This window comes from Zea mays, chromosome 2 (assembly GCF_902167145.1).
Source record: "Zea mays cultivar B73 chromosome 2, Zm-B73-REFERENCE-NAM-5.0, whole genome shotgun sequence".
NCBI lineage: Eukaryota > Viridiplantae > Streptophyta > Magnoliopsida > Poales > Poaceae > Zea > Zea mays.
In genome coordinates, this window is record NC_050097.1 from 64,783,187 (window position 1) to 64,927,365 (window position 144,179).

The 144,179-nt window shown below is 47.1% G+C and overlaps 1 protein-coding gene and 2 non-coding genes across 13 annotated transcripts; all 3 read right to left on the bottom strand.

Annotated features, from left to right (window-relative positions):
- Positions 1–8,794: 8,794 nt before the first annotated feature.
- On the bottom strand, positions 8,795–8,952 carry LOC111590949 (U1 spliceosomal RNA). The gene has a single exon (XR_004856739.1). It is a non-coding gene; the product is annotated as a U1 spliceosomal RNA (small nuclear RNA).
- Positions 8,953–13,750: 4,798 nt separating this feature from the next.
- LOC100280055 (uncharacterized) lies at positions 13,751–76,426 on the bottom strand. 11 transcript variants are annotated; one of them, XM_035964754.1, is made up of 14 exons: positions 76,148–76,421; positions 75,798–75,862; positions 67,225–67,320; positions 66,585–66,857; positions 66,151–66,318; positions 55,302–55,371; positions 39,157–39,231; positions 30,465–30,663; positions 24,102–24,139; positions 16,670–16,975; positions 15,034–15,105; positions 14,696–14,848; positions 14,421–14,616; positions 13,792–14,304 (listed from the first exon to the last, which is right to left on the bottom strand). In XM_035964754.1, exons 1-14 carry the CDS (start codon positions 76,358–76,360, stop codon positions 14,093–14,095), a joined length of 2,136 nt encoding a protein of 711 aa, XP_035820647.1. In that variant the 5' UTR covers positions 76,361–76,421; the 3' UTR covers positions 13,792–14,092.
- Positions 37,155–37,293, bottom strand: LOC111591042 (small nucleolar RNA Z247). The gene has a single exon (XR_004856805.1). It is a non-coding gene; the product is annotated as a small nucleolar RNA Z247 (small nucleolar RNA).
- Positions 76,427–144,179: the final 67,753 nt, after the last annotated feature.

A 144,179-nucleotide genomic window follows, 5' to 3' on the forward strand; every position in this document is an offset into this window, starting at 1 on the left:
AGCGTGCCCGAAGGCTTTCAATAATGTTTGTGTCTTCATTGGTACAAGAGACCTGGTTCAGGAACACATAGCCTATAGGGTATGGCCACTTGTGGATAAGTGGGAGATGCCGAAGGAGACTGCTGCCGGGTCCAGTCAAGATGGCTTGGTTTACTTGAAATACACCTTCAGGTACAGAGACCGGTTTGACGAGCCAAACGACGAGTGGCTGAAATGTATTGAGGCTACTAACGACGAGTTACTTGGGGCATACACTAGAGCCGAAGATGATGCTTTGACCTCAGCCTTCGGAGGTCGAGGCAAGAAAAGGTTGAACAGAGTTTTCGATGTGATTGGTTTCATATACCCTGATTATTGCTACCCCTCGTGAAAGCAGGGAAAAAAGAGGAAAACTGCCGATTCGGCCATCTCTACTGTGCTGAAGGGCAAAAAGATCAAGGTTTTGACGCACCGGCCGAGATACATTGAGACAGCCATAGTGCCGAAATTTGATGAAGGAGCATCTTCCACTGTCGTGGCAAGACCGATTGAATTGTCGAAGGTGCCTATAGCAAAGCCAGCCGAAGCCAAAGAAGAGGCGGCCAAAAAACCAGAGCTAGAAACAACAATAGTGCTGCCATAAATCTTGAGCCCACCGGCAGAAGAAAAATTGCCGAAGGTTACAAAGGTTCCCGCAACAACTCCCAAGAGGAGAAGAATGACAAGTGTGATGGCCGCTGTCATGGAGACAACAAGGGCATTGACTCCTGCGCCTGCAAGAAAGATTACCGAAGCTATGGCGGCTCGCGCTGAAACCGAAGCTGTGGAGGCAGAGCCTGCTGCAATCGAGAGAGCTGAGCAGGAATCTCCGGATATTGACATAGCTCTGGAGAAGAATGCGACAGGAAAAGCTAAATCTCCTACTCCCGAAGCATCGCCCGAAGATTCTGACTTTATTATTCGTCGTGCTTCGGGAAAAAAGTTATCTGAAGAAGAAATTATGGAAGCCAAACACTACGCCCGGGAACTGAAATATCCGAAGGGAGCCTTAGTGTTCAACGGCACGGACGAACATGATTTTCTATACTGTCTCTCGGACAACAAGGAAATATCCGTCTGCCGGGAGATGGCCAAAAATATGGGATTTTCGAAGCTTGAAGCTGGCCTCTCCGCTATGTCAAAAGACGACCTTGCAGACAACCTTGCATACAACAGTCTGAAGGTACAAAAGTGATGGACTTTAAAAATATATTATTTTGTCTTGTATTCTCGCGCTGATTCTATCTTCTTGTAGGACTTAATTCTTAGCAACGCTTTGAGGACGCAAAAGAATGCTGAAGATGAAAGTTGTGTGATAGCCCTCGGCAACCTTCGATCAGAAGTTATCAAGCTAAGAGACGAAGCCTTGGAGAAGGATAAAATTGTACTCTCATTGGTGGATAAAGTGAAAGAAGATGAAGCAAAATTTAACACTCAATCCAAAGCTTATAAAGTCGAAATTGAAGACCTTCGGAAAAAACTTGCTGAAGCCAATGAAAATTTTGCACTTGCAAAAGCTAGTCAAGAAATTAGTGAATGGTCGAAATCTAGGCTAGAGAAAAATGTTGAGGATCCTCATGAATCCAAGGAAAGGTGTTTCGAGATATCCTTGGATTGCGTAAGAAAACTAAAAACAAGCTTTGCCAGAGTGGGTGCTTACTCTTCTGAAGAGAATTTCATTCAAGGTGACCCCGAGGGTGTTATTGATTGGATAAGCGGGGAAGCCGAAGTTTTTGAAGAGACCCTGACCGATCGTGGGGATATATGTTCTTTCACTGGTGCTCGAGGGGTTGTGACAATTCTGGAGAAGGATGGTTGCGACCACGTTAAAGCTGCGGCCCAGACTGAAGCCGCCTTCTCCACAGACGACACGAGAGACCCTTCGGCCGAAGCTACTTTGTTGGGTGGAAAGTTTTATTCCGATTTCTGGGTGAATGGTGACCGAGAATTGGCCAACGAAATTATAAAAAATGAAAAAGAAACCCATGATGCCCGAGAAGAAGCTAGGCGAGCCGAAGAGACTGCCAAGCGTGCAAGGCGTATAGGTATTGTTTTTTAATTTTAGCTTCAGAGTTTATTTTCTGGCTTCGAACTAACAGTTTGTCTATTACAACTGAACTTTCGCCGCTGCCCGAGCCATACAGCCCCCTAGCCGATCCCGTCATGAAGGAAGCGTTGGATGTAATGAGCGTTGCCAACTCCATCGTCGACGAAGTCATCAATAAGTTGCTAAACGAAGCCACCAAGAAAATACTTAAGGAAGAGTAGACTTTTATTGTAACGATACGATGTAACATTTGGTGTATGGAACAATTAATCAGACATGTAAATTATTGTAATATATTTCTTTGTGATGCATGAAATTTACGCACATACCGTTTTTGAGCCTTCGGCGAAAAACACCTTCCCTTCTTGTCATGCTTCGTAAAGAAAGAAGCCCCTTCTATGACGAGTCTAATAAAATTGTATTTTCCGAAGGTTGCCTTCGTGCCTTAGCACATTTTCATTCAACAAATCATTGTCGAAGGTCTGCTTCATGCCTCAGCACATTTTTATTCAACAAATTTTTGCAAAAAATTTGCTTCGTACCCAGTCTGTTGATGCGATATGATGTATGATGTAATGTTATGCGGAATGGTGCAATGATATGATGCAATATGATGGTTATGTCGAACACACACACCCACACTGAAACAACCAAGACTCTGCATCCCCTTGGGGACGTCTTTGGAGTCTTTTAAGCTCTGCATCCCCTTAGGAACGACTTTGGAGCTTCTTCACCTTCTATTTCGGTGGTATTTAAGCTTTGCATCCCCTTAGGAACGACTTTGGAGCTTCTTCACCTTCTATTTCGGTGGTATTTAAGCTCTGCATCCCCTTAGGAACGACTTTGGAGCTTCTTCACCTTATATTTTGGTGGAATTTTTGGCTCTGCATTCCCTTAGGAACGACTTCTGAGCTTCGAAAACTTACTCTGCGCTCCCTAAGGAACGACTTTTGTAGCTTCGGGACATACTCTATGCTCCCTTAGGAACGACTTTTGTAGCTTCGGGACTTACTTTGCGCTCCCTTAGGAACGACTTTTGTAGCTTCGTAACTTACTCTGCGCTCCCTTAGGAACAAGTTCTGTAGCTTCAGAAGTCTGTTTAAGACGTATTTTACTCGTTGATATAGGCACAATTATTACATAAAATCAAATTTTAGTCCTTCATGACTTGTTTCTCATACAAAAATTAAAATGGCATAAAAGATAAAGATACATCAAGAATAGGATATTCTTTAATAGATATGCTTGGATTCTAGCACAATGTTGTTAACTGTGCGAGCTTCAGACTCCTCCCAAAAGTCGCGCCGCTGCTGAGCGTGCTGGTGCCCTTCTGGCTGCTGGCTTCGGGTCAGAGTAGGTGGTAAAGGTGGTGGTGGGAGCTGGTCCCAGGAAGCTTGAGAGTGACTTGCCGAAGCGATAGAGGCCGCAGGCTGTTGATTACCTACGTACTCTGGCACATAAGGAGAGTAGCATGAAGCAATATGTAGGACCTGCTTCGGCTGATTCTATCACGCTTCAGCTTCGGCAATCTCCTTTTGCTTCTCAATTGTGACTTGGCATGTTCTTGTGGTGTGGCCCTTGTCTTCACCACAGAATAAACAATATAGCCTTATGGGCTGATCCCTGTACCTTCCTCTGAAGCCACTATCGCCCCTACCCCTTGGGACTGGTGGCCTGAAAGAGCTTTGTTGTTGCTCTGAAGATTGGGAGTTGTGTTGTGGCCTCTGAGGCTGGCTTCCTCTGTCATCACTTAGATTGGAATTATGGATCGATCTAATGTGTCTGGGGTGGATTCTTCCTCTGAAGCTCCTGGTCATCTCAGAAAACTTGTATGCTTCTTCCCTTCTCTGGCGGAAGTCATCATCGGCCCGGATATACTCATCCATCTTCTGAAGAAGCTTCTCCAGGGTTTGTGGGGGTTTTCTGGCGAAATACTGAGCCGTAGGACCTAGTCGAAGCCCCTTGATCATGGCCTCAATGACAATTTCACTGGGCACTGTAGGCGCTTGTGCTCTTAGACGCAGGAACCTTCGGACATATGCCTGCAGGTACTCCTCATGGTCCTGCGTGCACTGAAACAAGGCCTGAGCAGTGACTGGCTTCGTCTGAAAGCCTTGGAAGCTAGTGATTAGCATGTCCTTGAGCTTCTGCCATGATGTGATTGTCCCTGGCCTGAGGGACAAATATTATGTTTGAGCTACACTTTTGACTGCCATGACGAAAGATTTCGCCATGACTGCAGTATTGCCCTCATATGAGGATATGGTTGCCTCGTAGCTCATTAGGAATTACTTCGGGTCTGAGTGCCCATCATACATAGGAAGCTGGGGTGGCTTGTATGATGGGGGCCATGGGGTAGCCTGCAACTCTGCTGCTAGAGGAGAAGCATCGTCAAAAGCAAAATTACCATGATGGAAATCATCATACCATTTATCATCGTTGTGGAAGTTGTCTTGACGAAGCTCTCTGTATTGAGGCCTTCGGTCTTGGTCATCTTGGGCTAGATGACGCATTTCCTCAGCGGCCTCATCAATCTTCCTCTGAAGATCAGCGAGACGAAGCATCTTTTCTTTCTTCTTCTGGACCTGTTGATGAATGGCTTCAAGGTCCCTGATTTCTTGGTCCAACTTCTCCTCCTAGGGTACTGGACTAGTAGCCTTCCTTTTTGGCTCCTAGCTTCGTGTAATGTTTCTTGATTAACATCCAGCGGCTGTAGTGCAGCCCTTGGCCCTGATGACTTCTTCGGCGGCATGACGAAGGTCAAAGCTTGTCGGAGGTGGGTGCCAATGTTGGTCACTTGTTCTCAAATGCTATGAGTTGAAAACAAGGCAACACAAATGTTAATAGTTAAAGACCTTCGTCCTTCGAAGCATCATCTCCCTTAGGATATAATGATCTTCAGACGAAGGTTACGAAGGACGTACCTTCATAATTTCATTATGTAAGAATAAAAACAGGAACATATGAAACATAGAAAGAGCATGAATAATTATCTTAAATCACTAGATTATTAACATTATATAATCATGAACAAACATTGATAATATTGAATTACATTTTGTACCTTCGGCTTGACGGAAGGTAAAAGTCAAAGAACGACGTGCAAGCGATTACAAGTCAGCGTGTACAGTACGGTGTTACTGTTCACTATTTATAGGCACAGGACGTAGCCTAGGCAAAATTACATTCATGTCCCTGACATTTACTATTAGCCAAAAGGTAAGCTATCGAGGACTAAACAGTCTTTTCTCCTTTAGGTCGATTTCATTCTCCATCACCGTCTTTGTGCTAAATCGAAGCTTCTCCATCCACAGCTTCGGAACTAGTTCATCATTCTTCCAGATCGCGCCTTTCATACCATGTACACCTTCATCTCAAAGTCGAAGCTTCCTGTGACAGTATATCATACTGGAAAACATGTTAGCTGTGTTTTTGAGGACCTTCGGAAGACGAAGGCCCCCAACAGGCATACACAGTGATCCAAAGAATCTATCTCCTCACAAACCAATCCCCAACAACACACATGTCACAAGAACTCGAAGGTTCTCCACAAATCCATAAGAGAAGGGAAGGGAATAACATGAGCTCCAAACAACTCCAAATTTCAGCAAGAATACAAAACTGCGATGGAGATGTGATCAAAACATGTGGGCCATACAGGTGACCCTTCCTCGAATTAAACTTGTAGATCACAAACAGAGTCGACATTTACAAATTTGTTGCGGATCCCTCGGCTCAACTGGTGACTACCTAGAGAGGAAACTAGGAGTTCTAAACAAGTGCTTTAAATAAAATGACATCCAAGTGAGATCTTAAACTAACCAATCCTCTCCTCTATTTTATAGAGGATTGTTTCTATTTCCTAAAATACACCCTATTTACATAGAGTCTATCCACTCTGCTAGGGGTAAAATAGACCAACTCCTAGGTTTTCGATCTGACGATCATGCGATCCACACGAAGTTGCTTCGTCTTGACGCACCCTTCGCTGTGACGCCACGTGCCGCCACCAGTTCCTTCTGGAACAACCACCACCGAGTGTTGAGGCCCAAACTCATCAAAATCCGCCATCCATAGCACAGGGTGGTTTTAAGGCCCAAACCACCAAACCATCGTGAGTATCACACCGCGTGCATGTCCCCCCTGGCTAGACTTGTGTCCTAGCAGCCCTCGACCATGCATGCAACACGGTCCACTCCACCATGTCCTCACACGAGTGCATGTCCCAGATGTCAGCCACCATGGCTGGTCACCCGAGTGCTCCGGTTCGTCAGTGAAGACCCAGTACTTGTCCTTCACCGCTTCCGGTCCATCACGAGCCCGGATAACCTTCACCTCTGTCGTTAACCATCGTCTCTATGCTCCACACATGCACACGACAAGCCGACCGACATGGTTGCACAACATAAGCTCACACTCTAGTCAGTCTACTGACTACCCTAGAGTGCTACCCATTGACAATCACTCATCATCGACTCAAACCACAAGGGACAAGTCAACCTTGTGTTCGCACCTAGTCCGATGTGCACAGTACCACCAAGGTTCAACGACTACCTCAGGCTCTAACGAGCAGCACAACCGCTAGCTGACGTTGCACGGGGTCCGGTGTCGTGCTGAGAAGGAAGGCATCAATCAGGATCCTAGCGATTATGCTATAGGACCTAGTCTAGTGGTGCATCAGACCAATTCGATGAGCCCACACAGAACATATTTTTGACAATTCTTCCAATGTCTCTATTGGCTATTCGGGGCTATAAATACCCCCTCCATCAGCCATGTTAAGTACCAAGCATCCCTAAAGCAAGAGAACACTCCCATACATTTGCACAATACCTTTGATTCATTCTAGGGAGATCTAAGCACTCATTTATGAAGAACTAGTCATCCTAGCGAGAGTGGGCTCCTGAGGTCTGCCTTTTGGTGTTGTGTGCTACGTTCTTGCTCTTTGTGTTGTGTTCTACTCCTCCCTCTTGCTTCTATTGGAGTTGTTGCTCCCATTCATTATATAAGGATAGCAAGATACTCTAATATGTGAAGATCCTTGTGAGGAGAAAATAATAAAAAAATTTGTGGCCTCAAGTTTGATCTTTCGATTACTTGAGAAGGGTTGGGTGCAACCCTTGTCCTTTGGGACACTACAATAGAACGTAGGGCCTTTAGAGTTGAATCTTGGCCAAACAAATTGTTGTGCCTTATGTTACTCACTTTTTTGTAATTTGTTTTCCCTCTCTCACCCCAAGTTCCTACTATCATCTTCACTTGTGATATTGCTCTCATATTTATTTTGCAATCAATAAAGAGAATCGAGTGCAAGAAATTCACTCTCTCTTACTCCATTTATTCTAGATTTTGAACTAACACTTAATTTGGGATTCTAGTTTGTTTTAAGTTTTGAATTTTCAGGTGTCATCTATCACCTCCTCTAGGTGACTATTAGTAACACTCAAATCACAGCTAAGAAATCATCCCTCACTTAAAGAGTTTGGTATCTTGATTTGAGAACAAGGGAAAGGGCAAGCCTAAGCCTTTTTTGTTTTCCAAAACATAGTAGACTTAGGCAAGCCTTGGTGGCGAGCCAAACCACGAGATACATATGTGTCTTATGTGATTCATTTACATTTTGCATATTCATATTGTTGAGTTAGGGTTTGTGATCGATCTACTGGCTGATCTACATACTGTGATTTATGTACTACAGACAGGCTAGAAATTTACTAGATCTATGTTCTGTAGGTTATATTTTGAATTTGGTTTAATCTTCCCTACGTAGGTCAACAGTACCACCCTCTATTCTAATAGAATCTCAAGTTGGATTTTTTTTACAAGCCTATTCAACCCCCTCTAGGATGACATCATATTTTAGGAGATCCTACACATATCGTGTGCATAACACTTTGGTGCAGATATTAAATCTTGTCCATCTATTATAGATCTAACATCCTTGTTGTCCTGTATATTTCACAAGAAAGAACTTCCGCCACTACTCTCCATCACTTATGTAGTACTTGGAGAGTATTTTTACAAAATATGTAGATCAGCCAGGAACGTAAATATTCATAAACATTGTACGACTATGACACCATAGAAGAGGACAGTCAAGTGTTTATGGGGTGTTTGGGACTGTTCTAGGTTTCAGCTCTAGTGTGGATACTTTAAATGTAAATAATAAACAAAATGACTTATCTAAATGTTTTCTAAAGGTTCAAAGCTTCAGCTCCATAATTTTATCGAGCATCTAATGACTTGCTTCACCACCTTTACCAAATTTTCTAAAGCTGGAGCAGTTCCAAACACCCCCTATATATGGGTGTAAGGTACGACAACGATGGAATAGTGGGAGACACTCAACTATGGATGTAAATGGTATGGATATTATTTGTCCGTATTCGAATTTGATACGTCTAAAAGGGCTGAGATCCTATTTGTATCTGAGTACTCAATATTTGATCTGTATCCGTATTTGCAAAGTTGGATATTTAAGACGTCGATATCCATTCAAATCTTATCTGATGCATTGATATTATTCGTATCTTATCCGAATGCGAAGAGAAAATATGAAAACAAATATGGTACAAGTAAATCCGTACGAGTAATATCCATTCATATCTGATCAGATTGCACCCATACACTCAACCCTTGCATGGATCGCGAAGAAGATTAATTTTGTGTTCTTATATTCATCAGCTACAATTATCACTAAAGATAAAATTCAACTTTAATTTGATGTTAGTAGGGGCCGCGAGAATGCGTACCTCTTCAACCATAAATTTTGACGGCCACTCTCCCGCTTAGGGAGATTGTAAGCGAGCACTCCTCCTACGTGCAATGGAAGCCAGCCTAGGCTAAGCCTCTTCTTGATCGACCATAGACCCCGTCCAGATAAGTATGGATCAAGGCTGCACCTGGGGTCCACTTTGTAGTCCTCCCTGATGGGCAGGTCAAGATTAGCAAACCGATACGGGTTTAATTAGTTGATACTAAACCCCTCGTCATCAACTAATATAATGTTAGGTCATAATATAAGGCCTGCGCTGGGTGAAAGCCCACCCGTCTTTTTGGTACCTGGCCCAAACGGTGTATTGGATACTTATACGGTTCTACCCGCCCAGATTAGCGTTTGATGCACGGAGTACTATTTTTTTGGGATGAGTCCAGAACCAACGACGGTCTTCAACAGTGAGACCAAGAAAGAAAGAACCTGTTGCGGCACAGAATAGATGTGCCTGTGATGAGAATGAAGTCGCTAGTTGCGGCAAGGACAGATCAGAGGGCTTCAGATGCTGGGTTTTCTGATTGCTACGTGATGAGAAAGAACAGAACCTCCAGCGCGAAGATGTAGGCCCTGCAGGCGCCCCGGGGCCTGACGCTGCTCACCGGGCTGCTCTGCTTACTCCTGAACACCCACATGCCGAGCGCAGCTCGCTGGGAGAAACAAATATACGCAGGCACACAGCCTTCTGAGATTTTAGGAGCCAGGGGCGAGTAATGCGAGCAGTCGTGCACAATCTGGGTTCCCCAACTCGATGACAGGAGCACCATTGTAAAAAACAAAAAAAGGAAAAAGGAAATCAGATCCACTATTCCTCTGCTCAAGAAAGCCTAACCAGAAGGATAAGATAAAGCCTAACCAGAAGGGTAAGTGGTTTTAACGATCACAGGGAGAAGAGGGAGCTGAGGCATGAGGCAAGGACGAAGAGGTCAACTGCCATTAACGCACTAGCGCCAGCATACCAAACAGATCCTCCTCTGCTCCGGAACTAAGGCAAGAGGAGACTAGAGAAAAGAATTGTGGCCAGTAGCCCAGTATGCATATACAAATACAGAGGAGCACTGGAACACTGCTGCGTACCCCTAGTAAAGAATGCGAGACCCGTTGAGCCTCCAACATTCGAGTTTCTAAATTAGTAAGGTGGCTATCCCATGAATTCCGCTAGGTAAATAAAACAAACCTACGAAAAAAATGTCGTGCAAGCTGGATACAAGGCAAGATCCCTGCAGCCCCTCACAAAGAGCATGGGCCCAAGGAAGATGCACCACCAGCTGATACAGATGTTCGCTTTCCAAACTCGCAAGTTCAGGCTCACATGTTCGGTAGGTTTGTAGGCTTTGGCTCCTGGATACACAGAATGGCATGAGATTGCCTTTGAGCACTTGACTCCTCTCACAACCAACAAAAACACAAAACCCTACCACCATTGGCGTTGTAGAACCGTTGTCGCCGCCTATCGAATCATCGACATCCTCCTCTCTGCCATCATACGTCGCAGAACCATCGCCACCATCGTTCGGATCACGAATGAGGTAACAAAATAATTCTTTACATTTAAGAAAGTTAATCTTTACTGCGTTAATGTGATTTTCATAAATACATCTTACGAGAAAGATCCTTATGAGATGTACAATAACTATGTCGTTCCTAAAGTTGACGCTCCTAAAGTTATAATAACGTCTGAGGAAGAAGCTTGTGAGATATACAATAACAATGCCGATAAGGTTGGATTCAGTGTTAGGAGTGATACAAAACGTTGAGCATATAAGACCATATATTTAAAACTCCTAGTTTGTAGCAAATGAGGATTTGGTACTAAGGGACAACATTTGGTTTGGTGTCAACAGAGAAGGGTTTCGATAGTCCAAAAGATTGTACCCACGCACAACCATTTTCTAGCTAGTCCAAATAAAACGTGAGAAGTAAGATCTCAATGACATGTTATAGAAGAGGACAGGCTACTAATTCTCAAATAAGAGAAGTTAGGATGAAACCATTACAAGTGTATGGATTCATAAAGTAATTTTATGGTGGCACGAAAAATATTCCATTCTCTATGCAGATTGCAATAATGAGATTGGTCGAGAAAGAAAGAAATATTTAGAATCCAATGATGTGCAGACACTATTGGAATACTTGAAGAACAAGCAGATTGAGGATCCTACATTTTTTTATATCAATCAAATAGACAAGCCAACTGGTCATACAACTAATTTCTTTTGGGGTGATGGTCAGTCTATCATGGATTACAAATGTTTTGGTCATGCTATCTCGTTTGCATCTTCCTTGGACCTGTCCTCTAGTTTATGATGGTCTACAGGGATCCCTGTTTTGATCCTTGTTGCATGGCATTTTTTCCAACCTATGATGGTATCTCCATCAGCCCTCCTGTGTTAATTTTTTCGGGCATGCCTCATGTGGGGAGTCTACACTCTAAAGTCCCTCCCAGTGAGGGGTTTGCGCAAGGCGTGACTCTATCCTCTCGTCGGTAGACTGCTTTCCTCTGGTCTACCTTCGAGCTTTCCCATACGCACTAACCCTGCCCCTTTGTCTCTACCACCACCGTGGTGCATTGGAGAGGAGGATAGCCCACGAGGAACCAATAGTGGCACGCAGCATCATAAGCATCAGCTATAGATATCAAAACATAAGGTATGATAAGGCTTAAACGTGTTGGGCTAGGTATAGTGGTTTGCCATACACTAGACTATTGAGGAGCGTGGTCAACTCCTAATGCTCTCATACCTCATTCAAACATAGAGTTTAGATCTTACAAAAACTTTCAAACATACATAGAATTATTCATACTATTTAGAACATTCAAACTTGTAAACATTGCCTTGTCTAGATCATTAAAATCACCAAGATGGAGCACCAACATCATAGGATCATAGTCACAACATCACCATCACATATTCAAATGCACAAACACATACCAAATAATGTGTAGGCATTTGTAACCCCATTAAAATGTTCCAAGATAAAAACTCACTCCTTGTGTAAGAAGGAAAATAGTAAAATCTAGCTCATAAAGGTATATTGTTAATAAGTCATAACATCACACAACTTAGTTTTACACATAAGAGGTTCAAGTAAACATCGACTAACAAGGTCCCAATGCGATCGGTACCGACCGTGTTGACTGGTGAGTAGGCCCATCGATCAACCAACCAAATTGCTTATCGTTGGGGACCATGGCAGTTGGTACTGACCATGCCCTGACCCACGTCAATATGCGGTGTCGCCTGACACTTGACCCAACCTAAGATCATCTCCAGTGACACCCTATAAAAGCTTCTCTACCCTATGTTTAGAAAAGATTCTCTAATTTATACGCTCCTCCATCCTCTCTATATAGAGATTCTCTCCTTTGCTCTATCCATCTTTATATTTTAGACAATGAATTAAGCAAAATTAAAATGTGTATAAGACATTTGAGGGTATGACAAATACATATGCACAAAAATCTACTGGAAAATATGTCTCTAATATATAGAGAGGATGAGATATAGAGGACAAGATATAGAGGATGTTGCTGGAGAGAAATAAGATATAGAGGAGAGAATCTTTCAGATGAGTCTATAAAAGAGGGATATAGAGGATATGGTTGGAGATAAACTAAGACTAGGTCCAAAGCTTGAAGACCACTTGGTGATGTGGTCGCAAACCGATAGGTACGGATCCATCTAAGTCGAACGGTGGTCGATTCAGATAATTGGTCTGTAGGCCTATCAATCGATCCGGTCATAACCGATCGCATTGGAGCCGGTGTAGGTCGATATAGACTGAGCGTTGGATGATCTGGTCGATACCGATATAAAGCAATTGATACTAGCCACCATTTACGTTTTACAATATGACATGTTATAATTGGTCCATACATGTGTCATATCAGCCATCATCTACATGTTTTTTAATAGATTAAAGTCTAAAAATAAAAATAAAAACAAAAAATGAATTATGTACTTTTTAGCTTTAAGAATTATGTAATTTTTATTTATGTTTTATGACTTATATAATTTATAGTCAAATACATTTTAAATAAAAATAGCGTGTTTCACACCGACTAAAAAACTATAAAAGAAAAGAAAATATGATATGACACCAACTAATCTATTAAAAAAAGGTGATATGACTATAGTATGATTCCAAAAATCTATAAAAGAAAAACTGATATAACACCAAGTAATCTATATAAAAATAGTTGATGGACGATAAGATGATAAAAGCCATGCACTATAAAGACTAAGGGTGCGTTTGGTTGCAATGACAGAACGGGATGAAACGATCCCTCAAATAAGGTTGTTTGGTTCAGTATCAAGAGTTGGAATAGAATTGTCACAGTTTTGTCCCTAGTTGTCCCTTAAAATTGAAGGGACGAGAGTCCTAGGTGTCCCGCAACCAAACACACCCTAACAATAATCAAAAGTACAATCATGGTACAATTATTAGCTGATTTGACACGACATAACGTGATAACAATCAATAAAACCAGCCTAAGACAAATGCCATGTATCACATAGGCGTAGATAAAAATCCGTCGACCTATTGCAACACACATATGTCTAGTAGGGAAAAAAGGCTAACACAGCTAACGACAGTGGATTTTTTTTCACGGGCTGGTTTGATGATCAAAGAATTAGAAAGGATCCATATAAAAAATCTCTTGCTATTCAAAATTGAAAGGGTATTCGACCATTAAAGCTTGTTCGGTTAGCTCTCAATCCATGTGAATTGAGTGAGATTAGGTGAGTTTAAATCCTGAGCAAGTGAAACTTCTTCTTAGGGCATGTTCGATTTACTCGGAACGATGACCTTGAACGAGTCGTAGCCGGATTGTTTGTACAATTTACATAAGCTTTGATTAGCTGAAACGATTCCTAGATAGAATCCTGGACAACCGAACAGGGCCTTAATTTTTTCCAATCCCACCCAATTCATATGTAATGGAAATAACTGAACAAGGCCTTAGGTGGAGCGTTTGGTGCTACAACCTTTTGTGGCAGATATGGAATTATGAACATTTTTAGTGCACATGCAAAACTCTAAAACCAGCATTTGACAAGTGTCGGAGCAAATCATAACGATCCTTTGCAAACGATAACAATTCGCTTGGCCAGACTTCAAAATGACCAGGGCAGCAACGGCAGTCACTCTTCCTCGCCAAATTTTACATAAATAAGATCAACTGCTAAAAGATTGGACCAACACAGGATTACATAGGTATCGTTGAACTTAAACACTAAACACATAGGCAATTACTTGCCCTTCTTTCGATAGGGTGGTTTACCCCTCTGGTTGTTCTTCCCTCGTAGAAGTGCCATCGTCGGGCCAAGGGCGCTGCTCCTAAGGGCTCTATAAGACCAAGCTGACGTACTATTTTGTTTCCATGTTCCCCAGCCATTTTGCTGAACATCGACCTCATCACCGGGTTCGTCATTTTTTTCCCAAACCGTCTTTTCTGACTTTCCTGCATAGAGTATCCGAATTATTGTATAATAACAACGATGCTTAGTACGAAACCAAAACACGTCAAGAGGTAGTAGTACTTGGTATGAACTATTGTACCTAGTTTGTGTTCTTTACCATTAGTGTTGTTTGCAACCAAGGGTGATTTCTGGCTCTCAATATTGCCTTCATTTTTGTGTAAGGTAACTGGCCTTCCTTTGGCCAGTGCCGATCCAACTTCATTGCATGTTTCTGCCAAGGGAGTACTGAAAGCCCCGGGGACTGGTTCAATACCCTTCAGTAGCCTTACATCAAGAAGTGAAGAGTACTCGATCTGCAGAAGATATTAAGCATGACGCGTTCCAGGTTAGACTTGCTGGTAGTAAGGCTAAAAAGTAGAGAATGCTGATTACCTCCAAGGAGCCATCTTCCTTGTACGGTGACAAGTCCACAAGCATATCTGGCTCGTCCTTGTCTTCGTTTTCCTCGGTGGTGATTGGATACTCTTGAACGGGTAAGAGAATGATACGCAATGATATGGGATCATATAACACAACTTTTCCAACCTGAAATAGCAGGGTGGCATGCTTAGTTTTGCCAAAATTCAACCCTACCATTTAGTCCAATATTCGCCATGTTTTTTCTGTCACAAGTTCTCCCAAGCCCCAAGCATGCAAAAGCTGCAGTCTATTTCAAACAACCCCGATGAAAAAAAAAGTACTCAGACAATGCAAATGAAATTATGTCATACACGGAACGAAGACAGCTCCGGACACAACATGGAAGACAGCTCAACCAATCGGTATGCAATCAGATCTCCCTCCTGCAAGGTCCAAAAGACAGGAAAACTCTTGAACGAGAGAAAAATGAAAGGGAACTGTGATGTTGCCCCATTATTCAGTTTCTCAAGGATGTACTACCTCTGTCCCAAAAGGAATGTCAAAAAAATATACAAAGCTTTAGTTTGTGCCTTAATCTAGATTCTACCGACACTTCTCTGAATTCAACCATGACAACAGATAATCATTTTGGAACCTCTAGTCCTTCCTTCCAATAGATATCGAAAACACTCATTGTAGTAAATATACCGGCTAGTTGAAAGTAACGATATCTCAGTTACTTCTTATGATAGAAAAGTTAACCACAAATATTATGTATTACACATTAAGTTTGCCATTATCATGATCTTAAAAAACTTGGCCGATAGGGGAAAGACCGGCCCCATGGTATTATTTTAAGAAGCTCAATCGGAACCCCGACCAAGAAAGGTCACGAAATTTAGCACCCCATGCAGCATGATGATCCGCCCCCTATGAGACAGATCTTTACTCGTGTTTTAAGCCCTCTCAGCCCCTACACGAGGATCCGCTCCTATAGGTCAGTTCATCTAATGTGTACATAACCAGAGAAACCTGAAATTCGCTTCCATTGGGATTCGAACTCAGGACCTGATGAGTGCTACTCAGACCACCTAACCAACTCAGCTAGAGTCTCTTTCGCCCATTATCATGATCTTATGCCTTGATATATCATAAAACTTCTACAACTTCAAGAACAAGAACAGACAGCCAATTAGAGGCTTAATCTCCAAACTGTTAGTTACCCATTTTCAGCCATTATTAATATTCATTTTAGTACGTAACATATGTTGATTCAGGGTAAGGTACAAATTATCAATCAATTGCATGTATGACGGATAAGTTAATTATCAACTGATCAACTTATGGCAGACACGTTCGATTGTTTCATAGCAAATGCAGAATTGTATCTTCTACCTTCGTAGCAAGATTATCCCTTATTCTCTCACATATAAAAACAAGAAAAGCCTACCTATATCAATGTTTTGCGAAAGGGCCTCTAACCGAGTTAGTTAGGTGGTCTAAGTAGCACTACTCAAGTCCTGAGTTTGAATCCCAGTGGGAGCGAATTTTAGGCTGGGGTTAAAAAACGTCACTCGCTGGTTCCCTATTTGTGTGCACACGAGATAGACTGACCTATTGGGAGCGGACCCTCATGCTGCATAGGAGGCCAGCTTTCGTGACCTTTCTCGGTCGGGCTCTCATTGAGCTTCTAATATAATACCATGGGGCCGGGTTTTCCCCTACCAGACGAGTATATCAATGTTTTTGCAAGACAACATCCTCTTTTTGGGTTTATATATTGGCAAATGTTAGAATGGACACAGAATTGTATCTTCTACCCTTGTAGCAAGATTATCCCTAATTCCCCATATATAAATATAAATACAAGAAAAGTTTATCTACAGTCATGTTTTTGCAAGACAGCATCCTCTTTCTGGGTTTATATATTGATATATTATCCTATTAAATTCCTATACAAGTGATGTAATCAGTGGCCTCCCATACCAATTAAAACAAACAAAATACCTTTGGAAGTTGCGTTAGGGGGTACAAGCTCTCGAAATCAAAAGGTACACCTCTAGACTTTTCTTCATTAGCAACAGCCTTCACACTGGACATCTCAACATTACTGCCTTCATCGATCCTTCTATTACTGACAGCACAGAAGCCATTTTCAGTAACCTTAATGTCCATGACAAGATTATTAACTTCTGTGTTGCTTCCAGCTATTCCTGCATGATAGCCGACATCGGCATTTTTCTTGTTTGAGCTATTTATTCCCCACTTCTGGCCCTTCTTTTTGCTCAATGTTCCACTCCATTGGAATGTGCCCTGAAACCACAAGAAAACATCAATGGAACAGCAGGTCAAACCAATTGTTGACCGTTTTCCCATGTTTTTTGAGGTTAGGGAAGAAACTACATTTCCTATTATCTTGATCCCAACCAACTACATTTCCTATTATCTTGATCCCAACCAATCGTTATTCACCAATGATATTCCGTATGTTGTGTTGCCATAGAAGTCCGGAACGATGATATATGTGATAGGATAGGGATAGCAATAATTGAAAATAAGTTTGTCCAACATCGGTTGAGATGGTTTAAACATGTCTAACACGGACCTGTAGATACACCCGTTTGTAGTGAGATACTAAGGTGCGATAGTAATGAGAAGAGAGGAAGACCGAAGTTGACATGGAAAGAGACAGTAAAAGAAGAGTTGAAAGGATGAGATATACCCTAAGATTTAGCCTTATATAGGAGTGCATAGCAAAAAAAAAACCATGCATGTGCACGAACCTTGACTTGTGGGTTATGTACTTCTGTTGTTGTTAGAGTTATTGTGTTGCTTCTCTATTGTAAATGGGTTGGTTTTTTGTAATGGGCTTGGGCCCAATAGTCTATATAAATATACCTCCCAACCCTGGTTAGGGTTCAGTCGTCAACACCCCTATCCAACTAGTGTAGTTTTCCTCTTGCCTCCCCTCCCACCCGCTGTTGCCCCTGCCTGTAGCTGAGCTACAGTAACGGGCCAGCCATCTCCCTCGACACGGCCATCCCCGCCACGGTCGTCCACACCCTCCCTTCTTCCACGGCACGGCCATCCGCCGGCGACCCCTCTGACGCCCCCCCCCCCCCCCCCCCCGTGTGCGCCCCTCTGTTGCGCGGCCTGCGCGCATCGCCATGCGCTTCCCTGCTCCTGCCATGGATGGGCGTGGCAGCATGCCCTTTTCCCATCAACTGTGTGACGCGTGGGGGGCCACTGGCTACAGTTCGTGCCTCTGGCAGCGCCGGGGGCCGCTCCGGATGTCGTCCACACCACGGCCAGCTCTTCCCTCGCCTTGACCGCGCCCGTGCTGCCACCAGCAACTACCTAGGTCTGTAAGTAGAGGGACTCTAACTCTCATCAAGAGGATGACACTATGAGTTGGGGCAATTTTCTGTTTATTTTCTCAAACATTACACAATGTCATACCCTTAGAAGGGTTGGGTACACATATTTATAGCCCTCGGCGCTGCACTAGAATACACTACACACTACACTACACACTGCAGCACACTCCTGTGCTGTCCTTTAGATACTAAAGTGCAGTCAAAAACTGATGTGCTGCTACTGTTGTCCTGCACAGTCAAAAGACTGCTGCTGCATGCTGTCCTGCGCAGTCAAAAGACTGTTGTGCTGCAACTGCTGCTGTCCTGCAGCAGTCAAAAGACTGCTGCTGCATGCTGTCCTGCGCATTCAAAAAGACTGCTGTGCTGCAACTGCTGCTGTCCTACAGCAGTCAAAAGGTTGTTGCTGCTGTCCTGTAGCAGTCAAGACTGCAACTGCTGCTGACCACATGACTTATTCCATCAAGGTCAGCATTCCGCCTTCCCAGGAGCCGTCAGCTCCACATGGTTTGCCGCAGGGGCTCCTGCCCCCCTCCGGCTCCCACTCCATCAATGTCGCTGCTCTCCGCGTAGAGCTGTTGGCTCCCCACTTCCCCTTCGTGGATTTGGTGGGTGGGGCTCTCGTCCTCGTGGGCGAACTCAGCATGCTCCCTGCTACGGCTCGCAGTCGTTCCACGTCGTGGATCTACATGTCCGCACTCACCACCACTCAACGTCGCCCCACTGACGATGTTTCCGCCGCCCGTCAGCGTGCGCAGATCGCTGCTCATGCCTGAGAGCAGGAACGCGTGGCCGTTGACGCCCTCGAACGCCGACTCGTCGCGGGTATCCCAGGCACCGCCTCGCACTCTGTTCCCGATACCAACGCTGCCGACACCCTTCCCGCACTCGACGCGTCGGTCATTGCCGGTCTTCGTGCCTAGGCGGTAGGGCTCCCTAGCATATGGGCTCTTGTCTCCGTCGTCCTCGCCCCCTACTCGACCCAGTACTCTCGCTAGCGCGACCAGATCCTCATGACTCCACCGCTACGCCCTCGAGGACCATGTACTCACTGATGCGAACGCGCCGACGCAGGCCTAGTGCCGGATGAACAGTGTGGTTCTCTCCTGGATCCTCGGCACCCTCACCGTCAAGATGCAGGACGACGTTCGCGAGCATGGGGCACCGCTCGTCAGGCCTGGGTTGCTATCGAGGCTCAGTTCCTCGGCAACCGCTAGGTACGGATCCTCCAACTGGACACCGCTTTCCGCCAGCTTGTCCAGGGGGGACCTTTCCATCACTGCGTATTGCCGACAGATGAAGACCTTGGCAGACGCCCTTTGTGACCTCAGCACCCCAGTCACGGATGAGACACTCGTTCTCAACCTCCTGTGCGGGCTCAGCCCTCGATACGCGCACATGCGCGCCATCCTCATGCGGATCACCCTGTTCCCGTCCTTCGCTCAGGTCCAGGATGATCTCCTACTCGAGGTGGACTCAGCCCTCGATACGCGCACCTGCGCGCCATCCTCATGCGGATCACCCTGTTCCCGTCCTTCGCTCAGGTCCAGGATGATCTCCTACTCGAGGTGGACACAGCCCTCGATACGCGCACCTGCACGCCATCCTCACGCGGATCACCCCATTCATGTCCTTCGCTTGAATGGGGAGAGGTGGGCGAACCTCACTCCTTCACCAAAGGAGAGCACAATGTAACATGACGAAAGGTCATGCACGAGATAGACTCCATCGAGAAAAATAGTACATGGTCGTTGGTGGAGCTACCTCTTGGACATCACCTTATTGGGCTAAAGTGGGTCTTCAAGCTCAAAAGAGGAGGCTTGTAGTCAAGAAGAAGGCTCGGCTTATCACAAAGGGTTATCTGCACCTGCATGGAGATTATATTTTGCACCATCCAAATCTAGCGACCGTCACTAGGGATGGAACCCCTGCCTTTGGCTGCAAAGCTTTGCCACATTTGGAGTCTTAAGGGAACCCAAGCCTAGAATCAATGCTCGACCTCCCACTTCTAAGCTCTTGTTGCCCCCAAACCCCAGGCAAAAGCAAAGGTACGGCACCTAGCCACCAACCCCCAAGGTCTGGCTTATCAAGCCCGTTCTCGACCAAACGTGCCTAAGCACCTCCCATTAAGCTCAAACTCCACACCAACAAGCAGTTCCTCTCTTCAGCCTCATGCTCAACCCCAAGAACACCCTGGACACATGCTCAACCCCAATCTCAAATTTGTATCAAATTCTGTGCAAAATAGGTCACTCTGTTCTATACATGGATGTTGTCAAGATGTGGATCAATTAATTCGACAATTGAATGTTCGATTGTCGATTCATAGCATCGAGAGTGAATTCAAGCAAGTCATTCTTTTTGCGAATGTATCTGAGTTTTGAGAACTATCCATTGCTTTGTAGATGGTGTAGATGAAGGATAAAGATTAATTGAGCAACGGTGGGAAGACGACGAACCAACTTTTGTTGTGGGGGTCCCTAAGGATACATGAGATTGAAGATAGGCAAGCACATGAGATGATCTCGTCAAGCATTTGTGGTCCATAAACTTAAGTTAGTTTGACTGATGTCATGGTCTATGGACTATTCTCGTTTTAATGGTTATTTACATTTATGCACTTTATTTGTAATATTATGGTTGTGATATTATGCATTTTGCAACCTGCAATAAGAAATCCCCCTTTTTCGCTTTTCGAGAAAAAATCCCCCTTTTCTTCTTTGTTATCTCAATAGAATAGAAAAAAAACATAATCTCAATAGAATAAGAAGCGAAAAGTTTTCTAAGACTATTTTCCTTGAGAAGGAAATTTATTTGAGATTTTGAAAACTATGAATTGTCATCAAATGAAATCGTGAATTTAAATATGTACCATTTGTACAAAACTACCAATATTATAGTTTGAATTGATGTTGTGAGAATGAGAAAAAGTAGTGATCCTAGCTACATTTGAGCTTTAGAAAGCATGGCACCCTTGAAGTAAGTCCTCAAGTCAAAAGTAGGGGCCTTGTTTCAAGGGCTATTGCTAGAGTTGCTCTAAGCCTGCTCGAGAGAGATGATGGAACTCCCAAACCCCACTCAAATCAGATTCAACATATGTCATGTTCGGGCGCACGTACACCAGGCGTGCAATGAGCCATATTCGTGTGGCCACAACATGGTGTGTCGCCGTATCTTCTTCATCGACGGCTTCGAACTCGCTGAGGCCGAGGCAAGCGAGGAGGCACCTGTGTTCTCTCTACACGCCGTTGCCGGGGTGGCTGTCGCCAGCACCATCCAACTCCGCGTGCACGTGGGGTCGGCGGCCTTCACCGCGCGCGTCGACACCGGCTCCACACACAGCTTCATCGAGGAGACCGCGGCCTAGCGCGCAGGGATGCCCGTTCAGACGCGCCCTCGCCTAACAGCCACAGTGGCCAACGGGGAGCGCATCTCTTGCCCGGGCGTCCTTCGTCAGGCGCCGGTCATCATCGAGGGGCTGGAATTCCGCGTCGACCTCTACGTCATGCCCTTGGCGGGCTACGATATCGTTCTCGGCACCAACTGGATGGCCCCATTGGGGGACGTCGTCTGGAACGTCGCGGCAGGCACCATGGCCTTCAAACATGCAGGGCAGGACGTCAGCTGGCGCGGCACGGCACCTCCGCCCACTCCCCGCCTTCATGCGGCCACTCCAGTGACCGAACCCTCCTCGATGAGCTGCTGGACGCCTTCGAGGACGTCTTCGCGGCACCGTCCGGTCTGCCGCGGGCCCGGGGGCGCGCACACCACTTCATCCCGTTGGCACATCCCTACTCAGCAGAGTCCGTCGCCCAAGCATTTTTCGCCGAAGTCGTCCGCCTCCATGGGGTCCCACAGTCCATGGTCTCCGACAGGGACCCGGTCTTCACGTCTGTATTTTGGCAGGAGCTTATGCGGCTAATGGGTACCAAACTCCACATGATGACAGCATTCCATCCTCAGTCAGACGGACAGTCCGAGTCGGCCAACCGCGTCATCATCATGTACCTAAGGTGTCTTACGGGCGATCGGCCACGCCAATGGCTCCGATGGCTGTCGTGGGCGGAGTACTTGTTCAACACCGCATACCAGTCCTCGCTGCGAGACACGCCATTCCGCGTCGTCTACGGGCGCGATCCACCGTCGCTCCGCTCTTATGAGCCGGGCGACACCAGGCTACCAGCTATAGCCAAGTCCATGGCGGAGCGTGCGAAGTTCTTGGCCGAAATGCGGGGCCGCTTGGAGCAGGCACAGGCCACCCAGAAGCTTTTCTACGACCGCAATCACCGTGCGGTCAGCTACCAAGTTGGTGATTGGGCGCTTCTTCGTCTTCGGCAACGCTCCGCCTCTTCGCTACCCTAGGCCGCCGGCGGCAAGCTCAAGGCCCGTTTTTGCGGACCGTACCGCGTCACCGAGCTCATCAACGACATCGCTGTTCGCCTCGCCCTGCCAGTCGCGCCCGCATCCACGACGTTTTCCACGTAGGGCTGCTGAAGAAATTTCGGGGCGAGCCACCTGCAGCAACACCACCGCGTCGTCGGTGGTGTGCCCCAAGCCCTCATACAGTGGCAAGGAGCTACGCCTGCAGCGGCTACATGGGAAGACACGACGGCATTCCGCACTAAGTACCCGGCGTTCCAGCTCGAGGACGAGCTGGTTCTTGGCAGGGAGGGAGATGTCATGTTCGGGCGCACGTACACCAGGTGTCGCCGAGCCAGGGACGTGCGCCATGCGCAGGAGCGCGCCAAACAGCTGGCCGACGTTGAGAAGGAAAGAGGACGCTGAGAAGGAAAGAGGATCAGCGCATGGCTCAAAAGGAAAGAAATGGAAGGAAAGAGTATCAGCGCAAGAAGGAAACAAAGAAGAAGGAAATAAAGAATAAGGAAACAAAGATTAGCTTGCTATTTTAGTCCTAAATTAGAGGAGCCTGCTGCTTTGGTCGGTTGGACCTCAGGCTATTTATATCTTGTAACCGTACTCAGTCAAGTCAAGCAGAAATTAAACCAATCTCGCCTCTCTCTTCTCTAACCGTGAGCCAGGGGGCATAACCCGGTGAGCGTGTCAGCGGCACGGGGGCATAACCCTGTCGGAGTTATCACGGAGCGAGAGTACGAGCTCCAGAGTAGAGGTCTGCATCCCTGCCTAACACTGTTCTTGACAACATACAACATTTTATTGTGCATATGTTCACAAATGCATTATTATGCACTTGATATTTCCTCTATAAGAGAATATGGCAATCTCTAGGAAATAAAAAATGTATATAAAAGTAAGAGGTCACTCGTACTCCAAGTTGTATCTTGATTATGTATACGTGACAGCGTATGGGGAAGGTCACTCCTAGATACTAGCAATACACCTTAAGAAGATCCCAATAGCATAACGAAAACTCAAAGTGGGCCCAACTGATACCAGTCTTATACCCCCAAGCCCTCCTGAACCCTAGGGCTCTCCCAGCACCCGGAGCCCTCTAGGCCAAGGGACCAGACCATGGAGCTCTCCCAACCTCTGGGGCCCTGCTGGTCTCCAAGGCCCTGCAAGCTAGGGAACAAGATCCTAGGGCCCTCCAGGTCGGGGACCAAGCCTCCCGCTCGGCCAAGTGTAGGGTGGGCATAAGCTAGAACCTAAAATTAGACCTCTCAGACATCCCTCAAGGCGCCCTCGAGGCAGGACGACCCCGGTGCCACGTCCGCCTCCGTTAAAGATGACCATATAGAGCTACGGGATAAAGATAAGGCTTCCGCTTCCGCCCATCGAATAAATGCAATGGACAACGTTGCAGTCAAGAAAGTGCATTATCGCCATAACAAGACCACTGATGTACCCGAGACCACTATGTGGTTGTAGTCACGCCACAACATGCTATTGTACTTGCAAGCATTATTAAGTATAGGCAGCTACCAGCGTGCACGTGGGTGGGTGGGTGGGTGTAAAAGACACCCCTTCCTTAACGGATGTGATGTGTTCTCTTAATTCACTACACGTCCAAAGGCCTAAAAATTATTAGCTATTATTAGGAAAGGCATGAAACTACAATGAAGAGAACCAGAGAAACTATGGCAAACCTGTAATTCTTTTGCTGGCGATTTGTCGGGTTCTCTGCCTGCAAAAGTAGTACATATGTTAAGATGCTTTTAGCACATGGACATCAAGTAACAACTCAAGATTTTAACATTGGTCCATCATTCCCGCCCTAACAATAGCTTCGACTTCCAACTTCCATGCAAAACTCTTAGGTTTCATGCAGTGCACTACTAAAAAAATCAAACTTCGTGTTTCTTAATTTCAGCTGAAATACATGCATTATAAATGAGGACACAGTTACTTATCAATTGTGATAATTCTTTCTATAAACAAATCAGCCACTCACAACACCAATGTACTGCAATTTGTAGGAAAATTAGAGGCCTTACGATAGTCTCAAGGGGAATTGTTATGAAACTTATTATAATATTGTATTTACCTGCTATCAGTGGTGCTGTATTTTTCTTTGCCAATAGAAAGAAAATAATGTTGCTTTGTTCTAGTTTTCATAGCCAAACTCATTGAGCTGCTGAATTTGCCCATTGCCTCCTATATATAGTGTACTGTGTGAACACAACGTGGCCAAGGCATCCTCGCTTCGTCGGCTACTCCATGAGCTCCATAGCCCCTCGCATGTGCCACCCTCGTCTACTGCAACAACGTCAGCGCGGTCTACCTCTATACCAATCCCGTGCAGCACCAGCACGAAGCGCGTGGAGATTGACATTCGCTTCGTCCGTAAGCATGTGGCCGTCGGCGATGTCCGCGTTCTTCGCGTCCCAACCACTTCGCTTCAACGACATCTTCACCAAAGGGCTTCCATCCATAGCGTCCTCTGAGTTTCGGTCCAGTCTCAACATCTGTACACGATAGAGTTGAGACTACGAGGGGTTGTTAGTGCACTTTGTATATTGTAATGGGCCTTGGCCCACATTCCTAGATATACATATAATATATCCCCTACCCAAATAGGGTTAGGGTTTCACTCTATCCAACATGCTCATCTTTTACTCCAGAACATAGTTTTTCTTCTCCCACTCAAAAGTGTGTTACTGTTAAATGTTAGGAAAACGTGTCGATCAGACATGGAATAGTTTTAGCTGGGCATGTTGCCTAAAAGCACGCTTTGTTGGTCAGATACTATTGGTTTGTGTTAGTGTGGGTTATATTAGTCTGTTCCCTTGGGTTTAGGGTGGTGCGGCTGCACAGGCTTGTTGCCTTGTGCGCCTCCCCTGGTTTGGTTAGTTGGTTCCAATAGGCAAGGATCTCCCTAATAGGATTGTGTATGATTGTTTCCTATTCCTGTTAACATCCTTGCATATATGTACTTGAGCCTTTGCTCCCATTAATCAACCACTATTTTCTCTCAATTCATTGTCTCTCATGGTAGCAAGTGTTCATGTTCCACCTCGGATTTCTTCGCGCTCAATCAGCGTGCCGGCCCCAACCGAGAGATATGTGCCATCCAGCTTGAGACGAGTTTCCGCAACTTCGTCCAGGGCAACCTCTCCATCGCCGAGTACCGCTGCCGCCTCAAGAAGATGGAAGACGACATTGGCTCCCTCGGGGAAGTCGTCACGGACCGCACCCTCATCCGCAATGTGATCTGTGGCCTCAACGAGCACTTCACCCAAGTCGGCGCCTGCTCCGCCGCGCTCGACCCTTCCCCTCCTTCCTCGACGTCCGCGAGGACCTCACCTTGGCGAACTAGCAGCCTCCTTCGACCGTCGCTCTCACCGACACCACCAAGTCCTCGCAGCAGTCCCTGCAGACCTCTGATTTCAACTCCAGGGGGGCTGGCCACAGAAACAACTCGAAGAACACCAGTCGTCGTAGCAAGCGTGGCGGCAGGCAGGCAGCAGTGCCCTAGCAGCGGGCAGCAGCAGTAGGACGACACGCAACAGTAGCCCAAAAAAGCAAATGCGCCGCCGGCTGGTCCCTGTCCATCAGTCTACAACTCGTGGATAGGCACCATCCACATGTGGCCCGGCGCACGTCCTCCTCTGGCTCATCCACAGCAGCAGGCCTTCATCGCCCAACAGCAACCACCTGTGGCTCCTGCTTCTACACCGACTGAGGGGGGTGGCCTGCCCTCATGGGACACTCAATCGCTGGCCTCTGCATTCAACACGGAGATGCTACAACAACCCCCAACCACTAAATGTTACTTCGACTCAGGTGCTACTTCCCACATGACATCTTCCAACAGTCTTTCACACACTTTTTCCCCGCGGTATCCTACTCCTTCATCCATTGTCGTCGGTAATGGTTCCTTGCTTCCAGTGGTTTGCACCAGCTCTACTGAATTACCTCATTCTTTATTCTTAATAATATCCATGTGTCTCCACAAATTATTAAAAACCTTATTTTAGTTCGCCAATTTACTATCGACAACAATTGCTCTGTTGAGTTTGAACCTGCTGCTGTGAAGGATCAACAAACTAGGGCTAGACGAAATGCTCGTGGCTCGTCGGCTCGCTCGATTCGTGGTCAGCTCGGCTCGTATCGGCTCGTTTGAATTTTTTACGAGCTGAGCTGACATCATAGCTCAGTTCGTTAACGAGCTAGCTCGGTTTGTTAACAAGCCAGTTCTCGAGCTAAAAGAGCTATCAAATTTCAGCAAAATGAAACTATATGCATATCATTTACGTAATAATTAATGAACATGTTATATGTATGTGTGGTGTCTATGGCCTATGAGTTAAATTAATCATTGATGAACTGTGTCTATGTGTTAAATTGGTCTATATGAATATAACCATGGGTTAAACTGATGAACATGTGTGTGAATTGTGAATTGATGAATGATGAGGTGTGTTAATTTGGTGTTACATTGATGTGGTCTGTGAAACTATGAGTATAATTACTATTTTCTATTGTTAAATTAGTTTAGAATTAACTAGAAATTGATTATTATATACATATTGTTTTTTCTGGTCTGGCTAGCGAGCTAAACGAACTAGTTCGAGCTCGTAAATGAGCAGAGCCGAGCTGACTCTGTGGCTCGTTAGCTTAATGAACCAAGCCGAGCCACCTCAAACTCGGACGAGCCGAACCAAGCTGACTCGATATCCAGCCCTACTGCAAACTCGAACGTGATCGTCAGTTGCAATAGCTCTGAGGTCCTGTACCCCTTGCATCTTCCTCCAGCTCAGCCTTTTGTCGCCAAGGCCACCTCCCCCTTGTGGCACCTCCGTCTCGGTCATCCTGGCCATGAAACTCTGTCGAAACTCGCATCTAGTGCCTCCTTCCATTTAGAGGATTGCTTAGCTTTATGTCATGCTTGTCAGCGAGTGTCATGTTCAATTGCCTTTCCATGTGTCTGCCTCTCATGCGTCTAATAAGTTTGATCTTATACATTGTGATCTCTAGACATCTCCAGTCGTTAGTGTCTAGTTATAAATATTATTTGGTCATTCTTGACGATTGCACTCATTACCTGTGGACTTCTCTTCGTATTAAATCTGACACTTTCAGCACGCTCGCGACCTTCATTGCCTATGCCTCTACTCAGTTCGGTGCCTCTGTGAAGGCCATCCAGTGCGACAACTCTAGCATCCAACTTCGCATGTCCTGCCCCTACACCTCGCCTCAGAACTGTAAAGCTGAACGCATCATTTGATCAATCAATAATGTTGTTCGTGCCCTACTGTTCCAGGCATCCATGCCCCCTTGTATTGGATCGAGGCGCTCTCCACCATGACAGGGCTACTTAACATCTTGCCGACCAAGACCCTTGCCTTCTCTACGCCACACCTTGCCTTGCATGGCCCCAGGCGCGGATGTCCCCAGGCGCTATCCACCATGACAGGCGCGGATGTCCCCAGGCGCCACCACGCGTGGCCCACCGCCGGGCTTTCCGCCTCTACATGGCACTCTGTCTAAGACAGTGTACTGCGTTCAACCGTCTAAAGACCCTGCACACCTAGACTTTGTTTGTCGGTTGAACAAGTCCCTCTACGGGTTTAAGCGAGCTCCTCGTGCATGGTTCAGCTGGTTTGCCTCATATTTGTTGCTCTATTTTTTTTTCTTGAAAGCGCAGGGGAACTGCGCCTTTAATTATATTAAGAAGAGGAAAACACAATACATAGTACAAAAACGCTCCTTACGGAGGCCAGAAACAAGCATAAAGAAACAAATCCATTAGGAATTCAGGCTACCGACAAAGGAGCAGCCAAAAAGGAGAGACCCTTGGCCCCTGCTAGCTCCCAAAGGTTTCTCTCCTCATCAGCCTGCTTCAGGATTCGAGAAAGACTGGGGGTCTCTCCATCAAACACACATCTATTGCGGAGGTTCCATACCTTCCAGGCACCCAAAATGATGAGAATCCAGCCCTTTCTTGACCATTCCCTGCACTGCCTCTGCAGCCCCCTTCCACCACTCTAAGAAGGATGTGAGGCCAGGCTGTGGGGCCAGGGCATGTAACCCAAATTTCCTTAGGAGCATATACCAGAAAATTCTTGTGAAGACGCAGGAAATAAGGAGGTGGTTCATGGTTTCATCTTCCTGGTCACAAAGAGGACACCTGTGCGGGTGATTCAGGCCCTTTTTGGCCAGACGATCAGCAGTCCAGCATCCGACACTGCCAATTTGTTGCTCTATGTCGATGACATCGTCCTCACCACTTCCTCACCTGCCCTCCTGCGCTGGATCATCTCTGCCCTGCAGCAGGAGTTCTCCATGAAGGATCTCGGCGTGCTGCATCACTTCTTGGTATGCATGTTTAGCCTCAGGCAATGGTCTTCTCTCTCAGAAGCAGTACATAGTGGAGCTCCTTGATCGCGCAGGGATGTCAGAGTGCAAGCCCTACCTGACACCGCTTGACACCAACCTGAAGGTTGCATCAGCACATGGTGCGTCGGTGACTGACACTTTGGATTTTCGCAGACTTGTTGCTGCACTAGTGGCTGACATTCACCCACCCTGATATTGCTTATGTTGTTTAGCAAGTTTGTCTTGATGTCTTCACATACATGCTCCCCGAGAGCCACATCTTGTTGCGCTGAAGCGGATTCTTCGATACATTCGCGGCACCCTTGATCTTGGCCTCCTTCTGCAACCGTCTACATCGACTAATCTTGTGGTCTACACTCACTGATGGTGCTTGGGCTAGTTGCCTGGATACGCGTAAGTCCACCTCGGGCTATGTTGCGTTCCTTGGTGACAACCTCATTTCCTGGTACTCCAAGCGTCAAAACACTATCTCGAGCTCTAGTGCTGAAGCTGAGTATCGTGTTGTCACTAAAGGAGTTGCAAAAGCTACATGGATGTGCCAGCTCCTCTTGGAACTCTATGCCCCTCTTGGTCGCGCTACACTGGTGTATTGTGACAACTACAGTGTCGTCTACATGACCTCCAACCCCGTCCAACATCAACGCACCAAGCACATCGAGATTGATCTACACTTTGTCAGAGAACGGGTTGCCGCTGGTGATCTTCGTGTTCTGCATGTGCCGATGACATCACAGTATGCAGACATCTTCACTAAGGGCCTCCCATCCTCAGTCTTCAACGAATTCAGTACCAGTCTGAACGTGCACAGTGGCTGACGATCTAACTGCGGGGGTGTTAGCGTGAACTATATTAGGCAGCTCCCTTGGGATTAGGATTGTGTAGGATTGTTTCGTATTCCTGTGAAAACATCCTTGCCTATATGTACTCGAGCCTTTGCTCCCATAAATCAACCACTATTTTCTCCCAATTCATTGTCTCTCAGTTTGTCTGCCACACATTAAGCCATTTGTGCTTAGATGTGTGTGCTCATCATTTAGTGTCCTTTAAATTTTGTTTCATATGATTATTGCATTTCCATTGTTGTGCAGTAATGAAATTCAGATGGAAAATCGTTATGAGGATCTAGGTCAGCAACATTTGGTATTTCCAACTACTGACAATAACATTGCACTTCAATAATATCAGTCACAGAGGCGCATATAGAAATATATATATATGCATGTGCTTGGTTGCATGCATATGGTGCACATACAAATATGAAAAAATATGATGCGGTTATTCAGAGAAAACACAAGCAAGCATTCAGCACTATCTGATCACCATTTCCCCTACGAACAAGACCATGAACAGATTTCCCATGTGGTAAACCCAGCCAAGTAATGCATAGACTTGAATTAACATAAAAACAGAGGGGACATGAAGTTCTATCAAGATCTTAGTAACCAGGTTCCCAGATGAATAGGGTCGAGCAACGGGAACATAGTACGGTACTTAAAAAATATTTTAACACTATGGAGACAAGATTGTTCCCACGTTCACGGAACGGAACAAACGTTTCCAGAACAGGGAATGTGGTCCATGTTCCCAGTTTCTAAGATCAAGATAGAAAAAGAATAGAAGATTAAAATGCAGCCCATGTACTATTAGATTCTTTATGGGGAGAGCTATACCTGCTGGCTCAAAGCGAATGTGACCAGGCCGAACCACAACTGGGACAATCTCATCCGACGTTTCAGATTCGTCCTCATCTGCTTTGAGGCTTGAAAAATGAACATGTGATCCATTTTGATTGCTTGATGGGACAGGCAAGCCATCTTGATTGCTTGATGATGGACAATCAGCAGCTATTGGTGAATCTCCATGCACATTCTGCAGTATACATACATGAATATATTGATCAGCACAAGTGCACACATAAATATAGCAGTTTGGTCAACAGAACATTCAGTTAGCTGTTGGATGGAATGTTGTTCCAAGTGCAAACGTGCAAACCATGGAAGTTATGCATCCAACAACCAGAATACAACAGAATAATAATGTTTTTGTCATTAGCTGCAGTAACTTTCCCCACTAAGATTTTCACATAACCAAGAATCAAACCCTCGATCCCTGCATGTCCACATGTGCAACCCCTGCAACTTTTCCACCAATCGTCAGACACCTCACCATATTGTCTCCTTCGCTAAGGCCTAAGGGAGTAAGATATGTAGGGGGACACCAGCAAAGAGAAATATTCCATCTAAATGGGGGACGTCCCCGTGCCTCAAAATCTGGAGGGCAAGCGTGTCCCTCCTGACGCCATTTGAGTCCATCTGTGCGGGCATCCTCTAGACATGTGAGCGGGGAGCAGGTGGGCAGCGCAGTGGCAGAGTAGGGAAGTGATGGTTAGGCAGGGCAGCGAGCGGCACAGATCCAGGTCAGCATGGAGGAGGGCCGCCATCTTTATGAGTGGGCGGAGGTGCACCACCAGATGGAGGCAGCCGGGGCAGGCCGAGACGACCATAGCAGGCACACGTGGTCTGGTGTCCATGCAGCCAAAGGGAGGGAGGAAGAAGTAAAAGGTTGCTGATATCTAAGGTGTTGAAATAATTTCTCAAGACAACAACAACAAAGCCTTTTAGTTCCAAACAAGTTGGGGTAGGCTACAGTTAAAAACACAACAAAACCCACAAGTCAAGGTTTGGGCACATGGATAGTTGTTTCACACACTCCTATTCAAGGCTAAATCTTTGGATATATACTATCATTTCAAGTCTCATTTACTGTATCTTCTCATATCAACTTCGGTCTTCCTCTTTTCGCATTGCTATCGCGCCTTAGATCCCACTATGTACTAAGTCCTCTGTAGGTCTCCGTTGGATATTTCCAAACCATCTCAACCGATGTTGGACAAGCTTTTCTTCAAACGGTGCCCCTAGTCTATCACGTATATCCTCATTCCAGACTCGATCGCACGCATTTCTGCAACACTTATTTGTTGAACATGTCGTCTTTTTGTATGCCAACATTGTGCACTATACGACATAGGTCACATAGCAGGTCTAAACGTAATCCTATAAAACTTGCCTTTTAGCTTCTGTAGTACCCTCTTGTCATATAGGATGCCAGATGTTTGACGCTACTCCATCCACCCTGCTTTGATTCTATGACTAACATCTTGTCATGTACGGACGCTCGTACGCCAGGCAACGTCACGCCCGTGACGTGCGCCGCGCCCAGGAGCGCGCGGAGCGCCAGGAACGCGTGGAGCGTGATCTGGGAGATCCAGAGGAGCAGATGGAAAGTAGTGGCTAGGAAGGAAAGTAGGAATTGATTAGTTTGTTACTATGTTTAAGCTTGCCTAGAATGAAGGAGCGATTGGCTCCAGGAATAGCCGGCCGATGGCCTTATATGCTGTACGAGAGACATGAATGGAATCAAGGAAGAAGTTATCTCTAATCTACCTCCCTCTAGCGACTAAGCCTACGGCTGTGGGGGATAACCACGCCGGAGAAGACGACGGACCGCGGCTACGACCTTCGTAGCCGAGGGCCACCTGCTCTAGACGCCAAGGCCCTTGACACATCTCCATTAATATCCTTGTCTTTTTGTAGCATTGATCCTAAATACCTCAAGATGTCCTTCCTAGTCACTACTTGACCTTTTAAAATAACATCCCATTCCTCAAGTGTAGTGCCAAAATCACATCTCATATATTATGTTTTAGTTCTACTGAGTCTAAAACCTTTGGATTCTAGAGTCTCTCACCACAACTCTAGTTTCTTTTTTACTCCTGCCCGACTTTTCATCAACTAGCACTACATTGTCCGCAAAATAAACAAGGGATATACCCTTTGTTAGAGACTGAAACCCTAACACTGAACCAAGATTGGGTGATGTATTAATAATAGTGATAGGTGGGCCTAGGTGGACAGCCACACACAATACATCAGCACGCGCACAATACATCTAACACCACCACCACCACCACAGTCGAAACTCTAGTCACGACAGATGTTGGGACTGGACTGAAACTCCTCAAAACACCGTCGTGGGAACGCCTTTGGTGAACAGTGAACTGAGAGGTGGTCGGTACATGAAGAGCTCACACATCTCCAATGGCGACACGCCCACACAGGAAGTGGAGGTCGAGCTCGACATGCTTCTTGCGCTGATGCTGGACGGGGTTGTTGGAGAGATATACAGCGATGACGTCCATAGATCACAATGAACAAGTTCAAAAGCCTGCTCAGCCCTAGAAGATGTAGCAAAAGGGAGACGAGTATGGCGGCCTAGCTGACAAGCATGACACAGACCCTCAAAATGTCCCCGGCTACAAGAAATCTCTGAACTATTGGCGAGCTTGGTCATGATGTCGAGTCCATGATGTCCGAGACGCCAATGTCAAGTGGTGTTGGAGGTGATGGACGCCGGGACAGGCAAGGAGGACGAGCCAATGGTGGAGGTCGACGGCCGCAGCATGTAGAGAAGCCCCGAGTTGTAACATCGGTCGAGGAGGGTCCCGGTGGCCAGATCCTTCACAGATAAACCAAACAGGTCAAACTCAATGGAACAAGAGTTGTCGGTGGTGAACCGACGAACAGAAAGAAGGTTATGAATAATGAGGGGAGCAACTAAAACATCGTTGAGGTGGAACTGGCTGGAAGAACTCAATCACCTACTGAGGTGACCACGAGAAGGGAGTCGTTCCCCACAACGATGGACAAGGGGTGGGAGGGAAGTGGTGGATGGGAGTGAGATAACGTGCCTGCAGTGGAGGTCGTGTGGTAGGAGGCGTCGGAGTCGACCACCTAGTCGACGGAAGGTGGGTCAGCATCATGGTGTCGAAGGCAGCAGCGAGGGAGGCCTGGTCCCACCCTCCAACTAACGGGGATCAAGATGCAGGGGCAGGGGTCCACGGAGGCGGGAGAAGAGGCGGAGCAGGAGTCGTTGGTGGCGGAGGAATGTCATAGGGTGGCATCGCCAGGAGGGCCGGCTGAGAAGGGCGCGGCGAGGGGACACCCGAGGGCGGACCCAGTCACATGGAGATGGTCCCGTTCTAGGGGTTGTAAAACGACGGCCACGCCGCGCTAGAGGATCCACCTCGGGTGGAGCTAACGCCCCTGCGACCGCCCTTGCGGGTCCAGCGACCGCCAGGGGCCCCAGTTATGGGAGTGGTGAGAGGGCGAGCAGGGCCCCCGTGGGCAGAGGGCAGGGGACTAGCTGAAAGTCGCCTAGAGGGGGGTGAATAGGGCGAATCCGAAAGAGAGGGTGAAAACAAATCGCGGGCAAATAAAGAGTGGACACGATGATTTGTTTTACCGAGATTCGGTTCTTGCAAACCTACTCCCCGTTGAGGTGGTCACAAAGACCGGGTCTCTTTCAACCATTTCCCTCTCTCAAACGGTCACTTAGACCGAGTGAGCTTCTCTTCTCAATCAAACGGAACACAAAGTTCCCGCAAGGAGCACCACACAATTGGTGTCTCTTGCCTTGGTTACAACTGAGTTTGATCACAAGAAGAATGAGAAAGAAAAGAAGCAATCCAAACGCAAGAGCTCAAATGAACACAAATGTCGCTCTCTCTAGTCACTATTTGATTTGGAGTGATTCCAGACTTGGGAGAGGATTTGATCTCTTTGGTTGTGTCTAGAATTGAATGCTCTAGCTCTTGTAATGTGTTGAAGGTGGAAAACTTGGATGCAATTGAATGTGGGGTGGTTAGGGTATTTATAGCCCCAACCACCAAAAAGTGGTCGTTGGAAGACTGTTGTCGCATGGCGCACCGGACAGTCCGGTGCGCCACCGGACACTGTCCGGTGCGCCAGCCACATCAGCAGGCCGTTGGGGTTCGACCGTTGGAGCTCTGACAGGTGGGGCCTCTGGGCTGTCCGGTGGTGCACCGAACAGGTCCTGTAGACTGTCCGGTGCGCCAACTGCGCGTGCTCTGTCCTCTGCGCGCGCAGGCGCGCATTAAATGCGTTGCAGTCGACCGTTGCGCGCGAAGTAGTCGTTGCTCCGCTGGCACACCGGACAGTCCGGTGAATTATAGCAGAGCGGCCTCCCATTTTCCCGAAGGTGGCAAGTTCAGCTTCGAGTTCCCTGGTGCACCGGACACTGTCCGGTGCGCTAGACCAAGGTGTCTTTTGGTATGTCTTTAGCTCTCTTTATTTGAACTCATCTTTGGTCTTTTTATTGGTTTATTGTGAGCATTTGGCACCTGTAGAACTCATAGACTAGAGCAAACTAGTTAGTCCAATTATTTGTGTTGGCAATTCAACCACCAAAATCAATTAGGAAAAAGGTGTAAGCCTAATTCCCTTTCACTAGCCGCTAGAGGACACCTAGCCACCGGAGGGCGCGACGTTGAGTGACGTGGCAGTGGTAGACTCCGCCTCCATGGTGAGCTCCTTAAGGAGAAGCCCGTTGCCGACGTCGCCAAAGGAGGGGAAGGGCACGGTCCGTTTGATGAGAGCCTTCAGGTGTTGTAGCGGGGGCTAAGACCACAAAGAAGGTTCAGCACAAGGGTGTGATCGACAACGAGCCCGCCGAGATCGCGAAGGGAGTCGATCATCCCCTTCATCCGTCGGCAGTACTCGCTGATGGAGAGATCGCCCTGGGAGAGAAGGCGGAACACGACGTCGGGGTGGAGATCCTGTGCCTCCCTGTTGCCGACGAACTGAGCCTCGAGGGCGCCCGTCATGAAGCTCAACGGTAAGGGTGCTAATGATCCATGAGAGAACGACGTTGTCCATCTAGAGCCAGGAAGGAGCCAACGAAGCAGCGACGTCGCTGAGGACATGGTTGGCGAAAGCGTAGAGCTGGAGCATGAGGACCTAATCGTGCCAGCGAGCGAAGTGGGGTGACGTCGGATTCGATACGACAGACCAGGGACCGGATGTTGTGAACTTCGGTCGCCTGAGAGTGAAGAGCGACATTGGTGGCGACGTCAAGCCCGAGGATGGGGTGGACCACCAGGGTCGCCGGGGTGGGCGAATCGACGTGGCTGAAGAGGAGGCACTGAGCCTTGGCCATCTAAGCAATAAGGCTAGCGCGGACATTGCTCTCGTGCTCCCATGCTTGAGTTGCGGCATGTTCGTGATCCCGAGCGGCGACGATGGCGGACTAGATGGTGGCGAGGGCCACAACCATTGATGCCCCAGTCGGCGGCGAGGGAGCGACGAAGCGAAAAGGCGCGGTGAAGCCGGGGGGAGGCACCCACGATTGGACAAGGGAGCTCAGTGGGTTCACCTAGGAGGACGCCTGCAGCGGCGTCCGTGGCCACCAAGTAGCCGGGAAGGCCAAGTCCGGTGGCTGCCATACCAGTGGCGGTGTCAGGGAGATGAATCACCGTGGTGATGGCTAGGGGATCCATGGCAACGAGATGAAGGGGGGCGTTGGCGGCTCGGCAGAGTAGGAGATCCGGGCGCACGGTTGACGGAGAGGCTACGCGGTCTGGTGGCGGTGCGCAGCTCAGGGAGGGTGTGTGGCGGCACAGGGGAGCACTAAGGGGGGGCGCGAAGGTCCGACGAGCATAGACGTGCAGATCGGTGGCGGCGGCGCGTCCAGGCGTAAGGAGGCGTGGACTGGCAAGGGGAGGCGGGCAAAGATCAGGGCTGGCACGGGCCTGTGGTGTGGGCGCGGAAGGTCGCGCACGTGGGTCTGATCCGGTGGCGGCACGTCCAACGCAGAGGGCCAGCGGTGGTGGTGGTGGGGAGGTTGCGGCGACCAGGCCAAGGTGGCCGACAGTTGAGAGGGAGGAGAGGAAAGACAAAGAAAAACAGCCTAGCTCTATACCATATTGGATTGAGTGCAAACCCTAACCCTAATCCAGGGTTGGGTGTATATTATATAGAGCAGTTAGGTGGGCCAAGCCCATTACAATGGGGGTAATGAGGTAAATACAAGAGAGCCCTAGCCTAACCCTAAACATGTCTTTAACAAATATTCATACATGCCCCACTGCTTGTGAGGATCCAATTTGTCCCCTTGTACTTGTTCTGGACCGTTAGCTTGTCCAGGTCAGATGTAATGTGATATGTTGTCATCGTGTCAGTGTACCAGTTGCCAGTTGGTATCGTCACCATAGCCACCATGGGTGGACACAGCTATAGTCTTGGTGTCGGAGGTGTAGCTCTCATCATAGTGGTACCGACAATCGAGGGCAACATGCCCTACCTTGTCGTAGACTTGACAGATCTTGTCAGTGCGCCGAGCTTGTGGACATCCATCAGATGAAGATGGTGATGGACCATGGTAGCCACCACGACCAACAGAAGGACCACCACGCCATCTGCATCGACCACGGCCATGATCGCAGTTGTTTTCTCGCCCTCAACCAACGGCATTAGCAGCGGCTTGATGACGTAGATCCATCCTGGCATCGAAACTGTGAAGCTAGGAGGTGGCTTTAGCTAAGGTGACATGCTCAACACGAGCCACTAGAGCGGAGACCGTCGCGTTATACTCTTCATCAAGTCCCGTCAGAATGTACAAGACGAGTTCTTCATCATCAACAATCTTCTTTGCAGATGTCATCTCATCTACAAGAGATTTCATCTTGGCAATATAATCATCCATTGTCATATTACCTTTTCTTGCCGTTGCCAGGGCAACCGTGTGTTCACGATCTGGGCTCTTAACTGTGATCATAGGTCTTCTGCTGTTCTAGCCACACTTCATGGGGAGTCTCATAGATGGCAACCCCAACCCATGTATTCTTGAGTCATGGATGTCATGAGGAAGCCAAGGACCTAATGTTGGAGCGTGACTCATCATATGTACTTGGGGTTGACTCATCGACCATCTTGCTTGATAAAGATCTCGTCGGGCTCTACAACCATGCCATCTAGGTAGCCTTGTAGCTACGCATCTCTAAGGATGGGCCAAACTTGCACTTTCTAGAGCATGTGGTTGGTCTTATTGAGCTTTACCTCGACACTATGCCCTAGGAGAGGTGTTGGTACTGCAAAGCTAGATGACACCATGGGATCTTATCGCTGGTGAGGTTGATATCAACTTGTTCTTGGTCAGGACATCGGCTAATAGATGGAAGCGACTCTGATTACCAAGAAAGAAACACGGCACCAAGATATTAAATTGATTGTCTGGACCTCAAGAGTCGACGAGGCTACATATTTATACAGACAGGAGCCACCTCTGACTCTGTCAGAGGAATCTTACACAGTTAGGACATCCCAGCCAACTCTAACTCTAAATGAACCAGATGCATGCAGTCTTGTTATATTTTATCTCTAACCTCTAATTAGAGTTTATTTCTAATCTAGCTCAAGAGAACCCTGAACAGCTAAGGTCATAGCCTACGTATAGGTAGTATAGCATATTCTACATGAGGCCCATAACCAGGTTTTTAAGGCGTCGCCTAGGCGTCTAGGCACTCAAAAACTCTGGGCGTCCACCATCGCCATGCAGAATGGGACACGGAGGGAGGATGGAGGGGAAGATGAGGGAAGTGTTCCAGGGTTCATTTCGTGGGAGAGCGGGTGTCGATTTGGGTGGGGAAGCAATGGCGGCGCTGGAGGGAGCTTGAAGGAGAGAGCGGCAGTGTCACGTCCCGACGACGGCTTTGGAGGGAGCTTGAAGGGTAGGGGAGCGACGCTGGAGGGAGATCGAAGGGGGTGGGCGGCGGCAGCGTGAAGTAGCAGCGCGACGGTGTGAAGGAGCACGGCGACGGTGTGCGGAGTTTTTTAGATGAGAAGTAGGTCAAGATAGGGATGGGAGGGATAGGCATATGGGCCAGGATAATGGGTTGTATAAGTGGGCTGGCAGCCCTTTTCCCTCCCTCTCTCTTTTTCTTTTTCACCCTCCATCCTTCTGCCATTTTATTGCTTCATATGATAATAAGGCGTCACTTTGCCTCGCCTTGTCATCGCCTAGGTGTCCGTAAGGTGGTGGGACGCTGCACCTCGCCTTAACGCTTTAAAAACTATGGCCCATAATGATGACAACCAATCCAAAACAGTCAATCCATCCTCTCGCTCCATCCCTCCTACCAAACACAAAACAAGAATGACCCCATCCCCTCAACCAAGCACGGATGGGATCATCCGAACCTAGAAAACTAGGATGGAACCATCCCGTCCGATCCTACCTTGTCCCCAAACCAAACGCTACCCAATATCCTTTGACAAATTCAAAACATAAATGCTTTGAGTTCAGAACTTCTGCTACACTACAAAACACTTCAGCGAGCTTAGGAACACTTCGCTTAGCGTGTAGCGCTTTTTGGAATCTTGCCCCAAAGAGGTTGTGCACCATTGCCTTTGTTGTGAACTTAGTTCGGTGTGTGTTTTGTGTAGTGTAGTCCATTTCAGTATTTCTTAACAAAATGACATCTCTCCTACACTTCTTGAGAAAAAATACCTTTTCTATTTGTAATTTTCCTCTTTGTTTCATTAGCCTTTTAATTTTCTTGCGGCGAGCACTTCGACTCTCCAACTGACAAGGCAAAAATACAAAGCAAAGAGAGATACATATGTTAACTAAATTATACATCATAAATTAACTGAAATTTCTCTATGTTGACTAACATATCAAATGAAGGGGAAATAGAACAGAGTTAAACCCAATATCAAATCTTAATGAAGCTGGAAAACATACAGACCTCAGCACGCAGGAATGAACAAGATAGGACTATGAGAAAAAAAAAACTTTAGCCTCACCAATACAATAAGCAAAAATACAAAAAATAACCAAAAATTAGCCTTACCAATACGATAAACAAAACTACAAAAGATAACTTGAATCAAGTATATGTGAAAGGGTTCTAGAACACTAGAAGTACATGGATAGATAATGTGCTTGTATATCAAGCTACGGCCATATCAGATCAGGGTTACACATGGTTGTTCTATAATAGAGGAAGACCTTAACCGACTCTGATTAAAGATAGTTCAAGCTACGGCCATATCAAATTGGAGGAGTCTTCTACACTATGCTTTACATTTTGCATTTAAATTCAAGCACTTTACCTTGTGCATTTGTTTAGCAAGTAGTTAAAGCATTGTCTTATTATTGTTGTATTTCTAGAAGTATTCTCTTATTGCTAGTTGTTGGGTGAAGTTGTGCTCTTGCTTAGGGTTTAATTGTTGATTTTTAGAAAAGCCCAATTCACCCCCCCTCTTGGGCATCGTGATCCTTTCAATTGGTATCAGAGTTGTGTTGCTCTTAGATTAGCTTAACCGTTAGAGTAGCGATGTCCTGTGGGCATCGACCTCCTCCCGTTTTTTATGGTGACGATTTTCCATATTGGAAAATTCGTATGGAAGCTTATTTAGAGGCTATAGACATTGGTGTCTACAAAGCCGCCACACAAGGTTTCCCCGAACCAAGAGATCCCGCAAATCTTGTAGAAGATATTAACTATGAAAAATGGAATGCTAAGGCCAAAAACACTCTTTTTAGAGGTCTTTGCAAAGATGTCTTTAATAGAGTAAGAAACCATAGAAATGTTAATGATTTGTGGATGAATATATGTGCTCTACATGAAGGGACTAGAAGTGAGTGTGAGGAGAGATATCATATTGCAATGAGAAAATTAAATTCTTTTTAAATGCTTGCAAATGAAAATGCAAATGCTATGTACTCACGTCTTAACATTCTTGTAGAGGAAGTAAATGGCTTGGGGCTCACCCAAATTTCAGAACCGGATGTTGTGAGAAAGATTCTCAGTGTCCTTCCAATTGACAAATATGGACACATTGTCACAGTGCTACATCAGATGGATCTTTCAGTTGCTACCCCTACATAAATATTGGGAAAAATCAATGCTCATGAAATGTACATGCACATAAATGACAAGGACGAGTCCTCTTCCAAGAGAAAAGACTTGGCTCTCAAAGCCAATCAAGAAAAGAAAGAAAGAGCTAAAGTGCAAATTGATGAGGAATCCTCAAGTGATGATGATCTTAATGCCAACATTGCTTTGATGGTGAGAAAGACCACCAAAATATTGAAAAAGCTCAATAGAAAAGGCATCAAGTTTGACTCAAAAAAGAAGTTCTTCTCCAGTAAAAAAAAGTTCATCTCTGAAATGGACTGCTACAATTGTGGAGAGCTTGGTCATCTTGCTCATCAATGCAACAAGTCCAAGAAGAACAAGTTTAAGGGCAAGAAAGATGATGACAGTGATGACGAGAAAAAGGAAAAGAAATTCTTCAAGAGAAAGGATGGGAAGCACAAAAGGTTCAATAAGAAAAATGGAAAGACATACATTGTTCGTGACTGGCTCGCTCACATTGAGTCCTCAAGCGGGTCTTCTTCAAGTGAATAAGAAAATAATGAAAAAGTTGCCGCTATCGCTGGGGAGTTCTCTTCACCACCACCATCACCCTCATCGACTTCTCACCTATGTCTCATGGCTAAAGGTGAACGTAATGTACAAATTGATAATGATATTATTGATGATAGTGATAGTGGTAGTGATGATGAATTTGCTTCAACTTTCTATGATACATTAGCTGACTTGCTTAAGAAATACATTCAAATCATTAGAAAGTCAAAGGCTAAATGTGATAAGTTAAAAGATGAAAATCAATTTTTAACTGCCAAATATGACATAGTTGTAAAAGCTAGTGATGAGATGAAAGAAGAAAACAAAACTATGTCATCCACTTTAAATTAGCTTAAATCCTCCTTAAAATATGCTAAGGATAAGTGTGACAAATTAAATAAAGCAAATAGGGAGTTGAAATATAGACTTGTAAAAATTAAGAAAGACTATACAAAGATTAAAATTGATCATGATAATCTTTTTGTTGCAAATGAACTTTTATCTTGCAATACACATGAGGCTATTAACTCTGCTGTTAAGATTGATGTAGCAACCTCATGTGATGATTTGAGTCAAGATGATCAAACTAGTCTTCATGATGAACTGACTGAAAAAGTTGAAATCTTGACATTAGACAACCAAAAATTGAAAAGATATTTGACTGATGCAACTACTAGAGGAAAGGTTGCCATAGAGAGCAACGACTTTAACAATGAGTTGGCAGTGGACAATGAAAGGCTTAGAAATGAGATCAAGAAACTTAAGAATGAAAATAAATATCTTGCCACAAGTGTGCAAAAGTTCAACAAAGACAACCTTCAAAATGAATTGCTCATGAACACTGTCATGAAAAACAACAAAAATGGTATTGGATATAATTGTTGTGCAGAAGAAAGCTACAAATCAATACAAGGCAAAACAGACTCATAAGCCTATCAAATGCTTTGAGTGTGGAAAAAAGGTCGTTTTGTCCACAATTGCAAAGTCAAACCACCTACTCCCTTGCCAAAGCACTCAAGTTGGTGGTTTGACTTTCCAGTTATGGGCAAAATGACATTTTTTCCACATTCAAAGCATTTGATAGACTTATGAGTCTGTTTTGCCTTGTATTGATTTGTAGCTTTCTTTTGCACAAAAGAATTATATCTAATACCACTCTTGTTGTTTTTCATGACAGTGTTCATGAGCAATTCATTTTGAAGGTATTGGCCTTTGTTGAACTTTTGCACACAGCACACTTGTAGCAAGATGTTCATTTTCATTCTTAAGTTTCTTGACCTAATTTCTAATTCTTTCATTGTCCACTCCCAACTCATTGTTAAAGTTGTTGCTCTTTATAGCAATCTTTCCTCTAGTAGTTGCATCAGTCAGATATCTCTTCAATTTCTAGTTGTCTAATGTCAAGACTAAAACTTTTTCAGTTAATTCATCATGAAGACTAGTTTGATCATCTTGGCTCAAATCATCACATGAGGTTGCTACATCAATCTTAACAACAGGGTTAATAGCCTCATGTGTATTGCAAGATAAAAGTTCATTTGCAAAAAAAGATTATCATAATCAATTTTAATCTTTGTATATTATTCCTTAATTTTTACAACTCCCTATTTGCTTTATTTAATTTGTCACACTTATCCTTAGCATCTTTTAGGGAGGATTTAAGCTCATTTACAGTGGATGACATAGTTTTGTTTTCTTCTTTCATCTCATCACTAGCTTTTACAACTATGTCATATTTGGCAATTAAAAATTGATTTTCATCTTTTAACTTATCACATTTAGTCTTTGACTTGCTAATGATTTGAGTGTATTCCTTAAGCAAGTCAGCTAATTCATCATAGGTAGGTGAAGCAAATTCATCATCACTATCACTATTATCAATAATATCATTATCAATTTGTACCTTCCGTTCACCTTTAGCCATGAGGCATAGGTGAGAAGTCGATGAGGGTGATGGTGGTGGTGAAGAGAAGTCCCGAGCGATAGCGGCAAGTTTTTTATCATTTTCTTCTTCACTTGAAGAAGGTCTTCTTCGCTTGAGGACTAAATGTCAGCGAGCCAGTCACCAACAATGTTTGTCTTTCCATTTTTCTTCTTATTGAACCTTTTGTGTTTCCCATCATTTCTCTTCAAGAATTTCTTTTCCTTTTTCTCGTCATCACTGTCATCATCTTTCTTGCCCTTGAACTTGTTCTTCTTGGGCTTATTGCATTGATGAGCAAGATGACCAAGCTCTCCACAATTGTAGCAGTCTATTTCACAGATGGGATTTCTTTTACTGGAGAAGAACTTCTTTCTTGGGTCAAACTTGATGTCTTTTCTATTGAGCTTTTTCAACATTTTGGTGATCTTTCTCACCATTAAAGCAATGTTGGCATCAAGATCATCATCACTTTAGGATTCCTCCTCAATTTGCACTTTAGTTTTTCCTTTCTTTTCTTGATTGGCTTTGAGAGCCAAGTCTTTTCTCTTAGAAGATAACTTGTCCTTGTCATTTATGTGCATGTACATTTCATGAGCCTTGATCTTTCCCAATATTTGTGTAGAAGTAGCAACTGAAAGATCCATCTGATGTAGCAATGTGACAATGTGTCCATATTTGTTAATTGAAAGGACACTGAGAATCTTCCTCACAACATCCAGTTGTGAAATTTGGGTGAGCCCTAAGCCATTTACTTCCTCTACAAGAATGTTAAGACGTGAGTACATAGCATTTGCATTTTCATTTGCAAGCATCTCAAAAGAATTTAATTTTCTCATTGCAATATGATATCTCTCCCCACGCTCACTTCTAGTCCCTTCATGTAGAGCACATATATCCATCTATGGTTTCTTACTCTATTAAAGACATCTTTACAAAGACCTCTAAAAAGAGTGTTTTTGACCTTAGCATTCAATTTTTCATAGTTAAACTCTTCTCCTACAAGATTTGCGGGATCTCTTGGTTCGGGGAACCCTTGTGTGGCGGCTTTATAGACACCAATGTCTATAGCCTCTAAATAAGCTTCCATATGAATTTTCCAATATGGAAAATCGTCACCATCAAAAACGGGAGGAGGTCCATCCCCGCCGGACATCGCTACTCTAGCGGTTAAGCTAATCTAAGAGCAACACGGCTCTGATACGAATTGAAAGGATCACGTTGCCCAAGAGGGGTGTGAATTGAGCTTTTCTAAAAATCAACAACAATTAAACCCTAAGCAAGAGCCCAACTTCACCCAACAACTAGCAATAAGAGAATACTTCTAGAAATACAACAATAATAAGAAAATGCTTTAACTACTTGTTAAACAAATACACAAGGTAAAGTGCTTGAATTTAAATGCGAAATGTAAAACAAGGTTTAGAAGACTCCTCCAATTTTTCCCGATGTATCGAAGAATCGGCACTCTTCCCTAGTCCTCGTTGAAGCACCCGCGCAAGGTAAATCGCTCCCCCTTGGTCCTCGCAAGAACCAAGTGCTCACTATGAGATGATCCTTTGCCACTCCGGCGCGGTAGATCCCTCACGACCGCTTACAATCTCGAGCCGGGTCACCAACAAGTCCTCCAAGGTGATCACCGTGCTCCCAACGTCACCAAGCCGTCTAGGTGATGCCGATCACCAAGAGTAATAAGTCGTAGACTTTCACTTGACCAATAGAAGTCTAATGTATGTCGTGTGTGCTCTAGGTGGCTCTCACTTGCACTAATGAGGTCCTAATGCGGGATTAAGACCTTCTAATCACCTCACTATGCTTTGTGGTGCTTGCAATGCTCTAGCAATGTGTGGGAGTTAATGTGGGCAGCAAGACATTCAATATGGTGGGTGGAGAGGGTATAAATAGCCCTCACCCACCAACTAGCCATTACAAACCCTTCCTGCGCATGGGCGCACCGGACAGTCCGGTATGCCACCGGTTCGCCAGCGGTCACTTCAAACGGCTAGTTCTGACAGCTAACCGTTGGACAGATGGCACACCGAACAGTGAACAGTCCTTGTCCGGTGCACACCGGACAGTCCGGTGTGCCGACTAAAATTCCATTTTTTCAACTCGTTGCTCTCAGGTTTCTGCGAGGGAAGGGGCTCTTCCCCAGGCCAGACTGGCCCCACTGTTAGAGGGCGCACCGGACAGTTCAGTGCCCCTAAGACAGAAACCCTAATTCTTATTTCCTTCTGTTTTTTGAATCCGTTTTCGTTCTAACTCGTGAGTGTGTTATAGAGTGACACCTAGCACTATATGTGAGTGTGAATATGCTCCAACACTACACTAGAACTCTCTTGGTCAAACTACTCATCAACAACCCCTCTTTATAGTACGGCTAAAATAAAATAGAAGACCTAACTCTATACCGAGTGTCTGCAACTCCTTGACACTCGAAATTCGAAGACCTTCATCTTTTGATTCGTCGTTTCAGCCGTCGCTTTAAGTTCTTATCTCGGGAATTGTTTTCACCGTTGTAGTACAACTTCCTGTAATGCGACCTAACTTACCATTGTCTCTGCAGAACACACGTTAGTCACATATAATATTACGTTGTCATTAATCACTAAAACCAACCAGGGGCCTAGATGCTTTCACCCTCATCACAAGGAACGGCACCGCCGGTTTTGTGGGCTGGAGAGTGCGCCGGAGACAATGCTCGGTGGGTGGACTAGAGTAGAATCAAAGAAATCGAAGAAGCGTCGCCTGCGCGCACTACGGGCACGTCGTCCGGTGCCAGGCGACCTATTCGGTCGTTGTTTCAACTGCTTCGGACGATCACCTTGTTGCATCCTGCCGCCTTGGGCCAAGATGTTTCCGCTGCAAGGCTCTTGGTCATCGCTCCTACGCCTGCTCTGGGTCAGTGAATGGTGATAAGAAGTTTCATGTGCATCGACGACTGATGAGGGGAGCGGTTTGGAGCAGGCTATCGACAGTTGCACCAACGAACGTCGATCGTGTGGCGACAGGGCCTGTCCCGCAGCACCAGTTGGCTTGGGTCTCGGCCTGGAGCGACTTCAGTCTCCAGCGCCCTATCCACGCAAGAGAGTCAGTGTCTGGCGTAGAATTTCCCCTCCAGAAATTGAGAAGGGTCGGGTCCATTCGAGATGATGGAAGGGGTAGTGGATGCACGAGCATTTGCTACTCCACCAAGTGACGTCGGAGCTGCAGCTGGTTCTGTCTCGCAGGGCCCCCTCCCGCCCCGCCCGCGACGCAGACGACATCGAAAGCGCAAGTCATCCCCTAGGGGTGCTTCTGATCCGGGTCGTGGACAATTTGATCAACCCGGAAATGACGAGACCCCTCTGGCTGTACCCAGCCCAGAGCATCATCAGCACCCATGTGTGATCGGTTGGATCAGTTTGATGGATAAAGCAGAAGAGGATTTGAAGAACGCAGTGTCTATCTTTGTGGTCAGTGATGTGCTTGTGCCAGTCGCCGATATCAGAGATGCAGTCGCTCAAAAACTTGAAGTCAATTCTGATTCGCTAATTCTGAGGCAATTGGCTTATGGACATTTCCTGCTCATGCTTCCCACCCTCCAGTCAGTTGACCAACTGACAACGAGATGGAACACTATTCGTGCAGGCGCCTTCTCCCTGCACTGTAAAAGATGGTCCAGGTTTTTTGGATCCTCAGGTGCAAGTTTGCCTATCCCTGTGGAATTTGAGCTAAGTGGCATTCCAATTCATGCCTGGGAACTATCCACTGTCCGACACATTTTGAACCCTTTTGCCTGGGTACAGAAGGTACATGAGGAGACTCTCGAGCTCAAGAATTTGGAGGTCTTTCGCTGTTATGGTTGGTGTTATGACCTGGCCTCAATCCCTCATTCGAGAGATCTCTGGATTACTGATTCGCTGGGAAATGGACCAGGCGTTGGAAGGCTATCTCTTGCCTATCATGTTCAGACTAAGGTGTTGGATGGACAACGTGTTGTCCCAGACCCCATCCAGACCCCAACAGATATGGATGGTTACACACGACAGAGGCGGCGTTTCCGTTCGCGTTCGCCACCAGGGGACCGTGATGGTCGAAAGGGTTCTACGGAGGACGATGTGCTTAAGGGCAGACGATCTGCTCTTGAACATCTAGGCCCAAGGTCTGAAGTTCAGCCTAGGGAAGAAGGCGATGCCAGCCAGTGTGATCAGACAACTGGAAACTATGAGATATTGGAGGAGTCCTCGGCCGTGGAGATCACCGGCGGTATATCTACAGAATTAGCTGTTGTCCCAAATTTGGCTGCTGACCGGGCACGTTTGGTGCTAGATTCTTCCCCACCACATGTGTGCACCTCTCAACCCCTTGCAGTCTCTCATGCCTTGGACGTGGTAGTCCCACGGACTCCGTCCGAGGCCTTATTGCTTCCTCCGGATGTGGCTGTCATGTCTACTACCGCTAGGTGGGGGACCATGGCTCCAGCACCAGAGCATGTCCAGGGTCCCTTGGCCCCTGTTGATGAGCTCGAGACCGTGGAGCAGCTGGTGTCCAGTATTGATGATGCTCACGCTGATTCTTCTATTCCAGTCGTGAATTTGCCGTTGCTTCCTTTGGAAGAAAGAGGTCTTGGTGCTGCTGTGGTTCCAGACATTGTGCCTGTCCAGGGTACCCCTCACCCTGTTGATAGGCCTATGTTTGTTGAGCCGCAGGATGTTACCATTTTTAGCGGAGGTGGCCTCCCTTCCCACCTTTAGGACCACTCTGACAGCAGATTCAAAGTAAAGCCTCCCTGTTTCAAAGTCTACTCGAGAAGAAAAGAACTCCAGGCAGCGGCAGCCTAGACGACAGATGTTGAGAGGACAGAAAGGTTACAAGATTTCATGCAGAATGTTACAAGATCTTATTTGTGTCAAAATGATCCTGGATTGCTTTGGAGAGGCATCGGGTTTAGTTGTAAATTTGCAAAAAAGTTGTGCTATCCCTATCAGTTGTGATGCTCAGACTGTTCAGGACAGTTGTAACATTTTGCAGTGCAATCCGGCTTCTTTTCCATGCAACTATTTGGGGCTGCCTGTTTCTGATAAGAAGTTGGGGAGGAGGGACCTCTTGCAGTGGGTGGACAAGATAGCTAATCGGCTGCCCGGTTGGAAGGCTCCACTTCTAAACCTTGCCGGCAGGACAGCCTTGGTCCGTTTCGTGCTCTCAGCAATCCCCGTATATCTTTTCATCGCCATGAATGTTCCCAAGTGGGTTATCGGTGCTATTGACAAAATTCGGCGAGGTTTCTTGTGGAAGGGTAGAAAAGATGTGAAAGGTGGGCATTGCCTTGTGGCGTGGGATAAAGTCACCAGACCGCTGGACCTTGGTGGACTTGGTATCCCAAACCTGATATATAAGAGTTGGGCGCTGCAAGCTAAATGGCTTTGGCTCATCAAGACTGACCTGAATAGGCCTTGGAGTGGATTGGACCTCCCTGTTCAGTCACAAGTAAGGAAACTAGTGGCCAGTTCGATGTACACTCATGTGGGCAATGGCAAAAACACCCTTTTTTGGAGGGACAGATGGTTAAATGGGTGCTCTATCGCTAAGCTGGCACCTGAAGTGATCTCAAAGGTGGATAAAAAGGTGGCCTCTACCAAGACAGTGCATCAAGCTTTGGAGGGCATGTTGTGGGTTAGGGACATCAAGACAACCCTCTCCCTTGTAGGTATACAGCAATATCTTACGCTTTCGGACACCCTGGGTGAGATCGTGCTCACTCTTCAAGAAGATCACCGTGTATGGAGATTCGAGTCTTCGGGCCTTTTCTCTTCTAGGTCCTGCTACAAGGTTCAGTTTTTGGGCTCCATCACCTTCGAACCTTGGAAAAGACTTTGGAAATCTTGGGCTCCTAAGTGTAAGACCTTTTTATGGTTAGCCATGCAGAATAAATGTTGGACAGCTGACAGGCTGCAAAAAAGAGGTCTTCCCCATCCGGAAGCATGCCCTTTCTGTGAACAAGAGCAAGAATCAGTTCAGCATCTGTTGACTAGTTGCGCCTTCGCAAGCAGTTTTGGCATAGCATCCTCTCCCCCTTTGGTTTGGGCCACCTAACTCCAGGACCAGAGGATACTAATTTTGCTGATTGGTGGGGAATAGTGACCATTCAGGTGCACAGAAACAATAGAAAGGGAGTCAACAGTGCCATTATTTTGGGAGCATGGTGCCTTTGGTTGCATAGAAACAGAGTTATCTTCGATGGAGATTCGCCAACCATTGGCAAGGTGCATAGAAGCTTCATCGATGAGCTATCTTTATGGGTGTTGGCTGGTGCCAAACACCTCGGAAGCCTTGGTCTTGCTGCCGCTCTAGGCGCAGCAAGCTCGACTTAATTTTTTCATTGGTCGTCTTTTTGTATCTTTGTCCTATGGACAGTTTTATTTATGCTTGTTGCTGGCCACCATAGGGTGGTTTTTGTAATGGTCCTCTTGGACCTTAATTTCCCTTCTTAATATAAAGATGTGCAGCTCTCCTGCGTTTTTCGAAAAAAAAATAGAGGTTGAAGGTATCGTTGCAGGTGTTATCGACAAGCCAGAGCAGCGTCTTGTACCCCTTATGTTGATGGGCATTGAGCGGAGCTCCAAAATGGCAAGCATCCTCGCGACGGTGTGGGTCAAGGGTTGGGTCTCGGCGGCGTGAACATCGTGCTCGGCGTGAAGCAGAGCTTTTTTCTCGAACACGCAGGAGAGTTGTGTATCATTATATTAAAAGTAGAAAGAAACAAGGTCCAAAATAGATCGGGGTACAAATGACGCCTTACGACAGTCTAAACGTAACGAACATAAACTGACTCATCTATAAAGCTCTAGTCCACAACTGAGAGGGAGGCAGCGAGGGAGGACAGCCCCTTGGCCCCAACAGTCTCCCACATACGGCGCTCGTCCCCAATTTAAATTAAGAAATTAGCAATATTAGGGGAAAGGCCATCAAAGATGCATCTGCTTCGGTGATTCCATAAGACCCAAGCACCTAGCATAATGAGGGAGTTTAGGCCATCTCTGAAGGACCCCTGAATAGCTTCATTTGCTTGATGCCACCACTCCATGAAATTAATATTCGATGGTTGCGGAGCCAAACCATGCAGCCGTATTGCCTAAGAAGGAGGAACCAATTCTCTAGAGAAGACACAAGTCACAAGCAGATGGTCTATTGTCTCCCTTTCCTGGTCACAAAGAGGACATCTTTCCGGATGATCCAGACCTCGCTTTTCAAGTCTATTTGTCGTCCAACATTTCTTATGAGCCACCAACCACAAAAAGAATCGACATTTGGGCAGAGCCCAAGTTTTCTAAATCCTCTCATAAGGTTTGAACTCCACTGAACCAAGAAAGAGCCCCTCATAAGCAGCTTTAGCCGAATATTTGCCATTAGCAGCCAACCGAAAAATATGCTCGTCCTCTTTCTCAGGGCAAAGATCAACTTGGGCCACCAAATCCCAAATGCGCAGAAAGTCTGCAAGTGCTCCAACAGATAAACTCCCAGGAATATCATTAATCCATAAATTATCTCTGATCGCCTCTTGAACTGTCCTTTTGTTAATCAGCTTCTTAGGAATGGTCTCTAAAAGACGAGGAGCAATATCCACTATCCGCTGCCCACCCAGCCATCAATCACTCCAGAAGAGGGTAGAGGCTCCATTTCCAATCTCAGAATACATGGCCATTTGTAAAAACTCTCGGATTTTCCTCGAGATATGAAGGGGCAGGGATGACCAGGGCCGACATGGCTCAGTTTTTTGCAGCCAAGCCCATCGCATTTTAAGAGCCCAACTCAGCTCAGTGATGCTGAAAATACCAGCCCACCAAGCTCGCGAGGTCTGCACACTCTTCCCCAGGCCACTGCACAATGTCCACCCATGGCATTTTTACGACCACGCCAAAGGAACCCTCTTCTAATTTTATCAATGTCCTTCATCGTAGCAGAAGACAGGTCCACAGCCATAGCACAGTAAATCAGCATCCCTGTCAAAACAGATTGCACCAACACACTTCTTCATGCTTTAGTCAACAAATCAGCTTTCCATTCAGGTAGTTGATTAGCTATTTTGTCCACAATGGGATGCACATGCTCCCTTTTTAATTTATGTAAAGAAAGGGGCAGACCAAGGTATTTGCAAGGAAAGCTAGAGATCTCACAAGGCCAAAACTATTGAATCATCTCTAAATTGTCCTCATGACACCTGATGGGATAGACACTAGATTTCTGATTATTATATAAACCAGAAGCCTCTCCAAAAAGGTGAAGGATGTCTGAAACCATAATCATGTCCTCCGCCACGGGATTGATGAAGAGAACCACATCATCAGCATAAAGAGAAACCCGGTGCTGCAACTGCCTAGAAGAAAGAGGTTGTAACAAACCTTCATCGTCTGCTTTAGAGAAAAGCTGACCAAGCACATCCATGACAAGCACAAACAGCATCGGAGAAAGAGGGTCCCCCTGTCGCAGCCCTCTTTTATGTGAAATGAGGCTTCCCGGGTGACCATTAAATAACACCCGAGTGGAGGAGGTGAGGAGCAGCCCAGAGATGATATCTCTCCAGATCTGCCCAAAACCTAGATTTTGCAAAACCTCAATAAGGAAGGGCCAGGAGACCGAATCAAAAGCTTTAGTCATATCCAGCTTGATCATCAGACGTGAAACGGAGCTCTAGCCACAGTTAATCTTATTTCCGTGTGTTACAGATTAATTTTGTATCTCCATACAAACTAATCTTAAGAACTAGCATTGGAGAAGATGGTTTCTAGTTGTAAGGTCTTGGAGCTATGAAATGCATTGGGAGTGCCCTTAGAAACACATTTATGGCACTCCTTTTGGAAATATTGGATAATTAGCAATAACAGACTACCCCATAGATACATCATACATGCAGACAGTTCCATACATTTTTTTTCTCGAAACACGCAGGAGAGCTGCGTGTAATTTATATTAAGAAAGAGAAAGGTCTGAGAACAGACCGGGGTACAGACGACTCCTTACGGAGGTCGAAAACACAAATACAGAAACACACTCATCCCTTATCTATGACACAACAACAGGCCCTCCTAGACTTAAGGCCATAAGCCCCTAAGCCCTCTAGCCCCGGCCATACCCCACAGCGTAGCATCCTCATGGATGTGCTGCAGGATATCTCTAGTGCTCGGGGAAGCTCCCTCGAAGACACAAGTGTTTCGATGTTTCCACAGCCACCAAGCCACAAGGATTACCAACGTGTTAAAACCTTTTCTCTTCTCTTTAGGAACCTGGCCTTCAGCATTGCTCCACCAATCTTGGAAAATCATGTCCTCAGGCCCAGGTGCCAGATATTGCAGCCCCACTTTACACCACACCTGCCACCAAATGTTTCTAGAGAACACATAAGAGAGCAAAATATGTTGGACTGTTTCTTCATGTTGATCGCAAAAGAGGCATTTGTCATGATGATCCATACCTCGCCGGGCCAATCTGTCAGCCGTCCAACACCGGTTGAGAGAGGCTAGCCAAATGAAGAATTTACATTTTGGAGGAGCCCAACTCTTCCAAATTCTTTTAGCCGGCTCAAAGGATGTTGTACCGTTCCAAAAGCTGTTATAAGCCGTCTTAGAGGAATAAAGGCCAGAAGCGCAAGGCACCCAAATGTGGACATCAGGAACTCCTGTCTGTAAATGAACATCCTGAATTAGATCCCAAACCAGAAGGAACTCCCTGATGACAACAGCGGTCAGACCCCCAGAGATATCCTGAATCCAACTATTATCAGCAAGAGCCTCCTGCACCGTACGTCCTGTCCTGACCCTACTCGGAATACGACTGAATAGGTAAGGGGCAAAAAATGCAATAGATTGTCCTTGAATCCATCTATCCATCCAAAAGAGGGTTGTGGCACCATCCCCCACAGAAGAGTGAACCGAGGCCCGAAAGAGAGCTTCAGCATTTGGATGAACTTTTATGTCAAACTCAGTCCATGGTCTCTCTACCTGTGTTTTTCTGAGCCAGAGCCATCTCACATTAAGAGCCCAACCAAGGATTTCCAGGTTGTGAATACCCAAGCCGCCAAACTTAAGCGGACGACACACCCTTGTCCATCCAACAGCACAATGGCCTCCCTTGATATCTTTTCTGCCCTTCTAGAGGAAACCCCTGCGAATCTTGTCAATGGCTTTGATAACCCATTTAGGGCATAAAAGGACAAGAAGATGGTATATAGGAATGGCAGTGAGGACAACCTTAACCAAAGTCAGTCTTCCAGCATTGGTGATCAGGGCAGATTTCCACCCTGGCAATTTGTCAGCCACCTTGTCAATAAGCTCTTGAAAAGCAAACTTTGGAAGCTTCTTTACCGATAGAGGCAGTCCCAAATATCTACAGGGGAACTGCTGCACATTACAAGGGAAAATCTCCTTGGACATGTCAACTTGCTGCTCATTACAATGTATGGGTGTGATGCTACATTTGTTGATATTTGTGACAAGACCTGTAGCTTCCCCAAAAATCCTTAATATTTCCTTCAGCAAATTGAGCTCATCAATTTCAGGCTTTAAAAACAGCACCACATCGTCTGCATATAAGGAAATGCGTTGGCCCCTACCGCGCCTTAGAAGAGGTTGCAACAAACCCAGATCTTGCGCCTTCAGTATCAGCGAGTTGAGGACATCCATAACAATGATAAAGAGCATAGGGGACAGGGGGTCCCCCTGCCTAAGGCCTCTTCTGTGATGAATAATATCCCCAGGCTCTCCATTAACCAAGACCCTAGTAGTGGAAGAACTCAGGACCCTTGAGACTATTCCACACCACAGAGGACCAAAACCCAAATGCCTAAGAACCTCAAAAAGGAAGGTCCAAGAGACCGAGTCAAAAGCCTTTCCAATGTCCAACTTCAATAAGATTCTAGACATTTTTTGTCCATAAATAGCCTTGGTTGTTTGCTGCACCATGACAAAATTATCATGTATACTTCTACCTTTCACAAACGCACTTTGGTTCACAGAGACCAAGTCAGGGAGCTTAGGAGCAAGTCTATTAGCCAAAATCTTGGTAACAATTTTTGCAAAACTGTGAATTAGGCTTATTGGCCTGAAATCCTTCACCTCAATGGCCTCACTCTTCTTTGGCAACAAAGTAACATAGGCTGAGTTGAGCAGATATAATCTAGAAGCATCCCCCTGCCAAACTTTCATCAAGGCTGCCATAAAATCCATTTTGATGATAGGCCAAACCTTTTTGTAAAATCGACATGTGTACCCATCTGGCCCCGGAGCCTTGTCAGAAGGAAGCGACCTGATGGTGTGCCAAACCTCCTCCTCGGTGATCATCTGCTCAAGTTCTTGGAGGTTCAACGGACATCTATGAAAGGCTTCCAGATTTAGGGCTGAAGCTCTGGGAGGGACCATTCCAAGCAGCGAATTATAAAAATCCCAAACAGCCTCCTTCTTCTCCTTTTGATCAACGATTAATCTGTTTTGAACCTGGATTTTTCCAATAAAATTCTTCTTTTTCCTATATCTGGCGTGCTGGTGAAAGTATTTAGTGTTGGCATCACCTTCTTTCATCCACAACAGCCTACTCCTCAAACGGGCTATGGTTCTCTCAAGGGAAACCAGAGCCAAAGAATGATGTTTTAATCGTTGTCTTAGCCACTCTTCCTGTGGGGATAGAGATCTAGAATCTCTTGAAAATAATATAATTGTGTTTCACCAAACTAATTGCAAAACAAGCTAAGGTGAGTTTGATGTTGCTCCAACAATTTTTAAGGTCCTCTATTATACTTCATTTTGCACTTCTGCTAAGTGAAAACCTCTTCTAATGAAGTAGTCCCAGCAAACCAACAAATAGTCGGATCCAAGTAGAAATAGAGGACAGGACAAAATACAATGTTAGCTTTCCTCCTGATTAAGAAAGGGCATACTGGCATCAAATTTTTAATGTAAATAGAGGCAGCAAATATAAGAGGATTAAAAGTCTGATAAATGGACCAAAAACATGTTTTATTATTATTAAATAATATTGATTCCTAATTCCTATTATGCACACATTTGTGACACCACTATACCAGTATATCAAGCAGACCAGCTTGGGCAAGCCCAGAAAAGTAGGACTCTGGCAGGAGCTGCCCATTGCCTGCATTTCCTTTTCCGTATAAAATAGCAGAATCAAAGAAAAAATATCGAACTACTCGATATCAGAAAGGAAAGGCACACATGAAAAGATAGCATTGAAAGGTAGACATGAAAGATATTTGACCAGGAAATTGGATATAATCAAGAAGAGTCAAACACTTGACATATCAAGAGCAGCATTATGACTCATGCATACCTTTTTTGTGTCACTTTGAGCATCATAGTTTGTCACCTTTGCCTCACATTTCAACTCAGTTTGATAGTTCCTAAAAAAACATAATATGAATTGCATGCAGTGATATGATAGAACAAATAAGGACTGATACATTATATAAGCCCTTACTAGGTGAGTACTCGTGCGTTGCAACGGGAACATATAATAACATAATAACTTATATACAAAATGTGTCTTATATGTTATAAAAAATATTTCATAATCCATTTGTAATCCTAGCCATACATAAATTTTGTTATTTTAATTTAGTTGTTTCACTACTCCATTGCAACCATCAGTATCATGCAGACTTCGATATATGGCATGATTTGCATGGTCTCATCATTGAAGAGCACGTGTCACACCTGCCGGTAGAAGTTCCCTCGTACATTGTCAGTCATCAGGTACGCACCACCATACACGCTTGCTTAAACAAAAAAGCAAGTGTATATGTTTGCAAAGAGAATTAAAGGCAGGCCGGCACAAAAGCTACCCCGACGATGGCGAGTGGTCATTGTTGTCGGTCCTCCTCTGCGTCACCTCTGGTGCCAAGATGACGTCATAGTCCTTGATATAGTAGTCATCGAACGCGCACGACATGGCGAGTACCGATGACTCTTGGCTGGGCTACCAAACGAAGTGCACCCCGGGCTCATCAACGAGGTAGTACACCTAGCCGTTGCACCACCGGATGTGCTACTCCTCTACATAAATCTTGTTCGAGAACACTCACACAACGTCAGCAATGACCGTCGTCCCAGCGCACAAGAATTTATGGCCGGTCAGTAGTGACTTACGTGGGAGGTTGAGCTTCAGGTGGATGATGAGCTGGACGATGTGACGGCGCCGTTGTCGGATGCGGTGCCCAGAACAACCAGAGAGTCGCCGGCGTTGGCGACGACCATGAGGTCCCCCTATTTGAAGATGGACAGCGCAGTGCAGCCGCTCTGGACCGCGTCCAAGCGGCGGCTGCGCCGGAGCTTGCCGAACACAGAGAAGCATGCGGTCACGTAGTACTGCTTCCAGAGGTCGAACTGGCAGTCGCCAAGCTTCTTTTCGTCGTCGATGAGCGACGCCAACGCGAGCGCCTCCTGCCAGTGGTGTTTGTTCGGGGTTTCCAAGTAAGAAACATGGATTCATCTTTGGCGTTGGTTTATGAAAATGACTCACAAGTCAGAGTCATGGAAAAATATTACGGAGAATAAATGTCACACATATAAAAAAGAATTTAAGTTAAAAACATTATTCAAACAAAAGAAATTGCATGCAAGGCTCTTTTTTAAATACTACTCCCTCCATCCAAAAATATAATTCAGGAATCTCGTTGATAATTATCTACTACTACACATTGTGCAAAGGTATCAGGTGGGCTTTGGGAGACGTAATATATATTTTTACTGTAACAAATATTGACATAAATACACATGTGGTGTAGTGGTAGCTACGAGCACATTTGCTTGAGAGGTCGCAGGTTCGAAACCCATTGGAGCCACATTTGTGTTTTTTTAATTTAATTTTAGCTAGGCGTGGGATGCACGTGGGAGTGGGAATGGGATTTGCGGGGAGGGGGAAATGAGAAAGACAGTGCGGGGAGGAGGTAATGGGAATGGCAGAACACGAAATGACAGCCGGGAATGGGAATGGACTTTGCGGGTGTAAGTAGAGGGACTCTAACTCTCATCAAGAGGATGACACTATGAGTTGGGGCAATTTTCTGTTTATTTCCTCAAACACTACACAATGTCATACCCGTCTAAGGGTCGGGATACATATTTATAGCCCAAGGGGCTGCAGCATATGCTTCCTAGAGTTGCGAATATGCTGTCCTACAAACTGCACTAACCACTAGGTGCTGTTGTACTCTAGTCAAAAGGAAAAACTGCAGCAAGCTGCTGTCCTCCAAAAGCTGAAACTGAAAAAGGAGATGCCTGCAGGCTGTCCTTGCAGTCAAAAGACTGCTGCTGTGCTGCCTGCCGCAGTCCTTGCTGTCTGCCGCAGTCCTTGCTGTCAAAAGCTGTTGTGTTGCTGCTGTCTAAAAGCTGCTGTGTTGCTGATGTCCTGCAGCAGAGATGCTGTGCGGACTGCGGACTGTCCTCCACACATGACTTATTCCATCATTCTCCCCCTAAGTCTTGTGTGTCGCCTTGTGGGAAAGTTGAGCCATTCCAGACCTAGAACAAAGCTCAAGGAACTTGATCCTCCCAAGGGGCTTGGTGAGCAGATCCGCAAGCTGATCCTTGGTGTTGATGTATCGCGCCTTGATGCTTCCTTCTGTCAAACAGTCACGGATGAAGTGATACCTCACCCGGATGTGCTTGCTCCGTTCATGGAACACGGGGTTCTTGGCCAACGCCAGGGCGGACTGGCTGTCCACCCGGAGTTCCACTGCTCCAACGTCTCTCCCAAGGAGATCACCGAGCAGGCGAGCAAGCCAGAGCGCCTGAGTTGAAGCGGTGGAGGCCGCTATGTACTCGGCCTCGCAGCTGGGCATGGCCACCACCTGCTGCTTGACCGACTGCCAGCTGATGGGGCACTTGCCGAGGAAGAAGAGGATCCCGCTTGTGCTCTTGCTGGTGTCGATGTCGCCGGCGTGGTCGCTGTCGCTGTACCCGACAAGATGTGCCTCCCCAGGGCACCTCGGGTAGTAGAGACCGTGGTCGAGAGTCCCCGCAACATAGCGGATGATCCTCTTCACAGCCTGCTCATGCTCCGTCGTCGGTCGCTGCAGGAACCGACTAACATAGCCGACGGAATATGACAAGTCCGGCCGTGTGTGGACGAGATAGCGAAGGCTCCCCACAAGACGCCGGTACTGTGTATCATCCACCTCCTCCGTCGTGTTGTCGCGACTCAGCTTCAACCTCTCCTCCATCGAAGTGAGAGCTGGGTTGCAGTCGGTGAGCCCAGCCAGCTCAACAATGCGCTTGGCATAGGCGGTCTGGCGAAGTGTGATCCCGGAGTCTCCCTGGTGCACCTCAATCCCCAGGTAGAAGGAGAGATGCCCCAGGTCACTCATTTGGAAGGTGGCCTTCATCTCTTCCTTGAACGCTGCCACCTCTGCATCCTTGGCGCCGGTGATCACCAAGTCGTCGACGTAGACACCCACCAGCAGGGCACTTCCTTCATTGCCCCGCCGATAGATGGCCGCCTCGTGCGGGCTTGGCATGAAGCCCATCCTCTTGAGCGTGGAATCCAGCTTGGCATTCCACGCCCTTGGTGCCTGTCGCAAGCCGTAGACAGCCTTGCGCAGGCGCAACACCTTGCCCTCCTTGCCAGGGATCGCAAAACCTGGCGGCTGGTGTACATAGACCTCCTCCTTTAAGTCGCCGTTAAGAAACGCCGACTTGACATCCATGTGATGAACATGCCAGCCCTTCAGGGCTGCCAGCGCGAGGAGTCGCACGGATTCCATCCGTGCTACAGGGGCGAAGGCATCGTCAAAGTCGATCCCCTCCTGCTGCAAGAAACCGCGTGCCACCAAGCGAGCCTTATGCTTGACGATGGCGCCGGCTTCATCCCTCTTCAGTTTGAACACCCACTTAAGGGTGATCGCGCGATGACCATGAGGGAGATCAGCGAGCTCCCAAGTGCGGTTCGTCTCAACCGCGTCCATCTCCGACTGCATCGCGGCACGCCAAGCCGCATGTTTCTCGGCCTCCGCGAAAGACCGAGGCTCACCATCGTCGCATGCAAGATGCAACTCTCCTGCCAGAATGCGAGATGCAGGGCCTGGCACCGACGGGTCGATGAAGAAGGCCCTCCACCCTTCGATACCGCAACGGCTCGCCGTCGTAGCACGCGTCGACGCGCTCCTCGTCGCGGGACAGAGGGGTCACGAGCTCCACTGGGTCGTGCTCGACACGAGCTGGTGTCGGAGAGGACGTTCCCGGAGAGGGTACCGTCGGTGCTGGAGTACGTGGTGGCGAAGAGCTCGCTGTAGCCGGAGTCGTGGCTGGAGTGCGTGGTGGTGAAGAGCTCGTTGTAGCAGGAGCTGGAGAGTGTGGCGCTGGAGTCGGTGGAGACTTGGGGGCTGGGGTAGACCTGCTCGGAGAAGAGTTGCCTACTCCCCCAGCTCCCTCAAAGTGGACGTACTCGATGGTGAAGTCGTACATCGGAGTCGTGCCGTCGTCCACCGCCTTGTCCCACGCCCATCCTCGCCCTTCGTCAAACACTACGTCGCGCGCCGTGCGCACACGCTGTGTTCTTGGGTCAAGGATGCGGTAGGCCTTCGAGCCCTCCGCGTAGCCAATGAACACCCCCGGGGTGCTCCTATCGTCGAGCTTGCTGATGTGGCCAAGCTCCTTGGTGAACGCGAGGCAGCCGAAGACCCGTAGGTGAGAGACCGCCGGCTTGCGCCCATGCCAAGCCTCGTACGGTGTCATCCCGTTGAGAGCCTTGGTGGGCGAGCGGTTGAGGATGTAAACCGCTGTCACCACCGCCTCTCCCCAGAAGACAGCTGGCATTCCTCTCTGCTTGAGGAGAGCCCGAGCCATCCCCACAACCGTCTGGTTGCGCCGCTCGACGACGCCGTTCTGCTGCGGGCTGTACGGCGCGGAGTAGTGGCGCTGAACGCCCTCATCCGCGCAGTACGACGCGAACTCAGTCGCCGTGAATTCGCCGCCGTTGTCGGTGCGCAGCTTGCGGCCGCACTCCGCCTCCGCAGCGACCTGCACACGCCTGATGGTGTTCGCAGCCTCTCCCTTGCTGCCAAGGATCATCACCCACATGTAGCGGGAGAGATCGTCGACGAGCAGCAAGAAGTAGCGTCGTCCTCCTGGTGTGGCTGGTGTCACCGGACCACACAAGTCCCCATGCACGAGCTCGAGCCTCTCCTTGGCTCGGAAGCTCGACTGCTGGGGAAAGGGGAGTCGTCTCTGCTTTGTCAACACGCAGACATCGCAGAATTGCTCCACATGGTCAAGGCACGGCAGGCCTCGTACCATCTCCTTGGCGCTGAGCCGCTTCAGGGCTTCGAAGTTAAGGTGCCCGAAGCGCTCGTGCCACTGTCATGCCCCGTCGTCTCGACGAGCAGCAAGGCAGCAAGGTTGTGCCACCTTCACATTGAGGATGTAAAGCCGATTTGCACTCCTGCGTACCTTGACAAGAAGGCGACGAGAGGGATCCCAGATCCTCATGACTCCGTGCTCGACCTCCACGCGCGAACCGTTCTCATCCAGCTGTCCCAAGCTGATGATAGAGTTCCTCAACGCGGGGATGTAGTAGACTCCGGTGAGCAGCCTGTGCTCACCAGACGCGGCGGTGAAGACGACTGAGCCGGCGCCCTTGATCTCTACGCCGGAGGCGTCCCCAAACTTGACGGAGCCTCGGACGCTAGAGTCAAGCTCGGTGAAGAACTCCCGTCGGCCGGTCATGTGATGAGTGGCGCCGGTGTCGAGGCACCATCCTTCGATCATGTCCTTGTTGGAGCCGTCGCCGAGGAAAGCGCGTGCTTTCGACTCATCAAGGTGGAGGAGTGCCGCTGCGGCCGGTGCCGCTAGAGATGGCTCGATGCTTGCATGTGCCAGGAGCAGGGCCTCCTCCTCCGCCTCCGCCTGTGCGACGTTGGCCTGGCCACGTCGTGGCTGCCGACAATCCCTGGCCCAGTGGCCAAGCTTGCCGCAGTTGTGGCAGCCGTCGTCTCGTGCCGGCTTCTTGTTGCCGACGGCGCCGCCTTGGGCACCTCCACGTGCACCACCCTCAGCATGTCCTCGCGCCCCGGCCTGGGCGCCTCCACGCGCCTTGCGCGGCTTGCCGCGTTTGCGGCCTCGTGTCGAGGAGGACTCCCCCTTCTTCTTGTCACCCTGGCAGGCCTCCCACTGCTCCCGAGTGAGATGTAGCTTCCCGCCGATAGTGATAGGCCCAGAGAGAGCCTGTGGTTCGTCGCCGTCGACCACCTTGAGGCGACCAATCGCCTCTTCGATCGTCATCGTGGAGAGGTCTAGCAGAGACTCGATCGAGCGAGCAATCTGCTTGTACTTCTCGGGGATGCAACGGAAGAGCTTCTCAACAGCTCTCTCCTCATCGTAGGTGTCGTCGCCGAACTGCACCATCTTCTGCAACAGAGTGTTGAGGCGGAGAGCAAAGTCATCAACATCCTCACCTGGCTTGAAGGCCAGGTTCTCCCACTCCTTGCGAAGTTCTTGCGGGCACGATCGCTGCCGATGCGGGTCGCAGCGATGGCGTCCCAGGCCTCCTTGGCAGTCCGCTTCTGGGAAAGCGAAAACTGCATCTCGGGCGGGACTGCAGCAATGAGGGCATCCAGCGCCCGCCGATCCTCGTGGTAGTCGACATCGTCGTAACGAACTGCTTCCCACATGTGGCGAACCTGGAGCCGTACCCTCATCACCGCGGCCCACTCGACGTAGTTGGTCTTGGTGAGGGTAGGCCACCCACCGCCGGGACCGATGTCCCTGACAATGGCCTGGGCCATGCGGCGACCATGGTACCGATCCGGGGAGGGAGAACCGCGCCGCCCGTAGAGGCCGCGATCTCCGTCGACTCGGTCGCCGCCGCCGGGAGCACCGCCGGCGCGTCTACGCCCGTTTGGGCTGCCGCTGCGTGCGCCCCCGCCTGGAGCGCCGTCAGCGCGTCGGCGCCTATCCGGGCTGCCGCCACGCGCACCCCCATGGGGATGCGCGGCTGCCCACTGTGCCGCCTGCTCTCGCGCTGCTTCCCTCGCCAGCCTGAGCTCTTCGTCGGTGTTGTCGTCGACAGAAGCAGAGCTGCCAGCTCTACTGCCGCGCAGAACCTCGAGCTCTGTTGCCGCCGCACGTGCAGCATCCGCCGCCTCCGCTGCTTCTACTTCCGCTCTCGCCGCTGCCAGTTCCGCCGCCGCCAACCGTGCTGCCCTCGCCGCTGTCGCTGCAGCCGCTGCTGCTCACTCGCGTTCTTGTGCCGCGGCGACCTCGGCCTCCTGCTGGCGCCGCGCACTCGAAGTGGCCGAGCGTAGGGACATGGTGGGCTAGTGAGGGGTCGCTGCGTGTGGAAGAGGCTGTCTCAGACGAAAGGCTGCTCGTCTGAGCAGAGGAGGAAGGAACAGTTGGAGCTCTTGCTGCCGACTGAGTGTGGGGAGAGGCGCGGGAAGGAGATGAGCACGAGATGTTTAGGCTGCAGGATAGTTTGGCTCCGATACCAATTGTAAGTAGAGGGACTCTAACTCTCATCAAGAGGATGACACTATGAGTTGGGGCAATTTTCTGTTTATTTCCTCAAACACTACACAATGTCATACCCGTCTAAGGGTCGGGATACATATTTATAGCCCAAGGGGCTGCAGCATATGCTTCCTAGAGTTGCGAATATGCTGTCCTACAAACTGCACTAACCACTAGGTGCTGTTGTACTCTAGTCAAAAGGAAAAACTGCAGCAAGCTGCTGTCCTCCAAAAGCTGAAACTGAAAAAGGAGATGCCTGCAGGCTGTCCTTGCAGTCAAAAGACTGCTGCTGTGCTGCCTGCCGCAGTCCTTGCTGTCTGCCGCAGTCCTTGCAGTCAAAAGCTGCTGTGTTGCTGCTGTCTAAAAGCTGCTGTGTTGCTGCTGTCTAAAAGCTGCTGTGTTGCTGCTGTCCTGCAGCAGAGATGCTGTGCGGACTGCGGACTGTCCTCCACACATGACTTATTCCATCAGCGGGGAGGGGAGAATGAGAAAGACAGTGCGGGAATGGGAATGGCAGAACACGGAATGGCAGCCTACCCCTTACCGTCTTAATAAGTAGTAGATTATAGATCCCTGTTGTGGTCAGTATATCACTACATTCATTTTTGTTTACAGATCACGCTGTTAGAATCTCGTCTATATGGCTAGGATAGATAGAATGATAGATAGATCTCTATTAGGCAAGGATCTTTGTTGATAGATAGATCGATCCCTATTAGGCAACGGTCTCCGTGCCTATATGGCTAGACCGCTGGAATAAATAGATCGATCTCTATTAGACAAGAATCTCTGTTTATAGATAGATTGATCTCTATTAGGCAAGAACCTCGGTTGATTGGTTTTGTTTCTATAAACCCTCAATTATCGTTGCCCATATATGTGTAACACCATATTGGCGAGGATCATTCGGTAGTGGATTTATGGAGTAGATCGCGAGATCGAGAACCGAAGGTAAAATACACAAGAGACACGAAGATTTAAACAGGTTCGAACTCTCGATGCGAGATAATAACCTACATCCTGGATGCTGGTGACTATTGCTTATAATTTGATGATCTGTCCTCTTGGGGTGCCTCGTCCCTCCTTTTAAAGTCCGAGGAGGGGCAATTACAGGAAAGTAATATGATATCGTATTAGATCAGATTACATATTAGATACATATTAAGACACGGATCACCTTAACCGAGTCTAACTAGGACTCTTAGTTCTATCTCTACATGCATGTTTATTTTATCAACCGAACTCTACCATATTACATGGATATCGACCTTAACTACTGATTTGATAAGATCTTGTATCTCCACCTTTTCTGAATGATCATGGCATATTCCTGGCATGGGTTGAGTCCCTGGATAACGTGGCCAAGCACTCGGACCCAACTGTCAAGGTCTTGTTTGTTGAAGTGTCTTCGGGTACCCCTAGTATATATCCTTTACACACATCTCCTAAAATATATCGATAACCTTTCTATCACACGCCATTAACAAACACTTTCCAACTCTACAAAATGACAAAATAAACTTCACATGCAATTTTATTTGCCATTCGTGTCATATTCCCTCACTCCTCACATGTCCTTGTGTTATGTTGAAGACTATCCTACGAGTTGTTGTTTTTATGAGCATGTCTGGTTCAAGACTGATCTTACCACAACCACTACACTTAAGGGGCACAAGGGCTAGTCAAGAAGTCGATGCAGAGGTGATAGTCGATCTGAACGAGAAGTCGGTGCAGAGGTGATAGTCGATCTGAACGACTCGACTTTCTCTACTAGTCGCTCGACTCGTCGACTAGTCACGACTAGTCGCAGCAGTTGAGTCGGGTGACTTATTTGGGTCCAGGTATAAAAATGTGAGCCCACCCAGCCATCTCAACCCTAGTAGATAGAATGCTAATGGACAAGTTTTCTACCTTATTTATCTATGGATATGGAATGATTCATGACTTGAGAAGGACCAAGACAAATGATAGAGATCTTGTGAGGCATGCAACTACTCTGTTTGCAACATCCTTACATTGGCTAATATGTGGAAACAAAGACAAAGGTTGAAAGCTTTCTTTGTTAGTAATGAATGGTGTGAGAGCAAATTGAAGAACACTGAAGTAGGAAATGCACGTGTTTGTCACTCTGTTGCATTTTGGCAAGCAGTAGAAGATCGCATAGGAGCTTCACAACCTATTCTAATATTCTTGAAGATAGTTGATGATGATGAGAGACCAGCAATGGCTGAAATGTGGGCTACCATGGACCATGCAAAAAAGAGCATCAAAAAAGCTTTGGAGCACAAAGAACGAATAATGGATGAAGTAATTTCTATTATTGATAAGAGGTGGAACAGTCAGATGGATACTAATCTATATAGAGCAACTTGGTTTTTGAATTCAAACAAGTTCTTTGAAACCAGAGAGAACAATAGAAGATTTGATACAAGACTATATTCAATATTTAATGATATATTATAGAAGATGGAGATGGATGAAAATATACTAAACAAGGTGTTTTTTAGTGTTCCATCATGTTTTTAGTCTTAGCATATATACAAAGTTATAAAAATATAATCACCAACTTATGTTCGACTAGTCTACTAGTCTGTAGCTGCACGACTCGACTCGAAAACATTGCACAGGGCAAAACAATTTTTTAGGCGAAGAAATCATCACAACAATTGAGACGATTTGGGAAAGAAATTGGAACTTTTTGCATATTTTAGAGCATAAAAAGAGCCTCTGGCACTTAGGATTGCTACAGATATAACGGTGGACCACTGCCTAAAAAGCCAAATGTCTTAATTCGAGCTTGGCAAAGTTCAACCGTGAACCAAACAATGCAATATAACAAAAGCAGGGACTTATAAACAAGGTTCTAAGTAGTTATCTATAGATCTTTACAGTCCTTGTTATGAAGCAACAACAAACAACAGTAACACTAAATATCTACACTTCTACAAAATAGATAGCTATGTTTACACTACATGGTACAGCTGTGCAATAGCTTTTCTTACGCTATACTGGAAAGCCATGAGAACCACAATTTAAATGGGTATACTAATTTACACCATTCTAATATGCACAAATTCAATTATTCTTATGCCAACTTTTTGAACAAAATTGTGATTTATTGAATTGTTCATGAGATCAACATGGTCAATAATCAAAACAGAATCAAATACAACGCAAAATCATGATAAAAGTATCTCTAAGATCAACTATGTCATTTGTAAGATCAAAATGTATTATGTTGAATCTTGTTCATATTAAGACTGTTACAGTTAAGGATCTTGTATATATAACCAACAAAGTGGATTGCCACATGTTGCTGGTGCTGGAAACTTGCTGGTTATGATCATTTTTTTCAAAACAGACAACTAATTTGCATTTCAAAAACAGAAATAACAAGTTTTGAATCAGAATTTAGCAAAAAGAAGGCATTAATGGAGAGGCACTAGAACAAAGTGATAACTAGGATTAAACTCTAGAATAAGTGATAGCTAGGATTAAACTTACTAGGAACGAACTGCTACATGATTTTAAAATAGCACATAACAACATCAAGGTAAACAACACAGGAATACATTTCAAACTGGTTATGATCAATGGGAACAAAACTAGAACTACTTCTCAAACCAGAGTGCCTTAAAACTTAAAAGCAGTAACTGGCATATGCCTTGAGATAATACCCCTCTGATTTTTGCTGCTCCACTAAGGTAGTGGTAGTTTCATGTTGTGGAGTTGCTTTCTTAGCTTCAATATCAATAACTGACAGCTTCAACTTTTTAGATCCATTTTGTTCCTTCTTGCTGTAATCTATATGCTTTCCAGAATTTGTCACCTTCAGCCTTTGTCCCCTGCATCAAGAAACACCAATGAAAAAGGATAGACATATCACTTAACAGAACATAGACGCAGACATCAATAATTGTTTCATGGTTCTAGCAGAAAACATTCATAAAAGCGTAAATCAGACTATTTGGGAGAGCAGAACTGATTTTGGGGATTCAAAAACTCATATAACCCAGTAAACAAGAAAAATGGAGAAGATGTCCAACCAAAGTGATATTTCATAGTTGGAAAAGAAAAATGCTAATGCTACAGAAAACATATAGAAGCATACTTTGAGCTCTCAGGTATATCTGCAACCCCATCATTCCGCTTCCTCTTCAAACTTGTACCATTATTTTCTGTGCTATGGCTAGCAGTGGCATTTTCTTCAAGCTGGTGATCGTCATGTGCCTCTTCTTCTTGGTGTTTACAGACATCCTCCTTATCCTGGATTGCAAGGATTTTGCCATCAACTGGAAGTGATCTCTTCTCTATTATCTCATGATCTTGAATACAGTGCACATCATTGTGCTCTATGTGCTTCGTACAGGATTTTTGTTTAACCCTAGCAATACAAAAGAAAATTGGGAATTGTTGTCATCATTTCTTTGAGAAGTAGCCCACGGTTCTGTACTAAAGAGATGCATAATGCAAGGAAACAACAACAACAACAACAACAAAGCCTTTTTGTCCCAAGCACGTTGGGGTAGGCTAGAGATGAAACCCCGTATGAAAAACCTCAGAGCTCAACCCCCAAAGAAAAAAGGGAAACAAAGGCAAAGGAGAACCGAAAAACGACGAAACGGGGAAACACATAAAAGAGATAAAACCCACAAGAACCAGCAAGATCTAAATGGGCACAAGAAAAGGTCAAACGATTAAAGAGGAAAAGCGAAACTATAAATCAAGGTTCTGGCACGTGAATTGCACACTTCCACCCCTTCCTATCCACGGCGAGCTCTTTATCAATATTCCACTCCTTCAGGTCCCTCTTCACAGCCTTTGTCCACGTCAAGGTTGGTCGACCTCTACCTCTCAATGCAAGGAAACATTAAATCAAATATAAAGGAGGATTTTCTAGTGGCTAAAAAATAATGGAGCCTTTCAGTGTAACCTTTTTTATAAGACAAAACGGTATTACTAATTCAAATACACCATCATTCATTTGATACTGCAGCTCTATGTTACCATTAGACATTATCTGCTCATCTGTAATACACAATGACCCACATTTGACTTCAAAGAAAATAGCAACACCGATACACCATATCATCCAGATTGCACCGCAAGTAATGACCGAATGCAAAATAATAGACAGGAACGAAATCAATCGAACCTCCTAAGCTCCTACTCATATTACCCTCTCTTCCTGATAAGCCCTTTCTTTTTCGCCATCAACTTTAACACGCAGTCGCTGTCAACACACCTGGGCACCTGGCTCACTACAATGGTTCGACAACCCTACTATCATTCCCACCAGTAGGTGGGCTTCAGGTAAGGCCCTATTTGGATCCATAGAGCTAATAGTTAGTCGTTAATAATTAGCCCCTTTGGATCCAAAGGGGTCCATCTAATAGTCCAGCTAATTGTTAGCTAAATACCCAACTAGTTACTATCTCACTAGGGCCAAACCAGCTAATATTAGCTATGAGCTTGATTAGCTAGCTAATTATTAGCAGCTAATGGATCCAACAGAGCTGAAGGTGATAACACAAGATTTTAAGCATATGATCCGATGTACAATATTGCTTGCCATATGGATGTCCCTGATTTTCCAAGCAACTATTATTCGGGGACATCATAGATTCACTAGTGTTTATATCTGTTTGGTCGTTTATTTACCAAGATGAGAATGGTACAGAATCGTGCTTGTCATATGAATGTCCCTGATTTTCCAAACAACTATTATTCTGGGGCATAATAAATTCACTAGCATTTATATCTGTTTGGTTGTTTATTTACCAAGATGGGAATGATACAGAATCGTGGTATGAAACCTAGCACCCTGAAGGGCTCATGCAGATAGGTTCCCACGCATCGATTTGCACCCCAGGGGACCGAAATCAGACACCTGGACCTGAGGATGCACGGTGAGCCAACCTTGCCTGGGCTTGAAGCAAGCATGCCCAATGCATTTCACATAGTTCTCCGAGTGGGCACAATCCCACATCCTGACATCCCAGCCTTTTCCTCTACGACTCTCCAGCAACGTCCTATATATCTATCCTCCATATATGTCCTTTACAGTCTCATCTAAAGATTTCATCCTCTGTATCTCTTCCCTCTTCAACAACGTCCTCTAAATCACGTCCTATATATTAGAATAGGAACCCATACCCTAATCAGGGGTTGGGAGTGGTATTAAATAGGGAGAGTAACTGGGCCAAGGCCCATTACACAGGGGTATAGTGGTCATTACACGGGGAATAGCACAAACCCTAGACGGGTAGTCTAACACCCCCCCGCAGTCACAACTCTATCCTGTACAGATGTTGAGACTGGATCGGAAGTCTAAAAAGACACTCGACGGTAACCCCTTGGTGAAGATGTCGGCGAACTGAAGCGTGGTGGGGACGCTGAGAACGCGGACGTCACCGGCAGCGACACGCTCGCGGACGAAGTGCAGGTCGATCTCCACATGCTTCGTGCGCTGATGCTGCACGGGGTTGGTGGAGAGGTAGACCGCGCTGACGTTGTCACAGTAGACGAGGGTGGCGCGCTGGAGGGGACTGTGGAGCTCGTGGAGGAGCTGGCGCAGCCAGGAGGCCTCGGCCACGCCATTGGCCACGGCACGGTACTCGGCCTCAGCGCTGGAGCGAGAGACGACGGGCTGCCTCTTGGCGGCCCAAGAGACGAGGTTGGCGCCCAGGAAGACGGCGTAGCCGGAGGTGGACCGGCGCGTGTCGGGACAGCCAGCCCAGTCAGCGTCGGTGTAGACCACGAGCTCCGACGTCGGGGATGGGCGGAGTAGGAGACCGTAGTCGAGGGAGCCGCGGAGGTAGCGTAGAATCCGCTTGAGCGCAGTGAGATGGGGCTCCCGCGGAGTGTGCATATGCAGGCACACCTGCTGGACGGCGTAAGCGATGTCGGGCCTGGAGAACGTGAGGTACTGGAGCGCGCCGGTGAGGCTCCGGTAGGACGTCGCGTCGGCGACCGGAGGCCCGTCGTCCTCAGAGAGCTTCGCCTGAGTGTCGACAGGCGTGGAGCAGGGCTTGCAGTCAGACATGCCAGCCCGCTCCAGGATGTCGATGGCGTACTGGCGCTGGTGGAGGAAGAGACCCTGGGGCCGACGTTCGGCGGTGATGCCGAGGAAGTGGTGGAGGGGCCCCAGGTCCTTCATCGCGAACTCCCGCTGAAGGGCGACGATCGTGCGCTGAAGGAGGTCGGCGGTGGATGCCGTGAGCACAATGTCATCGACGTAGAGCAGAAGGTAGACGGTGTCGTCGCCGCGCCGGTAGATGAACAGGGACGTGTCCGACTTGGCCTCGACGAAGCCGACAGAGGCCAGGTAGGAGGCGAAGCGGCTGTACCAAGCCCGTGGCGCCTGCTTGAGGCCGTACAGGGATCGGTTCAGCCGGCAAACCAGGTCCGGACGGTCAGCGTCGACGAAGCCGGTGGGCTGGCTGCAGTAGACAGTCTCCGTCAGAGTGCCATGGAGGAAGGCATTCTTGACATCGAGCTGATGGATCGCCCAGTCGCGGGAGAGGGCGAGGGAGAGGACGGCGCGAACAGTGGCGAACTTGACGACAGGGCTGAAGGTCTCGTCGTAGTCCACTCCGGGGCGCTGGGTGAAGCCCCGAAGGACCCAACGGGCCTTGTAGCGGTCGAGGGAGCCGTCAGAGGTCAGCTTGTGGCGAAATAGCCACTTGCCGGTGACCACGTTGGTGCCTGGTGGACGCGGCACCAGGTCCCAAGTGTGGTTGGCCAAGAGGGCCGCGTACTCCTCCTCCATAGCGCGACGCCAGTGTGGGTCGGCGAGGGCAGTGCGAACGGAGGAGGGTACCGGGGAAGCGTCGGGTGGAGTGCTGGTCGTAGCGGCTGCCAGGATGAGCCGGTCGACGGGGCGGAGAACGCCAGCAGCGCGTCGAGTCACCATCGGGTGGACGTGCCCGGGGTCGCGATGGATGGCGACCGGGTGGTATACGGATGACTCGGAGTGAGCCACCGGAACGTCGGGAGCGGCTGGAGGGGCCGGCTCACGACGGTGATAGACGACGGCGGGGTCGGCGAAGCGGGCCGCGCTCGTCGATGGGCACGCGTCAGGGGGTGCCGAGGTAGTGGCGTGGCCGCGGCGATGGTAGACGAGGGCGGGGTTGGCGAATCGAGCCGGAGTCGACGGGGCCGCACGTGGCGCAGGCGGGGTCGACGGGGCCGCGCGTGGCGCAGGCGGGGTCGACGGGGCCGCGCGTGGCGCAGGCAGGACCGACGGGGCCGCGCGTGGCGCGGAAGAGGTCGTGGGGGCCGCACGAGGAGCAGGTAACGGCGCAAGACGGGGAGCCGAAGGTGGGGGAGGAATCGGATCGGACTCGAGGAGGGAGTCAAGATCGGTGGGTGGGGTGGAGCCAGCAAGGGGAAACACATCTTCGTCAAAGACGACATGACGAGAGATGATGATGCGGTGGGAGGTGAGGTCCAGACACCGGTACCCCTTGTGGTCAGGGGAGTAGCCAAGGAATAGACAGCGGGTGGAGCGAGGAGAAAGCTTATGTGGAGCGGTAGCGGAAGTGTTAGGGTAGCAGGCACAGCCGAACACGCGAAGGTGGTCATAGGAAGGGGCTGTGCCGTAAAGGGCGAAGTGGGGGGTAGGGTGGCGTACCGCCTTCGAGGGAAGACGGTTGAGGAGGTGGGTGGCAGTATGCAGGGCCTCTGCCCAGTAGCTGGCAGGGAGAGACGCCTGGAAGAGGAGACAGCGGAGCATATTAGTGGTGGTGCGGATCATGCGTTCGGCTCGGCCGTTCTGCGCAGAAGTGTAGGTGCACGAGAGACGCAACTGGACGCCATGAGTGAGGAAGAAGGAGCGAGAGGCGTTGTTATCGAACTCGCGGCCATTGTCACACTGCAGAGCACGGACCGGGCGACGAAACTGAGTGGATACCCAGGTGAAGAAGTGTGTGAGGGTGGTGAAAGTGTCCGACTTCAACCGAAGCGGGAAGGTCCAGAGAAAATGGGAAAAATCATCCAAAATCACCAGATAATATTTATAACCAGAAAGACTGAGTACAGGGGAGGTCCAAAGGTCACAATGAACCAGATCAAAAGCCTGCTCAGCCCGAGAAGAAGTAGTAAATGGGAGACGAGTATGTCGGCCTAACTGACAAGCATGACAGAGACCCTCAAAATGTCCCCTACTACATGAAAGATCGAGACTACTGGTAATCTTGGTCATGACGTCGGGTCCAGGATGGCCGAGACGTCGATGCCATGTGGTGGAGGAGGTGGTGGAGACCAAGGCAGGAGGTGGAGACACGCCGGCGGTGGAGGGCTAGAGCGTGTAGAGAGGCCCCGAGCTGTCACAGCGGGCGAGAAGGGTCCTGGTGGCCAGATCCTTCACAGAAAAACCAGAGGGGTCAAACTCAATGGAACAGGAGTTGTCAGTAGTGAATCGACGAACAGAAAGAAGATTGTGGGTGATGTGGGGAGCTACGAGAACATCGTTGAGGTAAAACGGCCCAGGAAGAACCGAGGCACCTACTGAGGTGACTGGCAGAGTGGAACCGTTTCCAACGACGATCGAGGATGGGTGAGAGGGGAGTGGGGGATGAGAGCGAGAGAGCGTGCCTGCCGTGGGGGTGGTGTGGTACGAGGCACCGGAGTCGATCACCCAGTCGGAGGGGGGTGGGGTCATCGCCATGGTGCTGAAAGCAGCAGCGAGGGAGGTGCTGTCCCAACCACCAGCCGGCGGGGACCAAGGCGTCGAGGTGTGGGTCCCCGGGGGCAGGAGCGCGGGCGGAGCCTGGGGCACGACGGGAACACCATAAGGAGGTGCGCTGTAGTGAGGTGTAGTCAGGAGGGCGGGCGCCGGAGGACGGGGGGTACTCGGTGCCTGGCCCGGCCACATGGCGATGGTCCCGGTCCAGGGGTTGTAGAAGGACGGCCACGCGTGGCCGCCACCCCGGCCGGAGGGACCACCACGAGAGGAGCCGCCGCTCCCACGGCCGCCCTTGCGGGAGCGACGACCCCCGTCGGTCGTGGAAGTCGGACGAGGGGCCGCCGGGACGGCAGGTGGGGGGGCGGGTGGGAGCCCCGGTCGACGGAGGACGGGTGGTCTGGCCCCCTGAAGGCGGCTGACCACTGGTAGGAGCGCTGTAGAGGGCCGATGCAGGTGTGGGTGCCTCATGCGCCAGGGTGAGCTCCTCGAGGAGAAGCTCGTTCCGCACGGCGTGGAAGGTGGGGAAGGGTACGCTCCGCTTGATGAGAGCCTTCAGGTGGCCGTAGCGGGGGCTGAGGCCACGCAGGAGGTTCAGCACCAGGGTACGATCGGCAACTGGCTCGCCGAGATCGCGGAGAGAGTCAGCCAGACCCTTCATCTGGCGGCAGTATTCTCCCACAGAGAGGTCCCCCTGAGAGAACAGGTGGAACTGAGCGTCGAGGTGGAGCGCCCGCGCATCTCGATTCCCGAGGAACTGGTCCTCGAGAGCGAGCCACGCCTGGCGGGCAGTGTCCGCCTGATCGCGGATGATGTCCTGCAGCTCAACGGTGATGGTGCCGTGGAGCCACGAGAGGACAACGCTGTCCATGAGGCACCAGGAGCGAGGCGGAGGAGCGTCGTGGTCGACGAGGACGTGGTCGTCGAGGACGAACCGCCGCAGCGTGAGAAGGACCTGGCCGCGCCAGTGTGGGTAGTGGGAGGACGCCGGATCCAGCACCACGGACACGAGGGCCCGGATGTTGTGCAGACCCGCGGCCTGAGCATGGAGAGCAGCGATGAGGTCGGCGTCGAGGTCAGAGTCGCGGGGGTCCTCCGGGTGGTCCACAGGGGCGACCGGTGGGCGGCCGAGGAGACGCTGCGTGGTGACCATCTGGGTGGTCAGAGCGGCACCCAGGGCACGCTCACGTTCCAGGGCGAGGGAGGCGGCGCGCTCACGCTCCCGCGAGGCCATCACAGCCGCCTGGATCGTAGCGAAGGGGTCGCCGAGTGTGGAGTCGGTACCGGGGGGTGCCGCGAGGGCAGGAAACCCCGGTGGAGAGCCACGACGGTGGGCCGGGGAAGGAGCGTCGCGGAGGGGCCGGAGGCCGACGATGTAGGGAGCCTCGGCATCTGCCACGGAGCGGCCGGGGCCCATGGGGTGGGTCTGGCCGGCAGCAGGGAGGCCCAGGGAGGTGACGCCGGCGGCCAGGGATGTGGGGGCCGCGCCCAGGCCCGCGGTCAGGGGCGGGTGTGCCAGGCTGGTGGTGAGCGCGTCCTGGGGAAGGTCCGCCATGTGCAGGAAGGGCGGCGGCTGGCAGCAGGGAACTGCGGCGAAGGGGGAGAAGGGGAGCCGGCACGGGCACGCGCGGCGCGGGGTGTGCGCAGGGCGCGGCAGGCACGGGAGTGGCGGTACGCGCTGCAGCGACGTGGCCGAGCGGGGCGGGGCGGCAGTGGGCGCACGGCAGAGAAGCAGGGAGGAGCGGGTGGGAGCGCGCGGACCTGTGCACGCCGGAGAAGGAGGGGGCGCGGCCGGAGAGAGGGAGCAGGGGACCGGCGGCGGCGGCGCAGGGGAGAGGGGCGCGCGGAACCGGCGATGCAGCAGGGAGGGAGCGGGAGGAGAGGCCGGCGCAGGGAGCTCCGGCGGCTGGGGAAGAAAGCCCGGCGGCGGCCGGGCAGGGAGCCGGCGGCGGCTGGGCAGGGAGCCGGCGGCGGCAGGGAGGAGCCCCTGGCGGCTGGCGGCTGGGCAGGGAGAAGACCTAAACCTAAACTAAGCTGATACCATATTAGAATAGGAACCCATACCCTAATCAGGGGTTGGGAGTGGTATTAAATAGGGAGAGTAACTGGGCCAAGGCCCATTACACAGGGGTATAGTGGTCATTACACGGGGAATAGCACAAACCCTAGACGGGTAGTCTAACACTATATACGCAAATATCTATATTAGAGACATTTTTAATTTTTTAATTTTTGTGCATATGTATTTGTCATACTTTCAAATGTATTGCACATATTTTAGTTTTACTAAACCGATTGTTTAAAGTACTCAAATGGATAGAGGAGAGGAGAGAGAAACTCTAGATATAGAGGATCCAGCAATGTCCTCTAAATTAGACTCTTTACGGGGTCTGTTGGAGCACGTCTAAGCCAGGTGCCAGACTATCAAGAGCATGGTTTTAAAGTCGTCCGACTAATCGCGACTAGTCGCGATTAGTCGGCCTTATCGCCTGGTAGAGCACGATTAGCATGGACGACTCGATTAGGGCGACTAGGTTACGACTAATCGTCCTAGTCGGCGACTAATCGCGATTAGTCGGCCGACTAGGTGCCATGTCCGACTAGCTTGTGCCAAGTTTGGGCCTGTAAAAAAAAGTGTCCTCTGTTATATCATTATATGGGCTGGCGGCCCACTGTCTCCACTCTCCAGTCCACAGTAGAAACAAGCTCTATTGTCTGCCACTGTGCCGCCGCACAGTAGAAAGTTAGAAACCCTAAAACAGTAAAACCCTAAGCCGCCGCCTCTGCCCCCTCTCACACTCTGCTCCATTGCTGCCCTGCGGCCCTGCCCTCTACTCCGGTGGTCCTCAGCTCCGGTGGCCCTGCCCTCTGCCCTTTATTGCGCTTGCCTCTGCTCAGCTCCGGTGGCCCTGCCCTCTGCCCTCTGTTGCACTCGCCTCTGCTCACTGCTCAGCTCCAGCGCTCGCCTCTGCTCACTGCTCTGCTCCGGCAATCGTCTGCACCAATATGTTCTGAACTCTGTTCAGAGTTCAGTGTTCAGTGCTCACTTCACTAGTCTGTTCTGAACTTAACCGAAATGAGCACCTCTACAGATGGTAATCTCTGTGTTCTTTTGGTTCTTCAATTGTTCATTTGGTGCTGCACCTTTTGAGTTGTTATTCACACTACAGATGAGACTAGGAGGCGGCGTAATAATGTTCAAGTTATCTATTAGTGGAAACATCCTTGATTTTGATTGCTTGTATTGCTGTCCTGCTAGACAGCTATAGTGTACTGCTGTCGTGCTACAGCTATGTTATATATATATATATATATATATATATATATATATATATATATATATATATATATATATATATATATATATATATATATATATATATATATATATATATATATAGGGTCCTGTTATAGGTGGACGACTAGGAGTCGACTAGGCTCGACTAATCGAGTAAATCGACGACTAATCGCGATTAGTCACCTTATCGGTGGTCAGGCGACTAGAGTCGACTAGCCGACTTTAAAACCTTGATCAAGAGGATATAGTGGCAAAGCCAGACTATCAAGAGGATATAGTGGCAAAGCGGAATGACAAATGATATCAAAAGAACAAATTAGTTCACCATAGGCAACATTTACCTTATAATATCGTTGTCCCTAAAGATGCAGGTTGACTCAAATGGTGGCAAGGTAAACCCATCCATCTGCGCACAAAAGACCATTCATTCACAATTTATACACAAAGCTCGTCTTTGTAAATAATAAAGATATAGCAAAGAAATGGAAGGGAAATTCAGCAAGAAATGAAGCATCAATGGTCCACACAGGAAACATCAAGCATTGTTGTATGAAGCCATTGATTTTGGGGAATGGCGAGAATGAAGCAAGGTTTCGGGGTGGTGTTGTGGAAGGAACCCCTGCATAAATTGGCAGGGGGTAAAAAAGAGAAAGGGGGACAATAAAGGAAGAGAGATGACCAGGCGACGTACTGAGAGCACAACGCCGCGTGGGCAGGTGCGGCGAAGGCGGAAACGGGCTGCGACATGAGCAGCGAGGTTGGCGACGGTGGCGAGCTCTGGGCTAAGGAGAAGCCAGCAGCGCCGAAGGCCTTCATCCCTCTGCACACGTCGGAGGAGACGGCTGTTTTCGAAGATCAGACGGAGCCTCACCGGGGCGGGCGCCGCAGGCGGCGGCCTCGTCATTGTTGGGTGCCAGCCAGGTCCAGGGAAGAAGGGTTTTAGAGGGGAGCATCTTCTTTTTTTTTTCTTTTTCTCTACTATACTTAAAACACCAATTTCAACGGTCGTCCCGCGTCATCCTGACTGTGCCGGGCCGGCCCGTTAGCCCGTCAGCCCATTTAATTAAATTAGTATAAAATGTTAAAAAACAATGCAGGAGGTGGAATTTGAACATATGCCCTGATGAAAGAAGGACATGAGACATTGGGTGAATCTGTCTAACCAATAGAATATCATGCTCAAATGTTTTTAATACTGAATATAAATTATATATATACGTTTCTTTGTAAAATAAAAAATGTAATCGTGTCGGGCCGGGCCAGCACTACGGACCGAGGCTACAGCCCAGGCACGACAAAACTTTCTTGGCTCTTGCAAGCATTAGGTCGTTTCTGAGACCACATTGGCGCAATGGACTCCGTGTTTGAGATTGCTGAATTGGATGGAGGAACAATGATTTGTCACACTAACAGTAAAATGAAAGGTTATTTGTTGGTTTTAAACGTTAGTAATTGCTACGAAGTAGCATAATTTTTATGGAGCGCATCCAGTTTTTATTGATGTCTGACTTTAGCAATCACTTTATATTTTGATCTATCTTTTTTTATAAGTTTGAGTTCTTGTGACTTATTTTAGAAACTTGAGTTCACAAATTTTCTCTTATTTGGTCTCTGTATGGTGAAATTATGTCATTCTATAATTTTTGTTCGTTCAGTCAATAATTGTGAACTCTCTTCTAATCGCTCACTTCATTGGTCGTGTTGTACCAAGACATATTGGATGGAGTAAATTAGCCAAATCAAAAAATATTATACGGAGAGCGGAGACAATCAATAAAAAATCTTGATTTTTTTGGTGGATAGTTTACGTGGGTATTGTTGTAAACCGTCGCAATGCACGGACAACCGACTAGTAGGGGTTTAAACACTAGAATCAGTACCGTCCTATCGGGCGCCATACCTGTTCCTTGAGACAACACAAGTAGGAGTATCACATAAATGAAGACAGATGATTATACGTATATCGTACGTCTGTCTCATCCCCTGGAGTGATAATCAGCCTACCGATTTTTTTTCTTTTTTAGCTCTTTTTTGAAAAAATATACAACTAGACCACCGGAAAACTTAAATACACTTTTAGACCCGATACTCGGCGTCATAGGCTATGGCGCCGAGCTGTGGCGTGGCACTAACGGCTCTCTGCGGCTAGGACTGACTTGGCGCCGACGCGGCCTCGTAGCTCGGTGCCACAAATCTTGGCGCCGAGCTACGGAGGCCTATAAAACGGTCGCGCTGCTGGCCGAGAAGGCCTCATCTCCTCTCAATTCAAAACTTCGTCAAAAGTTGTTGTATTCAAAGTTTCGAGTTGCAACACTTCGTAAACAAAGGTATGATGTCTCACTGATTCGTTTTGTATATTGGATTGTAATTTTTCGATTATTAGTTTCCAATGTTACTCATAAAATATATAGTATCGTTAATACGATGAGTACATTTCATTTGATGGTTTGTGTAAACCGATTATAAAGTCTATTAGGTATAAGTGATAATTATAATCGTTTCTTAGATGAAAGACATGTACCGGGAGGTTGAAAGGGAAATGTGCCCTTGGGCCATTTGTAAGTATTTTGGTGATTAAGTGCCAACACAAGTGTTTTTGTGTTGATCTATGCAATATGGTGGACAAAGTGCAAATCATGTCAAAAGGTATGTTTCTAGACTTAGTACATTATTTTATGGACTAATGTGTTGTGTCTAAGTGCTGGAAACAGGAAAAATCGAATTGGAAATGAGATGGCTTTGTTCAGCCAAGTCTGCTCAGTCTGGGAGCACCGGACTATCCGGTGGTGCACCGGACAGTGTCCGGTGCGCCAGGCTGGCTCGAGCAAACTGGCCGCTCTCGGGAATTTACCGGCGACGTACGGCTATAATTCACCGGACTGTCCGGTGTGCACCGGACTGTCCGGTGAGCCAACGGTCGGCCGGGCCAATGGTCGGCCGCTCGATCTGCGCGGGACACGTGGCCGAGCCAACGGCTAGAAGGGGGCACCGGACTGTCCGGTGTGCACCGGACATGTCCGGTGCGCCAACGGCTCTCAGGCTGCCAACGGTCGGCTGCGCCGTTTATGGAAAGAAATCGGGCACCGGACAGTGTCCGGTGTGCACCGGACTGTCCGGTGCGCCAGTTGACAGAAGGCAAGATCAGCCTTCCCAGATTGCTCTTAACGGCTCCTAGCTGCCTTGGGGCTATAAAAAGGACCCCTAGGCGCATGGAGGAGCACACCAAGCATTCCTACAACATTCCTAAGCACCAAGTCATCGATTTCGCGCCTTTGATTCATTGTGTTAGCATATAGAGCTCTAGTGGAGTTGTGAACTCATTGAGTTGTGTTGCGAGCTCTTGTTGCGACTTGTGTGCGTGGTGTTGCTGTGATTTCTTGTCTTGAGTGTGTTGCTGATCCCTCCCTTACTCCGTGCTTCTTTGTGAATTTCAAGTGTAAGGGCGAGAGGCTCCAAGTTGTGGAGATTCCTCGCAAACGGGATTGAGAAAAAGCAAGCAAAACACCGTGGTATTCAAGTGGGTCTTTGGACCACTTGAGAGGGGTTGATTGCAACCCTCGTCCGTTGGGACGCCACAACGTGGAGTAGGCAAGCGTTGGTCTTGGCCGAACCACGGGATAACCACTGTGCCATCTCTGTGATTGATTTCTTGTGGTTATTGTGTTTTGACTTCTCTCTAGCCACTTGGCAATTATTGTGCTAACAATTAACCAAGTTTTGTGGCTTAAGTTTTCAAGTTTCGCAGGATCACCTATTCACCCCCCCCCCCTCTAGGTGCTCTCAATTGGTATCAAAGCCGTTCTCTTCACAAAGGGACTAACCGCCCGAAGAGATGGATCCTAAGGGGAAGGGTATCGTGATCAACGATAAAGAGAAGGAATCCTTCGTCAACGAGCCGAAGGACGACAAGCCTACCGACTCCGACTCGGGCCATAGACGGAAAGAAGGGAAGAAGAAGAAGACGAGGCGCATCAAGGAGATCGTCTACTACGACGACAGCGATGAGTCTACTTCCTCCCAAAAGGACGACGACCACAACGACTACGAGAGAAGGAAACCGGTCAATTCGAACTTTTCTTTTGACTACTCTCGTATTCCTCAAAGTGCAAATGCTCATTTATTATCTATTCCACTTGGTAAACCTCTTCATTTTGATGGAGAGGACTACAGATTTTGGAGTCACAAAATGCGTAGTCACTTGTTCTCTCTTCATCCTAGTATATGGGAGATTGTAGAGAGTGGAATGCACTTTGATAGTTCGGATAGTCCCATGTTCATTAATGAGCAAATTCATAAGAATGCACAAGCTACTACTGTTCTTCTAGCTTCATTGTGCAGGGATGAATATCACAAAGTGAGTGGCTTGGATAACGCCAAGCAGATCTGGGACACCCTCAAGATTTCACATGAGGGGAACGACGTCACCTTGCTCACCAAGATGGAGTTGGTGGAGGGCGAGCTTGGACGATTCGCGATGATAAGGGGCGAGGAGCCGACACAAACATACAACCGGCTCAAGACCCTTATCAACAAAATAAGGAGCTACGGAAGCACGCGATGGACGGACCACGACGTCGTCCGATTGATGCTAAGGTCCTTTACCGTTCTTGATCCTCATTTGGTGAATAACATTCGTGAGAATCCCAGGTACACCAAGATGTCGCCCGAAGAAGTCCTTGGAAAATTCGTAAGCGGGCGAATGATGATCAAGGAAGCGAGGTACGTGGACGACGCTCTAAACGGTCCAATCAATGAGCCTCAACCCGTTGCTCTCAAGGCAACAAGGAGCAAGGAGGCGTTACCCAGCAAGGTAGCACAAATTGAGGCCGCCGGACTTAATGATGAAGAGATGGCCCTCATCATCAAGAGATTCAAGACGACGCTTAAGGGTCGCAAGGGACAGCCAAGCAAGACCAAAGCCAAGGGGAAGCGCTCATGCTTCAAATGCGGTAAGATTGGTCATTTTATTGCTAACTGTCCCGATAATAAAAGTGACCAGGAACACGGGAGTAAGAGGGAAAAGAAGAAAAAATACAAGAAGGCCAAGAGCGAGGCACATCTAGGAAAGGAGTGGGACTCGGATTGCTCCTCCTCCGACTCCGACAATGAAGGACTCGCCGCCACCGCCTTCAACAAGTCATCCCTCTTCCCCAACGAGCGTCACACATGCCTTATGGCAAGGGAGAAGAAGGTATGTAGTCGAAACTCTACTTATGCTTCTTCAAGTGAGGACGAATCTAGTGATGAGGATGAAATAGATTATTCATGTTTATTTAAGGGCCTAGATGGAACCAAGGTAGATAAAATTAATGAATTAATTGATGCCTTGAATGATAAGAATAGGCTTTTAGAAAAACAAGAAGATTTGTTGTATGAAGAACATGACAAATTTGTAGAAGCACAAAAATCTCATGCTTTAGAAGTTAAAAGAAATGAAATGCTTTCTTGTGAATTATCTTCTTGCCATGAGACGATTTCTAGCTTAAGGAGCATTAATGATAATTTGAATGCTAAGATAGAAATAGCTAGTAAATCAACAACTTGTGTAGAAAATGTTGTTATTTGCAATAGATGTAAAGACTTTGATATTGATGCTTGTAGTGAACACATAGCTTCTATTGCAAAGTTAAATGATGAAATGGCTAGTCTTAATGCCCAACTTAAGGCTAGCAAAAGTGATTTTGATAAACTAAAATTTGCTAGGGATGCCTACACGATTGGTAGACACCCCTCAATTAAGGATGGGCTTGGCTTCAAGAGGGAAGCCAAGAACTTGACAAGCCATAAGGCTCCCATCTCCGCCAAGGAGAAAGGGAAGGCCCCTATGGCTAGTAGTGTGCAAAAGAATCATGCCTTTATGTACCATGATAGGAGACAATCTAGAAATGCTTATAGGAATTGTAATGCATATGATGCTTTTGATTCTCATGCCATGTTTGCTTCTAGTTCTTCTTATGTGCATGATAGAAATGTTGGTAGGAGAAATGTTGTTCATAATATGCCTAGGAGAAATGTTGTCAATGTTCCTAGGAAAATTAATGAACCTTCTACAATATATCATGCTTTAAATGCTTCCTTTGCTATTTGTAGAAAGGATAGGAAGATAGTTGCTAGAAAATTAGGGGCAAGATGCAAGGGAGACAAAACTTGCATTTGGGTCCCTAAGGATATTTGTGCTAACCTTGTAGGACCCAACATGAGTTGGGTACCTAAGACCCAAGCCTAAATTTGCCTTGCAGGTTTATGCATCCGGGGGTTCAAGCTGGATTATCGACAGCGGATGCACAAACCATATGACGGGGGAGAAGAAAATGTTCACCTCCTACGTCAAAAACAAGGATTCCCAAGATTCAATAATATTCGGTGATGGGAATCAAGGCAAGGTAAAAGGGTTAGGTAAAATTGCTATTTCATCCGAGCACTCTATATCTAATGTGTTTTTAGTTGAGTCTCTTGGATACAATTTGTTATCTGTTAGTCAATTATGCAATATGGGATATAATTGTCTTTTCACAAATATAGATGTGTCTGTCTTTAGAAGAAGTGATGGTTCACTAGCTTTTAAGGGTGTATTAGACGGCAAACTTTATTTAGTTGATTTTGCAAAAGAGGAGGCCGGTCTAGATGCATGCTTAATTGCTAAGACTTGCATGGGCTGGCTGTGGCATCGCCGTTTAGCACATGTGGGGATGAAGAACCTTCACAAGCTTCTAAAGGGAGAACACGTGATAGGTTTGACTAACGTGCAATTCGAAAAAGATAGACCCTGTGCAGCTTGTCAAGCAGGTAAACAAGTGGGAGGAGCACATCACGGCAAGAATGTGATGACCACTTCAAGACCTCTGGAGCTGCTGCATATGGACCTCTTCGGACCCGTCGCCTATCTGAGCATAGGAGGAAGTAAGTATGGTCTAGTTATTGTTGATGACTTTTCCCGCTTCACTTGGGTGTTCTTTTTGCAGGATAAGTCTGAAACCCAAGGGACCCTCAAGCGCTTCCTCAGGAGAGCTCAAAATGAGTTTGAGCTCAAGGTGAAAAAGATAAGGAGCGACAACGGGTCCGAATTCAAGAATCTTCAAGTGGAGGAGTTTCTTGAGGAGGAGGGGATCAAGCATGAGTTCTCCGCTCCCTACACACCACAGCAAAATGGTGTGGTAGAGAGGAAGAACAGGTCGCTCATCGATATGGCGAGGACGATGCTGGGAGAGTTCAAGACCCCCGAGTGCTTTTGGTCGGAAGCCGTGAACACGGCTTGCCACGCCATCAACAGGGTCTACCTTCATCGCCTCCTCAAGAAGACGTCGTATGAGTTGCTAACCGGTAACAAACCCAATGTATCGTACTTTCGTGTATTTGGGAGTAAATGCTACATTCTAGTGAAGAAGGGTAGAAATTCCAAATTTGCTCCCAAAGCTGTAGAAGGGTTTTTGTTAGGATATGACTCAAATACAAAGGCGTATAGAGTCTTCAACAAATCATCGGGTTTGGTTGAAGTCTCTAGCGATGTTGTATTTGATGAGACTAATGGCTCTCCAAGAGAGCAAGTTATTGATCTTGATGATGTAGATGAAGAAGATGTTCCGACGGCCGCTATACGAACCATGGCGATTGGTGATGTACGACCACAGGAACAAAAGGAGCAAGATCAACCTTCTTCCTCAACTATGGTGCATCCCCCAACTCAAGACGATGAACAGATTCATCAACAGGAGGCGAGTGGTGAAGGGGGAGCACAAGATGATCATGTGATGGAGGAAGAAGCGCAACCGGCACCTCCAACCCAAGTTCGAGCGATGATTCAAAGGAAGCATCCCGTCGATCAAATTCTGGGTGATATTAGCAAGGGAGTAACTACTCGATCTCGATTAGTTAATTTTTGTGAGCATTACTCCTTTGTCTCTTCTATTAAGCCTTTCAGGGTAGAAGAGGCCTTGCTAGATCCGGACTGGGTGTTGGCCATGCAAGAGGAGCTCAACAACTTCAAGAGGAATGAAGTTTGGACGCTGGTGCCTCGTCCTAAGCAAAATGTTGTGGGAACCAAGTGGGTGTTCCGCAACAAACAAGACGAGCACGGAGTGGTGACAAGAAACAAGGCTCGACTTGTGGCAAAAGGTTATGCCCAAGTCGCAGGTTTGGACTTTGAGGAGACTTTTGCTCCTGTGGCTAGGCTAGAGTCCATTCGTATTTTGTTAGCATATGCCGCTCACCATTCTTTCAGGTTGTTCCAAATGGATGTGAAGAGCGCTTTCCTCAACGGGCCAATCAAGGAGGAGGTGTACGTGGAGCAACCCCCTGGCTTCGAAGATGAATGGTACCCCGACCATGTGTGTAAGCTCTCTAAGGCGCTCTATGGACTTAAGCAATCCCCAAGAGCATGGTATGAATGCCTTAGAGACTTTCTAATTGCTAATGCTTTCAAGGTTGGGAAAGCCGATCCAACTCTGTTCACTAAGACTTGTGACGGTGATCTTTTTGTATGCCAAATTTATGTCGATGACATAATATTTGGTTCTACTAATAAAAAGTCTTGTGAAGAGTTTAGCAGGGTAATGACGCAGAAATTCGAGATGTCGATGATGGGCGAGTTGAACTACTTCCTTGGGTTCCAAGTGAAGCAACTCAAGGATGGCACCTTCATCTCTCAAACGAAGTACACGCAAGACTTGCTAAAGCGGTTTGGGATGAAGGACGCCAAGCCCGCAAAGACTCCGATGGGAACCGACGGACACACCGACCTCAACAAAGGAGGTAAGTCTGTTGATCAAAAAGCATACCGGTCAATGATAGGATCGTTACTTTACTTATGTGCTAGTAGACCGGATATTATGCTTAGCGTATGCATGTGTGCTAGATTTCAATCCGATCCTAAGGAGTGTCACTTAGTGGCAGTGAAGCGAATCCTTAGATATTTAGTTGCTACGCCTTGTTTCGGGATCTGGTATCCAAAGGGGTCTACCTTTGACTTGATTGGATATTCAGATTCCGACTATGCTGGATGTAAGGTCGATAGGAAGAGTACATCGGGGACGTGCCAATTCTTAGGAAGGTCCCTGGTGTCATGGAACTCTAAGAAACAAACCTCCGTTGCCCTATCCACCGCTGAGGCCGAGTATGTTGCCGCAGGACAGTGTTGCGCGCAACTACTTTGGATGAGGCAAACCCTCAGGGACTTTGGCTACAATCTGAGCAAAGTCCCACTCCTATGTGATAATGAGAGTGCTATCCGCATGGCGGAAAATCCTGTTGAGCACAGCCGCACAAAGCACATAGACATCCGGCATCACTTTTTGAGAGACCACCAGCAAAAGGGAGATATTGAAGTGTTTCATGTTAGCACCGAGAACCAGCTAGCCGATATCTTTACCAAGCCTCTAGATGAGAAGACCTTTTGCACGTTGCGTAGTGAGCTAAATGTCTTAGATTCGCGGAACTTGGATTGATTTATAGCATACATGTGTATATGCCTTGATCATGTTCCTTATGCATTTTGTTGCTTAATAATGGTGCTCAAGTTGTACAAACACTCCCTGGACCTCACAAGTCCGTTGCAAAGTAATGCACATGTTTAGGGGGAGATGTGCTACAACTTGACCCTTTGAGACTAACCACGTGCTTGAGTTTGCTTGTTTTAGTCTCAAAGGAGGTTTGAAAGGGAAAAGGTGTACTTGGACCATGAAAGACTTCCACTGCACTCCGATGAGAGGGTAACTTATTCCAAGTTCATCTTATGTACTCTTATTGCCTTTGTATTCTTATTGAAGATTTTAGTGAGGCAATGGGGTTCTTGGGCCAAGATTAATCCCGTTTTGGTGCTTGATGCCAAAGGGGGAGAAAATAAAGGCCAAAGCAATAAATGGATCAGCTACCACTTGAGAGATTTTGAAAATTGTAGAATAGAGCTTTTGGTTTGTCAAAACTCTTTTATTGTCTCTCTTGTCAAAAGTTGGCTTCTTGTGGGGAGAAGTGTTGATTATGGGAAAAAGGGGAGTTTTTGAAATCTTGAATCAATTTCTCTTGGAATCACTCTCTTTATGTCTTAACATGTGTGTTTGACTTAGAGATAGAAAGTTGAGTTTGATTTGCAAAAAACAAACCAAGTGGTGGCAAAGAATGATCCATATATGCCAAATCTGATTCAAAACAAAATTGAGTTTTATTTGAGTGATTTTGCACTTGTTCTACTTGCTTTATGTTATGTTGGCATAAATCACCAAAAAGGGGGAGATTGAAAGGGAAATGTGCCCTTGGGCCATTTCTAAGTATTTTGGTGATTGAGTGCCAACACAAGTGTTTTTGTGTTGATCTATGCAATATGGTGGACAAAGTGCAAATCATGTCAAAAGGTATGTTTCTAGACTTAGTACATTATTTTATGGACTAATGTGTTGTGTCTAAGTGCTGGAAACAGGAAAAATCGAATTGGAAATGAGATGGCTTTGTTCAGCCAAGTCTGCTCAGTCTGGGAGCACCGGACTGTCCGGTGGTGCACCGGACAGTGTCCGGTGCGCCAGGCTGGCTCGAGCAAACTGGCCGCTCTCGGGAATTTACCGGCGACGTACGACTATAATTCACCGGACTGTCCGGTGTGCACCGGACTGTCCGGTGAGCCAACGGTCGGCCGCGCGATCTGCGCGGGACACGTGGCCGAGCCAACGGCTAGAAGGGGGCACCGGACTGTCCGGTGTGCCAACGGCTCTCAGGCTGCCAACGGTCGGCTGCGCCGTTTATGGAAAGAAATCGGGCACCGGACAGTGTTCGGTGTGCACCGGACTGTCCGGTGCGCCAGTCGACAGAAGGCAAGATCAGCCTTCCCAGATTGCTCTTAACGGCTCCTAGCTGCCTTGGGGTTATAAAAAGGACCCCTAGGCGCATGGAGGAGCACACCAAGCATTCCTACAACATTCCTAAGCACCAAGTCATCGATTCCGCGCCTTTGATTCATTGTGTTAGCATATAGAGCTCTAGTGGAGTTGTGAACTCATTGAGTTGTGTTGCGAGCTCTTGTTGCGACTTGTGTGCGTGGTGTTGCTGTGATTTCTTGTCTTGAGTGTGTTGCTGATCCCTCCCTTACTCCGTGCTTCTTTGTGAATTTCAAGTGTAAGGGCGAGAGGCTCCAAGTTGTGGAGATTCCTCGCAAACGGGATTGAGAAAAAGCAAGCAAAACACCGTGGTATTCAAGTGGGTCTTTGGACCACTTGAGAGGGGTTGATTGCAACCCTCGTCCGTTGGGACGCCACAACGTGGAGTAGGCAAGCGTTGGTCTTGGCCGAACCACGGGATAACCACCGTGCCATCTCTGTGATTGATTTCTTGTGGTTATTGTGTTTTGACTTCTCTCTAGCCACTTGGCAATTATTGTGCTAACAATTAACCAAGTTTTGTGGCTTAAGTTTTCAAGTTTCGCAGGATCACCTATTCACCCCCCCTCTAGGTGCTCTCAGAGGTGTTGTGGCAGAAGAGAGGTCGTCCTCGAGAGTTATATCCGGACGTATCTAGTAAGGATGCTCTTGTTCCTCCTGAACTTCCTGTGCCTAACTGTGACTGTGGCAGACTGGCTTAGGTATGTCAATCCAACATCCAGACACGGCTGCTCGCTGCTTCTACCTTTGTGGCGGTTTTAACGTACGTAGCTTATGACTTGTGACTTAATATTGTCCGAATTTTTTGTTTACTAGATGTGTAATAGTGCTTCGTTCCATTGTTTTAGGAGCACCTGAGGTGTTTTTTCCAGTGGATCGACGGTCCAGATAAATTTGACCCTCGATATCTTCTTTTCGCTAATTGGTTGTGTGGAAGGACTAGTCATGAGCATTTTAAGCGTTGGGTACCTCCTCCCCCAAATCCTTCACCAATGACGGATGCGGAGAAAGAGGTAGCAACAGAAAGAAGAATGGACTCACCGCCTCGATGCGATTGTAGAGATTGTGTTGTCATCGACGAAGACACTGCGAAGCACTTCGTGTGTCCGAACATTGATTATGTGAGCCCATCGATGCACTAAATGTATAAACTTGTTATTTTTACAATAAACTGCTAATTTATTCTCCTGCAGCCATACGGGTGGTGTAAGTGTCATTTCAGAGAGTGGTTGTATGGTCCTTTGTCCCATTGGCCAGAGGCAGAGGTAAAGGAAAAGAAAAAATGAGTAGGCGGAAGAGTTGAAGTTCGATCTAGTACTCTACAAATGTGGTATTAAAGCTAAGTATGGATTAGTTCCTTCCGAGCTTGGTGTTGGATATTTTTGTGGACATATGGTAGATTACGATGAGAGGTATTTATTTATTGTTTTGCACCAGTTGTAATGTTAGACCCGTACTTACTATTTTTTTGTAGGAGACGAGGAAATGCAGTTGGGAGAGTTACGACGACAAAAGAGAGGTGATGCGCACAATAGAGTCCAAGTGACTAATGGGACAGAAGATGCGTTGTGGATCTCAGCTCGTCGATTCGTACATTAACGATCACATACGCGACATGCGTAGGTATGCGAAATCTGCCCATTTTGACAGCCCGAAGCGTACAGAGAAGAGGAAGTTGAAGGCGGCAAATGAGAAGAGAGCACAGGATGCAAGGGAATGGGAGGCGGCTAGAGCCGAGAAATAGATGTTGGATAATCTTGCTGATCATCTCAAGGGAAGTAAGAAAAATGATACTATAATTTTGTTAGTACAATTTATTTATCTTGACTTTGCTAACTTATTTTTCTCATTATATTGTAAACTATATGGCAGATGAGGCACATGCAAGATATGTTCAAGAAAAAAATGTCGACGGTGGAGCTGATGGAGGAGGAGGACGACAACACATCTAGATTGAGTGAGCTTATCGCTCTCGCAGAGGCAGGATTACATGGGGAAGAGGAGGAAGACACATCAAGGTTGAGTGAGTTCATCACACTAGCTGAGGCAGGATTACATGCTCAAGAGGAGGAGGGCGAGTTTATGTCTCAGGCCGCCGAAGAGGTAGAGGCGGCTTATTACAAGCAGAAGTCTGATGAGGCTGAGGCTGAGGATGAGCTATTCTCCCAAACTGCAGATGAAGCAGAAGCCAATTATTACAAGAGAATTGCTGACAAGTGTGATGCAGGACAATGCAGCAAGTGGAACGAGGTTGTCGTTGAGGATTGCGCGACGGATGACTCCGAAGATGAGTTACTTATAGATTGTGATTCTGATTGAACAAACTTGTAGTCTGTTATGTAGTACTTTCATATCCAAAATACTTTAGAACTCTAATGTTTCAAAACTGTATTGTTTTTATTGCATTTTTCATGTTTTTTACAATTCACAAAAAAAGTTCGCAAGAGTTCCCCTTGTTTTATTAACAACCACAGTTAAAATAATCACATATTATAAGACATCACCACATTTCAACATACAATACATCACAAAATAACAGAGAATATAAAAAAATCCAAATGACATAGTGCTTCATACAATGTCCACATAACATAGTCCAAAATACATCGTTCACAAGAGCACATGAGTCCATATCACAAAATTTTCAGCATGAGTCCATATCACAAAGTTTTCAGCATAAGACCACATCACATAGTATTCATTTCCTCCTAGTCTTACCCTTGCCCTTGGCCCCAAGAGCGTCGGTGCCTGGAGTGTAAGGGTCACGTGGACGCCTTCTACGTGGTGTCAGCTAGGATGGCTGAGTTGTGGGAGCATCCTGCAGCTGTGATGGTCCAATCTCCTCCTGACCTGCGGTGCCAGCATCGTCGTCGTCGTCATGGTGCACGTCTTGAAACGTATCCCGCGTCGATCGTGAGGAGCTCAGTCTAGCTGTAGATGGTCCAACTGCAGAAATGGGACGCTGAACGTCCGACTGCATAGGAGGCACTGGCAGCTGCACATCAACGCTCGCTAGAGACCGGCATCCACAACGAGCTGCTGCACGACGACGTGATACCCTCTGTAATTGAAAGATGATTTACACACATATGTTAGAACATACAAATAAACAATTTCGCTTCTAAACATTCATACTCACTGATAGTAACGAAAGCGTAGTACTGTCTGAAGTTCTCTGTGAGATGCGCTCAAGTTCAACAACAGATACGAGCATAGAGTTTCCCTATTCACAAGTTAGAACATTAGGATGCACAAAACAAGACATAATGCATTGAATTAACAGAACTAATTTTAGTAAAGAACTTGGTACCATTCTGTCAAGGATTGGAACAGTCTCAATTTGGGACCCTAGCCGAGCAACTATGTCAAAAGAAGTGTCTTCGTCGTCTGACGATTCTTGCTTCGCATAGTCTGCAGCTGTCCACTGTCCCTTAAGCTTGCACCTAGTCACACCGACGGGTATGTGTGCCCACATCCACAGCTGTAGTAGGTACACACACACACCTAAGTTAGCGGTCCTCGACGAACGATGACAAGCCTCGCAAAGTTGCCTGTAGAGGAAGGCCAACACTGTAGAAGCCCAGTTGTAACCTCCTGTTGTATCCCAGTCAGTCAGGCAGGGCAGAAACATCCATGACGTGTTGTCCCTATCGCGTCTGGAAAAAGAACTGAACCAAATAGGTGGAGAATCCAAGCTCGACAATGGTAGCCAATCGGCTGCTCGTCTGCACCAGGTGGACACTCCCCAAAGCCTGCCTAAGCTAGGTGAGTGGGACTCCGGTGTTGTGGCTACCTCATAGGTCATCAGGAAGGCCTCCACCCTCTGCCTCCAACCACCTGGTGATGCCTGACCGGTCACTGGACGACCCATAATGCTGAGACCAAGAATCTTCTGGCAATCTTCCAGTGTCACGGTCATCTCACCGCAGGGAAGGTGGAAAGTGTGAGTCTTTGGTCGCCACCTATTGGAAGACAAACGAATACAAAATATAGAAGTCTTTACCTGTCGACTAGAGCCATCAATGTCGCTGGGTTGAAAGTGGGCAGTCCATGGCGAACCTGGAACGATACGACGTCCAAGCCAACCCTCTCTAGAAGAGGAGTGTACCTGTCATCGTACCGCATCTCCTCTAGAAACTGGTCGTGGGTCCGGACCCGCAGAACAGTCAAAACCTAACAATCAAAGTAATTTCATTAGTCAAATATACGTTGCATATACTAATTCGAAATTTTAATATATGTGCAAAATATTACCTCTCCCTTTGCGGTGAGACGGCCCCTGTGGTGCTCGTCGTAGTGAGGGTCCAACAAGTGGAACTGCGCCATCCTGCAAATTAAGATAGTAAGGTTAGTAAAAATATTAAAATGTAACAAAAACATTGACATAGTACAATAAAAGTTGTGTACTCTACGTGTTAAATAAACAATGTATCACACCTGACTAAGTGTTCAAATGCATGTACGTGAGTTGTGGCCAAGTCTCCCGCATTTTTCGCATTCATTTTGCTCTAGGTCCACGAGAAAGGGGGACACTCGACCTCTCCTACTGCGGTCGGAAACCTGATCCATAACCATGTTGCACTGGCTCCTTTTCCTACTACCACGTTTGTCCCATCGATGCGCTGGATCAACAACGTATACCGGACCGGTGTATGTTGGCCACTGTGACTCATCAATAAATGGCTCAAAACGAGGGCTCCAGGTACGTACTAAGCTCTCTACACTGAACTCCAAAGGTATTCTGCTCTCAAATGCAAAGTTACAATGACGTGCAGCCGCAACATAATGAGAACATGGAAAATGGTATTGTCTAGGTTTACCACAACCGCACGAGAATGCATCAAGTAACACGACATGTGTCCTCGAAGGCCGCACCTCACTGTCGGAAGTTATGCCACCCATTGTTGTTACCTCGTATTTACCCAACTCCTCATCAAAGCATTGTACCTCATGTCTATGGGCACATTCCTTTGCATTGTTAAGGTGCGTTGTTGGTTTAGGTGCCCATATCTGCCCTCGCTTCTGCATTGCCTTGGCTTGTGCATGTCTATCATTAAACCAAGCCACGAGCCTATAAAATTGAATGTTACTATAACATTGACTGGCATGCCGCGTATACCCTTGAGCACACTGTTAAATTACTCGGCCATGTTGCTAGTCTGGAACTCAAACTTCCAGTCACCTTCGTCGTAGGCCCTTGTCCATTTCTACGGTTCCCTTAGCAATCCAGCAATCCAGTTCTTACCTTCAGCATTTGTTACATCTTTTAGTTCCTTCAACTTATCCTCGAAAAACGAAACCTCCAACTATCGACAAACCTCCTCAAAAAGGGGGAAGTTAGCCTTGCTACGATCCTTTCGAAGAAGATTTTCTGCTAGATGTCGAGTGCACCATCTGTGGTGCATGGGTGCGTAGCCAGGAATCTGCTCTTGCACTACATTAAGAATACCTTGGTGTCTGTCAGATATGACACCAACCTCGCGACTAGGGCCCACGACATGGATCCGAACAAGTCACAAGAACCAAGACCAACTATCTTTGTTCTCCCTCTCCACCAAAGCAAATGCCAAAGGAACCAATGCATTGTCTGCGTCACATGATATGGCAACCAACAATGTGCCCTTATACTTCCCAAGCAGAAAAGTACCATCAATAGAGAGCACGGGACGACAATGCCTGAAGGCCTCTACGCACTGCGAGAAACACCAGAAAGCACGAAAGAAGATCTCTCTCTCGTTCCTCCATTCATTAGGTTTAAGGATGTACTCGTAATGCATGTTTGGGTTTTTTGCTTTAATTGCATTGAACAATGCTGGTAACTTCTCGTAACCCTCCTCCCAATCCCCGTATATCATCTTCCATGCTCGCTGCTTTGCCCTCCATGCTTTCCCCTACTTGATCCTGTAACCAAACAGCTCCGAAGTCATGGTCATAATTGACTTCACCTTCAAGTTCGACTGACCCTTCAATATCCCCAATAGCCTTTTCACAATTAGGGTAGATGTCAACTGACGATGCTTAGAGCTCAGCTTTGTCTGGGCACAAGTGTGTGGACCTACAATTTTGGTGATCTTAAACTTTCCGGTTTCCTTCTGCCTTCGGGCACATACCCTCCAGTTACATTCTGACACCTCGCACACAACAGTGTAATGACGTTGTGCATACGAGTGTCTCACCTTGAACGACCTCTTGCGGTTCATAGAATATTCCTGTAGCCATCGTCTCAGTGTAGACAGGTCCTTGAAAAGTAAGCCTACCTTAATCTCAATGTTCGGCGTTATCCGGAGCCTCTAGCAGTTCATCATCATGTCCTTCTACATATACACCGGTGGAATGACTTATACTGCTAAATTCATGTACTGCAGGGTCACGCTCGGGACACAAACGTCTTATGAGTTCAATTTCTTGCTCGGTCATTTCTTGAACCGGACGGTCATCATCAGAATCTAAGGCCCGTGCAGCCTCATATGGCTCCTCCTCATCCTCAATCTGAACATCAACACTATTTGATGCCCTGCATATGTTGTCCATATTTTATGATACATGCACATCAAGATAAGCACCATTATCTAGTAGTGGAGATCATGCATCGCGTCGAAGGAGTAAATACTACATTAAAAAGTCTAATAAAATGAAATAACGATGGATATGAACAATGTGTTAAAGACACTTACTAGGGTAGTCCTGAATTGGATCCTGGGTCAATGGGATCTCCTGGGGGTACCACCGGATTAGAAGCCCCACAAACGCCTCGAAGAGGATGAGAAATCTCATACTCGTTCGAGACCGATTGAGCATCCGGCACAACAACCACTTCTTCCTGAAGCTCTAGCAAAGGAGCTTCAATACGAGATGCATTTGGCATTTGTGGAGACAACCCGACTGGAGTATCACAATGACTAACAGATAACTTTCGAACAACAACATCCAAACATGGTGGAACAATTGTCTTCACAATTCTGACATATCTCACCCAATCATCTTCTAAGGCAATGGAGATCAACCGTCGGACAACTGTCCCAGATGTAATATGGGACAACAAACCCTGAATTGATATTCTAGGGTCGTTTATATTGCAACTAATCTCCTCACAAGCTCGAGCGAAAATCTGGGCAAAAGGTGGTCTTTCATCGAACATCATGGTCACGTTCTTCATACCATAAAATCTAGCATTCCCATAAACATCTGTCTCCATGCTTCCTTCGTGGTATAGTGTCACTAGGGTGTCCATCTATTGCAAAATTGGATTACTAACTCAATAATGGCTAGGTACTTAAGCCTAAAAACTTACTAAGTAATAAATAAATAGTAACTACTTATTAACTATTAACTATATAGTTAATATTAAATGACCACATCAAACAAAATTACATAATCTATGAATAATGTACTAAAACAATGTATACCTGAGATAGTAGCGTACGAGTCAAGCTAACGGTGGAGAAGGTCAAGTCAGAATGATACCTATGTACAAAAAATACTATTGTCAATAAAAAATTCGGCAACACCTCCCCTATAAAGTGATGTTTCTAAAACCTGCAAATAAACGACAACACGATGGTTGCCAACACAGGAAATTGTACGATAGCTACATAATAAACAATATGCTGACCAGTATATGCTAAACAATATGCTACACGTATATGCTAACTATATACTCACTAAATTTCCTTCATCCAATATACTAACAATTTACTAACTATATAATCACTAACTATATGGTTAGTTAAACATAATGCTAAGTTAAACAATATACTTTACAATGTCCTAAGTAACTAAAAAAATTTAAAATTTTACCTGTCGGGCTAGGAGGCGAGGCGTGGCTCGGTGCGGCTGGGGCGAGGGACAGCGGTGGAGGGGGCCGTTGCTCGCGACCACGCGCGGTGGAGGGAGCTGGGGCGCGGTGGAGCGGCCTGGGGCGGGGACGGTGTAACGCCCTGAATTTGGGGGGTAGAATTTCTTCTTTTTACTCACCTAATTCAAGTGTTACTCTCTTTTCTCTTCCCATTTCGCTCCTTTTTTCTCAATTTCAAAGCGGTGTAGCGACTGGTGTCCGTATTACGTATAAACAAAACCTAAGTTGTCATGGGTGTTGCATCATGCCGAATCATATTTCTTTGTCTGATCCCGTGCTTAATCGCGTGTTTTGCTCAGTCTCGTTCCGCGATTTGGATTCCGATCTGTGGTCGTGTGTGTTGTTGGCTTCTGTCCCGCGACCCAGCCCGGCCCAGCCGGCCCGCTCTGGCCCGCGCGCCCCCGACGCCTTGCCCCTCCCCCATGTGCCCCCTCCCTTCTCTCCCTTTCTCTCATTTGATTTTCCCGCGCAGCAACCTCCTCTCCTCCACCTCTCTCTCCCCGTGGTGCCCTAGGTTTTGGAGACGGTGATCGCCGGATTTGGACCCCGAGGTGAGCTCCCCTCCCCCTCTCCCTCTCTCTTCCCCTCCCCTTCTTCTCCCCTACGCGCGACCTCCCCCGCCCCCTCGCGCGCGTGGCCCCTGGGCGCGGCGCGACCCCCTGGCGCACGGCGGTGCCCCTCCCCCGCCCCCTCGCGCGCGCGGCCCCGGCGCGCAGCTCCCCTGGCGCGCAGTGCGGCCCCCTCCCCTAGCCTCCTGGCGCACGGCAGTGCCCCTCCCTCGGCCCCCAGCGTGTGGCGGCGCCCCTCCCCCACCCCCTGGTGTGGCGCGGCCCCTCCCCCTGCTCCCCTCACGTGGCGCGACCCTGCCCGGCCCTGCGAAGAGACGCGGCTCCCTGGCGCCCCTGCGCGCGGCCCCTCGGCCCTGGGGCGTGGCCCCCGGCGCGCGGCCCGTGCCCTCGGATAGCGTGGCCCCCGGCGCGGCCCCTGGCCCCTGGTAGCGCGGCCCCTCGCGGCTCACCCAGCGCATTCCGCGCGCGCAGCCCCAGCGCGGCTCGCGATCGAATCTCGGCTTAATTAGTTTTTAAATTTAGTTTAATGAACGTGCTGCGTCGCGCGGCGAATTAGTTGTTTTCATATTCTATTGACGTGTTGCGTCGTGCGCTTCGTCGCGTGACGATTCATCCTAATTTCAGGTTATCTAATGTGTGGCGTCGCGCGTCCAGTCGTGCGATGTTTCGTTTTAAATTTAGTTTAGATGGCGTATGCTGTCGTGCGTTTCATCGCGCGACACTTAACGTCTCTTTATAATTAATGCAAGTGTCTCGTTGCATGCTCCATCGCGCGACGAGTCATTTATTTCTTAGTTCAATTTAAATATTGTGTTGCGCGTTTCGCCGCGCGACAATCCTTTTAATTTACCTTTATTTGTTCATAATAATTAAACATGGAACTTGACTTTACCCTATGCTAAACGAGATGGCTAAATTAATACCGTTCTATTTAGACGAGTATTTTAATTTATAATCGTGTGACGTGATCGCTCGGCGACCGTAGCCTCGACCGTTACTTTCCCTTCCTCGCTTAGTCGTAGGTGTGAGCCCTGCGTTGAACGTCTGTTTATTTACTACATTATATTTTTGGTGTACTGTTCTTTTGTATTAAATTTGTGGAATGTATGTTTGAAACTCGTATAGATAACAGTCAGTTGGTGGAGTCCGAAGGAGTTGTAGGTGAAGACCCTGAGCAGTAGTCGGTTGGTGAAGGCAAGTGTCCTTTGACCCATCCATGTCTATACATCTTATAATTCATTCCCCGCATTTACACAGTTTATACCTAAGGATTGACTAGCTTTTGTTTATCTTGTCCTTGTTTACCTATTTTGGTTGGGTTATTTTGGTTTAGCTTTATGCTAGCCCTTCACATTAATCAATGAACATGATGAGATTATCTATGATACATTGTTTTCCCTTTTGATTATGATGATGGTATTGTGACATTTAAGGGGGCTCAAGCTGTTTCTCGAGTGTCGCTCCGTAAGGACTGGTTTGTTGGATGACCGCCCGGGAAAACAGTGCAACCATGAGAGTGGAATGGGACGCCCTTAGCTGAGTAATTAGAGGAACTGGGGTATAGTTCGCTTCGCTGTCGTATCATTAATGGGGCTCGGTGTATGCGGTTCGCTCTGCCAAGGTTGGTTAGCCCCTTGGGGAGGAGTGCGGTGCATTTAGGAAACCTAACGGGCGGCTACAGCCCTAGGAAATCTTTGTAAAGGCTACATAGTGAGACCCTCCCTATTCACCTTGGTAGTGTTTAAGGGTTTGATAGGCCCGAGGCAAGAGGGAATCACGGCTTGTGGGTAAAGTGCGCAACCTCTGCAAAGTGTTATGAAACTGATATATCAGTCGTGCTCGCGGTTATGAGCGGCCAAGGGAGCTCCATTGATTAGAGATACTTGATCAAAGATGTATGGTTTACAGGTGGTGACGAGGATGATGGTTTTGGTTGTGCCTATGGTAATGGTAAGTGGTATTCTTTTCGTTTGGAAAGGGTACATTGGGTTAATAACTTGGGTTAATACTAAAACCTGGCTTTCTACTAGTAATAATAACCTGACCAACTAAAAGCAATTGCTTGGCTTAACTCCACATAAAGCTAGTCCACTACAGCCAAACAGGACATTTTGCTGAGTATGTTGATGTGTACTCACCCTTGCTTTACACACCAAACCCCCCAGGTTGTCCGCGTTGCAACCACTGCTCAGGTGAAGATGAAGTCGTGGAGGAGGACTTCCAGGAGTTCCAAGAGTACGATGAGTTCTAGACGTGGGTTAGCGGCAAACCCCCAGTCGGCTGCCTGTGAAGGCTGTGTGTATCTACATTTCTTTTCCGCACTTTGATTATTATTAAAGACTATGTGGATGTCTCGGACATCATGATGTAATCGACTATTATACCCTCTTTTATGTCATTATTTTAGCACTGTGTGATGATGTCCAGTTATGTAACTGCTGTGTACGTGAATTGCTGATCCTGGCACGTACATGGTTCGCATTCAGTTTGCCTTCTAAAACCGGGTGTGACATAGGTGGTATCAAAGTCGTGCTGACTGTAGGACCGCTAACCTAGAGTATAATGGTCATTCTAAGGATTATAGACCCCTATTATCACCTTGACTTTGGTTCCCCTTCAAAAAGTTGGTCATATCGACCAAACCTATGTTCTACTATATATTATTATACCTTGCTGAAAATTTTGTTATTCTAATTCCTCATTTATTTATGGTCTACTTGCTGGTCATATTAGTTCTATTCTCACTTTTATGCTTACAGTGTCTTTTGTAGATGGCTCGTCTTAGACACACTGCACGGAAGTCAGTCATTCCTTTCTAGCCTTCTTGTCTCGCTGAGTGTCCGCTTTGCCGTCCAGTGACTGGTCAGTCTAGCCACTTGGAGAGGCTGCACCATCGCCTGCACGAGGAGCAGGAGCATCGACGACAGGAGCTAGAGCAGCAGGGCTCTTCTTTCTCGCTTCAGCAGGAGATAGAGTCTGTGAGGAGCTGCTCCTCTGTTTTTCCGCTGGAGGCATCCCCTGCACCACCACTGAGCGCCCCAGCCGCTGGAGTAGCTGCTGGAGGAGACCCAGACGACGGAGGTGGCGACAACAGCTCGAGCCACAACACTGACCTTTCAGAAGAGCAGGAGATGGAAGGATGGGTTGCTCGACCCATCACTCGCGACGCCGCTCGCGAGTGTCACTTCCACGATGCGCTCGACACCTTGCTACGCCAGTCACTCGACCGACGCACTTGGTCTAACGAGTATTGTTGTGTTGTCTTTTAGCATAGTCGCGGAGTTTACCCAGACCGTTGGGAGGCGACCTGCTTGGTGTGCCGTCCGGAGAACAGTCTCCGGGGTGCGGAGGTCTGTTCAGAGCACTATTCTATCTCTGAGCGTGACTCAGCTGAGGCGGCCATGCAAGATGCCGCACGGCGTGCGCTTTCGCACTACTGCTCAGTGCTCGGTGGGGTAGCCGATGGTCTTAACTTGAAGTATTACCCCCCGCCGTCCATGTGGCAGCACAGGAGGCGTGGTTGTCTCACCTGTCGGTGAGGACAATCCTAGGTTGAGCAGCACAATCAACCTAGCCGCCGTGCTAAACACGGAGCTGGACCATGCATTAGATGAGCTGAGTAGGGCTCGTTCTGAGATCGCCCAGCTGTGGGCTGAGCGCGCGGAGCATCGTCACCTGGAGGATGGCTCCCCCGCTCCCGCGACTCAGCACCTGTACCGCTCACCTCAGTGTGGACACCATGCTTATGGTAACTTCGACTACAGGACCAAGATAAATCTAGAACCATAGATCGTCAGCGTCAGATCTTGTAATTAATGCAAATATATATATATATATAGAAGCTATAGTCTTAGCATTAGTCTTACTCTTAGTTAGTCTTAGTTAGACAGGGTAGTTTGCTTATCCTGTGCCTTTATGTTTGTCATGATGAACTATGTTGGATTTGGATCTTTGTAAAGACTGTCGCCAGGGTGTGGGTATCCCTTGTACTTTGGTTTACCTGTTAAATGTTAATAAAAATTAGTTATCTAGTTGGGAAGCCATTTTGTTCTACTTTCTTCTTTATCTGAGAAGCTGTGTTTGCCTATGTTGGAAGTCAGTGAAGATGTTCATCTGTTCAGTATTGTGGAAGAATTCTATACTCTTTTCTTATGATGCAAGTTGCGAGATCAGTTCTGATGTGAGATTGCATTATGCAGATGTCAGACAACAGACGCAGAGGAGGAAGGCGTGCTCAGCAGGAGCAGGCAACCCCGCAAGATGAGGCACCCCATCAGCAGCTGCCACCATCACCCCCTATGACCATCGAGCAGATGTTCTTGATGCAGACTCAGGCAGTTCAAGCCATTGGTTAGACTCTGGCCGCCATTCAGCAGCAGCAGCCACCACCTCAGCCTCAGATGCCCAGAGACAAGCATGCTGAATTCATGAGAGGTCATCCCCCAGTGTTCACTCACTCTTCTGACCCCATGGATGCTGAAGATTGGCTGCACACTATGGAGCGGGAGTTGCACACCGCTCAGTGCGACGACAGGGAGAAGGTTCTTTATGGTCCCCGTCTGTTGAGACGAGCAGCCCAGTCTTGGTGGTAGTCCTATCTCGCCACCCATGCCAACCCCGACACTATTACCTAGGAGGAATTTAGAGACAATTTCCGTCAGTACCATGTCCCCGCAGGTCTGATGACAGTAAAAAAGGAGGTGTTCCTGGCGCTGAAGCAAGGGCCTATGTCTGTTAGTGAGTACCGAGACAAGTTTCTGCAGCTGTCCCGCTATGCTCCTGAGGATGTCAACACAGATGCCAAGAGGCAGTATCGCTTCTTGAGAGGCTTAGTTGATCCTCTGCAGTATCAGCTGATGAATCATACCTTCCCCACATTTCAGCACCTGATCGACAGAGCGATCATGACCGAGAAGAAGCACAAGGAGATGGAGGATCGCAAGCGCAAGACTGGTGGATCTTAGCTTGGAAGCAGCAATCGCCCTCGTTTCTCAGGCAACCCACCTCAGTAGTTCAGACAGAACCAGCGCCCACCTCAACATCAGCAGTTTCAGAGGTAGTACCCCCAGCACCAGCAGTAGAATCGTCAGAACAACCAGTCGAGAGGAAGTCAGTTCTAGAGGCAGAATCAAGATCCTCGCCCCAGCAACCAACCAGAGCAGTCAAGCAGCCCCAGTTCAAGGTGGAAGCAGAGCATGTTTCCATTGTGGAGAGCAAGGCCATTGGGTGATGCAATGTCCGAAGAAGGCAACCCAGCAGCAATCAGGCCCTACTGCACCAGCAAAGCAGAATGTGTCTCAGCCTAGAGCAGGCGACCGCTCTCAGCCACGCTATAACCATGGGAGACTGAATCACTTGGAGGCTGAAGCAGTTCAGGAAACCCCCAGCATGACAGTAGGTATGTTTCCAGTCGACTCCCATATTACAGAAGTGTTATCTGATAATGGAGCAACACATTCATTTATTACTGCATCATGGGTAGAAGCACATAATCTTCCAATCACTACCATGTCAACCCCCATCCAAATTGACTTAGCCGGTGGTAGAATTCGAGGCGATAACATTTGCTTGAATGTAAGTGTGGAAATAAGGGGATAGCGTTTCCCGCTAATCTCATAGTAATGGGTACTCAGGGAATAGATGTCATCCTAGGGATGAATTGGCTAGATAAGTACCAAGCAATTATCAGCTATGATAAGAGGACAGTTAAGTTGGTGTCCCCACTAGGAGAAGAAGTGGTAGCCGAGTTAATCTCACCTGAGCGAAGGAAAGGAAGTTGTCATCAGATGGCTATTGATAGCAAAGAGCCAGATTCACTCAAGATTGTCAAAGTGGTGTCCGAATTCCCAGATGTGTTCCCGGAAGACTTACCAGGTATGCCACCTGAGCGGAAAGTTGAGTTTGCCATAGAGCTTCTTCCTGGCACCGCCCCATCTCTAAAAGAGCCTACAGGGTATCTGGACCAGAGTTGGTTGAACTCAAGAAGCAGATCGATGAGCTGTCAGAGAAAGGTTATATAAGGCCAAGCACCTCGCCTTGGGCCGCCCCTGTCCTGTTCATGGAGAAGAAAGATGGCACCAGAAGGATGTGCATCGATTATCGAGCTCTGAATGAGGTCACGATTAAGAACAAGTACCCCTTGCCCATAATAGAAGATCTATTCGACCAGTTGAGAGGAGTCAGCGTGTTCTCAAAGATAGATCTAAGGTTAGGTTATCATCAGCTCAGGATCCGACCCTTAGACATTCCGAAGACGGCATTCATTACCAAGTATGGGTTGTATGAGTTCACTGTTATGTCTTTTGGTCTAACGAATGCACGAGCCTTCTTCATGAATCTGATGAACAATGTATTCATGGATTATCATGACAAATTTGTGGTGGTATTTATTGATGATATTCTTATATATTCTCAGACTGAAGAAGAGCATGTGAATCATTTGAAGATGGTATTGCAGAGATTGCGAGAGCACCAGCTGTATGCAAAGTTGAGTAAGTGCGAGTTCTGGATCAATGAAGTCCTGTTCTTGGGTCACATAATTAACAAAGATGGATTAGTTGTGGATCCAAAGAAAGTGGCAGATATTCTAAACTGGAAAGCGCCAACAGATGCCCGAGGAATCAAGAGCTTCATTGGAATGGCCGGATATTATCGGTGATTCATTGAAGGGTTTTCGAAGATCGCGAAGCCGATGACAGCTTTGCTAGGCAACAAAATGGAGTTCAAGTGGACCCAGAAATGCCAAGAAGCCTTCGAAGCGCTGAAAGAGAAGTTGACTACAACACCTGTCTTAGTCTTACCTGATGTGCACAAGCCCTTCTCAGTGTATTGCGATGCTTGTTACACTGGTTTGGGGTGTGTGTTGATGCAAGAGGGAAGAGTTGTGGCTTACTCGTCCCGACAGATGAAGGTTCATGAGAAGAATTACCCAATCCATGATCTAGAGTTGGCAGCAGTGGTTCATGCTCTGAAGACATGGAGACACTACCTGTATGGGCAGAAATGCGATGTTTACACAGATCACAAGAGTCTGAAGTACATATTCACTCAGTCGGAGCTGAATATGAGGCAACGAAGATGGTTAGAGTTGATCAAAGACTATGAATTGGATATTCATTACCATCCAGGCAAAGCGAACGTAGTGGAAGACGCTTTGAGCAGGAAAAGTCAGGTCAATACGATGGTCGCTCATCTGATGCCTTATGAGTTGGCCAAAGAGTTTGTTAGGTTGAGCCTTGGATTTTTGAACAGTATGCGAGGAGTGATAGTCGAGTTAGAGCCCACCCTAGAGCGGGAAATCAAAGAAGCACAAAAGAATGATGAGAAGATCAGTGAAATCCGACAGCTGATTCTAGAGGACAGAGGCAAAGATTTTCGGGAAGTTGGAGAAGGTGTGATATGGTTCAAGGACCGCTTGTGTGTTCCCAATGTCTAGTCTATTCGGGAGTTGATCCTCAAGGAAGCTCATGAGTCAGCTTATTCTATACACCCTGGAAGTGAGAAGATGTATCAGGATCTGAAGAAGAAATTCTGGTGGTACGAAATGAAAAGGGAGATCGCTGAGCACGTGGCAATATGTGACAGTTGTCAAAGGATCAAGGCAAAGCATCAGAGGCCAGCTGGACTGTTGCAACCATTGTGAATTCCTCAGTGGAAATGGGATGAAATCGGGATGGATTTCATAGTCGAATTGCCTCGCACTCGTGCCGGCTATGATTCCATTTGGGTAGTGGTGGACCGCTTAACCAAGTCAGCCCACTTCATACCTGTCAAGACTAACTACAACAGTGCAGTGTTAGCGGAGTTGTACATGTCCCGGATCGTTTGTCTTCACGATGTGCCAAAGAAGATTGTGTCAGATAGGGGAACACAGTTCACCTCTCATTTTTGGCAGCAGTTGCATGAAGCTTTGGGTACACATTTGAATTTAAGTTTAGCGTACCATCTGTAGACAGACGGTCAGACTGAAAGAACCAATCAAATCCTTGAAGATATGTTGAGATCTTGTGCGTTGCAAGATCAGTCCGGATGGGACAAGAGATTGCCTTATGCAGAATTCTCCTATAACAACAGTTACCAGGCCAGCTTGAATATGTCACCATTTCAGGCGCTTTATGGAAGGAGTTGTAGAACTCCGTTGCAATGGGATCAGTCTGGAGAAAAGCAAGTGTTTGGGCCAAACATTTTGCTTGAAGCTGAAGAGAACTTCAAGATGGTTCGAGAGAACCTGAAGACAGCGCAATCAAGGCAGCGTAGCTATGCAGACACAAGAAGGAGAGAGCTGAGTTTCGAAGTCGGAGATTTTGTCTACGTAAAAGTATCACCGATCAGAGGAGTTAGAAGATTCGGAGTCAAAGGCAAGCTAGCACCCCGCTACGTTGGTCCGTATAAGATTCTCGCAAAGCGTGGAGAAGTGGCCTATCAGCTCAGTCTGCCAGAAGGTTTGTCTGTAGTGCATGATGTCTTCCATGTGTCTCAGTTGAAGAAGTGTCTGCGTGTGCTAGAATAGCAGTTGCCTGTGGAAGGTCTGGAGGTCCAGGAGGACTTGACCTACATAGAGAAGCCAGTGCAGATTCTTGAGACTGCAGACAGTGTCACCCGAAGGAAAACAATCAGAATGTGCAAGGTCAGATGGGATCACCACTCTGAGGAAGAGGCAACATGGGAGCGTGAAGATGATCTGATGGCCAAATACCCCGAACTCTTTGCTAGCCAACCTTGAATCTCGAGGGCGAGATTGTTTTAAGGGGGATAGGTTTGTAACGCCCTGAATTTGGGGGGTAGAATTTCTTCTTCTTTTTACTCACCAAATTCAGGCGTTACTCTCTTTTCTCTTCTCGTTTCACTCCTTCTTCCCAATTTCAAAGCGGTGTAGCGACTGGTGTCCGTATTACGTATAAACAAAACCTAAGTTGTCATGGGTGTTGCATCATGCCGAATCATATTTCTTTGTCTGATGTCGTGCTTAGTCGCGTGTTTTGCTCAGTCTCGTTCCGCGATTTAAATTCCGATCTATGGTCGCGTGTTTTGCTCAGTCTCATTCCGCGATTTAAATTCCGATCTGTGGTCGCGTGTGTTGTGGGCTTCTGTCCCGGCCCGGGACCCAGCCCGACCCAGCCCGACCCAGCTGACCCGCTCTGGCCCGCGCGCCCTCGACGCCCTGCCCCTCCCCCATGCACGCCCCTCCCTTCTCTCCATTTCTCTCATTTGATTTTCCCGCGCAGCAACCTCCTCTCCTCCACCTCTCTCTCTCCCCGTGGTGCCCTAGGTTTTGGAGACGGTGATCGCCGGATTTGGACCCCGAGGTGAGCTCCCCTCCCCTCTCCCTCTCCCTCTTCCCCTCCCCTTCTTCTCCCCTGCGCGTGGCTCCCCTGGCGCGCGGCGCGGCCCCCGGCCTCCTGGCGCGCGGCGGCGCCCCTCCCCCGCCCCCTCGCGTGAGCGGCCCTTGCGCATGGCTCCCCTGGCGCGCGGCGACACCCCTCCTCCGGCTTTCAGCGTGCGGCGGTGCCCCTCCCCTGCCTCCTGGCGCGGTGCGGCCCCGCCCGGCCCCGGCCCCTCGGGCGCGGCTCCCTGGCGCCCGTGTGCGCGGCCCCTTGGCCCCGGCGCGCGGCCTCGGCCTCGGCCCCCCGGCGTGGCCCCCGGCGCGCGGCCCCTGCCCCCGGACAGTGTGGTCCCCGGCGCGGCCCCTGTCCGGCGCGCGGCCCTGGTCCCTGGCAGCGCGGCCCCTCACGGCTCGCCCAGCGCATTCCCGCACGCGCAGCCCCAGCACGCGTGGCGATCGAATCTCGGCTTAATTAGTTTTTAAATTTAGTTTAATGAACGTGCTGCGTCGCGCGCTTCGTCGCGCGACGAATTAGTTGATTTCAGATTCTATTGACGTGTTGCGTCGTGCGCTTCGTCGCGCGACGATTCATCCTAATTTCGGATTATGTAATGTGTGGCGTCGCGCGTCTAGTCGCGCGACGTTTCGTTTTAAATTCAGTTTAGATGGCGTATGCCATCGTGCATTTCGTCGCGTGACGCTTAACGCCTCTTATAATTAATGCAAGTGTCTCGTTGCGCGCTCCGTCGCGCGACAAGTCGTTTATTTCTTAATTCAATTTAAATGTTGTGTCGCACGTTTCGCCGCGCGACAATCCTTTTAATTTACCTTTATCTGTTCATAATAATTAAACATGGAACATGACTTTACCCTATGCTAAACGCGATGGCTAAATTAATATCGATCTATTTAGACGAGTATTTTAATTTATAATCGTGTGACATGATCGCTTGTCGGCCATAGCCTCGACCGTTACTTTCCCTTCCTCGCTTAGTCATAGGTGTGATCCCTGTGTCGAACGTCTGTTTATTTACTACATTATATTGTTTGGTGTACTATTCTTTTGTATTAAATTTGTGGAATGTATGTTTGAAACTCGTATGGATAGCAGTCAGTTGGTGGAGTCCGAAGGAGTTGCAGGTGAAGACCCTAAGCAGCAGTCGGTTGGTGAAGGCAAGTGTCCTTTGACCCATCTATGTCCTATACATCTTATAATTCATTCCCGCATTTACACAGTTTATACCTAAGGATTGACTAGCTTTTGTTTATATTGTCCTTGTTTACCTATTTTGGTTGGGTTAATTTGGTTTAGCTTTATGCTAGCGTTTCACATTAATCAATGAACATGATGAGATTATCTATGATACGCTGTTTTCCCTTTTGATTATGATGATGGTACTGTGACATTTAAGGGGGCTCGAGCTGTTTCTCGAGTGCCTCTCTGTAAGGATTGGTTCGTTGGATGACCGCCCGGGAAAACAGTGCAACCATGAGGGTGGAGTGGGACGCCCTTAGCTGAGTAATTAGAGGAACTGGGGTGTAGTTCGCTTCGCCGTCGTGTCGTTAATGGGGCTCGGTGTATGCGGCTCGCTCTACCAAGTTTGGTTCTCCCCTTGGAAAGGAGTGCGGTGCATTTAGGAAACCTAACGGGCGGCTACATCCACAGGAAATCTTTGTAAAGGCTACATAGTGAGACCCTGCCTATTCACCTTGGTAGTGTTTAAGGGTTTGATCGGCCCAAGGCAAGAGGGAATCACGACTTGTGGGTAAAGTGCGCAACCTATATAGAGTGTTATGAAACTGATATATCAGCCGTGCTCGCGGTTATGAGCGGCCAAGGGAGCTCCATTGATTAGAGTTACTTGATCAGAGATGTATGGTTTACAGGTGGTGACGAGGATGATGGTTTTGGTTATGCCTATGGTAATGGTAAGTGGTATTCTTTCTGTTTGGAAAGGGTACATTGGGTTAATAACTTGGGTTAATACTAAAACCTGGCTTTCTACTAGTAATAATAACCTGACCAACTAAAAGCAACTGTTTGGCTTAACTCCACATAAAGCTACTCCACTACAGCCAAACGAGACATTTTGCTGAGTATGTTGATGTGTACTCACCCTTGCTTTACACACCAAACCCTCCCTAGGTTGTCCGCGTTGCAACCACTGCTCAGGTGAAGATGAAGTCATGGAGGAGGACTTCCAGGAGTTCCAAGAGTACGATGAGTTCTAGGCGTGGGATAGCGGCAAACCCCCAGTCAGCTGCCTGTGAAGGCCGTGTGTATCTAGTTTCTTTTCTGCACTTTGATTATTGTTATAGACTATGTGGATGTCTCGGACATCATGATGTAATCGACTATTATACCCTCTTTTATGTCATTATTTTAGCACCGTGTGATGATGTCCAATTATGTAACTGTTGTGTACGTGAATTGCTGATCCTGGCACGTACATGGTTCGCATTCGGTTTGCCTTCTAAAACCGGGTGTGACAGGCGGTGGCGGGGACGAGGCTGCCGGGCTGAGGGGGGCACGCGCCGCCGGAGCTGCGCGAGCGCGCGGCGGCCGATGTAGGAGCCGGGGCGATGGGGCGGGCCGGTCGCCGGTGGAGGGTCCTGGGCGTGCGGTGGCCGGAGGAGCAGACGCGTCGGTGGCGTGCGGTGGGCGAGGGGGCGCGGTGGCCGGTGGAGGAGACGAGGGGCGTGGTGACCGGTGGAGGAAATGAGGTGGCGCACTGACAGAGGGATTGGGGAGAGGACGACGCGCAGTAAAGTTTTACTCTAGAGCTTGGCGCCAAGATCTGTGGCGCCGAGCTCCGGTCCACGTCTGCGCCATGTCAGCTCGTGCTCGACAGCGCGACACGTACCTCGGCGCCAAGATCTATGGCGTCGAGATGTGTAAGCTCGGCGCCATAACTCATGGCGCCGAGAAATGGGTCCAAAAATGCATATAAGTTTTCCGGGGGGTCTAATTATAATTTTTTGACACAAAAAAGGCGAAAAAACAAAAAATTCGGATCAGCTTACACCTGAAACATAAACCGACAATGAGTTAGTGGAAACGTTTCAAACATACGGAGGTAGTTTCTCTTTCCTTTTTTAAAGCATGTGAAATTTGTCATGTTCTAAAATGTGTCTAATTCAAATTGTAAACAGAGCATGTGTCTAGATTCTGCCACTGGACATAGATAGAAGCACGGCTAGAAAAGATGTACTGATCAGGTGGAGAATGGAATGAGGTTGGCACCTGGGAAGGACATTGAGATACTATGCCTACACATGCCTTGATATGCTGCTCGCTATGCTCCGTTCCTAGCAGCAAATATTCATTGGGTTGAGATTCGGAGCTATTACTTGCTGGATTGGGTGGCTATTAAAAGGACTACATTGACACATAAGTATAGGCCCAGACCCAACTACCACTTGAGGCTCTTTTGTTGAGCCTTAATATCCCTTAGAAGTGAATTTATATAATCAAACCCATTTTCATCTAACAAATATCCCTTTGAATCTGAAAAAGTACAACAACTCGTTCTTCAATAAAAATGCTATAGTTATCTCAACACTACTATTTTTCTACATTAGGTGCGCTACAAATCTACCTAATGATTTGGCAAGCAATAAATATTCCTACGAACATATTCAAACCTCAAAAACACTTATAGTGCAATTCAAGGAAAGCGAGCAAGCACAAAAACTAACCGAGAGAATACTTGTATGTCGAGGATAGGCAAAGCAGCAAACACATATGAGTAGACCTGATAAATCCACCTAATTTAAGGCACGACTTATGCCAATAATAATATTGATGCTATTCCAAAGCATGTATATCCTGTGTAATCAGTCCAAAGGAACCTTTGAGTCTGTATACCTGAGACAATAACAGGAATGGCTCCTCAAGGCAAAAGCTTTTCCAAAACATTCATTTCTATCTTCCTAGAACCGTTGATCACATAGAACATGTAGATACAAGGAAACTCATTGCTAAGACTGCAATTGAGCATACCTTATAGAACATGTAGATACAGGGAAACTCTGAATCAACTCATGCTGAAACATTGTTAAGGGTTTGGCATCATGAGCAACTCCAGGAAATCAGTTATTAGGGGGTGACTACCACAACTTATCTGTGTTTTTTATATTCAGATTAGACTATTTGTGGAGATCTATTACATCGCATCAAATCATTTTTCTCTCATGTTAGAAGGAAGAACCAAAAAAACAAGGACGTGACACAAAAAAGGAGGTATGGGAATTTGGTTTGTAAAGACCAGGTAGGAGTTTAGTGAAATCGTTCTTTTTGTTAGTCACGTTTTCCGCTATCTAGCAAAATAGAGTGTTAAGTAGTTAGCCTCAAATCTCCTTTAACTAAATCTCGTTCTCGATAAAACTTGTGATCCAAACAATTAGCTTGGGGAATTAAAACTAACTTGGTAGAACAAGGAAAAAATGAAGCACACAACTTGCATTAGGCCTCTTTTGAGCACCGTGCAAATCTGCATAAGTGTGTAAACAGACAACCAACAAGCAAAATGCACTCATCAGCCGTTTACTGCATATATAGATATATAGTTCAAAAAATAATTGAAAAATAAAAGAAACGACATGAATGTAATTTGTATCATGTTACATACAAAAAAGACACCATGAATATTGAAAAGAAGGTCACTAATCAAAATAAAAATATGAACATTCCAGAGTTCTCTAAAGAGGCCATACCAACAAACTGAAGGGTAAACAAACATGCACCCATGAACGCATCCACACTATCTAGTTCACGAATGGCATGAGAACAAACCTAGACAATCTCCCGTGGACGACACCCAGCGTGAGTAAACCGAATTTGATCTCCTGCGGACGACACACGACATGAGTGAGGAAATCGGATCTGTAGGACCGAGGAAGACGAAAAAAGGTAAACCGTAGACGGATGCCGCGAAACGTCAGGCAGAGAGGAGGAAAATGAGGGAGGAGGTAAAAAAGGAACACTCGGTACTCCTTATGGCCATCCCGCGCTGACGCCCATGCTGCGGTACTGCCGCCGCGACGTGCCTTCGTTGTGGAGACAGTGCCTTGACGGACTCGGCAAAGCGAGGGACCAGTAGGCTACCACGTGGAGCCCCAAAACCTCAACAAAAGCAACTGCAGGTGGGACCAGCAAGGCTCTGGGGGCAGCATGACAGCGGGAGTTTGGTGTTCACGAGGAGGGCTCGCGGGTACGTGGAGCGAGGGAAGCAGTCGAGTGGAGGGATGGAGGTGAGGCTGACCCGGCCATGGCCTGTAGAGCATGACGCAGCAGGGAAAATGCTGTTTGGGGGGCACGGGTCAGACGGTGGAGGAAGGAAACCGTCCGCGAAGTGTGGACGCTCACGGGGTGCGTGGGGCGAGGAGAAGCAGCTGGATGGAGGCGAGGTCAAATCGGCCGTGGAGCAGGACGCGATAGAGAAAACGTTGTAGGGGGAGGGGACACGCGTTAGCCGGTGGAGGGCAGAGGTCCCGTGAAGTGCGGGGAGAGCTCGAAAGGGAGTCAGGTTTTAATATCTCCGATTGGCAACGTGAGTAGGGCTGGGCAAAAAACCCGTAACCCGAACCCGGAATACCCGAACCCGAACCCGAAATACTCGAAACCCGAATTTTGTTCGGGAATTTCGGGTAACAACTTGCAAAACCCGAATTTATTTCGGGTAATTCGGGTATCACAATCGGGTACCCGAAATACCCGAATTACCCGAACTTTCATGTATCATGTACTCATGTCATGCTTAATTACTAATTTGTACATTTATAATTATGTGTAAGTGTGCATAACTTGTGATTATAGATTTCTTGTGTTTTATATGTCCATGTATATCATTATCCAAACTATATTTTTATACTAATTTAATAGGGTGTATGTGTTTTATGAAGCCAACACAATAGTTCGGGTAGTTCGGGAATACCCGAACCCGAACCCGAAATTTCGGGTACCCGAATTTTCGGGTATGACAAAACCCATTGTAATTTCGGGTATCGATTCTCAAAACCCGAAATTTTAAAAACCCGAATTACCCGACCCGAAATTTTCGGGTAACCCGAACGCCCACCCCTAAACGTGAGGGGTCCGATTCACCGGAGAATTAGTCAAGCTCGATTAGCGGTGAAGCTAAAATGTTTTAAATGAGCCAAACTAGATTCTGATACTAATTGAAGGAAACAGTGATACCTACGAGGGGGGGGGGTGAATTAGGACTTCTAAAAACTATCTCTAAACTTGGCCACAAATAAATCACTAGAGCAAAACATATTCAAATAAATAATCTAGAATGTGCAAAGTAGGTTTTGTCTAAGTGTTGTTATCTCTACCGCAATGGCTAAGTTTCAATCCTAAATAATCTAACTAGAAAGACAAGATTGAAACTTAAATACTTAATATAAATGCAGAAGGTAAAGAGCAAGGTAGAGATGCAAACTCTCGTGGATGACATATGTATTTTTAACGAGGTATCTGGAAGCACGCAAGGTTCCGACTAATCCTCGTAGGTGGCCCTACATAAAGGATAACCCACGCGAGGGCCAAGCACCTCGGTCGAGTAACTCCGTAGAGAGTTGCGGGCATTCTCCACACACAAGTGGTGCTCCGCTTCCGGCTCCTCTCGGACACTCACCGCCGTCTCCACTACCAAGCTTTCGGCCAAAACGTGGTTGGCCTCGTTCCCTCCGGTATACGGTGGCGGCCGTGACACAAACGCGGTTGCCATGTTCTCGCAAGACTCTCGCCCAACTCGATACAATTACAACGACTCGCACAAGAGCTGAGGGGTTGTGTGTTTTTTCTAAACTCAATCAACTAACTAGGATTCATCCACAGCAAGCGCTAATGCGGTCTAACTAACCTAAGCACTTCGCAAAGCACCTACGCTAATCACTGAGTGATTCTATTAAGCACTTGGAAATGTCTACAATATGTCTTGGTATGTTTCTTAGGCTCCCATCCCTTGAAATGGGCAGTTGGGGGTATTTATACCCTCCCCCCACAATTATAGTCATTGGACAGAAGCTGAAAGGGAAATGACCTAAACATTTCCTATAATCGATCTTGATGTTTGACGACCATCACAAACCTTATGGACTAACTAGTTCGTCTAGTCGATATTTTTCTTAGGTGCATAAAGTTCATATACACATAAAAAGAAAATGACCCCATTGCAATTCTACAAGATTGGAGCAAAACAGACTTGCTGCAACAGTGGTGCACGTCCTGTGTGCACCGGACAACGTCCCATGCCTTGGCTGGAGCACTCCGTGAACTGGCCGCTCTCGGGTTTTCTCAGCGCTCGTCCGTTAAAAATCACCGGACTGTCCGGTGTGCCACCGAACTATCTGGTGAACCCTTGGAGGAATGGTCGACTCCACCAATGGTCGACTGCGGGACTGCGCCCGCATTCTGCAGCGCAAGAAGTCAGAAGACAGTCTACGACGACAGGTCGCACTAGACTGTCTGGTGTGCCACCAGACTGTCCGGTGCACCACAAGGACAGAAGACTTCAACGGTCAGCAGCTCAAAACCCCAACGGTCGACTGACGTGGCACGCACTGGACGATGAACAATGGAGTGTCTGGTGCACCACCGGACTGTCCGGTGTGCCCATCGACAGAGCAGTCAGTCAACGGCTAGAATAATAGTTGGGGCTATAAATACCCCCAACCACCACCATTCAATCCATCCAAGCATCCCACTCTTGAAAGGGAAATGTGCCCTTGGGCCATTTCTAAGTGTTTTGGTGATTTAGTATCCAACACAAGTGCCTAAGTGTTGATCTATGCAAAGTGATGGACAAAGTGCAAATCAAGTCAAAAGGTATGTTTCTAGACTTAGTACATTGTTTTATGGACTAATGTATTGTGTCTAAGTGCTGGAAACAGGAGAAAACAAATTGGAGAGAGATAGCTTTGTTTCAGCCAAAGCCAGCTCTGTCTGGGTGCACCGGACTGTCCGGTGGTGCACCGGACAGTGTCCGGTGCACCAGGCTGGCTCAGGCAAACTTGCTGCTCTCGGGAAGAAATTAACGGCGTACAACTATAATTCACCGGACTGTCCGGTGCGCCAACAGCTCCAAGGCTACGAACGGTCGGCTTCGCCAAATAAGGAAGGAAATCCGCACCGGACAATATCCGGTGGTGCACCGGACTGTCCGGTGCGCCAGGCGACAGAAGGCAAGAATTGCCTTCCCGGATCGCTCTCAACGGCTCCTAGCTGCCTTGGGGCTATAAAAGGGACCCCTAGGCGCATGGAGGAGTACACCAAGCATTCCTTGAGCACTCTTGATCACTCACACTCCATTCTTGCACACTTGTTCGACATTCTAGTGATTTGAGCTCCGTTCTAGTGTGCTAGTCTTTTGAGCTTAAGTCTGGGTCTTGTGTGTGCGTATTTGCTGTGATCTTTGTGTCTTGTGTGAGTTGCTAATCCCTCCCTTACACCGTGCTTCTTTGTGAACATCTTTGTAAGGGCGAGAGACTCCAAGTTGTGGAGATTCCTCGCGAACGGGATATAGAAAAGAAAAGCAAACACCGTGGTATTCAAGTAGGTCTTTGGACCGCTTGAGAGGGGTTGATTGCAACCCTCGTCCGTTGGGACGCCACAACGTGGAAGTAGGCAAGTGTTGTACTTGGCCGAACCACGGGATAAACCACTGTGTCTACATGTGTTGATTCTCTTGTGGTTATTGTGTTTCGCTAAGACTCTTCTCTAGCCACTTGGTAATACTGTGCTAACACTTAACCAAGTTTTTGTGGCATTAAGTTCAAGTTTTACAGGATCACCTATTCACCCCCCCTCTAGGTGCTCTCAATTGGTATAAGAGCCGTTCTCTTCTAGAAAGGGACTAACCGCCCGAAGAGATGGATCCTAAAGGGAAGGGAATCGTGATCAATGATAAGGAGAAGGAGTCCTTCGTCAACGAGCCGAAGGATGACAAGCCTACCGACTCGGGCTCGGGCTACAAATGAAAGGATGGGAAGAAGAAGAAGACAAGGCATATCAAGGAGATCGTCTACTACGACGACAGCGACGAGTCCACTTCTTCCCAAAAGGACAACGACGACAACGACTACGAGAGAAGGAAACCGGTTAATTCGAACTTTTCTTTTGACTACTCTCGTATTCCGCAAAGTACAACTGCTCATTTGCTCTCCATTCCACTTGGCAAACCTCCTCACTTTGATGGAGAGGACTACGGATTTTGGAGCCACAAAATGCGTAGTCACCTGTTCTCTCTCCATCCGAGCATATGGGAGATTGTGGAAAGTGGAATGAAATTTGATAGCTCGGATAGTCCTATGTTTATCAATGAACAGATTCATAGAAATGCACAAGCTACTACTGTGTTGTTAGCCTCCTTGTGCAGGGACGAGTATCATAAGGTGAGCGGCTTGGACAATGCCAAGCAGATCTGGGACACCCACAGGATCTCACACGAGGGGAACGACGTCACCTTGCTCACCAAAATGGAGTTGGTGGAGGGCGAGTTTGGAAGATTCGCAATGATCAGGGGAGAGAAGCCAACCCAAACATACAATCGGCTCAAGACCCTCATCAACAAGATAAGGAGCTACAGAAGCACACGATGGACGGACCACGACGTCGTTCGTCTAATGCTAAGGTCCTTCACTGTACTTGATCCACATTTGGTGAACAATATCCGTGAAAATCCTAGGTACACCAAGATGTCGCCCAAAGAAGTTCTTGGGAAATTCGTAAGCGGGCGAATGATGATCAAGGAGGCGAGATATGTCGACGACACGTTGAACGGTCCAATCCATGAGCCTCAACCCATTGCTCTCAAAGCAACGAGGAGCAAGGAGGCGCTACCTAGCAAGGTGGCGCAAGTTGAGGCGGCCGGGCTCAATGATGAAGAGATGGCCCTCATCATCAAGCGCTTCAAGACAGCGCTAAAGGGTCGCAAGGGGCAGCCAAGCAAGACCAAGACAAAGGGGAAGCGCTCATGCTTCAAATGTGGTAAGGTTGGTCATTTTATTGCTAATTGTCCCGACAATGATAGTGACCAGGAACAAGGGAACAAGAGGGAGAAGAAGAAGAACTATAAGAAGGCAAAAGGCGAGGCACATCTTGGCAAGGAGTGGGACTCGGATTGTTCTTCGTCCGACTCCGACAACGAAGGACTTGCCGCCACTGCCTTCAACAAGTCATCCCTCTTCCTCAACGAGCATCACACTTGCCTCATGGCAAGGGAAAAGAAGGTAAGCGCTCGTAACACTAGTACTTATGCTTCGTCAAGTGAGGATGAGTCTAGTGATAATGATGAAATAGATTATTCATGTTTATTCAAGGGTCTAGATAGAACCAAGGTGGATAAAATAAATGAATTGATTGATGCTTTGAATGATAAGAATAGATTACTAGAAAAGCAAGAGGATCTCTTATATGATGAACATGATAAGTTTGTAGAAGCTCAAAAATCCCTTGCTTTAGAAATAAAGAGGAATGAGATGCTTTCTTGTGAATTGTCTACATGCCATGACTCTATTTCTAGTTTAAAAAGCATAAACGATGACTTAAATGCTAAGTTAGAAGTAGCTAATAAATCAACATCTTGTGTAGAACATGTTGTGGTTTGCACTAGGTGTAAAGATTTTAATGTTGATGCTTGTAGTAAACACCTAGTTTCAATTTCTAAATTGAATGATGAAGTAGCTAGTCATAAGGCCCAACTTAAGACTAGCAAAAGCGAATTTGATAAGTTAAAATTTGCAAGGGATGCCTACACGATTGGTAGACACCCCTCAATTAAGGATGGACTTGGTTTCAAGAGGGAAGCCAAGAACTTAACAAGCCATAAGGCTCCCATCCCCGCCAAGGAGAAAGGGAAGGCCCCTATGGCTAGTAGTGCTAAAAAGAACCATGCTTTTATGTACCATGATAGAAGACAATCTTATAAGAGTTGTAATGCTTATGGTGATTTTGACTCTCATGCCATGTTTGCTTCTAGTTCTTCCTATATGCATGGTAAAGATATGTCTAGGAGATATTTTGTTCATATGCCTAGGAGAAATGATGTTAATGTTCCTAGGAAAGTTAATGAACCTTCTACAATATATCATGCTTTAAATGCTTCCTTTGCTATTTGTAGAAAGGATAGGAAGATAGTTGCTAGAAAATTAGGGGCAAAATGCAAGGGAGACAAAACTTGCATTTGGGTCCCTAAGACAATTGTGACTAACCTTGTAGGACCCAACAAGAGTTGGGTACCTAAGACCCAAGCCTAAATTTGCCTTGCAGGTTTATGCATCCGGGGGTTCAAGCTGGATTATCGACAGCGGATGCACAAACCATATGACGGGGGAGAAGAAGATGTTCACCTCCTACGTCAAAAACAAGGATTCCCAAGATTCAATAATATTCGGTGATGGGAATCAAGGCAAGGTAAAAGGGTTAGGTAAAATTGCTATTTCATCCGAGCACTCTATATCTAATGTGTTTTTAGTTGAGTCTCTTGGATATAATTTGTTATCTGTTAGTCAATTATGCAATATGGGATATAATTGTCTATTCACAAATGTAGATGTGTCTGTCGTTAGAAGAAGTGATGGTTCACTAGCTTTTAAGGGTGTATTAGACGACAAACTTTACTTAGTTGATTTTGCAAAAGAGGAGGCCGGTCTAGATGCATGCTTAATTGCTAAGACTAGCATGGGCTGGCTGTGGCATCGCCGCTTAACACATGTGGGGATGAAGAACCTTCACATGCTTCTAAAGGGAGAACACGTGATAGGTTTAACTAATGTGCAATTCGAAAAAGATAGACCTTGTGCAGCTTGTCAAGCAGGCAAACAGGTGGGAAGCTCTCATCACACCAAAAATGTGATGACCACATCAAGACCTTTGGAGATGCTTCACATGGACCTCTTCGGACCCGTCGCCTATCTAAGTATAGGAGGAAGTAAGTATGGTCTTGTTATAGTTGATGACTTTTCCCGCTTCACTTGGGTATTCTTTTTGCAGGATAAATCTGAAACCCAAGGGACCCTCAAGCGCTTCCTAAGGAGAGCTCAAAACGAGTTTGAGCTCAAGGTGAAAAAGATAAGGAGCGACAATGGGTCCGAGTTCAAGAACCTTCAAGTGGAGGAGTACCTTGAGGAGGAAGGGATCAAGCATGAGTTCTCCGCTCCCTACACACCACAACAAAATGGTGTGGTAGAGAGGAAGAACATGACGCTTATAGACATGGCGAGGACGATGCTTGGAGAGTTCAAGACCCCCGAGCGTTTTTGGTCGGAAGCCGTGAACACGGCTTGCCACGCCATCAATAGGGTCTACCTTCATCGCCTCCTCAAGAAGACGTCGTATGAGCTACTAACCAGTAACAAACCCAATGTTTCGTATTTTCGAGTTTTTGGGAGTAAATGCTACATTCTAGTGAAGAAGGGTAGGAATTCCAAATTTGCTCCCAAAGCCGTAGAAGGGGTTTTTGTTAGGTTATGACTCAAATACAAAGGCGTATAGAGTCTTCAACAAATCATCGGGTTTGGTTGAAGTCTCTAGCGACATTGTATTTGATGAGACTAATGGCTCTCCAAGAGAGCAAGTTGTTGATTTTGATGATGTAGATGAAGAAGAAGTTCCAACGACCGCAATACGCACCATGGCGATTGGAGATGTGCGGCCACAGGAACAAGATGAGCAAGATCAACCTTCTTCATCAACAATGGTGCAACCCCCAACTCAAGATGATGAACAGGAGGCGTGTGATCAAGGGGGAGCACAAGATGATCATGTAATGGAGGAAGAAGCACAACCGGCACCTCCAACCCAAGTTCGAGCAATGATTCAAAGGGATCATCCCGTCGACCAAATTTTGGGTGATATCAGCAAGGGAGTAACTACTCGATCTCGATTAGTTATTTTTTGTGAGCATTACTCCTTTGTCTCTTCTATTGAGCCTTTCAAGGTAGAAGAGGCCTTGCTAGATCCGGACTGGGTGTTGGCCATGCAGGAGGAGCTCAACAACTTCAAAAGAAATGAAGTTTGGACACTGGTGCCTCGTCCCAAGCAAAATGTTGTGGGAACCAAGTGGGTGTTTCGCAACAAAAAAGACGAGCATGAGGTGGTGACAAGGAACAAGGCACGACTTGTGGCAAAAGGTTATGCCCAAGTCGCAGGTTTGGACTTTGAGGAGACTTTTGCTCCTGTGGCTAGGCTAGAGTCCATTCGTATTTTGCTAGCATATGCCGCTCACCATTCCTTCAGGTTGTTCCAAATGGATGTGAAGAGCGCTTTCCTCAACGGGCCAATCAAGGAGGAGGTGTACGTGGAGCAACCCCCTGGCTTCGAGGATGAACGGTACCCCGACCACGTGTGTAAGCTCTCTAAGGCGCTCTATGGACTTAAGCAAGCCCCAAGAGCATGGTATGAATGCCTTAGAGACTTTTTAATTGCTAATGCTTTCAAGGTTGGGAAAGTCGATCCAACCCTTTTTACTAAGACTTGTGATGATGATCTTTTTGTGTGCCAAATTTATGTTGATGACATAATATTTGGTTCTACTAACCAAAAGTCTTGTGAAGAGTTTAGCAGGGTGATGACTCAGAAATTCGAGATGTCGATGATGGGCAAGTTAAGCTACTTCCTTGGGTTCCAAGTGAGGCAACTCAAGGATGGAACCTTCATCTCCCAAACGAAGTACACACAAGATTTGATCAAGAGGTTTGGGATGAAGGACGCCAAGCCCGCAAAGACTCCGATGGGAACCGACGGACACACCGACCTCAACAAAGGAGGTAAGTCTGTTGATCAAAAAGCATACCGGTCTATGATAGGGTCTTTACTTTATTTATGTGCTAGTAGGCCGGATATTATGCTTAGCGTATGCATGTGTGCTAGATTTCAATCTTAACCTAAGGAGTGTCACTTAGTGGCTGTGAAGCGAATTCTTAGATATTTAGTCGCTACGCCTTGTTTCGGGATCTGGTATCCAAAGGGGTCTACCTTTGACTTGATTGGATATTCAGACTCCGACTATGCTGGGTGTAAGGTCGATAGGAAGAGTACATCGGGGACGTGCCAATTCTTAGGAAGGTCCCTGGTGTCATGGAGTTCTAAGAAACAAACCTCCGTTTCCCTATCCACCGCTGAGGCCGAGTACGTTGCCGCAGGACAGTGTTGCGCGCAACTACTTTGGATGAGGCAAACCCTCAGGGACTTTGGCTACAATCTGAGCAAAGTCCCACTCCTATGTGATAATGAGAGTGCTATCCGCATGGCGGATAATCCTGTTGAACACAGCCGCACAAAGCACATAGACATCCGGCATCACTTTTTGAGAGACCACCAGCAAAAGGGAGATATCGAAGTGTTTCATGTTAGCTCCGAGAACCAGCTAGCCGATATCTTTACCAAGCCTTTAGATGAGCAGACCTTTTGCAAGTTGCGTAGTGAGCTAAATGTCTTAGATTCGCGGAACTTGGATTGATTTATAGCATACATGTGTTTATGCCTTTGATCATGTTCCTTTTGCATTGTGTTGTTTATGGTGCTCAAGTTGTACATGCACTCCCTGGACCTCACAAGTCCTTTGCAAGCGATGCACAAATTTAGGGGGAGATGTGCTACAACTTGACCCTTTGAGACTAACTGTGTGCTTGAGTTTGCCTGATTTAGTCTCGAAGGAGGATTGAAAGGGAAAAGGTGGACTTGGACCATGCAAGTCTTCCACTGCACTCCGATGAAAGAGTAATTTATTCCAAGTTCATCTTTGTACTCTTATTGCCTTTTTACTCTTAGTTGAAGATTTTGGTGAGGCAATGGGGTTAAATGGCCAAAATTGATCCCGTTTTGGTGCTTGATGCCAAAGGGGGAGAAAATAAGGCTAAAGCAATAAATGGATCAGCTACCACTTGAGAATTTTGAAAAAGTAGAGTTAGAGTTTTTGTTTGTCAAAATACTCTTGTTTACTTCTTATTATCAAAAGTTAGTCTCTTGTGGGGAGAATGGTTGATTATGGGAAATAGGGGGAGTTTTTGATACTGTGATCAATTTCTATTAGAACAACTCTCTTTATGTCTCTACAAGTGTGTTTGACTTAGAGTTAGGAAATTGAGGTCGATTTGCAAAAACAAACCAAGTGGTGGCAAAGAATGATCCATATATGCCAAATTTGATTCAAAACAAAATTGAGTTCTTATTTGAATTGATTTTGTACTTGTTCTACTTGCTTTATGTTGTGTTGGCATTAATCACCAAAAAGGGGGAGATTGAAAGGGAAATGTGCCCTTGGGCCATTTCTAAGTGTTTTGGTGATTTAGTATCCAACACAAGTGCCTAAGTGTTGATCTATGCAAAGTGATGGACAAAGTGCAAATAAAGTCAAAAGGTATGTTTATAGACTTAGTACATTGTTTTATGGACTAATGTATTGTGTCTAAGTGCTGGAAACAGGAGAAAACAAATTGGAGAGAGATAGCTTTGTTTCAGCCAAAGCCAGCTCTGTCTAGGTGCACCGGACTGTCCGGTGGTGCACCAGACAGTGTCCGGTGCGCCAGGCTGGCTCAGGCAAACTTGCTGCTCTCGGGAAGAAATTAACGGCGTACGACTATAATTCACCGGACTGTCCGGTGTGCACCGGACTGTCCGGTGTGCACCGGACTGTCCGGTGAGCCAACGGTCGGCCGGGCCAACGGTCGTGTCGGCGTTTCGAGACCGGGGGGTCCCTAAGCCGACGAGTGAATGTGCCGCGTGCCCCAGCCCAGATGGGTCGAGCGCGTGGGCGAGCACGAAGGGGGGAAGCGAGGTGGCCGGAGACGGGCGTGAGAGAGGTGGAAATCCCGCGGCCTTCGTGTTCGTCCCGCGCCCAGGTCGGGTGCGCTTGCAGTAGGGGGTTACAAGCGTCCACGCGGATGAGGGAAGCGAGCGGCCCCAAGAGAGCGCCTGTCTCGTCCTCGTCCTCGCGCGGCCAACCTTCTCTAAGAGGGCCCTGGTCCTTCCTTTTATAGGCGTAAGGAGAGGATCCAGGTGTACAATGGGGGTGTAGCAGAGTGCTACGTGTCTAGCGGGGGAGAGCTAGCGCCCTAAGTACATGCCGATGTGGCAGCCGGAGAGATCTTGGCACCTAGCCGGTGTGATGTCGTGGCCGTCGGAGGAGCGGCGGAGCCTGGCGGAGGGACAGCTGTCGGCGCGGTTGAGTCCTTGCTGACGTCCTCCTGCTTTCGTAAGAGAGCTGAGAGCCGCCGTCGTCACAGGGCATGCGGGGCGCCATCATTGCCTATCTGGCGGAGCTAGCCAGATGGGACACCGGTCTTGTTCTCTGCGGCCCGAGTCAGCTCGGGGTAGGGTGATGATGGCGCTTCCTGTTGACGTGGCTGGCCTGCGCCCTAGGTTGGGCGACGTGGAGGCTCCTCCGAAGCTGAGGTAGAGTCTGTCTTCCATGGCCGAGGCCGAGTCCGAGCCCCTGGGTCGGGCGAGGCGGAGGTCGTTCGGCCGAGGCCAGGGCGGAGTCCGAGCCCTGGGGTCGGGCGAGGCGGAGTTCGTCGTCTTCTGGGACTTAGCCCGAGTCCGAGCCCTGGGGTCGGGCGGAGCGGAGTTCGCCGTCTTCCGGGACTTAGCCCGAGTCCGAGCCCTGGGGTCGGGCGGAGCGGAGTTCGCCGTCTTCCGGGTCTTAGCCCGAGTCCGAGCCCTGGGGTCGGGCGGAGCGGAGTTCGCCATCTTTCGGGACTTAGCCCGAGTCCGAGCCCTGGGTCGGGCGGAGCGGAGTTCGCCGTCTTCCGGGACTTAGCCCAAGTCCGAGCCCTGGGTCGGGCAGAGCGGAGTTTCCCGTGGAGCCTTTGGCAGGGCCTGACTGCCTGTCAGTCTCACTCTGTCAAGTGGCACTGCAGTCGGAGTGGCGCAGGCGGCGCTGTCCTTTTGTCAGGCCGGTCAGTGGAGCGGCGAAGTGACGGCGGTCACTTCGGCTCTGCCGGGGGGCGCGCGTCAGGATAAAGGTGTCAGGCCACCTTTGCGTTAAATGCTCCTGCGACTTGGTCGGTCGGTGCGGCGATTTAGTCAGGGTTGCTTCTTAGCGAAGGCAAGGCCTCGGGCGAGCCGGAGATGTGTCCGCCGTTGGAGGGGGGCCTCGGGCGAGACGGAAATCCCTCGGGGTCGGCTGCCCTTGTCCGAGGCTAGGCTCGGACGAGGCATGATCGAGTCGCTCGTATGGACTGATCCCTGACTTAATCGCACCCATCAGGCCTTTGCAGCTTTATGCTGATGGGGGTTACCAGCTGAGAATTAGGAGTCTTGAGGGTACCCCTAATTATGGTCCCCGACAGGTCGGCTGCGCGATCTGCGCGAGACACGTGGCCGAGCCAACGGCCGGGAGGGGGCACCGGACTGTCCGGTGTGCACCGGACAGTGTCCGGTGCGCCAACGGCTCCAAGGCTACCAACGGTCGGCTTCGCCAAATAAGGAAGGAAATCCGCACCGGACAATATCCGGTGGTGCACCGGACTGTCCGGTGCGCCAGGCGACAGAAGGCAAGAATTGCCTTCCCGGATCGCTCTCAACGGCTCCTAGCTGCCTTGGGGCTATAAAAGGGACCCCTAGGCGCATGGAGGAGTACACCAAGCATTCCTTGAGCACTCTTGATCACTCACACTCCATTCTTGCACACTTGTTCGACATTCTAGTGATTTGAGCTCCGTTCTAGTGTGCTAGTCTTTTGAGCTTAAGTCTGGGTCTTGTGTGTGCGTATTTGCTGTGATCTTTGTGTCTTGTGTGAGTTGCTAATCCCTCCCTTACACCGTGCTTATTTGTGAACATCTTTGTAAGGGCGAGAGACTCCAAGTTGTGGAGATTCCTCGCGAACGGGATATAGAAAAGAAAAGCAAACACCGTGGTATTCAAGTAGGTCTTTGGACCGCTTGAGAGGGGTTGATTGCAACCCTCGTCCGTTGGGACGCCACAACGTGGAAGTAGGCAAGTGTTGTACTTGGCCGAACCACGGGATAAACCACTGTGTCTACCTGTGTTGATTCTCTTGTGGTTATTGTGTTTCGCTAAGTCTCTTCTCTAGCCAGTTGGTAATACTGTGCTAACACTTAACCATGTTTTTGTGGCATTAAGTTCAAGTTTTACAGGATCACCTATTCACCCCCCTCTAGGTGCTCTCAACTCTCCTCATTCAATACAAGAGCAAAGAATACACTCCAAAGACACATTCAAAGCCTCAAATCCTCTCCAAGTGCCAAAATCAAGTCAAGTGATCTAAAGTGTTTAGTGATTTGAGAGAGGGTGGTTTGTGTTCCAATTGTTGCTCTTGTTGCTTGGTTGCTTTTTTCTTCTCCTTCTAATCTTTCCAAGTGTTTTGTAAAGCAAGCAAGAGACACCTAATTGTGTGGTGATCCTTGTGGGGTCATAGTGACCCGTGAGATTAAGAAGAAGCACTCGACCGGTCTAAGTGACAGATTGAGAGAGGGAAAGGGTTGAAATAGACCCAGCCTTTGTGGCCTCCTCAACGGGGAGTAGGTTTTTTGGAACCGAACCTTGGGAAACAAATCATCGTGTTCACTTGTATTAATCTTCACCATTCTATTTGTTCCTTCCCTCTCCTCTCTCTCTCTCTCTAAAGTTCTCTTGCTCACATTATTTTGAGTTAGATCCCAAAGTTATCCGCGTTGATTGAACAACTCATTGCAAGGAGAACTATCTTCCGTACTCCGAATTCACAATTATTTATTTCTATGCCTAACCCGGGTGAAGTGCGTGTTCAAAGTTTGTAATTTTTAGGTTTCACCTATTCACTCCCCTCTAGGCGACTTTCCATTAGTATCAGAGCCCGGTACTTCATTAGAGTCTAACAGCTCGAAGTGATGTTGGGAGAACACACCAAAAGGGAGATGGTCAATGGCAAAAAGCAAGGATCTTCGAGAAAGAAGATCGAAGAAAGAACTCCATCAAAGGAGGCCCGCGACAAGCACAAGGAGCACAAGGAGGAATCCGCCGGCTCCATCAAGTCACATAAAAAGGGTGACAAGAAGAAAAAGAAGACGAAAAAGGTGGTCTACTACGAAACTGATTCTTCACCCTCAACCTCCAGCGCCAAATCGACATCTTTAAAACACCAAGAGCATAAGAAGTATAGTAAGATGCCTCTTCGCTATCCTCATATTTCTAAGCGCGCTCCCTTACTTTCCGTTCCCATAGGCAAACCACCATATTTTGATGGTAAAGATTATTGTATGTGGAGTGGTAAATAGAGGCACCATCTAACCTCACTCCACGAAATCATATGGGATATTGTTGAGTTTGGAGCGCAGGTACTACAGGTGGGCGATGAGGATTACGATTCCAATGAGGCCGCCCAAATAAGGCACTTCAATTCCCAAGTCACCTCTAAACTTCTTGCTTCCTTGTGTCGAGAGGAGTACAACAAGGTGCAAGGGTTGAAGAGTGCCAAAGAAATTTGGGACGTCCTCAAGACGGCGCACGAAGGAGATGAAGTGACAAAGATCACCAAGAGCGAAACGATCGAGGCAAACTCGGTCGGTTCGTCCTCAACAAGGGAGAAGAGCCACAAGCAACGTACAACCGGCTCAAGACGATGGTGAACCAAGTTTGCAACCTTGGGAGCACCAAGTGGGATGACTATGAAATGGTCAAGGTTATTTTAAGATCACTTGTCTTTCGTAATCCCACTCAAGTACAACTAATCCGTGGAGATCCTAGACAGATGTCTCCTGAGGAGGTGATCGGTAAGTTTATGAGCTTTGAACTTATGATCAAATACTCCAAACATATTGTCAACTTGGAGCAAGGCGCCACCTCTACTCCCGAGGTGCAACCCGTTGTATTCAAGGCAGCGGAAGAAAAGAAGGAAGAGTCTACACCAACAAGTAGACTCCCAATCGACGCCTCCAAGCTTGACAACGAGGAGATGACTCTTATCATCAAGAGCTTCTGGTAAATCCTCAAATAAAGGAAGGGGAAGGACTACAAACCCCGCTCCAAGAGGGTTTTCTAGAGGTGTGGTAAGTTTGGTCATTACATAGCTAAATGTCCATATACAAGTGACAGTGACAGGGACGACGACAAGAAAGGGAAGAAGAAGATGGAAAAGAAAAGATACTACAAGAAGAAGGGTGGCGAGGTGAAGCGTCCTGATCCTTTGGGACTCAAATGTGATACAATTACTAGTCCCAGAAGGCTAGTAAACACATTCATTTCTCCAAATAGTACAGAGTCTCGAATAATAGTTATTACAATACCAAAATGCAAGCTCTAGTGAGCCTCGAAACATAGCACAGTGGAAGATCATCTAGCCCAGCCACAAGCAGACTAGGTGCAGACATAGCCCCCCTCTAGTCGAACATAGCAGAAAAGAAGTCTTCAATTGCTGAAAAACATACATAAATCTGGGTGAATACACTAGGTATTCCGCAAGCCCGTCCCACCCGTAAAAAAGGGAGAGAGACCTATGTGATACATGCTTAGTATGGTGGAGTTAGAGTCACTCATTTCTTTTTCAGAGAAGGGCGATACTTGATGTTTTACCCAACAGAGAGGAGTAGCACATTTTCACACTCAACCACCACTGAGCTTCCCGCTCCCGTGGCATTGCTTTTATTTCCAAAAACACCCACACACTCGCCCCTTTTTTTGAAGATCAAAAACACTAATTGCCATACCACACCAGACTCGTCCATACTAGTGGACACAAACTATTCGAATTGGTTTCAATCTATGCATAGAGGTGTACACTTTACCCACTAGTCAGGCTCTACGGTCTCATGGCCAATGAGACCCGAATCCGAAACTCTTTCCTTCCTTGCACATCCTTACCTTAACGATTATACCGGAAGAAGTCAGGCCACCACCATGCCCAAACCAGACAAAACATTCCCCTTCCTTATCCTCCCGGTGCTCCCCAGCCATCATAACCCTGGGGTTCAGACCGTACAAATTCAGATTGAGTGACTGCCCATACAGTCTCGAGTGGTTGTACTTGACATGAGTACAAGTAGTGAAGGATGACAAACCAGTCCTTATATGAGGGGCGATCCTTCATGCTCACACCTAACCCGACTGAGCCAACACCTGAGGCCCTCCCCTAAACCAGGGAGTCCCTGATCATCCCACTCAGTTGGTGATAAGGGTGAATACCCTTCATCATACACTTCTTTGAAAACATGTCTCTTTTTAGAAAACCACCATTGCCTCAACCCACATTTTTGTACCCAAAAGATATTCTTTAATGCAGGCTATCACTCGTCTCACAATGCATAGAATCCAACTCATATTCCCGGCTTAGGCAGTGGTAGAAAGAGTAGGTAATTTATGCATCAAGAGAAGAATGGACTTGCCTTCGTCGAAGCGCTCTTGACACGAAAGCTCTATTTTCGGGAGGTCGGGCTCCTGCCCTTCTTCTGGAGCTACGCTTTCCGGAGGGTCGGACCCCTCTTTACCTTGCAAAATAGGTAATAACAATACATCAATCATTTTTGGCTAAAATAGTGTGTCAAGTTCTAATATTATTATTTTGTGACTTGAAGAATTTTTGGACTATTTTTGGTGCATAAAATATCAACATATATATGAAAATAGGAAAAGAAAAAGGGAAATGGAAAAAGAAAATGGGTTCTTGGTTAGTCGGGCCGGGGGGATTTTGGCCCAGCGCGGGTGCGACGCGGGGACGGCGCCCTGGGCGCGGGCCCACGTGCCAGTGAGGGGAAGGGGAAACAACGTTAGGGGGGAGAGGGACGGGGGTCCGCCCGGGAGGGAGAACCCGTCGCCGGAGCTCGACGGCGGTTCTCCGCCGGTGATCCGGTTCGGGGTGGTCGAGGAGGTGGCCTAGCACGGGCAGGGGTAGGGGGTTATGGTGGTGGGGTCAATTTGGCCGGTGGGGGCTTGGGTTGGCCGGTCCACGGCGAGGTGGCGGGCTCTCGCGGCGGTGTGGTCGCCGGCGAGGCCGCTAGGCATTATGGGAAAGGCGAAAATGGTGCCTTGTGCTCGCGGAAAGGCGGTGAAGCTTGTGAACTATACTAATTTGAGTCTAGGCCACCGGAGAGGGGAGGGAGAAGCTCACCGGAGTGAAGGGAGGTGACAACGTCGAGCTTGATTGGGTCCAGTGGAGGGGAGAGGGAGTGGCTGAGGTCGGTGCGAGGAGAGGTGGAGCTCAGGCGGTTCCTTTTATAGGCGCCCGGGGAAGGAAGCGATCGGAAAGAAGTTGGCACCGACGAGGAGCACAACAGCGGCGATGATGGCGCACAACGCCGGGGATGGGACGGCTCGGGGCAAGCGGTGGCGAGTGGTCACCCGGTCACAGTGTACAAGGATGAGTCGGTGCCAAACTTCACTGGTGACTGAGTAATGGCGAGGAGACAGGGCGGACGGTGGCCAGCGACGATTGCATCGACGCCGTTCACAGGTGAGGACGAGAGGGCTGACGGGTGGGGCCCGTCTGCCAGCGGAAGAGCGGGCGCGAGGGAGAGGGGGCGGGTGCGGCTGACAGGTGGGGCTGGTCAGCGGGAGGGGGCGCGACGCGAGCGTGGCCGCGTGCGGTGTATGGGTCGCGTGGGTCACAGTGGAGGGAGAAGCGCGGGCGCGCGAGAGAGAGGGGGAGGAGGAGCTTGGGCCGGATCCGGCCCAGCCGAGAGGGGGAAAGGGTTTTCCCTTTTTTTCTTTTTGTTTTTCTCTTTTCTTTTCCTAAATCCCTTTTCTCCTTTAGACAAAGATTCACTTATATTTCCTAGGTGCCAAAATGAAATACTCTATGTGAAGTGTTACTAGCAATCATGGTGTATGCATATGATGAATAAAATGCTTCAAGAGATGAGGTCTTAGGAGAAATAATGGGGGGGTTAGGAGTTTAGGGTTTGTAACCTTGGGATCAAAACTAGGATGTTACACGAGGCACACATGGGACGGGAATGGGACTCCGACGAGAGCTCCACCGACTCCTCCGACGAAGACGCCGCCAACATCGCCGTCAACAAAGGCCTTCTCTTCCCCAATGTCGGCCACAAATGCCTAATGGCTAAGGATAGCAAAGAGAAGAAGGTATAACCTAGAGATACTGTCGGTGTTTAGAGCCCGACCACACACCTAGGGTTACCCCTCGCAATGCTTTTGGGTAGGACGGTGCTGTCGACTGTAGCTCAATGGTTCATGCTGGATGCACGAGAGATGACAGGCGATTGTCTGCAGGTTCGGGCCGCTTGGAGAGGCGTAATACCCTACTTCTTGGTGTGGATCTTTATATGGTGGGTTACAAGTAAAGTCGCATGGATGGAGAAAAGCTAGTGTGATAGGTAGATGATCGATGGAAATGATGGGGTACCCCCTAGGCCTTATATACTCGACCATGGGGCACTACATGCGTACGTAAGGATTATGTATATCCTAAATAATAGTGAACCGACTGAACTGATCTTCCTACAACCCAGCTGACTTATCCCTAATCTGCCTCGATATTCAAGGGCGCCGTACGTGGGAAAGTCGGGCAGGCGCTACGTATAGCGCATGTTGGGACCATGCTTCGTCGCCGAAGCTGCTTGAACGTAATGCCGAAGGTATCATTCATAAAGCTTCGGTATTACAGCATGTCCGAAGGTGAGGGATCGAACCGACTTAAAGATAGAATGACCTTTTAGTCCATAAGGGTCTAAGTCAATGTTGTAAACTTTTATGAGGGGCATGATTGTAATTCCTCACAGGCTGTGTCCTGTGCCTATAAATAGTGAACAGTATTCCTTTACTGTTCACGCATTCCTGTAATTGCAAACGCTTCACTCGGGAATTATTATTTGTCAAGGCAAAGGTATAAATGTACCTAAACATTATGTTCAAGCATCTTAGATTCATATGATAAGATATGTGAATAATGTCACTTATTTCCGATATATTTATCTTTAATGTTTCACATTGTATATTACTTTGTATTATCTTTGTAATTTTAATTACGAAGGTGAAACCTTCATAATGTTCTGCTCATGGTCTTCGTCCGAAGTTCATTAAATCCTTGGGGAGATAATGCTTCAGCGGACGAAGGGTATTAATATTTAACATTTTTATGTTGCCTTGTTCTTAATTCAAAGCATTTGAGAGCAAGTCCCCAACATTGGCGCCCACCTCCGGTGAACTCACTTCCACTTTTTTGAGCTGATGGCTTCGTTCAACAATCAAGCTGGAGCTGCTTCGGCTCCGAAGCTGGTACTCCCGATAACAGGCGGTTCATGCTCAGAGCCAGCCAACAAGAAGCAGAAGAAGGAGGCACAAAGAAGGGTACAACATGTCGGGGTGCAAGGACCCTTCATCAAGTCAAGATGGTCTCACATTCCAATTACCTTCTCTCAAGAGGATCTTCAACTCAAGGATTACCCACACAACGATGCTATGGTTATCTCTTTTGTGATCAAAGGATTTCTGGTCCATAATGTTTTGGTTGATACAGGCAGCGCAGCTGATATCATATTTGCTAAAGCCTTCAGACAGATGCAAGAGCCCGAAGACAAAATCCATGATGCCACACATCCCCTTTGTGGCTTCAGAGGAAGGCAAATTGTAGTACTTGGAAAAATCACAATGCCAGTAACCTTCGGGTTCATTAACAACACAAGGACTGAACAAGTTGTATTTGATATTGTTGACATGGAATACCCTTACAATGCAATCATTGGTCGTGGTACTCTCAATGCCTTCGAAGCAATTCTTCATCCAGCTTATCTTTGCATGAAGATACCTTTGGACCAAGGGCCCATTGCTATTCATGGAAGTCAGGAAGCTGCCAGAAGGGCCGAAGGAAATTGGACAGACTCAAAAGCAATCCATAACATAGATGGAGCTGAAGCTTGTGAGCAATACAAGTTCAGAAGGGAAAAAGCTGCTTCGGCCGATCAGCCGAAGCCCATGCTCTTGTGTGAGGCTATAGCAGAGCAGAAGGTGGTCTTGGGATCTCAACTGTCCAAAGAACAGGATAAAACCTTGATAAGGTTTTTATTCAACAACAAAGATGTTTTTGCTTGGTCAGCTAATGATCTTTGCGGAGTTAACAGGGATGTTATTGAACACTCGCTCAATGTTGATCCATCCTTCAGACCTAGAAAGCAGAGGCTTCGGAAGATGTCTGATGACAAGGCTGAAGGTGCTCGGAATGAAGTGAAAAGACTCCTCAGTGCCGGAGTTATCAGAGAGGTAAAATACCCAGAATGGCTGGCTAACACTGTTATGGTAAAGAAGGCCAATGGTAAATGGAGGAAGTGTATCGATTTTACTGATCTCAATAAGGCCTGTCCGAAGGACGAGTTTCCATTGCCATGGATAGATTCCCTAGTTGATGCAGCAGCTTCATCAGAGCTTATGAGTCTGCTGGATTGTTATTCAGGCTATCACCAAATTTGGATGAAGAAGGAGGATGAGCCGAAAACCAGCTTTATAACCCCTAGTGGAACATATTGTTACCTTCAGATGCCTGAGGGGCTTAAGAATGCTGGAGGAAGCTTCAACAGAATGACAGCGAAGGTTCTTCATTCTCAGATAGGCAGGAATGTGCTAACTTATGTTGATGATATCATTGTAAAAAGCACGAAGCAAGATAATCACATTGCTGATCTGCAGGAGACCTTCGCTAATTTTAGACAGGCTGGTTTAAAGCTGAATCCAGAAAAATGTGTCTTCGAAGTGAAGAAGGGGAAATTTCTTGGTTGCCTAGTTTCAACAAAAGGAATTGAGGCTAATCCAAACAAAATCGAAGCTATCCTTCGAATGGAACCACCAAGTACAAAGAAGGGAGCTCAAAGATTGACAGGAAGACTGGCATCTCTCAACAGATTCATATCTAGATCAGCAGAGAGAAATTTACCATTTTTCGAAGTACTGAAGTCAACCGAAGTTTTTCAATGGGGACCAGTTCAGCAGAGAGCCTTCGAAGAGCTGAAGCAATACTTGATAGATCTAACAACACTAACTCCACCAACGCTAGGGGCTCCTCTTTTGTTATATGTGGTAGCTTCGCACTCAGCGGTAAGTGCAACACTTGTCCAGGAGAAGCTTGAAGGTCAAGTCAAAAAGCAAGCCCCAATATACTTTGTATCAGAAGTTCTTAGTCTATCAAAGAAAAATTATACAGAATTGGAGAAGGTACTGTATGCTGTTTTGATGGCCTCCAGGAAGCTTCGACATTATTTTCAAGCTTACAATATAATTGTTCCTTCTTCACAACCGTTGAAGGATATTATGAGAAATCGAGAAGCTACTGGAAGGATTGGAAAATGGGCTGCAGAGCTCAATGAATTTTGTATTGATTATGTGCATAGATCTTCGATTCAGTCCCAATCGTTGGCAGACTTCATTGCTGACTAGACGCCAGGGGCTCAGGAGGAAGAAACGAATAAAGATGCCGAAGTATGGACAGTGTTTTGCGATGGGTCTTGGGGAACCTTCGGAGCGGGAGCAGCTGCTGTGTTGGTTTCACCTTCCAAAGTTAAAACTTGTTATGCGATAAGACTTGATTTCAGTTGCACAAACAATATTGCTGAGTACGAAGCTCTGCTCTTGGGTCTTCGGAAGTTAAAGGCAATGGGAATTAGAAGGGCCATTCTTAAAACTGATTCCCAAGTTATTTCTGGTAATATTGACAAGAGCTATAAAGCAAGAGATCCGAAGCTTGAAAAATATTTAGATACAGTCCGAAGGATTGAGGATACCTTTGAAGGATTCTCTGTTAAAAATATTCCTCGTGGAGAAAATGAATATGCTGATCTATTAGCCAAGTCAGCAGCCCAGGGGCTGCCCTTACCTTCGAAAGTATTTTTCGAAACAATAAAAGCACCTTCGGTCGAGCTTCTTGAAAGAGCGGTCCTCAACATATCCCCTGTCTATAGTGAAGATTGGAGAACTGAAATCATCTCTTTCCTTCAGGGTAATTTTCTTTCAGATGACGAAGCTTATAACAGGAGGATAGAAGCAAGAGCTCGACCATATGTCATAATAGAAGGGGAACTATACAAGCGTGGGGTCTGTTCCCCGTTACTCAAGTGTTTATCCAGAGCCGAAGGCGTAGAATTGATGAAGGAAATACATGCAGGCCTGTGTGGATCTCACATCGGATCTAGGCCTTTGCTTGGAAAAGTTTTTCGTCAAGGATTTTATTGGCCAAAGGCAGCTTCGGATGCAGCGGATTTAGTCCAAAAGTGCGAAGGTTGTCAGAAATGTGCAAGAGATCAAAAACAACCTTCGTCTTTAACTCAATTAATACAACCCACTTGGCCATTGCAAAGGTGGGGCCTTGATTTGCTAGGTCCATTGCCACCAGCACTGGGGAACTTAAAATATGTTGTAGTGGCAGTGGAATATTTTTCTAAGTGGATTGAGGCAAAGCCTTTAGCCACAATAACTTCGATTACTATTCAAAAGTTTTTCTGACAAAATATTGTTTGTCGCTTCAGAGTGCCGAAGGCCATTACTGTGGATAATGGGACACAGTTTGATTCTGAAGCTTTCAGAGAATTTTGTGATCAAATTGGCACGAAGATCCATTTTGCATCAGTTCGACATCCAGAGTCAAACGGACTTGTTGAAAGAGCTAATGGGATCATTATGACAGGAATAATGAAGTTAATCTTCAACCAGCCCAGGGGAAAGTGGCCAGACGAATTAATCAAAGTAGTGTGGAGCCATAATACAACAATATCAAGATCACCAGGCTTTACGCCATTCAAACTATTGTTTGGTGACGAGGCAATAACCCCGGAAGAAGCCAAAGCAGGATCAATAAGAACAGTAGCTTCGGCAGAAGGCGAAGACGAAGCTGATTACTCTGTGGAAAAAGATGCTATAGAAGGGATCAGGCTTCAAGCTATGGAAAACATCAACAAATATCAAGCTGAAACAATAAAATGGCGTGACAGAAAGGTTAGGCTGAAGAACATTGAACCAGGACACTTGGTGCTTCGAAGAGTAGCCAACCCTGACACAGTAGGCAAATTACAACTGAAGTGGGAAGGACCTTTTTTGGTAGTATCTTCGTCAAGACCCGGTTCCTACAGATTGAAGGATATGGACGACAGCGACATTCCTAGATTATGGAATGCGGATGAGCTTCGGCGATATTATGTTTAGCTTGATGTAATTTTTTCTATTCTTTTTTTGTGGCACCCTTTTCCTTTCCAAAGGGGGAGAAAGGTTTTTAATGGGGCCATAACATGTAATTTTTCTTTTCCTTATTTCAATTCTATAAGAGTGATATCCCCCAAAAAATGTAAATGTAAATGCAGAGGAAAACGAAAAGAAAACAGGGAGAAGCTCAAAAGTCGTTCCTAAGGGAATGCAGAGCTTACAGCGAAAAATAAACGCTGATTCCGCCGAAAGTAAAAGGCGAAGAAGCTCCTAAGGGAGGCTAACAGCGAAAAATAAACGCTGATTCCGCTGAAAGTAAAAGGCGAAGAAGCTCCTAAGGGAGGCTTACAACGAAAAGTCAGCGCTGATACACCGAAAAGTAAACGGTGGAGCCGAAAAGTAAACGACAAAAAGATTTGAATCATTCCCAAGGGGATGAAGGGTTATGATTATGGTTTTTGAATATGTGTTCCAATATTCATTTGCATGATACATTACATCATGTCATTTGCATTCATAAACATTCATTTAGACATATTCAGAATCATCATCATCATACCACACAAAAAAGATAGATGCTTCGGCAATGAGAAAAAACTTTGAAGAAAGAGGAAAATTTTCATGCTTCGTTGTGTACGAAAAGAAGGGAAGGTGTTTTTCGCCTTCGGCTCAAAAGTGTAGTTTCGTTCACAGCAAAGCAGATTGTACACGGGTAAAGGAGACAAGATATTACAAGGTATGTACAAATTTACATAAGTTTTTTTTTTCCATAATTATATTACAAGGATCTCTCCAGAATTTTTTGCAGGATAGTCTATTATAGCAACTATTAAGCTTCGTCATACTTCAGCTTCGTCATACTTCAGCTTCGTCATACTTTAGCTTCGTCATCCTGCACATATTAAAGAACAGAATAAGAAAGGTGCAAATTTCAAGGAGAAGGTAAAAGTAACAAATATAAGTTTCTCACTGGCTTAAGGTGACTTCGAGCTTCGTCACCAGCCATTTTTCGCCCGCCATTTACCCAAATTTGGGTCATAAATCTATTTCCGATGCTTCGGGCTAGGCTTGGGATATCAACCAAATCTGCTGCTGACAAGCTGAAGTTTGGCCTATTCACAATTTTTCCGTGCGTACAGCCAGCCTTCAGAAAAGCGGTAGCTGTGCCTCGAGAAGCTACCAGGGTGCAGAAGTCAGCATGCCCAGCAATAACTTCGTCAAGAGCATCAACCTCACCTTCAATATATTCCAAGGTGCTGGGCAGGTTTTCAGCTGAAGGTGAAAATTTTTCAGAACTGGCTCCGATAGAGTGAAACACGTCCTTCAGCCGCTGCACGCATAGGCTGCCGAAATTTAGGCATTTCTCTTGAAGTTCCTTCAATGATTTTTGCAAATTTGAATTTTTCTCGATCTCAGTCTTGAGACTTGTTTCAAGGTTCTTCTTTTCTTGCTCAGATTTTTCTGACTTTTTGAGTAATTCATTCTTTAAACTGTGATTTTCGGCTTGGACCTCAGCCAAGGAGCCTTCCATAGACTGAATAACAAAGTCTTTCTTTTCTAGGGCACTTTCGTGTTCTTTAGCTATGATTTCAAGGTCTTGAATGGTGAAGTCCTTTTTCTTCAGAACAACTTCGTAATTTTCAACTTTTTCTTCTAATTCTTTGATGATAGCTTTGTTCTTCTCCTCTTCAAGATCTTGTTGCATTTTTAGCACTTTACTTAATAGTATACTCTGCCAAAACAACCTTCGTCAGAAAACGACATAATAATAATAAAATAATAATAATATTTTTTACCTTAAAGTTAGCATAGAGCAGGCTACCGGCGATGTGTTGTCGCTGGTACCTGCAAAGGTCCGCTTCTATCTTCGGCAGGCCAACGCTTTTGGAGAAGGTCCTAACAACTTTGGCCTCGGTGCGATTCTGAAAGCATCTTAGCTTCCCTTCGTTGACCCCACCAAATAGCATAGACCCTGGTTTATATCCGCAGGATATGGCATATTTCTTCAGCTCTTCTTTTTCAGCACCTGTTAATTCTTGTCCAAGTAAATCTTGAAAGTTAAAATTTCCTTCCTCCAAAATGTCTTCAACCTGTTCTTTTCCCTTTTCAGTAGCCGTGTTCACCGCAGCCACAACAGCTTCTTCTTCAGCCATTTTCAGAAGTATATTGTCAATAACTTCAAGTGTGGTTTCTAGGTTTGAATCTTCGGTGGTCCCGGCTTCGGCTCCGGTAGCTTCGGCTCCGGTAGTTTCGGCGGCTTCGGCTCCGGTAGCTTCGGCTCCGGTGATTGCAACTTCAGTGGTTTTGGCCCCGGTAGTTTCGGCTGCGGCGGCTTCGGCTTTGGCGGTCTCGGCAATAACAATTTTTGACGCCGATACCGGTGGCGGTGTCTGATGAATTACATCTGTCACTTGGATAATTCTGCGTTTTTTCGGCTTTGCAGGACTTTCTGTTGCCGAAGCTTCTTTGTCCTTCTGAAAAAACTTCGTCAGTTCCGGCGCCAGCGGACTTAGCTTGACAGGCAAAGATTCAGTCATTACCTTCAGAATTTCTTCTACTTCGGCAGCAGAAGGTGTCGCAGAAACTTCCTCATCTCGAACCAATCTCTTTGGTTCTGGAGATACAGGCTTTGGAGATGCAGCTTTTCTTTTTCTTGAAGCAGCTACCTTCGGTTCAAACTTTTCTTTCTTCTTTTTTGGTTGATCTTCATCGTCTTTAATCAAAGTGTCAGCTACTCTTTTTCTTTTATGCCCTTCGGCACCCTTATCGAGCCGCCCATAATCAGGATATTCAAAGCCTATAGCATCAAGTACTCTGTTTAGCCTTCGTTTCGGCCGGGTGCCGAAGGCTGCTGTCATCAATTGATCCTCTTTTTTAGAATAATTCCCAAGAATTTCAGTACTCATCACTTCGATTGTTTCAAGCCATTCTTGGCAGGGTGCTTTAAAATATTTCTTGAACTTATAGTGGTAGGGCAGTCGAACAAGCTCCCCTTCTTTCTTCTCTCTTTCAAGCTTCGGCATAGCCCATTCCTTCATAGTTGGAAATATTTTGAAAGCCAGAAATTCCTGCACTAAATCTCTAGTGCCAATGTGCTCTGCAATAATCCTGAATTCAGCCAACGCGGTTTGGGTTGGACCTTCTGGTGTCATACTGCATTGGGGTCTGGTCTCTCCGAAGATCAGTTCAAGCGGACTCTGAACCAGCTTCTCCTTGTCATCGTCCACTTTGACGTAGAACCATTCCGATTTCCAGCCTGCCGGCCACTTACTTCGGTAGCTGATCACAGGAAATTTTGTAGTTTTCCGATAGGCAAAATTGTAACAACCAAAATTTTCATGTAACCCATCCTTTCTGGCTTTGGTTTGGTAATGTAGCTCATGCACCCGGCAGAAACCTTCGGCAAACGGTTCCACCCCCTGGCTTCGGAGAGCCCAAATATAAACACTAAGCTTAACAATAGCGTTAGGAGTTAGTTGATGAAGATAGATCCCAAACTTCTTTAGCACATCGGTAATCATCCTATTCAAAGGAAATCTCAAACCAGCTTTGAGGAAACTCTTGAAAATCACTATTTCATCTTTCTGTGGCTTCGGGGTAGTTTCTTCTCCACCAAAGCGAATCAGCTTTTTCTCATCTTCGCTAAAGTAGCCCGACTTCACCATCTTAGGAAAATCAGCCTTAGAGATGGTTGACTTTCCGAAATCCAGGTGGCTAGGCTTGCTTGGTACTGCGATACTGTGATCACCTTCAGAATCAGTCTCTTCAATATCTGCTTGTTCTGCTTCGGCAGCAGGGGTGTCTTCCGATGTCACCAACCCAGATCGCTTCATCGCTTTCGAGATAGGAACAATTTCCACAGTTTCGGCTTCGTCTCCTTCGCGCTCAGCTCTAGCAGTAGAACGCACTCTGGCCATTTGATTTTGAATTTCTCGAAAATTTCTTGGAAATTAATAACCTTTCTTCCGAAGCTCTTCTTCTGACGAAGCAGACACTAAACTGGAGCTTCGTTTGAATGCGAAAGTCAAGCTTCGGCTATGGTTACATTTTTGGCAGCAAAACAGTGCAATAGCAATGAATGCTGTGGTAACTTCACACCTACCCGTCTGTTTATATAGTGCTGTAGGTAAGAAGGTGAATTGTCAGGATTTTTACACCAGGCAAACAGTTGCTCACACCCGATGCACGGTGGGCCGCAAAAACCAAAATAGTGAACCTGCATGGTGGGACCGCTACGCGCTCGAAAACTGTATCGTTTCTCGACAACGAGCTCAGGGAAGGTGTTTTTCAGACCTTCGGCTTCCTGAAGCCTAAGAGACTTTTTTCACGGATCAAGCTCGTTACGAAAAACGATCTAGCACCGCGAAGGGGCTACTGTTGGGACCATGCTTCGTCGCCGAAGGTCCTGCGGAAAGAAAACAGCTTCGGCTGAAGCTGCTTGAACGTAATGCCGAAGGTATCATTCATAAAGCTTCGGTATTACAGCATGTCCGAAGATGAGGGATCGAACCGACTTAAAGATAGAATGACCTTTTAGTCCATAAGGGTCTGAGTCAATGTTGTAAACTTTTATGAGGGGCATGATTGTAATTCCTCACAGGCTGTGTCCTGTGCCTATAAATAGTGAACAATATTCCTTTACTGTTCACGCATTCCTGTAATTGCAAACGCTTCACTCGGGAATTATTATTTGTCAAGGCAAAGGTATAAATGTACCTAAACATTATGTTCAAGCATCTTAGATTCATATGATAAGATATGTGAATAATGTCACTTATTTCCGATATATTTATCTTTAATGTTTCACATTGTATATTACTTTGTATTATCTTTGTAATTTTAATTACGAAGGTGAAACCTTCATAATGTTCTGCTCATGGTCTTCGTCCGAAGTTCATTAAATCCTTGGGGAGATAATGCTTCAGCGGACGAAGGGTATTAATATTTGACATTAGCGCCCACCTCCGGTGAACTCACTTCCATTTCTTGAGCTTTGAACATCTTCGGCAAGCATTACCTTCGTCATGCCGCCGAAAAAAGCTTCAGCGACAGGGGCTGCCACTCTGCAGCCGCTGGACCCCAATCAGGACGTCCTTTCTCTTAGGGAGGCCCGAAGCCAGAAGAGGAAGGCCACCAGTCCAACGCCTCCGGAGGACGACTTGGACCAGGAAATCCAAAACCTAGAGATGCTCCATCAACAGGTGCAACGAAAGAAGGAGAAGATGGCTCGTCTAGCTGACCTTCAGAGGCAGATAGATGAAGCTTCGGAAGAGGTTCGCCATCTTGCTCAAGATGACCAGAACCGAAGGCCTCCGCGCAGAGAGCTTCATCAGGAGGGCTTCTACAATGAGGACGACTGGTATGAAGATTTCCATCATGGAAATTTTGCTTTTGATGATGCTTCTCCTCTATCAACAGAATTGCAGGCTACACCATGGCCCCAGTCTTACAAGCCACCCCAGCTCCCCATGTACGACGGTCATTCAGACCCGAAGCAATTCTTGATGAGCTATGAAGCAACCATATCTTCGTATGGTGGCAATACCGCAGTCATGGCAAAGTCTTTTGTCATGGCCGTCAAGAGTGTCGCTCAAACCTGGTACTCCTCTCTTCGGCCAGGGACAATCACCTCATGGCAGAAGCTGAAGGATATGTTGATAACCAGCTTCCAAGGGTTTCAGACAAAGCCAGTTACCACTCAAGCTTTATTCCAATGTACCCAGGACCACGAAGAATACCTTCAGGCGTATGTCCGAAGGTTTCTGCGTCTGAGGGCACAGGCGCCAACAGTGCCCAATGAAATTGTCATTGAGGCCATGATTAAGGGACTTCGGCCAGGACCTTCAACGCAATACTTTGCCAGGAAGCCACCACAAACTTTGGAGAAGCTACTCAAGAAGATGGACGAGTATATTCGAGCTGACAATGACTTCCGCCAAAGAAGGGAGGAAGCATTCAGGTTCTCTGAAATGACCAGGGGCTTCGGAGGAAGATTTCATCCGAGGCACGTCAGGTCAATTCATAACTCTACTCAAAGTGATGATAGAGGGAGCAAACAACAAAGGCCACAATACTCCTCGCAAGCTTCGGGGCAGCAGCAAAGCTCTTTTCGGCCGCCAGCGCCAAGGGGCAGAGGCGCCAGGGGCTTCGGGGGAAGATTTGGGGATGAGCCAAGAAAAATATACTGCCTATTCTGTGGTGAAGACAAGGGTCATACCACCAGGATGTGCCATGTTACCATCCAGAAGCAAAAGGAGATAGCAGAAGCTGCAGCACAACAGAGTCAGCCGAAGCAGGTCATGCATACTGCTTCGTACCATTCGCCTTACATTCCAGAATATGTAGGCAATCACCCTGCAGCATCTGTTGCTTCGGCAAGCCAACCCCAAGCATCTTGGCAACAGCCTCCACCGCCACCACCAACACAACGAGGTCAGCAGCCAGAAGGGAGTCAACACACTCACCTTCAGCGGGACTTCAGAGAGGAGTCCGAAGCTCGCACAGTCAATAGCACTGTGCCAGAGTTGAAGCACATTTACTGACAAATATCCTACCTCGACAGCAGCTTTTCGCATTTTCACATTCAATATTATTTTCTTTTTAATAAGGAACAATTATGGGAAGTCTAAATGTCTTTTATTGTTTTTCAATTCCTTGTAATAGTTTCGCTTTTTACCATAATGAAAAAATATCTTCTCCATAGACCTAATTTGCCGAAGCATGAGAATTTATGATGGCAAGGAGGACCTTCGAATTATCAAAAATTTGTTCCAAGGAACGCAGTGCAATTTTTTCGAAGCAGCAAAAAGTCGTTCCTAAGGGAGCGTAGTGTAAGTTTTCTGAGCCTACAACGAAAAATAAACGCTGATTCCGTTGAAAGTAAAAGGCGAAGAAGCTCCTAAGGGAGGCTTACAGCGAAAAATAAACGCTGATTCCGCTGAAAGTAAAAGGCGAATAAGCTCCTAAGGGAGGCTTGCAACGAAAAATAAACGCTGATTCCGCTGAAGTAAAAGGCGAAGAAGCTCCTAAGGGAGGCTTGCAGCGAAAAATAAACGCTGATTCCGCTGAAGTAAAAGGCGAAGAAGCTCCTAAGGGAGGCTTACAGAGAAAAATTAATGTCAACCTTCAGCAAATATCATTTTGCACAACATTACATCATTACATCATTTGCATAGCATAACATCATACATCATAGTGCATCAACAACGCAAGAAGGGGGGGTCTCGATATTGATATTCGAAGATTGTTTTGAAGAAATAGTGACAAGGCACAAATAGCCGTTGAAAAGTTATACCATCGTCAAACTCGGAAATGGAAGGATCTATTGATTATTGATTTTACAAGGATTGATTATTGATTTTTACGAAGCATGAAAAGAAGGGAAGGTGTTTTTTTCGCCGAAGGCTCAAAAATGGTATGTATATGATGTTTCATGCATCGTCAAAAATAGAATTATAAACAGCTAATATGCTATATCCAAAGTTACACAATGTTACACATGATTCTCAGCAAGCATTACAATCTAAATGTTTTTACAGCAGCATTTAATCTTCCTTTAAGACTACTTCTGCAGCTTCGTTTAAAAGCTGATCAACAACTCTATCCATGATGGCTTCGACCATTTGTCTAATTTCGTCATCCCCCTTCGTGTGGGGGCCTGAAGATAGCTCAGCAGGTTCTGAGGGAAGAGAAGATATGGATATATTACTATTACAAAACATGAACAAGTTCGAAATCAAAAAGTTACAACGAAGAGCCAGTTATCACTAATTAATACCTATTTGCCCTTCGGGCTCTGCGCTTTTCTCAGCAGCTTCTGCTACCTTCCTAGCATCGTGGATGCCTTTTTCGCTTTTTTGAATGATTTCCTGGGCCATTTCTCGGCCGCCATTGTCCCAGATGTCGGTGAAAATTTTTCCACCAACCAGGCTTGCTTCGGCCGAGGGGTCTTTTATATCTTCGGAAGACAAGGCAGTTTCGGATTGCGCTAAAGATTTCACATGCTCACAGCCTTTTCTTTCCAAAACAGTAGCAATCCCCCTGGCGCTCGAAAAAGCACATATGTCTCCGTGGCTATTCAAGATTTCCTCGAAGGCCTCAGCTTCGTGACTGATCCATTCAATCGGGCCTTCTGGATTACCCCTTGTGAAATTTTCTTCGCTAGAGAATGCGCCAACGCTGGTGAAGCTAGATTTTATTTTCTTAGCACACTCTATGGATTTGTCATAGCACCTCTTCTTGGATGCATGAAGCTCTTCAACATTTATTTCCAAATGATTTGCCCATTGATCACTAAGTTCTCGTTTTGTCTCTTCAAGTATGCGTTCTTCTTTAGCTCTGGCTAGCTGTTTCCGAAGATCCTGAATTTCGCGTTTTTGGGCTTCAGCTTGAGCCTTAGAAGTAGCTTCGTCTTCCTTTATTTTATCCACTAATGTAAGCAGAATTTTATCTTTTTCCAAAGCTTCGTTCCTCAGCTTAATAACCTCTGTTCGTAGGTTGTTGAAAGCAATATTATAGCTCTCGTCTTCGGTTTCTTTTGCGCTCTCAAAGCGTTGCTCAGTATCAAACCCTATATGAAAAAAGAATTAGTATAAGAATAAAAGAATGATTCAAAAATTATAAATTTCCAAATATACAATTCTCATACCTTCAGACTATTATATGCAAGGCTATCCGCAAGATCGTCCTTCGTCATAGCGCAGAGCCCAACTTCAAGCTTCGAAAACCCCATAATTCTAGCCATCTCCCGGCAGACAGATAATTCTTTGTTGTCTGGGAGGCAGTATAAGAAGTCATCTTCATCTGTGCCGTTGAATACTAAGGCCCCTTTCGGATACTTCAGTTCTCGGGCATAGTGATTAGCTTAAAAAATCTCTTCTTCAGATAATTTCTTCCCCGAAGCATGTCGTACAATATAATCAAGTACTTTGGAAGATGCTTCGGGGGCAGCAGTGCCAGTTTCTTCAGCTAAAATTTGTTCTGCTATTTCTGTTTTTTCGGCTTCCAAGGATTTCACCTTGGCGGGCTCTGAAGGTCCGACTTCAATTTCAGACCGTTGTTTTGAAGCTTCGGCGACAAAGGCTTCAGTGTGTACTTCGAAAGTTTTAACAATTTTCTTTGGAGGTGTGCTTGAAGATTTGATTGTCTCTAAAACATCTAGCGCATTAACCATCCTTTTTCTTTTAGGGGTCGCCGCTGGACCCTTATGGCTTTTTGTCGTCTCAGTTTTTGCCGAAGGACTCAAGACTTCTGATGTCTTTATTTCTTCAGCTCTCGGTTCTTCTATTTTTTCAGTCGCTGGCACTTCGGCCAGCACTTCAATATTTGGCAGGAGAGTTGGCTCTTTAGTTTCGGTGGCCGAAGAGGTCTCACCGGCAAATTCAGGCACTGTGGCTGGTTCAATATAACGTGGCCGGTGTGTGAGAACCTTTACCCTTTTCCTCTTCGGTGCCGGCTCACTAGGAGCGGCTGAAGCAGTTTCCTTCGCAGAAGTTGGATTCTTTCTTTTTTGACCCCACGCTGGATAGCAGTAGTCGGGGTAGACAAACCCAATTGCATCAAATACTCGGTTGAGCCTCTTCCTCTTTCGGCCTCCGAAGGCCGCTGATAATGCAGTATCTTCGGCCTTTGAGTATACACCAAGCAATTCATCACTGATGGCCTCAATACTTTTCAACCAGTCGTCATCTGGCTCAACGAATTTATCTCTGTATTTAAATGTGTATTTCAGCCTGAACAGTCCACATTCGTCAGTTTCTTTAATGGTCTCCTTCGACATTTCCCATTTTTCCACAAGTGGCCATACTCTGAAGGCAATGTGTTCTTGGACCAAATCCCTTGTCCCAATAAAAGAGCAAACAACACCGAAGGCTCTCTGGCATTCTTCGGCTGCTTCATTCGTTTCCACCTTCGGCCTCCGCAGGCCGAAGCGTTGCCAGATGGGACGCATAATGATACATTTTATATCTTCCCGTGATTTCAAGTCATTCTTCACGTAAAACCATTCCGTCATCCAGTCGCCGGGCCACCTCTTTCGAAAGGTTGGCACGGGGCAGCTTGACCCGGACCGGGAGCCGAAGCTGTAGCAGCCAAAATTGTTGTGATACTGTTCTTTACCCCAGGGTTTTGTCTCATACAATAACTCATGTATGTTGCAGAAACTTTTAGCATTAGGTTCCAAACCTTGGCTTCTCACGGCCCACACAAAGATGCTCATCCTTATGATTGCTTCGGGGGTAAGTTGGTGAAGGTAGATTTCAAATATCTTCAGTATTTCCACAACAAAACTGCTTAAGGGAAATCGTAGTCCAGCTTTCAAGAAGCTTCGGAATACCACGACTTCATTTTCCTCAGGAGTCGGACAAGTCCTCTCTCCTTCATCAGCCCTCACAACGGACAAGTCCCGAAAATATCTGCCTCTCATATTGACAAGATGATTTTCTTTAATACTTGATTTACCAAAAACCGCATGGCTTGGTCGCCAAGGTCGATCTTCGGAGTCTTCACCACCACTATCCACATCATAACTGTCACTGTCACCAGTATCTTCAGATAAACCCTCCAAAATTTCTTTAGTAATCTTCTCATTAGTCTTTGACATTGATTGAAGAAAGCCCAGATGCATCTCCTCAGAAAGACTTAGCTTCGAATCACCAACAGCTTTTTTATCTTCAGACATCCTTGCAAACGCTGAGAAGGTGCTCTCGAAACCGAAGCTTAAAAATCTAAAAAGCTAAGCTAGTGTTGTTGCGCGCAGGCTAAAAGTTGGGTGAGTAAAAGCAGTTGCAAGAGAGCGTGCCAAATAAACTCGTGATGAGCTCTTATTTATACACCTAGTGCGTTGAAAACTGGAGGGTCCCACTTGTCAAAGACTGTTGCTATTCTAGCAAAGAGAAGGTGTTTTTTCGGACCTTCGGCTTAAGGCCTTCGTCCATATCGTAATATGAATTTATCATTACAGCAAATTAATATTGCGAGGGGCTACTGTTGGGGGCCTTCGGCTTCCGAAGGTCCTCAAAAACATGATTTGACAATGTTTTCCATGTATGCGAGCAGACATCTTCGGAATCAGGTTACGGGTATACAAGAGCATGGTCAAGACGAAGCTTGACTGGGATGGAAGGCGATCATGACGAAGGATAAGACGATCATGAAGCTATGTGCAGAAAAGCTTCGGCATGACGGCAGAAAAGGGGAACCGACTTAAAGATGAAAAGCCAAATTGGACCTCGAAGAATTATTATAGAGTTATTGATAAATGTAAAGGGCATTAATGTAATTTTACACGGGCCGCATCCCGTGCCTATAAATAGATGAACAGTACTCCCGTACTGTTCACGCTGACTTGGCATTCGCTTTTTGCATCACGCCTGTACCTTTACTTTTCATCAATTCGAAGGTACATTTATAATTTGTTTCTATGAATTTGATAATAAAAAGAAGCTAATTGTGTTCTTCTTCATCATCTATCGAATTTATGAAGGTCTTTTCCTCATAACCTTCGTCCAGAGTTCATTATATCCGAAGGGATATAATGTTTATAAGGACGAAGGACTTTAACATTTAACACTTTTTATGTTGCCTTGTTCTTAACTTTTAGTATTTGAGAACAAGTCTAACGGGTTGCCTGGGCCTGAGTCTGCTTCTTTCTTGTCACACCCAGTTTTAGAAGGCAAACCGAATGCGAACCATGTACGTGCCAGGATCAGCAATTCACATACACAACACTTACATAACTAGACATCATCACATAGTGCTCAAATAATAACATAAAAGGGTAATAATAGTCGATTACATCATAATGTCTGAGACATCCACATAGTCTTTAACAATAATCAAAGTGCGAAAACGAAACGTAGATACTCATGGCCATCACAGGTAGCCGACTGGGGGTTGTCGCTAACCCACGCCTAAAACTCATCGTACTCTTGGAACTCCTGGAAGTCTTCCTCCACGGTTTCATCTTCTCCTGAGCAGTGGTTGCAACATGGACAACCTGGGGGGGGGGGGGGGTTTGGTGTGTAAAGCAAGGGTGTGTACACAT

Excerpts from the sequence above, each read along its gene's own strand:
- LOC100280055 (XM_035964753.1), bottom strand. The coding sequence starts at position 76,360 with ATGACGAGGCCGCCGCCTGCGGCGCCCGCCCCGGTGAGGCTCCGTCTG. Across the intron at positions 66,319-66,584 it reads GATATACCTGAGAGCTCAAA|GGGACAAAGGCTGAAGGTGA; the intron begins GTATGCTTCTAT and ends TTCTTGATGCAG. Across the intron at positions 39,232-55,301 it reads CTCAAAGTGACACAAAAAAG|TTGGAGAGTCGAAGTGCTCG; the intron begins GTATGCATGAGT and ends TTGCCTTGTCAG.